The 119,709-nt window shown below is 58.4% G+C and overlaps 4 protein-coding genes across 19 annotated transcripts; 3 read left to right on the top strand and 1 right to left on the bottom strand.

Annotated features, from left to right (window-relative positions):
• Window positions 1-27,577: 27,577 nt before the first annotated feature.
• AP3D1 (adaptor related protein complex 3 subunit delta 1) lies at window positions 27,578-68,247 on the top strand. Of its 2 annotated transcripts, none has more exons than XM_070622398.1 (32): window positions 27,578-27,903; window positions 40,922-41,017; window positions 41,778-41,858; window positions 42,982-43,062; window positions 45,360-45,467; window positions 46,999-47,128; window positions 48,556-48,695; window positions 48,866-48,939; window positions 50,355-50,404; window positions 51,762-51,811; window positions 52,421-52,469; window positions 53,634-53,779; window positions 53,857-54,005; window positions 54,082-54,312; window positions 54,845-55,076; window positions 55,747-55,892; window positions 56,379-56,520; window positions 57,263-57,334; window positions 58,167-58,242; window positions 58,569-58,762; window positions 59,128-59,201; window positions 59,434-59,638; window positions 60,242-60,313; window positions 60,955-61,026; window positions 61,955-62,101; window positions 62,502-62,549; window positions 62,887-63,076; window positions 63,503-63,591; window positions 63,753-63,838; window positions 64,391-64,512; window positions 64,620-64,699; window positions 67,023-68,247. In XM_070622398.1, the coding sequence occupies exons 1-32, from the start codon at window positions 27,808-27,810 to the stop codon at window positions 67,116-67,118; spliced, it is 3,624 nt and encodes a 1,207-aa protein (XP_070478499.1). In that variant the 5' UTR covers window positions 27,578-27,807; the 3' UTR covers window positions 67,119-68,247. The 2 variants fall into 2 exon arrangements, with proteins under 2 accessions (XP_070478499.1, XP_070478498.1); XM_070622397.1 differs by having other exon boundaries at window positions 27,591-27,903; window positions 60,916-61,026.
• A 1,065-nt stretch (window positions 68,248-69,312) lies between these two features.
• On the bottom strand, window positions 69,313-72,483 carry IZUMO4 (IZUMO family member 4). Of its 13 annotated transcripts, XM_070622399.1 has the most exons (10): window positions 71,917-72,254; window positions 71,751-71,831; window positions 71,583-71,654; window positions 71,181-71,207; window positions 71,006-71,081; window positions 70,769-70,816; window positions 70,670-70,684; window positions 70,347-70,364; window positions 70,055-70,157; window positions 69,313-69,753 (listed from the first exon to the last, which is right to left on the bottom strand). In XM_070622399.1, the coding sequence occupies exons 1-10, from the start codon at window positions 72,128-72,130 to the stop codon at window positions 69,328-69,330; spliced, it is 1,080 nt and encodes a 359-aa protein (XP_070478500.1). In that variant the 5' UTR covers window positions 72,131-72,254; the 3' UTR covers window positions 69,313-69,327. The 13 variants fall into 13 exon arrangements, 9 of the variants coding, with proteins under 9 accessions (XP_070478500.1, XP_070478501.1, XP_070478502.1 ...); XM_070622400.1 differs by having other exon boundaries at window positions 71,006-71,207; window positions 71,917-72,255; XM_070622401.1 differs by having other exon boundaries at window positions 69,440-69,753; window positions 70,032-70,157; window positions 71,006-71,207.
• A 240-nt stretch (window positions 72,484-72,723) lies between these two features.
• MOB3A (MOB kinase activator 3A) lies at window positions 72,724-88,795 on the top strand. Of its 2 annotated transcripts, none has more exons than XM_070622409.1 (4): window positions 72,724-72,864; window positions 81,389-81,934; window positions 85,269-85,471; window positions 87,390-88,795. In XM_070622409.1, the coding sequence occupies exons 2-4, from the start codon at window positions 81,514-81,516 to the stop codon at window positions 87,417-87,419; spliced, it is 654 nt and encodes a 217-aa protein (XP_070478510.1). In that variant the 5' UTR covers window positions 72,724-72,864; window positions 81,389-81,513; the 3' UTR covers window positions 87,420-88,795. The 2 variants fall into 2 exon arrangements, with proteins under 2 accessions (XP_070478510.1, XP_008508500.1); XM_008510278.2 differs by lacking the exon at window positions 72,724-72,864 and adding an exon at window positions 77,836-78,005.
• Window positions 88,796-105,039: 16,244 nt separating this feature from the next.
• On the top strand, window positions 105,040-117,560 carry MKNK2 (MAPK interacting serine/threonine kinase 2). Of its 2 annotated transcripts, none has more exons than XM_070622395.1 (14): window positions 105,040-105,192; window positions 105,344-105,478; window positions 108,889-108,976; window positions 109,122-109,223; window positions 109,303-109,400; window positions 111,327-111,406; window positions 111,680-111,753; window positions 112,034-112,138; window positions 112,236-112,291; window positions 112,369-112,464; window positions 112,908-113,102; window positions 114,222-114,386; window positions 115,076-115,119; window positions 115,424-117,560. In XM_070622395.1, the coding sequence occupies exons 2-14, from the start codon at window positions 105,428-105,430 to the stop codon at window positions 115,659-115,661; spliced, it is 1,392 nt and encodes a 463-aa protein (XP_070478496.1). In that variant the 5' UTR covers window positions 105,040-105,192; window positions 105,344-105,427; the 3' UTR covers window positions 115,662-117,560. The 2 variants fall into 2 exon arrangements, with proteins under 2 accessions (XP_070478496.1, XP_070478497.1); XM_070622396.1 differs by having other exon boundaries at window positions 105,060-105,192; window positions 115,430-117,560.
• The last annotated feature ends 2,149 nt before the right edge of the window (window positions 117,561-119,709 follow it).

Below are 119,709 nucleotides of genomic sequence, written 5' to 3'. Positions count from 1 at the left end.
TGATATAAACTCGGCCTCGCGTGAGACGGTTTTGCCCAAGCGTAGCGAACGTAAGTGTTCTGAGTACGTGTACCAGAGGCTCGGCTGAGCTATGGTGGCCAGCGGATCAGACGCATTTTTGACTTACGATATTTTCAACTGACGACGGGTTTATCGAGAGGCGACCCCATCATAAGTCGAGGAAAATCTGCAGATGCATATGTGTGCATAGAGAGCGTGTATAGACACAACTCTATCTCGACACGTGTGTGTATGTGTGCGCGCACACACGCAGCCCATGATTCTGTTCGTCTGGAGGTCGCTCACTGAGCCAGCCGTTAGAGTATGACAATAGGGCACCTGCTACGTGCCGGTTAGGGAGCCAACCTCTTGCCCTTTCCATACCTCGCTTTCCATATCACATCTTCCCAGCGGGGCAGGTGGTGCTGCTTTTCCCAGGTGAGGCACCTGAGGATCAGAGAGGTGCCACAGCGCGCCCAGGGGCACACAGGAGAGAGGTGGGGAGTGGAGGTTGGAGCCAGTGCTAGGAGCAGAGCAGCAGGGCTGAGAAAGGAGATGGGTAGCTCCTGTTTGTCTGAGGTCGGGACATAGGTTACCCTGGGGGTGGGGGGGCGGCGGTTACACAGGGACATTCACTCTGTGAAAAAGTACCCATCATGCACTTTTTCTGTATGTTTATCCATGAAGAGCCTTGTAAAAATGGGTTCCCCTGGTGGTTGTGAGGACACATCGGGAGGTTGGAGGGGGCGGATAAGGGAAGAAGCAGAAGGAGTGAGGCGACTAGGGGGCCATCCAGGTGACAGCAGAGGAAGACCCAGAAGAGAGATAACCCCCCACAACGCACAGCCCGGAAGGGCTCAGTTTCGTGAGCTGACGACGGCCAGTCAGATCTCCGCCTGGCACCCCCTTTCCCAGACTGAGAAACCCGGAGCCCAGACCGCCCCTCCTCCTTCCAGCGAGGAGAGCCAGTCACCTCGGGCTCCGGCTCCCAGGCTCCCGGCGCTGGGAGCTATTTTAAGCTTTCATCCCATAGGACACAGCAGCAAGTGTCTCAGGAAACTGTGTCTGTCTCTCTCTCTGTCTCTCTCTCCCCGACACCTTCTCTCCCTCCCTCCCTCGCTCTCTCCGTCTTCCTCTCTGTCTCCCCACCCTCTCTCCCCCTGTCTCTTCCTCTCTTTCTCCTTCTCTCTTTCTGCCTCTCTCTCCCTCTCTCTCTCTCCTCATCTCTCTGTCTCCATCCATCTCTCTCTTTCTCTCCCCTCCCTCCTCCTCCATCTCTTCCTCTCGCCCCTCATTCCCTCCCTGACCCCCGTCTTTCCTCTCCCTCTTTCTCCCCCCCCCCCCACCGTGGACCTCTCAGACCCTGACTCAGGCAGCCAACCAGAGAATGGCTCATAGCTGCTCCCCTTCGGACCCCTCCCGATGCCCACCCCCCACCATCAGAGGAATGTCAAGCAAGCCCTGGCCAGGTGTGACCTTGGGCCCGGGGCCATCAGCACACGCAGTTCCCCTGCATGGAACATTCTTCCTCAGGCTCCTCCCTCCGGTGTCACTCTCAGTCTTCCTCCAGAACCTTCCTGGACTCCCCCAGACAAAGCCAGGCCCCAGAATGTGCTTACACCCACCCAGAATTCCAATCCTGGCCTGCCCTGCCCTGCCGGGTGACCTTCAGTGAGTCACTCAGCCTCTGACGGCTTCCTCTTCTGAACAGCGGTGCCAACAGTCCCTGCCTCGGGATGTTTGTGAGAGCTGTATGAGTTAACATAGAAAGTGCTAGAACGGTGCCTGGTGAATAGAAGTAATTTGCCATCACTCTTGCTGTTGGAATTGTTGTGGTTAGGTAGGGTGACCAGGCACCCTGGTTTGCCCAGGACTGTCCAGTCTTAGCGCTGGAAATCAGGGAACCCCTCCCTCCCAGGAAAACCGGGACGGTTGGTCACTCTATGTAGGATAGACCCTCCACTTGGTCTTCCATCCCCCTTGCAGCCTGAAAGGAAATTTCTCCCCTCCTTCTTTCCTGCATTATGACCCTCATTCATTCATCCACTCCTCCCTCGTTCGACTCCTTTCTTCAACTAGTATTTATGAAGCTCCTGCTCCATAGCAGGCACTCTTCTAGGGGCTGGGCACACAAAAAGCCAGGAGAGCGCAGGAGAATCCCATCCTCAGAAAGCCTGGATTCTAGAGAGGGCAGCAAACAATAAACTGAGGAGATGCAGTTCGTGCTAAGGGGATGATGTCGCCGAGACCGTTGAAGAAGGAGGTGGAGGGCGCGGCAGCTCTCCATGCAGGTGCTGAAACCAGAGGGGCAGACCTCGCCCCGGGGGGATGCAGGCTGTTTCAAAACAGTTCTTCTCAACTGGAGTGACCCTGCCCCCAGGGGACGCCGGGTGATGTCTGGGGACATCTGTGGCTGTCACACTGAGGGTGCTCCTGGCTTTGAGTGGGTGGGGGCCAGGGATGGTTTGCAATACCCAACAGCATCCAGAACGGCCCCCCTACAGAGAGTGACCTGGCCCCGATGTCAACAGCGCCGAGGGGGAGACCTTGCTTCACACCATTCTGACTGGCCGGTTCTCCTCGAATCCTGTGAGGGCAGGGACCCTATCCTAGTCACGTCTGCATCCCCAGAGATGACCCATCATGGAGCAGCCGGGCAAGGCTGAGCCCAGCTTTGGAGATGAAATGACGAACACCTACGTCCACCCCCCCGCCTCTCAGAGCTGGAGAGGTGGGACTGGCCCCCAGGTGTGACGGCCTCTATCACCTCCCCCGTGAATCTAGCCCTTTTCTGAGTCGTTTCCTCTTGCCCCTGTCAGGTCCCTGTCATGGGTTGAGTTCCCCAGAGACGATGCTGAGAACGAGGACTTGGGTGCAGGTTGTTGATTTGAAGGTGCAGAGAACAACATGAAGTGGGCGGAGATGACAAAGGGGTGAGAAGGCAGCACGAAAGCCTGCATGGCCACGCCGGCTGCCTCGGTGGGCAACTGGAGCTCTGCCATCAGAGACTCTGGGCCACGGTGCAAACGCACACGGGAAGTGACCCACCCAAGGGGCAGGCGAAGGAGCTGGGTCCTTATGCATCGACTCCTATCAGTTATTGGAGGAGGGGTGGAGGAGGGGTGGAGGTATGAAGTCCCGGGCGCTCCTGGCCTGCCACAGCCCCACACAAGTCCTCAGGCTCAAGTCGCAGATCCTGGCTGTAGCGTCTCAAAATGGTCACGTCCAAGAGAAAAAGTCAGGGCGCCAGCACCATCGGATTCAGTCCCTAAGGGACCTGGCCCAACCTCTCCTATGGTTCCAAATACCTCCGGAGGCTTCAGACTTCCACCCACCATCTCCGTCTCCAGCTCTACAGCAAACCACCTGCCGACAGCCCACACCTTCCGAGGGGCTGGCAAGAGCACCGTAAAGATGAAAAGAAACCCAGGCACGTTCAAGTCCAGGAAATACGCTCGCATCTTTGTTAAACACATGCTTAATTTTAGAATCGTTTACATTCACAGAAAAGTCGCAAAGGTGCTTAATTTCGGGACAGTTTACATTTACAGAAAAGTTGCAAAGATGGTGCAGAGTTTTCCTGCGCCTGTAGACCCTGCACCCAGTTCCCCCCATTTTTCACGTTACATTAGTATGATGCATTTGTTGCACTTAAGAAACCAACATTGATACATTGTTACTAACTAAATTCCACGCCTGATTTGAATTTCCTTAGTCTTCCCCTAACGTCCCTTTTCTGTCCCAGCTTCCTCTGGGCTGTGATAGTTTCTCAGACTTCCCTGGGTTTTGATAACCTGAAAGCTTTGAGGACGATCAGTCAGGTATTTTGTCTCTCAATTTGTTTGTTTTTCTGTTGTTTTTCTTGTGGTTGGTCTGGCGTTTTGGGTTTGGAGGCAAAAGGCCATTCTCATGGGATCCCATTAAGCGTATGTGCCATCAACAGGACTCAAGACTGATGATCTTAACCTTGATCTTGACCATGTTAACTGTTATCTTTTCAACCACAGGTGGACAGTCCCCTCCCCTAAATAGCCAAAATTAAAGAGACCGACAACATTGAGCATTGGTTAGGATGGGGACCCCCTGGAATTCCCATGCATTGATGGTGGCAGCGCAAATTGCAGAGCGGAGCAGCCACTCTGGAATCCTGTTTAGCCTGATCCACTGGAGCCAACCATGCCTACGCCATGTCCCCACCCCTCTCCTCCTAGGTGGGTGCCCCAGAGGAATAACTCTCTCCATCCCCACTGAAAGATGTGTGCTAGAATGTTCACGGCGGCTTTACTCGTAACAGCCAAAACTGGAAATGATTTAAATGCCCTTCCAGAAGAGAATGGGTGAATAAGTTGTGCTGTGTTCATACAAAGGGATACCACACAGCGTTGAAAGGAGGGAACTGCTGATCCACATGGATGAGCCTCACAGACACGATGGCCAGGGGAAGGCAGTCTAACGCAACGTCAGGGGACCGACTTACAACCCCATTTACATGAAGTTCAAAAACAGGAAAAACTGACGAATGGTGCTCGAAGTCAGACACAGGTTGTCTCTGGGGGGATATTGACTGAGAAGCGGCCTGTGGGACCTCTGCGGGCTGCAGGTGTTCAACATTGCCGTCTGCGTGGCGGTTACTGGGAGAGAGATAGGTGGGTAGGTAGACATATAGGTAGATGATAGATAGATAGATGGATAGATAGATGGATAGATAAATGGAGGAATAGATAGATAGATGGATAGGTAGACAGACACAGATGATAGATGATAGATAGATAGATAGATAGATGGATAGATAGGTAGATAAATAGACAGATGATAAATAGACAGATGGATAGATAGGTAGATAGATAGACAGATGGATGCATAGATGATAGATGATAGGTAGATAGATGATAGATTGATAGATGATAGATTGATAGATGATAGATGGATGGATGGATAGATAGATAGATGACAGATAGATGATAGATGATGGATAGATTGATAGATAGATGATAGACAGATGGATACGTAGGTAGATAAATAGATGATAGACAGGTGGATAAATAGATAGATGATAGATAGATGGACAGATAGATAGATGATAGATAGATAGATGATAGATGGATAGATAGATGGATAGCTAGATGATAGATGGATAAATAGATAGATGATGATAGATAGATAGATAGATAGATAGGAATTCATTAGGCTGTTCACTTGATAATCTGTGTCCTTTTTATATGTATGTTATACCTCAATAAAAAAGAAAGAAAAGAATAAAATAAAATAAAACCAGGTCTGGGCTGGTGAGAATGTAAAATGGTGCAGCCACTGTAGAAAACAGTTAGGGAGTTCCTCAAAAAGTTAAACATGGGGGCCCGCCTGGTGGCACAGTGGTTAAGTGCACACGTTCCGCTTCGGCAGCCCAGGGTTCGCCGGTTCAGATCCCGGGTGTGGACATGGCACCACTTGGCAAGCCATGCTGTGGCAGGGGGCCCACATAGAAAGTAGAGGAAGATGGGCACGGATGTGAGCTCAGGGCCAGTCTTCCTCAGAAAAGAAAAAGTTAAACATAGAATGACCATATGATCCAGCGATCCCACTCCTAGGCGTCAACACAAAAGAACAGAAAACAGGGACTCAAACAGAAACTGATTCACAATACTCACAAGGTAGAATCACCCCAAATTTCCCTCAATAGGTGACTGGATAAACACAGTGTGGTCCCTCCCGACAAGGGAATGTTATTCAGCTCAAAAAAGAAAGCAATCCTGGCACCTGCTCCAATGTGGACAGACCTGGAGGACGTGACGCTCAGTGACATGAGCCGGACACAGAGGGACACACACTGTGTGGTCCATTCACAGGAGGTCCCCAGAGGAGCCACATCCACAGAGACAGAAAGTGGATGGGGGGTCAGGGGCTAGGGGAGGGGTGGGAGTCCGTGTTTCATGGGGACAGAGCTTCCGTTTGGGGAGATGGAAAGTTCTGGAGACGGATGGTGGAGATGGTGGCACAACCATGTGAATCTGCTTAATGCCACAGAACTGTGTACTTAAAAATGGTTAAGATGATAAATTTTATGTTACATGTATTTTATCACAATTTTTTTAAAAAGCAGTGGTAGCAAAATGAATCCTAACCAGCCTGGCAGAGAACGGTGGGTTTCTGCCCTAGAAACCCAGGACCCCCGGAGAGCCCTCTTACTGTGTCCCTTTTGCCCGTTTGCTTTGTCCCGGGGCCAGTGAGATCACTCTTGGCAAGACAGGAGGCACGCTGCATCTGTGTCAGCAAGGAAGGAGGGTTACAAATCCGTGTGCCAAGTTTAAGGTCATCCAGCAGATGGAACCTTGGAAAGATGTCCTCGTGGAGAAAGAAACACACGATATGTCATACAGAAAAAGCAAGGCAAAGTGAAGAATAAGCTCAATTTAAACATATATACACACACACAGACATAAAATACGCTTGTCTGTAAGTAAACTCTGGCTCACAAGAAACACAATACAGTGGTTGTAACTGGAAGGGAAGAGGAGTAAATTGCTATTCCCAGTTATCTGAGTCTCTCCCTCTAGCAGGACGAGGCACATTTGCACCCTTGGCCGTGTGAGTTTGCAGGGTCTCCAGTAGAATTATCAAAACACACGTTCCTGCCCCATTGACTCTAGCCTTAACGATGCATATCAGTTATCTACTGCTGCGTGACGACCCACCCCAAATCTTAGTGGCTTAAAATAACTGTCATTTAATAGTTCTGTAGGTCAACAATTTGGCCTGGGCCCCGCTGGGCAGTTCTCCTGCTGGTCTTGTCTGTGGCCCCTCACATGCACACGGTCATTTAGTGGGTCAGCAGCAGGCTGATTGGTCTAGAGAGCTTCAGCTGGGTTCACTCATCTCCACTCTCGGTTGTCTCATCCTCCGGTAGGCGAGCCAGGCTTCTGTACATGATGATGTTTTAATAGTACTAAGAAGACAAGGATAGAACCTTCTAGACCTCTGGAGGCCATTTGGAGAGGCTTTAAGGGCCCACGCTTTCTCCCCTAAGGTCTTATCCAGCCCACCCTTTGTTTTTGCAAATCAACTTTTGGGGCCAGCCCGGTGGCATAGTGGTTAGGTTTGCGCGCTCCGCTTCGGCGGCCCAGGGTTTGCAGGTTCGGATCCCAGGTGTGAACCTAGCACCGCTCATCAAAACAGACTGTGGCGGCGTCCCACATAAAGTACAGGAAGATGGGCACAGATGTTAGCCCAGCGACAATCTTCCTCAAGGAAAAAGAGGAAGATTGGCAACAGATGTTAGCTCAGGGCCAATCTTCCTCACACACAAAAAAAGGTTTTCTTGGCACATAACCACACGCATTTGTTTACACACGATCTGTGACAGCTTTTCCGTTACAACAGCACAGTTGGGCTGTGATGACAGAGACCACCTGGTCTGCAAAGCCAAAAATATTCACTCTCTGGTCCCCTATAGAAAGTGTGCCAGCCCATGATGTGACACACCAGAACACTCGCCTCTCAGAATCAGCAGCCTAGCCACGCCACCAAGCTTTTGGGGGGGTTGGGGAAAAGGTTCCTGGGTCCCCAAACATGGCACAAACCTCATCCACATTCTCCTGCTGGATGTGGCCAGAGGGGCTGTAGTTTGCTGCACCCCTGATGATGGAACTCAAAGCACAGGCAGCAGTGGACTCCTCTGTCCTCCTTCATACCACACAGCATCCCAGGAGCTTCGGCCCCCGGCCTCATGCCTTCGTTACACAGCTATTTTCTCCCAGTGGAAATTTATCTTGTTGACCACTTCGACTCTGCTGCTGGCCTTGATGATCCTCCCACACACAAGGTGCACAAACCAGAATTTTTTTCACGGCAAAGTCTGGCACACACAGAGGTTGAAATCTCATCGCAGATGCTCTGGGAAATCTCAGTGATTTCACCAAATTTCCCTTGGAATGGAAATAGCAGAGCTGCTGGCTCTTCACGGCCAATTTCAAGTCTCAGCAGTGACAGCAGTGACTTAGGAGAATGGAGGAATTGCAGCAGGTTCCTTCTGCTCCAAGATGCAGGCCACTGATCCTTCTGGAGCCCAGGGTTTCTGAGGTCCCCGCAATGGGGGCTTTGCTTGGCAATTACACCACTTCCACTTATTCAGCCCTGGCTGTATGCTTGGGCTGGGCCACGCACTTTACACACAATCTTACTTGATCCTTCAAGGATCCCCTGAGGAACGTTCCTTACATATGCGTTTCCTAAGGTGCTGTCACAAAGGACAACAAATTTAGTGGCTTAAAGCAGCACAGATTTACTCTCATATATATATTGTTTCTCTGGATAACCCTGACTCATACACGGGGCTAAAATCAAGGTGTCACAGGACTGCATTCCTTTCTGGAGGCTCTAGGGGACCGTCCATTCCCTTGCCTTTTCCAGCTTCTAGAAGCCACTTGGCTCTCCTTGGCTCAGGGCCCCTTCCTCCATCAAGGCCAGCAGCATCAGGCTGAGTCCTTCTCAAGCTGCCGTCTCTCTGACCTTCTACTCTTAAGGAGCTTTGTGATTCCCTCGGGTCTACCAGGATAATTCACAATAAATTCTCCATCTTAAAGGTCAGCTAATTCACAACTTTCATTCCATCTGCCGCTTTCATTCCCTTTTGCCACACAGGCTAGGATATTCATAGGTTTCAGGGATTAAGATGTGGACGTCTTCGGGTGGACCATTTATCTGCCTACCATACTTGATCAACATCCCGTTTTACAGATGAAAAAACTGAAGCTTAGACGCGTTGAGGGACTTGTCTGAGTCACAAGCGGCCAGTCAGTGGTCAAACTGGGTTGACCTAGTTGCAGGGTCCAGACCATTAACCAGTGCTGTGACAGGCAGGGCCCCAAGCGCCTGTGGGCAGGAAGAAGGCACCGGAGAGCTGAATGTAGGGTTTAGAAAAGTGGAAATCCAGTCTCTCACTAAGTAAAGTAGGCAGAGCTATTTTAGGACACTCCCTGCCCCACCCAAAAAGTCTCTGGGGTCCAGGTTGCACCTGCCACGGCCACCTCAGCCCTGGCTGCTGCATCCTCCCCACGTCGCGGCGTCCGGACTGTTGTTTCCTTCTGGGCAGCTCGGAGCTCTCCGTGGTACTGAAACGCCCCCCCAGCTTGCCTCTCTTGGCCAGGAGTTTGGGTCTCCGGGGTTCCAGCTCCTGTTTTGTCTTGCTAACTACACCCCAGGGCTCCTTATTTCCAGTCCTTCCTTGGCCTCAAGCTGGGAGTCAGCCCTGAGTTCAAGGGCAGCCCAAGAGCTTGGAGCATTCCTGGAATCTCCAAATAGTTTCACACTTCGAGATTCCTGATGTAGGGAGATCTGTGATGGAAGGAAGCCCGCCCCTTACTGACGTATCTTTTAGGAATCATGCAAGGTCACTCCCGGACAGCCTCAAGTGCCCAAGTTTTGGCTTCAAATTATACCAGTCGCTTTGAGCATGCTGGTTAAAAACGAAGAAGAAATCAACAAACAAAAACAAACTCTCTTCTGCTATTTTGACTTTGTGGCAGTCTCCAGAAGCCATCTGGTCAACCACAGAGGATTCTTGGAGTCTCCAGATCTGTTTTTTTTATTGTGGTAAAGTACTCATAACATAAAATTTACCATTTTAACCAATTTTATTTATTTAGTGAGGAAGATTGGCCCTGAGATAGCATCTGCTGCCAATCTTGATCTATTTTGCATATGGGATGCCACCATAGCATGGCTCGATGAGCGGTGTGTAGGTCTGCACCCAGGATCTGAACCTGCAAACCCCGGGCCACCAAAGCAGAGTGTGCAAACTTAACCACTACACCACTGGGCTGGCACCCTATTTTAACCATTTTTAAGTTCCAGCTCAGTAGCATGAAGCACACTGACATGGCTGTGCAGCCATCCCCACCATTCGTCTCCAGAACTTTCTCATCTTTCCAAACTGAAACTCCGTCCCCATCAAACATTGACTCCCCATCCGCCTCCCCCAGCCCTGGCACCCACCATCCTACTTCCTGCCTCTACGGATTTGACAATTCCATGTCCTCTTTCTGTTCCAGGATATCATCCAGGGCACCATATGACATTTAGTCACTATGTCCATCTTCTTAAGCACCTCTTGGCTGAGATGGGTTCTCAGATTTTCCTGTTTTTTGATAACCTTGGCAGTTTTGAGGTGCGCAGGCTGGGGATTTTATAGAATACCTCTCATACCTTGGTGTTTTTCTTATGATTGGATTTGAGTTATGGGTATTAGGGAGGAAGACCACGGAGGTGAAGGGTCCTTCTCATCCCGTCATATCAAGAGTCCATGCTATCAACGTGACCTATCGCTGTTGATGCTGACTTTGATCACCTGGCTGAGGTGTGTTTGTTGGTTTTCTCCGCTGGAAATTTACTTTCCTCTCCCTTTCCATCCTGTTCTCTTTGGAAAGAAGTTGCCATGCACAACCCATACTTATGGGGTAAAAGTGATGCTCCCCCTCCATGAGGGGTAAGTATTTATGTAAATTATTTTGAATTCTTCTGCCTGGGAGGTCTTTTATCCTCCCATTTATTTAATCATTTATTTATGTCAATATGGAGCAGTGGATATTTATGTTGTGATTTTGGGTTACAATCCAATGCTGCTTTGTCTTGTCACAAAAACTGTTCCAGCTTTGGGCATCGGGAGTTCCTTAAGTTGGTTCTTGTGTCTCTTTGACATACCCCCTTCTTTAAGGTAGATTTTTTTTTTAGGAAGATTAGCCCTGAGCTAACATCTGCCAGCAATCCCCCTCTTTTTGCTGAGGAAGACTGGCCCTGAGCTAACATCCGTGCCCATCTGCCTCTACTTTATATGTAGGACACCTGCCACAGCATGGCTTGATTAGTGTTATGTAGGTCCGCACCCAGGATACCAACAAGTGAATCCCAGGCTGCCAAAGCGGAACGTGGGAACTGAACCGCCACGCCACTGGGCCAGCCCCCATTGTGGTAGATTTTTAAGCACTTACTGTCTAGCACTACAAGATGCTCCAGGTTCCTCTTGCCCATGTCCTGCCCCAACTCTGGAATCAGCCATTTCTCCAAGAAGCTCTGGTTCCCTTTGTTAGAGGATGATATTAGAAACCAAGATCCGGGTGCTGGGTTTTGTGGACTTTTAGGTGCTCCCTGTGACGGGACAGGGATATGCGATGTGAGTCTGAACAAATGACTTTTGTTAATCACACTGAGGATATGGTGCTGGACAACACTGTTTTCTAAAATCATCCTGTCAGAATCTTTGCTGTTTTCAGCCCCATTGGACTGAACGCAATGTCTTGCTCTCGTCTGAAGGGTCTGAACCCTGCAGGTCACTTTGACCCATGGAAGCAGCCTGGATTTCCAACCTGGGCGTGGAGCTTCAGATAAAGGCTGTCTAGACACAATATTCCACTTGGTAGTTTCCAGGGAAACAGGACTCTGTTTTCGCATCTCAGTCCAAGCTTAATGCCAACCTCTTTACTCACAGCTCTGCCCAGCTCTGAGCCTACTGAACTCTGCTTCACGTAAATAGTACCTAAATTCTACTTTTCCCCAACTCCTATAATCACTCGTCTCTTTGTGTGAGTGTGTGTGTGTGTGTGTGTGTGTGACACTCCATCTTTCCTCTATTATGCACTCTCTCTTGCTGCAGGAAGTTAGTAAACCTAACTTTCTGGGACCACAATTGCATCCCTGGAGGTCTTTATCAGATGGGTCTCACCAGGAAAGGGGATGGTGGTGGGGAAAGGGCTGTTGCTAATCCCAGGTCCTTAGACTCAGTTTTTCAGTGTAACATTGGACAAGCCATTCAGCGGCTCTGAGGCACAGTTTTTGCACTAGCATAATGGGGTCAGTAAATTTGTTTCACTGAACTTTCAGTGGATGTTGTGAAAATCAAGGAGGAGAGAGAAATAAGATATATTTCAACTGTCCTCTTCCTCCCAGGGACAGGAAGGGTCTTGGGGAAAGGTGGGGCTGCAATACGGCGGGGAGTAGATAGGGGTAGGATCAACAAGCAACAGATTTAGTCCCCACGAGGGGACAAGAGTCCTCCTTAGCTTCTCCCCTCTATCCTTTTCCTCTTTCCTCCTGGTGAACTGCCTGCAGTGGAGAGTCCCTGGAATTAGGATTGCCAAATTTAGCAAATAAACATGCACGATCCCCAAGTGGAGACGAATTTCAGATAAACACCGAATAATTTTTTTAGTGCAAGTATGTCCCAAATATAGCATGGGACATGCTTATACTAAACGAAATTCACTGTTTATCTGAAATTCGAACTTAACTGAGTAGTCCTGTATTTTACGGGGCATTCCCACTAGAAATCGAAGCATTTGGCAAACCTGAAGCAGCCTTTTGGAAAAATGGCGCTAAACACTTCCTGGGCCCGGTAGCCATTTTGTTATCACGTGATCCTGTCACGTGACCATAGTTTCTTGAAGGGGATTGGCTCCCTTGCCAAAGCAGCCAGTGATAGGATGAGAAAGCAGCCTATCAGGTGGCCTGGAATTCTAGCCAATAGGAGCACGGATGGTGAGTTAGTGGCCCAATCAGAGCTTCCCTTTGTCGGAATGTTGAAGATGGGACTCTCGGGTAGAAATAAAAGTGGGTTCAAGTTCAGCCTTTGCCCTTTGGCGGTTTTCTGTGTTTTAGACAAAAATCACCAGCCTCTGGTTTTTATGTGAACTGCATATGGGTATTAAATGAAGCACCATAGGCAAAGCTTATAGTAAATGCTCAGTATATATGTCCGCTATTATCAATGTCAATATAATTAACTCCTTTGCTCTACTTTCCTCCCATGAGATTAGGCCAACAGGGAATATCGCAACCCCACTTTACAACTGGGGAAACCGAGGCCCAGGATCACCTTGGTGGACAGGGTTCTTGGAGTGTTGGCTGGGACCAGGCCCCTCCAGGCTCCTTAGCCACCGCTCTGGCAGCCCGGCTCCCACTGCTGTCTCGACAGGAGTTGTAAGCCCCTCAGCATCCTCCCAGCAGACCTGGTGCCTGTGGTTACCAGGACCACAGGTGATGCAAGATGACGGCTTCATTGCTGGGAACTCCTCTCCAGCCACCAGGGAACTGAGGCAGCCTAATTGGTGTCTCAGCGGGCTGGAGGTGCCCAGTCACTCACCCAGGCACAGCCCTGGTGACTCTGCCCGTCAAACGCAGAAGCAAAAGGTGTTCTTCTGACTTTGAACCAAACGGCTCATGCTCTACCATTCATCTTCTGGGTAACCAGGGCAAATGACCTCTCTCTGAGACCCAGCTTCCTCATCTGCCAGATGGACACCATAACAATGCGCTCGCATTCATTGAACAAACATCGTTGACAAAACCAAGTTTTGGCAAGAATAGATAGCAGTGGCACTCTTGCCCACCACCGCTGGGACTGTAAATTCGTGCAACACTTTGAGAAACTGGCCTCAACTACTAAAACTAACATACGCTTACCCATGACCCAGCGATTCCATTCGTGGATATGTAGCCAAGAGAAATGAGAACAGTTGTCTACCAAAAAAAATGCAAGAATGTACATAACTTGGCTAAATTAGACATAATCAGAATGAAAGCCTTTTTTGCTTCAAAGAACACCATTGAGAAAATAAAGACAACCCATGGAATAGGAGAAAATATAGGCCGGCCCGGTGGTGCAGCGGTTAAGTTCATACGTTCTGATTCAGCAGCCTGGGGTTCACTGGTTCAGATCCCGGGTGTGGACATGGCACCGCTTGGCAAGCCATGCTGTGGTAGGCGTCCGACATATAAAGTAGAGGAAGATGGACATGGATGTTAGCTCAGGGCCAGTCTTCCTCAGCAAAAAGAGGAGAATTGGCAGCAGATGTTAGTTCAGGGCTAATCTTCCTCAAAAAAAAAAAAAAGTGGATTCGTGGTTGTCAGGGGCTGGGGTGAGGGATAGGGAAAGACTGTCAATGGGTATGGGGTTTTTGCTTTTACACCTTGTGAAACCATAGAATATACATATATATATTGGTCTCTGCCCCAGGTTCCTGGCACAGAGCTCCTAAAACCCTTGGAATTTCCTGGGTGATAGGAGCATCTTTTGTTCTAATGAGGCGATTGCTGGATGGCTCCTGGATGGAGGCTGATCGCCAGAAAGACTAAGCCATGATTAGAAGTTGGAACTTTCAGCCCTGCCCCCATCCTCCATGGAGGGAGATTGAGTTAATAGTCAATCATGCCTAAGTGAGGAAGCCTCCACAGAAATCCCGAAGGTGTAGGGTTCAGGAAGCGTCTGGTAGGTGGACAAGCGGAGGTGCTGGGAGAGCGGTGTGCGTGGAGAGGGCATGGATGCTACGCCTCTTCCCACGTACCTTGCCCTGTGCATCTTTTCCATTTGGATGTACGTCTGTATCCTTTACCACACCCTTTCATAACAAACCAATAAACAGTAAGTAAACTGTCTTCCTGAGTTCTGTGAGCCACTATAACACATTAATTGAACCCAAGGAGGGGGTCATGGGAACCTCCGATCTATAGCTGGTCGGCCAGAAGCTCAGGTGACAACCTGGACTTGCAGTTGGCGCCTGAAGTGGGGACAGTCTTGTGGGACTGAGCCTTTCCCCTGAGGGATCTGATGTTATCTCCAGGCAGATGGCATAAGAATTGAGTTAAAACGTGGGACACCCAGCTGGGGTCACAGAGAACTGCTCGCTGTAGGAAAAGCCCCACACACGTGGTGTCGGAAGTGTGAATGCGATATTAGCGTGAGAGTAAAGGAGACACGCCCAGCAGGAGAAGTGACTTTTTCCTAGACGTATCTCAATAGCTGTGCTTTATTTAAAGGCGGTGCAACGACAGATGTGGTTCCTTGGTTTATTCTCCCGTGTTCCTAACCCCTCCCTGTGTCAACACACTTTGTCAGGTGAGGTTGAAGTTCTTGCAACTGTAGGGAGAGTCCATCCCTGCGCGACAGGCGGTGGGCGTGGTCCTGACTTGCTCTGGCCGATGGGGTGACCGCAGGTGCTCAGCTCGCCCTGAGAGGAGCACAGCCCCTGGCAATGGGGTCGCCCCAGGAGCGTGAGCACAGACCTGTGGGACCAGGGGCGTGCCGAAGCCAGCTTGCGCTGGCTCTTGAGAGCCCACTGTTAAATGTTTAGGAATTTTGTGACCCGGTTTTTAAACATACCCGGTATTAAAAATGAAATTAAATAAACAGGCAATTAAATAATTTGTAATTACAGTAAAGATGATCAATACTCAAAACTTACTATTCCTGGGGCCGGCCTGGTGGTACAGCGGTTAAGTGCGCACTTTCCACTTTGGCAGCCCGGGGTTTGTGGGTTCGGATCCCGGGTTTGGACGTAGCACCACTTGGCAAGCCATGCTGTGGCGTGCATCCCATGTATAAAGCAAAGGAAGATGGGCATGGATGTTAGCTCAGGGCCAGTCTTCCTCAGCAAAAAAAAGGAGGATTGGCAGCAGATGTTAGCTCAGGGCTAATCGTCCTCAAAGAAAGAAAACAAAAAAACCTTACTATTCCTATTTACATTCTCTTGGTGTTATTTATTACATTTCCTACGCCCTTCAGGTTATTTATCTCTATTATATCAGTATGGTGGAAACAGTATATGCTAGAGACTGAATGAACCCCAGAAATTCATATGTTGAAAGCTAACCCCCAATGGGGTGACATTAGGAGATGGGCCTTTGAGTGGTAATTAGGTCGTGAGAGTGGAGCCCTCGCGAATGGGATGCGTGCCCTCCTAAAAGAGAACACAGCAAGAAGACGGCCATTTATGTACCAGGAAAAGGGCCCTCGCCAGACTCCCAATCTGCTGGCGCCTTGATCTTGGACTTTCCAGCCTCCGGAACTGCAAGCAATAAATTTCTATTATTTATAAGCCCCGCTGTCAGTGGGATCTGTGTTACAGCAGCCCGAACGGGCTGAGGCGGTATATAACGGCCCACTTCTGCACATTTCTTCCCAACTCTGCGTTCAGTGATGTCACAATGGTAGCTTGAAATCAGCCACAGTGGGAGAACTTACACTGCAGAAACTGGCAAAGGTGACAGGCCAATGTCCTCTACCCCCGAGCCAGCAGTGAAACATGTACCAGCCCACCCTGCATGGAACACACATGGGCCAAGCCAAAGCTTGCAGCCAAGACCAGCCAAGCCAAAGATGAGAAGACATGATTGTGGTCTGAGCCACTGAGTTTTGGGGTAGTTTGTTACATAACGTTATCACAACACTTCCTGTCTAATACACCAGGTATTATAAATACCACTTTATTGGACGAAGAGAACTTCAAAGCAGGGAATCCAAGTGCACATGACAGAATCTGTTAATAGGGACAGAGTTGAGTCCAGAGGGAGCTGGGAGCGGGAGACAAACATGAGACCTGGGTTCAAATCTAGCGACATAACAGGGTTTCGCTTTATTGACCTCACTTCTCTGAGCCTCTGCTGTCAAGAACAAATGGAGATGACTCTCATCCATTGTCTTGAGGATCAAAATAAAAGAACGCGGAGGGTAATCAGTGGTCAATAAATGCCCCCATAAGGTGATGTCTGATCTGGTCCCTGTCGACTTCACCAAACTCACCTTCTTCCGTTTCCCTCCTTGTTCGCTCTGCTCAGACCTCACCAGCTTCCTCTCTGTTCCTCCACAATACTAAGTGTGTTGTAACCCTTCGCTTTGTCCTGATGTCTGCTTGGACCGTTTTCCTCAAAGCTTCTCCTGGCTATGATTCTTGTCCTCGATCTCAGCTCATCACCAAAGCTGGCACATAGTAGACAGGATGTTGTTATTGAAGGAATGAATGGATGGATGGAGATGGATGAGCGGGGGGATGGTAGAATGGATGGATGGATGGATGGATGGATGGATGTGTGGATGGGTGAGTGGGTGAGTGAGTGGATGGATGGCTGGATAGATGAACGCATGGCTGGATGGATGTGTGGATGGGTGAGTGGGTGGAGGGATGGATGAATGGATGGATGGATGGATGCCTGGATGGATGGATGGATGGATGCCTGGATGGATGGATGGATGGATGGATGCCTGGATGGATGGATGGATGGATGGATGCCTGGATGGATGTGTGGGTGGGTGAGTGGGAGGGTGGACGGATGGATGGGTGGATGGAGGGGTGGATGGGTGAGTGGGTGGAGGGATGGATGAATGGATGGATGGATGGATGCCTGGATGGATGTGTGGATGGGTCATTTATGGATGAGAGAACTGATTCAAGGCTGAAGCTGGCACTGATCACAGATGTCCCAGCCTCCTGCCACATCCCCCTGCTCAGGGCTGCAAGCCAAGAACCTATCAGAAAAATGCCACTCCTTCTCTGAACCTGTGTAGCTCTGCTCTCTGCTGGCTGTCCTGGAGATTGCAGGCAGCCCACCCCTCCCATGATGTAAACACTGGCTCTTGTCCCGTTCTTTCGTCTTCATCAACTTAACATTTACTTTTTTTAAAAGATCTTATTTTTCCTTTTTCTCCCAAAGCCCCCTGGTACATAGTTGTGCATTTTTAGCTGTGGGTCCTACTAGTTGTGGCATGTGGGACGCCGCCTCAGTGTGGCCCGACGAGCAATGCCATGTCCGCGTCCAGGATTCGGACTGGTGAAACCCTGGGCCAGTGCAGCGGAGCGCACGAACTTACCCACTCGGCCACGGGGCCGGCCCCGACTTAAAATTTATTGAACGCCTACTCATGCAGCAAACAAAAGGACAAAGATCCCTAGATCATAGAGTTTGTGTTCAGGGTGGAGGAGGTGGCAGAGGCTGATAAAAAACAAAATGAGTAGGTGAAAATATGGTGTGTTAAAGGTGGAAAGTTTTTTATTTTTGGGGGTCTTTTTGAGGAAGATTAGCCCTGAGCTAATATCTGCTGCCAATCGTCCTCTTTTTTGCTGAGGAAGACTAGCCCTGAGCTAACATCTGTGTCCGTCTTCCTCTACTTTATATGTGGGACGCCTGCCACAGCATGGCTTGCCAAGCGGTGCGATGTCCACACCCGGGATCCGAACCGTTGAACCCTGGGCCACCAAAGCGGAATGTGCACACTTAACCGCTATGGCACCAGGATGGCCCCTAGAAAGTGGAAAGTTTTAAGGAGAAATATCCAACAGAGAAGGGGACAGATATTGTAGGGGCTTCATTTTATCCAGGTATAATCCACATACAATAAAATGCACGCATTTAAATCACGGAATTTAAGTTTTGACATATGTAAACCCCATGAGACTATTGGCACAATCAACATAGCAAACGTCTCCATTACCCTCAAAGGTTTCCCTGTGTCCCTCTGTGATCCCTCCTTTGCTCCCCTCCCTTCCCCTGGTCCCCAAGCAATCAGTGATCTACTTTCTGTCACTTAGGTTAGCTTGCATTTTTCAGAGCGAGGCTTCATCTTGGCACTGCTGACGTCAGGACCAGATCGCTCTCTGTGGGGGGCTGTCCTGGGCACTGTGGGGTGTTGAGCAGCATCCCTGGCCCCCACCCGTTTGATGACAGGGGAACTCCCAGTCATGACACCCACAGATGTCCCTAGACATGGCCCAGTGTCCCCTGGGGACAGAATTACCCACAGCTGAGAAATCCTGGATTAATCCTTGTTCAGCCCCATGAATTGAGGACTTGTGAGTTTTTTTTTTAAAATCCCATTTGGGAAAACTGAGGCTCCAATATGGCTTGCCTGAGAACACACTGTGAGTTCCCAACAGGGTTGGGAGCATAACTGGAGTCTTTCTGACTGCCGTCCCCCTCGCTCCACCATTTAACCACCCTCTGCACCCGAGCTCTCCAACACGCCAGTCACCAGCTACTATGTTCAATTTTTTTATTGTGGTAAAGTACAAATAAAACTTACCATCTTAGCCATTTTTCAGTGCACAGCTCAGCGACATGAAGGACATTCACACTGTTGTGCAACCATCCCCTCCATCCGTCTCCAGAACTTTCCATCTCCCCAAACTGAAGCTCTGTCCCCATGAAACACTGACTCCCCACCCCTCCCCCAGCCCCTGGCCCCCCATCCCCTTTCTGTCTCTGTGGATGTGGCTCCTCTGGGGACCTCCTGTGAGTGGGCCACACGGTGTGTGTCCCTCTGTGTCTGGCTCATGGTACTAAGCATCACATCCTCAGGGTCCGTCCACATTGGAGCAGGCGTCAGGACCTCCTTCCTTTTCACGGCTGTGTAATATTCTGCAGTGTGGATAACCCATGTTTTGTTTATCACTCATCCGTCAATGGAGACTTGAGTTGCTTCCGCCTTTTGGCAGCTGTGAATGACATTGCTGTGAACACGGGTGTGCAAATGTCTCTTTGAGTCTTTGTTTCCAATTCTTTTGGATCTGTACCCAGCAGTTGGAATTGTTAGATCACGTTGTAACCCTTTGTCTAAGTTTTGAAGAACTGTCAGACTGTTTTCTGCAGCCGCTGCACCATTTTACGTTCCCATCAGCTGTGCACAAGGCTTCTAATTTCTTCACGTCTTCACCAACTCTTGTTATTTTCTGGCTTCTTAATAATATCATATTCAATTTTAAATAAGATTTCAAATTCAGGGGCCGACCTGGTGGTGCAGCAGTTAAGTGCGTACGTTCCGCTTCAGCAGCCCGGATCCTGGGTGCCGACATGGCACCGCTTGGCAAGCCATGCTGTGGCAGGCATCCCACATAGAAAGTAGAGGAAGATGGGCACGGATGTGAGCTCAGGGCCAGTCTTCCTCAGCAAAAAGAGGAAGATTGGCAACAGATGTTAGCTCAGGGCCAATCTTCCTCAAAAAAAAAAAAAAGATTTCAAATTCAGTTTCTCAGTCTCATTAGTCACATTTCAAGCGGCTGCCTCATCGGACAGCGTAGGAGGAGAGTGCGTCCGTCATGGCAGAGAGTTCTACAGGACCACGCTGCTCTAGACCGCCCAGCTGGGAATTAACACTTAGTCACTCGTCTAAAGACCCACCCTCCCGTCATAACCCTTTGTTGCACGCTAAAGTCTGGGCGGAGGGCCTGGGTTGGAGCAGGAATGTACTAGTGTTTCCGTGTCAGTGCTCAGGGGAGGGTGACAGGGAGCTCCCACAGAGTCCTCTTCTTCCCAGGACCCCAAGTCCCTTCTCTGCTGCCCTCTCAGCCCCCACCACTTGCCCTCCCTCTCCACACACGCAAAACAGCCCCCAAATGTGCCATGATGCTCGTTACCTCCCCAGCTTGCTTTTCCCTGCCCGTGTGCCCAGGACGCCCCTCGCCCTTGTCTCGCAGTAGCCACAACAGTTGAAAGGGGAAAACATGGAAACAATTTCTCTTTCCACCGATAGGTTAAGTAAGAAAATAACAAGACAGTAATTACAACAGAAAACAGCAACACAGAGCTTTGTAAACCATTGCAGAAAATTATCCGCATCAGACTCCTAATAGCTGCTGGAGTGAATTACACAAAGGTAGTGGTTTAAAACAGCGCATAATATACCTGTGCCGTTCCGGAGGCCACAAGTCCAAAATGGGTCTCGATGGGCTAAAATCCAGGGGTGGCCAGGGCGGGTCCTCCCGGAGGCCCCAGGGGAGGAGCGTGTCCCGCCTCCTCCAGCTTCCAGAGGCGCCGTGTCCTGGGCTCGGGGCCCCTTCCTCCCGTCCGCACGGCCAGCAGCACAGCGTCTCCATCTCGGCCTCTGACCCTCCCGCCTCCCTCTGCTCAGGACCCTGGGATGACCCTGGGCCCCGGGAATCCAGGGTCACCCCCATCCCAGGGGCCTCGACTTAACCCATCCGCAGAGTCCCCTCTGCCTCGTTGAGGTGGCAATGTCCGCAGGTTCCAGGACCAGGACGGGGACGTCTTTGGGAACGTCATACTGCTGACCACAGCATCCAATAATTAGTAGAACAAAATTAGTATTACATATTGATCAGTGAAGAGAAGCAACAGAGCCGTGTAATCTAATTTATATGAAAATGCAGTCACCCCTGAAAGGAACAGCTCAACACCCAAGTGTGGGAACGCAGAGAGAAGGGTCTGGAAGGAGACACCCTCAACTGCTAATGGTGGTTTCCTCTGGGGAGGGGATATTGAGGCACAACGTGGAGGAGGTTTCGGAAAAGGCTGTGAGCTAGAAAAGCCAAAAGTTGTGCAGTGTCCCAGCAAGTCTGAAATGGACAAATGCAATAGACACTAAGATCGCAGGGGAAACATAAGATGAGAAGCAAGATATTATGCAGTCTCAAAGTACCTCCCCTAAGATATTTACTAATTACATAGAGATATCTTGGAGTTTTCCAGATATCTTTCTTTATTTGCTGTTGATTTTGAATTTCATTCCATTGTGGTCGGGAAACACACTCTGTATGAATTTAGACATTTCATGACCCAGCATATTATCCATCCATCTTGACGGATATTCCATGTGCATTTGAAGAGAAGGTACATACCGCTGTGGTTGGGTGGAATGTTCCATAAGCATCTATTTGGTTGATAGCATTGCTCAAGTCTTCTCTCTCCTTACTAATTTTCTTCTTGTTCTGCTAGTTATTCAGAGAGGGATGTTGAAATCTCTAGCCATAATTGTGGATTTGACTGTTTTTTCTTTTCAATTCTGTCAATTTTTGCTTTGTGTATTTTGAACCTTGTTATCAGGGGCATATATGTTTAGGATTGTTATGTCCTCTGGATGAATCAACTCCTCCAATATTGTGTAATGCTCTTCTTTATCCTGGTAATATTCCTTTTTCAAATTCTATTTTCTTCTGATAGAAATATAGCTACTCAAATTTTCTTATAATTAGTGTTTGGATGGTATAGTTTTTCCATCTTTTACTTTTTGTTTGCCAATATAAAGTTTTTTTGCCCCACTTACAGCATTTCCCCCTCGGCTTTATTGAGGCATATTTTTCATATAAGGAAGTTAATTTCTTGTAAGTTAAGTTTGTAAGTGATCTTGTAATCTTGTAAGCAATTTCCTGTAAGTACAATTTGATAAGTTTTGACAATTGTTTATGCTTGCATCACTACACCACAATCATGATATGGAACATTTCCATCACCCCAAAGTTCTTTCTCCCTTTGCAATCAACCCTCCCCTCCCCCTTGCCTCCAGGCCACCACTGTTATGCTTTCTGTCGATATTGCTTTCCTTTTTCTAGAATTTCATAGGGTGGAATCATACAGTATGCGGTGTTTTGAGTCTGGCTTCTTTCACTTAATAGAACGTTTTTGAGATCCATCCGACTTGTTGCGTGTGTCAGTAATTCACCTCTTTTTATTCCGAGGGTTATTCCATTCCACACTGTTCACTCGTTAAAGGAGGCTTCAACTGTTTCCACCTGTGACCTATTACGAATAAAGATGTGATGATTGTCTGCACACGAGGAGTCTGTGTTTGGAAACGTTTTCACATCTCTTGGGGAAATACCTAAGACAGGAATTGCTGGGTCATATGGTAGATGTATCTTTCACTTTGTAACAGACTGCCCAACCATTTTCCAAAGTGCTTGTGCCATTTTGCATTGACTCCAGACACGCAGGAAAGTTCCAATTCTGCATCTTCTTGGTGCTAACAGACTTTTTAATCTAATCTTTCTAACAGACATACTGTGGTATCCCATTGGGGAGCATTTCCTTAATGACGAATGATGTCGAGTATCTTTTCACAATCTTCTGGGCATTCATCATCTTCTTTGGTGAAGTATCTGCTGTTCAAATCTGCCACTCTTTTAAAAAATTGGGTTGCTTATTTTTGTGTGATTTCTTAATATTTGTCAGATATGTGTATTGTGAATATTTTTTTTCCCAGTTGGTGGCTGTCTTATCATTTTCTCAACGTTTTTTGGAAAAGCAAAATTTTATTTTGATAAAGTCTATCTTCTTGCTTTCAAAAAATGGCTTGTGGGGCCAGTCCAATGGTGTAGTGGTTAAGTTCCCGTGCTCTGCTTTGGTGACCTGGAGTTTGCAGGTTTGGATCCTGGGCATGGACCTGGGCGTGGGTGTAGATAGCACTCATCAAGCCACGCTGTGGTGGCGTCCTACATACAAAACAGAGGATGACTGGCACAGATGTTAGCTCAGGGCCAATCTTCCTCAAGCAAAAAGAGGAGGAATGGCACAGACGTTAGCTCAGGGCCAATCTTCCTCACACAAAAATGGTTTGTGCTTTTTATGTCCTATCAAAAAAATCCGTGAGTAAGCAAAGTCAAGAAGATTTTTCCCACATTTTCTTCCAGAAGTTTTTATACTTTTAGCTTTTCCGTTTAGGTCTGTGATCCATTCTGAGTTAAAATTGTATATGGTGCACATTAATAGTCAAGGACAGCTTTTTTCCATTTTGATATTCAATTGTTACAGCATCATTTGCTGAAAAGACCATTCTTTTCCCTACTGAGTTATTTAGCACCTTCGTTGTAAATCAATTGATCATAAAAGTGTGGGTCTACCTTTTTGACTCTCCTTTGTCTTTTCGCTGGTTGATGACTATAGGCTTATAATAAGTCTTAAAAACAAATAGTCCTTCAATCTTGCCCTTTTAAAAAATTGTTTTGGTTACGACTTTTTACTTTTGCACTATCTATACCTTTATATTTAAACTGGACAACGTATGGTTGGGGCCATGTTGACTGTTTCTGCTCTGAATTACTGTTTAGACCAGTTACATTTAACGGAAGTTTCAATATGGTTGGGCATAAATCTTCCTTCTGTTCCTTGCAACCTTTTTCTCTTCATTTGACTTATTTTAGATTTTAGTGATTTTTCTAAACATACTACTTCACAGATAATGCAAGACCAAGAGTATATTCCCATTTCTGCCTCCCATTCTTCATATACTATTATTCACTTCAATATGTTATACAGTAAATTTCAGAATACATTGTTGTTATATTTGCTTTAAAGAGTCAATTATCATTTAAAGAAATTAAGAAATAATTATGTTTACCACATTTTAAACGTTTCTTGTGCTCTTCATTCCTTTGCATAGATCCAAATCTCTGGTATCATTTTCCTTCTGCTCAAAGAACATCTCTCTCTTAACATTCCTTTAATGTAGGTCTACTGGTTACAAATTCTCTTGGCATTTATCTGTCTAAAAATACGCATTGTAGGGGCTGGTCTGGTGGCATAGTGGTTAAGTTCTCATGCTCCACTTCGGCAGCCCAGGGTTCGCCGGTTCAGATCCCGGGTGTGGATCTATGTACCACTTATCATGCCATGCTGTGGCAGGCATCCCACATATAAAATAGAGGAAGATGGGTACAGATGTTAACTCAGGGCCAATCTTCCTCAGAAAAATAAAATAAAAAATAAAAATATATGTTGCCTTCACTTTTGAAAGATACTGTTGCTGGGTACAGATTTCTATGTTCTTTTGTTGTTGTTTCATTTGATACACGAAAGATATTAGTTCATTAGGGTGTGAATTGTTTCTGATAAAAATATCAGTCATTCTTACCTTTGTTTCTATGTATATGTGTTTTTTCCTCTGAGTTAACAAATTTTATTTTCTTTATCTCTGATCTCTAACATTTTAATTATGACATGCCTGGGTGTTCTTTTCTGTGTATTTATCTCTCTTGGTGTTCATTGAAGTTCTTAGATCCGTGGGTTTATCATTTTCACCATATTTGGAAAGTTTTTGGCCATTTATTCTTAAATTTTTTTTTGTCCTTCCTCTGTCTCCTTTCTTCTAGGACTCCAATTACGTGTATGTCAGGTTACCTGATATTGTCCTGTAGGTCACTGAGGTTCTGCTTATCTTGTAAGCATTCTTGTTCTCTGTGTGATTCATTTTAGATAGTTTTTATTATGAAGTCTTTAATTCCACTAATCATTTCTTGCTCAGTGTCTAATCTGTTGCTAATTTCATGCAATGAATATTTTTTCATATATTGCACTTTTCTGGTCTAAAAGTTCCACTTGGTTCTTTTACAAAATCTTTTCCTCCATTCATTGTGTACATGTTGTCTTTTAAATCTTTGAGCCTATTTATAGTGGCTGTAGTATGATCTTTTCTAATTCCTTCATCTCTGTAATTTTGGGGCCCATTTATTTTACCCGTTTCATTCTCATGGCTATGGGTTGCATTTTCTTGCTTCTTCACATATGTATTAATTTTTATTGAGTGCTCATCCTTGTGAATTTTATGTTAATAAGTCCCAGGTTTATGTTGTTTATCTTTAGAGAACATTGGATTTCTTCTGCCTGGTAGTAAAATTACTTGCAGGTAATTTGATGCCTTGGAGACTTAAAAATCTCTTTGAGGACAGGTTTATAACAGAGCTCACTCCAGGGCTAGTTTAGCCTTACAATAAAGCACAAATCTTCTGGGGGTTTCTACTGAATGCCCCGTGTACTCAACGAATTCTCTCTATCTTGGCTTCTACAGGTATTCCCAGACTGTGTGAGCTGTCGGGATTGTCTTCTCCCCAGCTTTTCCTCTCTGCTTGACCTAGACAAGCTTTACTATATGCACACGCAGTTTGATCTTCAGCCAAAGACTCAAGGAGACCCTTGTGAACATTCATGAGCTCTTTCTTAGTTCAGTTCCTCGCTCTCCAGTGCATTGCTTTGAAAATTCTAGCCATCTTGGACTCCCTCATCTCCCACCTCTATCCCCTCAATTCATGAAGCCACCATGTTCTCTTGGGTGTCCCCTCCATGACCTAGAGCCTGGAAATCATCTACAGGCAGAATTCTGGCACAATTGTAGGGTTCGTCTTGTTTATTTCCCTTCTCTCAGGGATCATCGTCCTGCACTGCCTCTTGTATGCTGTCTGAAAGCGATTGTTTCACATGTTTTGTCCGGTTCTCTAGCTGTTTAGGGTAGGAAGGCAATTCCCATAGCAGTTACCTTCCCCATTCTTTTTTTTTTTTTTTTTTGAGGAAGATTAGCCCTGAGCTGACATCTGCTGCCAATCCTCCTCTTTTTTGCTGAGGAAGACTGGCCCTGAGCTAACATCCATGCCCATCTTCCTCTACCTTATATGTGTGATGCCTACCACAGCATGGCTTGACAAGTGGTGTGTAGGTCCGCACCCAGGATCCAACCCGGCAAACCCTGGGCCACTGAGAAGCAGAATGTGCAAACTTAACCGCTGCACCACTTGGTTGGCCTCCCCCCCAATTCTTTTTAAAAGCTGGTTGGGAACCATCAGATGGATATGCCAGAATTTATTCATCCAGTTTCCAGTTCTCCCTCGTTTAGTTATAAAATTTATGACCAGTTACTTAATTCTTTCACCATAAATTAGTTTTGCTTGTAATCAAACTTCATATTAGTAGAATCATACCGTGTATGCTTTTTGGTGTTTGGCATACTTTGTTCAACACTGTATCTGTGCAGTTCATACATTTTGCTCTGTGTATTAGTCATTTGTTCTTTTTCATTGCTGCATCGTATTCCACTGTATGGATATACCACGAGCTATGTATCCATTTTCCACTGATGGACATTTGGGTTGTTTTGGATTTGGGGCTAATATAAACATAGCTACTGTGAAGTTCTTGTCCAAGTCTTTGGTGGTTGTACTTATGCATTCTTGGTGGGAACAGAGTGGGATTTCTGGGTCATAGGGTATACATATGTTACCTTTTAAAGACACAGCCAGACAGGTTTCCACTGTCACCGTGTAGTTTTGCATTCTTGCCTAGAGTGTAAGAGGGGAGAGTTCCAGTTGCTCCACATCCTGACAACACCTGATATTGTCAGTGTTTCTAATTTTAGCCATTCTCATAGCAGTATAAAGGCATCTCATTATGGTTTAAATTGACATTTCCCTAATGACTAATAAGATAGAGCATGTTTTGCATTATACCCATTGGGCACCTGAACGTCTTCTTTTCTGAGTGCACGTTCGTCTTTTGCCACGTTTTAATAACCAGGTTGTCTTTTTCTTCGTGATTTGTTGGAATTTTTGTTTCGCTCTGCTTTATTTTCTGTTCAGTCAGCTATACTGTGGATATGCTCTTTGTCACATATTTGCACTGCAAATATCTTATTCCAGTTGGTGTCATGCTTTTTTATTCTCTTAAAGGTGTATCCGGAGGGCAGAAACCAAGGGTCTCTCGCTCACTTGCCATGCCTGGCACACAGGAAACCCTCAATAAAGGTTTGTTGAATGAATGACTGCTTTGGAATCCTAGCTCCGGGCCTCAGTTTCTCCAGGGGCATGTTAATCCCCCGTCCTGTCCATATACAGGATTCTGTGAGACGCGCAGGAGACACAGCATCCGTTCATCGCAGCGTCAGCTTTTAGACCCAGAAAAGGCGGAGCTGGGTTCTTGTCCGGGAACTTGCCTGAGAAGCTCCACGTGGGCGCCCCGCCCACACCTGTCACTTAGTTGAGGGGCGGGGCAGAGAGGGCGCTCCTGGGGGGCGTGGTTAAAGCCGGGAACGAGGAAGTGGGTGGAGTTCCTGAGCCCACTGACCAATGAGAGGGAAGAGCCCTGAGTCCTGGTGGGCGGGGCCAAAACGGCGACGGGCGCGTAGTCCTCGTCTCCATTGGACGGCTTGGCGTCGTCAGGGAAACGTGGCGTTCCGGAGGTGGGGGGGCGGGGCTTCCCGGGAGGCGGGGCTTCCGGGGGCGGGGCGCGGGGCCGGGGCGCCGCCGTCAGCTGACCCGCCGCCATCTTGTCCGCCATTTGCCAGCGGCGCGGCGCGAGCAGGAGGGGAGGGGAGCGCGGCCTGCTGAGCCGGTCGCCGCTGCCGCCGCCCCCGGACCGCCGCCGACCTGGCCTGGAAGCCCGCCCCGCCGCGGCGCCCGGCAGTGCAGCGCTCCGCGGGCGGCAGGCGCGGCCCCCGGGCCACCGCACGGCGCCCGGTCGCGGGCCTCCCGGGGCTCGAGCCCGGCGGCGGCCGCCGCGATGGCCCTCAAGATGGTCAAGGGCAGCATCGACCGCATGTTCGACAAGAACCTGCAAGACCTGGTGCGCGGCATCCGCAACCACAAGGAGGACGAGGTGAGCCCGGCGCGCCGCGCGGGGCCTGACCCCGACCTCCGACCCCGACCCCATCCCCCGATCTCGGACCCCGGCTCGCCCCTCGAGACCCCGCTCCCCGCTCGAGCCCCTCCTGCCCGCTGCCTGGGCCGCCGCACGCCCACTCTTTCCCCAAGGCTCAGTTTACCCTCGGGGGCCCAAGGCAGCCCCAGATGAGATCCCGAAGGCCCCCGAGCCGCGATCCTCGGCCCCCCGTGTGTATCGGAACACCTGGGGGGCACTGTTAACAAGGCAGCGCCCCGGGCCCTGCTGCTGGGTGGCCTCCCTCCCGCAGCCTCAGTTTACCCACTCGGGCATGGCGCCCGCCTCCCCCTCCCCTTGCCCGCGGGTGGCTCCGGAAGAGACTTCGCACGCAGGTACCCCGAACGGCGGCCCTCCAACCTGGAGGCCGTTTTTGGATCAGCTGTTCAAATGCACGGCCCCCGGCCCCGCCCCAGGCCTCCTGGGTGCGGGGCCCTCTTCTCCGCGGGCCGCCCCCGGAGGAACCCCGTATGGGATGAGCGCGTGTCCAGGTCGCTCCCCGGGGCCTGGGCCCGGGCCGAGTCCTCGGGAAGGTGGGGCCGCCTCCCTCGAGGAAGACGGGGAGGCAGCGTGTGTCTTCATTCAAAATAAGGAAGCCGCTCAGGGGTCCTGGAATGGGGAAGCCGACTTCAGCTAGGAACCCGAAAGCCAGGGCGAGGGACGGGTTTTCCAGAAGTAAAATTGTAACTGTGGGCACCGTTTCCTTGTTTTTTCGCTGCCCCCAACCTGTGACCTAGATTTAGGAGGGATGGGGGCAGTTAGTGGCCACCAGGCTGCGGGCTTCGTGGAGGAGACCCAAGCCCGCACTCCGACAATGGGAGCCTTAGGGCCAGCCGCCCCTCCTGGGAGCGGCTGCCCTGAGGAAGTGGCTGCTGGGGATGCTGCAGGTCCCACACGCGATGCTGGGGGGGGGGCCAATTGCCTCTGCTGGGAGCCCGAGTCCCTCCCGCTGTCTGGCACTGTTTTGGAAGGGGTGTGACCTCGCTGGAAAGTAGTGAGGTTGTTTCAGTTCACTCCCTCCCCTTCGCCTCTCTGGCTGCACCTGGGTGTTCCATCCCGTTGGAGGCCTGGCCAGCGTGTCGGTTCCAGTGTCCTGCTCTTCAGTGGCTTTCTGAGTTGGAAGAGGAGCTGATTGGCCTGGATTTTGTCTGCTGCACGTGGCTAAGTGAATTTGGGGCGTGTTTGCATCCCCAGGTTTCTTTTCCTGCGCTGGTTGGCCTCCTGATTCCCCCCTCCTCCGTTAGCAGATGTCAGTGAGCAGCCTGGTCCCGGGTTCTGAGGACAGGCTGCAGGGTCTTCCCAGTGGGGAAAGGCACGCTCCAATTAGGGCGCCTGGCGTTTTAGGGGGGTGCGCATTGCCACTGGGCAGTGCCCTGAGCCGTGGTCTATTTGTTTGGAATGGGTGGGAGTTAGTGGCGCCATCTCCACGGGCTTGGGGCCCGTTAGGCGGGGGTTCTGGAGGTGGGAGAGGCTGGTGCTGGGCGTCCTCAAGGCCGGGTGCCCGCGTGGGCCCTGCCCTTGGCCTGATGGCAGTCGATTCCCAGCAGGATGTGGCATCTGGGTGCCGTGGTTTCCTCATCAGCGGACCGTCACGGTCTGGAGGCTCCTTAATGGGGTGTAACTTCTGACTCCAGATGTCCATCTCCGTCCCTGTGGGAGCGAGCAGGTGACGGATGGTTGAATCCCTCTTCTGGTCCCCAGCTCTCTGTGGAGTAGGCCCTTTCCGTCCGCCCGCCCGGCGCACCCCACGGGGTTCTGACAGGCCGCAGTGTCTGCAGTGGTCAAGTTTCCCCAGAGTTTGCTTTGTACACAGATGTTAGCTGAGAAGTCGTGTGTGGCCTCGTGGAAGGGAGGCCGAGTAGTGACTTCACAGCCACGTGGAAAGGCAGCGTGCTTTAGTGGGAGTCGTTGGCGTGAACTCTGGGGGACCTGAGTCCAGGTTCTCGGGCCTGTTTGACTGGGTGACCTGGGGAGAGCCCCCCGTGTAAAGTGGGGCGACAGCCACCTCCCCACCTCACCGGGTGCTTAGGAGGATGCAGCCAGTGACGTAACGCCGAGCACCCTCGAAATTGTCTCCTTAACTGTGTCCACACCTCAGCCTGTGACCCCTTCCTGGGTTGTGAATTCAGTTTAATGGATTATGTTAAAAAAAAAAAAAGAAGAAACTAGAAAATCCCAGATTGCACGCTTGCAGACCAACTGTTGCTTCTTGAAACTCTGATTTCGGCTGATGGCATCTGAATGTGTGCGTGCGTGTGTGTTGGGTTACCAGGGAAAACATATTTCATAAAATGAGTCAAAAAGTTTGAAAAATAGTGGTCTAATTCACACATTTCTGGGTGCTTGAGTTTGTTTTAATCCTTAGGATAACAGCATGGGTAATGTTGGCAGGTAGGAGGAGGATTTCCCCTTGCGAATCCTTGTTTCTAAAACTTGGCTGTGACTAGGATAAAGAGCCAAGTGACTTTTATTTTTTTATTCATTTAATTCTTGCAGGTAGTTTTCGTATTTCGGGGGAAGCGTTTTCTTTGAGTCTCTTTAAATTACAAGTTATGCCCATAACTTTTTGTAATAAGCTCAGGGTTTATTAAGTAAAAAGGGAAACTGTCTACATCAGTTCGGTGCAGACGCTTCGAGGTTTTTCTCTGAGCGTGGAATTGGCGGGCGACTCTGAGCGGCCGTCAGGATTGCGTGGAGGCCTCGCCTGTTGGAGGAGGAGTCCCCGCCGACAGCTCCGTGTGTGACGGGCACCAGTGTCGAAGCCCCCCGGGGCGTTCCAGACGCCTCTCCAGGGTGGGTGCACGTCGTTTCTTGAGCCGCTCCCCCTAGACGGGCATCTGCGTGGCTTCCAGCGTCTTCTCTTCCGTCGGGGAGTTCGTTCTGTGGCGCACAGCCCTCCACACTTATCTTAGTGTTTGGGGAGCGTCCGAGTGTTTTCGCTTGGGTATGAGCATTTCCAACCACTTACCTGGCATGTCTGAACTCCGTAGTTTAGTCGTGCAGAGTAATATTCTGAGGTTGGGCATGGTCTGCGTTTAAGATTGGACCGTAGGGAAGCGCTGATGTTCTGTTGCTTCTGGTCTCAGAAGCGGCACCATCCTGGGGTTCCCCTGGCGCTGGAGGTGTGGTCCCCGCGGGCTGCGAGGCGTGTGCAGGGCTGCGGTCCACTGGCCAGACCGTTACCGAAGCACGAATGGCGTCTGCACAGGGTGGGCACCCGGAGCTTTTGGCTCTTTGTGTAGATTCCTTTTATTTTAACGACTTCTGAGGAGAATAAAGATGTTAAGTTTGAAGTGAGTTTTGTTCTTTACTTTAATAACGTGGGTCATCCCCTAAATCACGGCCTTTCCCCCTCAGCACTGCTGACGTCAGAGCCGTCCTGGACGCTGTGGGGGGTTGAGCAGCATCCCTGGCCCCATCCACTCGATGCCAGGAGCACCCCCAGTGTGACAGCCACAGATGTCCCCATACATCACCAGTGTCCCCTGGGGGCAGGACTGACCCAAATTGATAAGAAAAATCTCCCAGAATTCCCTAATGCTCTCCCTTTCATCTTGGCACCTCTTGTACCCCACATTGTCACCGTGTTGTTGGACCCTGTGATATTGTGATATAATAGGAAATATATATTTTGGCCTTTGTCCCTGGTTTCTGGCACAGAGCTCATAAAACCTTCGTAATTTCCTCAGCAGCAAAGCTACTAGGAGCATCCTTGTTCGTGTATTTTGTCTCTGTCCCCAATTCCTAACACTGAGCTCTGAAATCACATGGGATTTCCTGGGTGCTAGGAGCGTCATTTGTTCTAATGAGACAACTTTGGGTGGCTCCTGGCTGGGGGCTCGTCACCAGAAAGACCAGGCCGTGGTTTGAAGCTTGGCACTCACCCCGCCCCCCACTTTCCTAGCAAGGGGAGAGGGGCTGGAGATGGGGTTAATGATGGATCACGCCTGTGTGGTGACGCCTCCATGAAAACGCTGAACTGTGGGGCTCGGGGAGGTTCTTGGTCCGTCAAAGCATCTGTGTGCCGGGAGGGTGGTGCACTCCAGCTCCACGAGGACAGAAGCTCCTTGCTTGGGGCTCTCCTAGACGTCTCCATCCGGCTGCTCACCTGTGTGCTTTGTCGTACCCTTTATTGTGTAGTAGCTGGTAAACGTGAGTGGCTGCTTCCTGGGTTCTATGAGCCGCTCTAGCAAACTACTCAAATGCAAGGAGCGGGGTTCACGGGAAGCCGGATTTATGGTCGTTGGTCAGAAGCCCAGGTGACAACCTGGACTTGAGATTGGCGTCTGAAGTGGGGCGTCCCGTAGGACTGAGCCTTTAAGCTGTGGGGTCTGTGCTGACTCCGGGCAGAGTGTCAGAACTGAGTTGATTGTACGACACCCGGCTGGGGTTGCAGAGTTGGTCGGTGTGGGAATGACCCCCCACCCCCCTCACCACCAGCAGTGAGAGTGACAGAGGAAGTGTGTTCTTCCTGGACAGAGCCGGAGGGCGCGTCCAGGCACGTGCGTTCTCCTCGTTAATCAGGAAGCACGTGGTGCAGGGCACATCACACAGCTCGGTGCAGTGTTGCGGTACTTGTCTTGCCTTCTCCCAGGGTACTGCCTTGCTTTGGGGCGTGTCCCTAAATGGTCTGCCCTGCTTGTGCTGGAAGCCTCATTCTCCTGTCTGGCTTCCTCCGCTCCCTGCTGCAGGCGCGCGCTGGAGCCGGCTCCTTGCGTTACTGCCAGCGTCCTGCTGTCTGTCTACACCACCTTCTGTTTGTCCGATCAGCGGTGCTGGTATTGGGGTTAGTTCCAGACTGGGGCCCCTGTCTGAATGGCCTTCTGCGGGAGTGGAGCTGCTGCAGTGGGGTGGGGAGCCGCAGCCGTGCAGGATCGTGTCGCCTGCCCACCGAGTGGCTCATTCCGCTTCCATCCCCGCAGCCGCTGTGAAGGCCCCCGTGCCCCGCGGCATGGCAGAACTGGCATTTCCCTTCCCCGTTAGGAGTGTGGCTGGGCACGCTTTCCCTGGCATGGTGGCCGTGTGCGTCCTTCATGAAGCCGTTTCTTCTCTTCAGGGCTGTGGCCTCTTTCTCTTTGTCTGGCTTACTGACTTGTGGGCGTTTGTAGAAAGGGCACCCTCCAGGCCCAGGGCGGAGTGTGTGGCCAGGCTGTGGGTGGGGGCAGCTATGAGGACAGCTGGGGAGGGGGTCTGTGTAATGGGGTTGGGGTCGCGTCTGCCTTCGTAACCAGCTTCCTGGGGATGGTCGTGCGCACAGCGCTTGGCAGAGCCCAGGAGGGGTTGAGGAAAGGAAGGCGTGGTGGCCTAGGTGTGCTCTAGGCCAGGGCCTGTCTCCGCACGGTGGCATCGGGGCCGGGTCATTCTCTGTGGGGGGCTGTCCTGGGCACTGAGGGGTGTGGAGCAGCATCCCTGGCCCCACCTACTTGATGCAAAGAGCACCCTCAGTCATGACAATCACAAACCTTTCCAGACGTCACCCAGTGTCCCCTGGGCGGCATGGTCACCCCCACGGAGTAACCCCTCTTCAGGAGGGTAGGGGTAGGGTGAGAGGTTGATGGTTGGGGAGTCTGAGGCTTGCCTGCTGCCTCCCCCCCATGGCTCATCCATGACTAAGTCCTGGACTCTGCCCTGCGGTGGCACAGAGATGACAGGCGCTCCTGGCCTCGCCATCTGGGTGGAACCTCGCTGACCCTCCTAGTCTTGGCTTTCCCAAAGCCACTGACACAGGCCACGTACTGAGCCACGCACCTTTGCTCCTGTCCTTGTCGGGCAGCCAGTGCTGGGCAGCCCACTTGTGCCTGGAGGCAAGCTTCTGGCGCCACCGCCCACTGCCGGTGGGACCCTGGGTGAGGTCACCTCCTGCCTCCGCATGAGTCTACCGGGCAGATGTTTTTTCAGCACAGCAACTCGGGCCCTGAAGCTGGCTGCAGGGGTGCTTGAGGAGCTGGGCCGGGGTCTCCGGGCTGCTGTCGCCCACTGCCGGAGGAGGGGCCAGCAGGTCACGTGTGGAGCATCAGCTGGCGATTCTGGTCCAGCCAGGGTGGTTTTTTCTGTACACGGTTTTATCGAGATGTAATTACGTACCGTAATATCCACTTGCTTTAAGCTTGGAGTTCAGTGAATTTTAGTGTGTTTACAAAAGTGTACAGCTATCAGCACAGCCTAACTTTAGAATATTTCTGTCACCGCGAAAGAAAACCCTGTGCCCACGTAGGTGCTCCAGTCCCCCACCCCAGCCCCCACTAATCTACTTGTGTCTGTGTGAATTGCAGTCAAAGGCTTGTTAACAGTGTTCCCACCCCTTCGGTGGGCCGGGCCCCCTCGTGGGTGTCCGTTGTGAGCCGGGGGTGACGGGAAAGACCGTAAGTGGCTGTCAAGAGCTCCTTGATGTGTCTGCACAGGGTCTCGGGGCTGACTGCAGGCGGTGGGAGCTGGGCAGGACTGAGCGGGGGCGCTCTGGGCGGGCAGTCCTGCACGGGGCGCTCAGGCTCCTGTCCTGGCCCGTCAGTCAGCGTGTCTCTCCTTGCACTGGACCGTCGCTGCTTGATTCCTGGACTCGCAGTCGATCTTGACGGCTGGGTGTGGGCCTTCAGCCTTGTGCTTCTCCAGGGGGCCGGGGCTCCTCCTGCCACAGGGTTGTTTGAGCCTGTCTGAGGCAAAGAGGAAGTGAGAACAGTCCTGGGTCGTTGGTCATGCACAGATGTAGTCAGTGCAACTTCTTTCATCTCAACACTGACTTTCCTACTTTTTGGGGTTAAAATGTGTTTTCTTGTTGAAGTGATGGTGATCATAGTTGGTGACTGGGTTATTCTTGGCAAGATGCATATGTTAACTAAGGGTCCCCTCCCTGCCCCAGTTATCGTGACGACTGGTGACATTTTCCTGGTCTGAGATCCGAGTGCCTTGGAAACGCTGACTGACTGAGACCCATCACGAGGCCATGCTCTGCACGCCGGCCCCGGCGGTCTCCACCGCCCGGAGCCCCTGAAGGCCTGAGGGCCGCCGGGCTCGTGCTCCCGAGCAGGGGGGTGTGGGCTCGAGTCCTGAGCCCAGAGCCAGTGGGCGCTGCTGCCAGCATGGAGCTCAGCCCAGCCCGCGGGCAGCTCTGGGCGCGCACAGGACTGGAGGTTTGGGGCGGTCCAGAGGGAACCTCTTGGAAATGGCGGGGAATGAGGTGGTGGGGATGTCCTTCACGAGGTGGAGGGATAGTAGATGTGGGGCGCCATTCAGCGCTAAGAACTGAGCTGTCGTCAAGCCGTGAAAAGACGGGGTGTACATTGTGAAGTGAAGGAAGCGCATCTGAGGAGGCCCCACCGTGTGACTCCAACCCTCGGACGTTCTGGAAGAGGCGAAACTGTGGAGACGCTGAGAAGATGCGTGGTTGGCAGGGGTTGAGGGGGGAGGGATGGTGAGGTACAGGGGACCTTCAGGGCAGTGACGCTGCTCTGTATGATGCTGTAATGGTGGATATTGTCGTCGTACATTCGTCCAAACCCACAGAACGTAGAACTCAGGGCGTGAGCCCTGGCGTCGCCTGTGGACCTTGAGTGATAACGATGTGTCCCTGTCGCTTCGAGTATTGTAACAAATGCCCCTCTCAGGGTGTTGAGAGTGGGGGAGGCTGTGCGTGTGTGGGGGCAGGGAACCTCTGCGTTTCGCTCGGTCTTGCTGTGAACCTGACCTGCTCCTTACAGAAGCCGTCGAGCCCGGGCCAGGTCGGTGGCTGCGAGCTCGCCCTGCCCTGGCAGCAGCGCAGGCGTGAAGATAGCTCCACTGGGCTGGGGAGGGCCCGGGAATCTGGGGTTTTCTTTAAAGAGTGTCCTGGGGCATTCTGCTGAGCAGGCGGGCCAGAACTGCCATGTTGTTGTGTCTCTGGGGAGTCACCCTGGGAGGGACTTTGGACCCTTTGTTCTAAATTAAACTCTGGAGCAGTGAAGCGGCCTCGCAGCTCCGTGGTGAAGTGTGAACCCGCGCCGAGCGGGCGGGGGTCTGAGAACGTGATCATGCTCGCACCTCTGATTCTTTTTTTAAGAAAAATGTTGATGCTATGTAGCCATTTATACTTTAGACCTTAAAGTGTTTCTAATTTACGTTTTTAATAGGATTTTCTGGGTCTGGATCATGTTGGTATACCCTGACCAGTTTCTTTTCCTTGTAAAACGGGGAATAAGTGCTTTTTTCTTAGCAGCGCTGTGTGTAAATAAAAGATTAATGTCACCGCTCTCTGCCCCTTTCCTTACTTCAACTTCACATGACTGTTTTAGATGAACATTTAAGCGCTCCCAAGGGAGTACAAAACATTATTTTGTGTCTTTTCTAATTCTTTCCACGCTCTTGTGTGTGGGAGCCATGAGCCCGAGCACTAGTTTTATGCCTAGAAACTGAAGTCCGGGCGGGCCTTCCTGAGGCCGTCGCTTCCTGGGGCTGTGGTCTGTCCCCGGGTCGGCGAAAGCTCTGAGCGCAGGGCGGGCGTCCTCAGCTTCTGCTGCGCTGCCTGCCTTCCTGAGGGATGTTTTCTCTGGAGAGAGGGTTCTGGCTCAGTAGTTTCTTCCGCGTCCGGTGGCCTCCGTTGATTCCGGGCGTAAGTCAGCTGCCGTGTGGCCCTTGCTGTCTGCGGGTGTGTAGGGTGTGTTTTCCTCTGGCTGCTTTTAAGATTTTCCTCCGTATTTTCGGTTGGTGGCGTTTGGCTGCCGTGTGTCTGAGCGTGCTTTTCTGTCTCCTGTTGGGGTGCTGAGCTGCTTGAACCTGTGAATCTGTGTCTGTCACCCAGTTCGGGAATGTTTCAGCTGTTAGTCCCCCAGACATTTCCTCCGTCCTGGCCCCCAGTTACACGTGTGTTGCACCCTTGGCGTGTCCCGCGGTTCCGGAGGCTGTTCATTTTTTTTCCCAACTTTCCTCTCCTCCAGACTGCGTGATTTCCTATTGTTCCACCTCAAATCCCTGACTGTCTCGTCTCGTCTCCAATACGCTGTTCAGTCCATCCAGTGAATGTTTGATTTTGAAAATTATTTTCCAGTTCTAGAGTTCTGTGTGGTTGTTTCACGTCACTTTCCTTTCTCTGCTGAGATTTCCTCTCTGTTTGTTCATTATGTGCGTATTTTCTTTTTAGTCCGTAAGAGCATGGTTTCAGCTGCTGGGCTGAAATCTTTGTGTGTTAATTCCGTCATCTGGGTTATCTGAGTGCCCGTCTTCGTTAGTTGTCTTTTTTTCTTGAATGGAGATTATGTTTTTCTGCTCCTCATTTTGAGTAATTTGGGGTTGCATTCTGGGCAACTGGCGCAGTGTGGAGAATCTGGGTTCTGTTAACGTCCTCCGAGGAGGGTGGTTTTGTAGGGGGAGCGTTTCCTTTAGGGGCAGTGAGCTCATCTGGAAGCCTGGCTCTGCCTCTCCTGCAGTGGGCAAGCTGCAGTGTGGTTCTTTTAGCTTTAGCGGGGCCCTGAGGGAACATGCCCGTGCATGCACAGTTCTGGGGTCAGCCTGAGGTTTGGGCTGAGTTTATATGCACAACATGGGTACCCTCCAACTCTCCCTTCTTTGGGATTTCCCTCCTCATTTTCCAGCGGCTGTCTTCACCCAATCTCTGCTCTCTGGTTGTTGAAGCTAATTGTTCCCAGGTCTCCCTCCTATCTTAGTCTCAGCTACTCGCATGGCGCTCAGGGAAAACCCACGAGAGGCCGGGCCCTGACCCAGCGCTTCTGCTCGTTCTCTGCTGCCTCCAGGAAGTTGTTTTAACACAGTCTGTGTGGGAGGCTTGGTCTCATAGGGGCTACGCGGACATACCGGGAGTGGACTCCACCCGGCCCTCCTGAAACCTGGGGCGAGTGTCCCTGGGGCGTCTAGGAAGCTGGTACATGCACGCGCAGCACGTGGTGTTCATCCATCCATCCGCTGGGGCACGTCTGGCTGGTTTCCACTTCGGGGATGTCGTGACTCATGCTGCTACAGGCACTCAGGTCCCGGTTTTTGTTTAGACACCTGTGTTCAGCGTTCTTGGGTGGACACCCGGGAGCGGGACTCTGTTTGACCTGGAGGAGCTGCCAGGCCGCCCTGCACAGTGGCTGCCCCGTCTCCCATGCCTCCTCCGTGTGTGAGGCCGGTCTCTCCAACACCGGGGAAGGTCCTTTTGTTCTGTGCTTTTAAATCATTAACAGCCACAGTCCAGGGTGCAGGGAGGGGTCATCCGTGTGCAGGGCCAGGAACCCAGGATCCCTGAGCAGGATGTAGTCATTTGAAGCCTGCTGGAAGGGTATGGTGACGCTTGTTCCATTGTTCTGACTCTCGATCATAAAATATTCATAAAATATTCTGTGGCTGAGAGAGTACTCAAATGGCTTCTTTCCCCTGGAGCCCGAGCTGGGGGCGGCCAAGGGTCTTGGGCCCGGTCGGGGTATGGTCCGGGGTGACATGTTAGATGGAGGATGTGTGTGCAGTGGAGGTCAGTGTGCAGGGCACTTGGAGCAGGACTCCACTGGCCGTGCTTGCCACCCTGGTCTTTGGGGAGGTGGCCACTTTTGGACAGCGTGGCAGGAGGACCATTGAATCCTGCCACTGGGTGGACAGCTGGACGGGTTCTCACTCGTCGCTCTTCTCAGATGGTGGAGGGAGCTGCTCGTGCCTTGTGGGGCGCCGGGTGCATGTGGGCCTGGGGCATCGCCTGGACAGACGTGCTCTGAACCCCGTGGTGACTACTCACCTCGTGAGCAGGTTTGGGTTCTCTTTGGGCTGCTGTGGTGACATCTCTGTGTGTCTTTGGGGCAGAAGGGCTAGAAGCCTTGTGCCCTGCTGCTCCCAGAGGGGACATCAGTTGCTTTGGGCCCCGTGTCTCAGTACTGCTTCCAGTCAGACCTGTTTGAATGCTGGTTTAGTACACGTGCTGAATTAGTGAGGAAACCTGAGAGAATTGAAAACGTCTGTCCACGCAGACACCTGTACACAGCAGCATGTCCGTGCAGTGTGATTCATGCAAGCCGAAAAGTACGCATCCGCTGGTGAATGGATAAACATGACGTGGTCCACGCACACGTGGTGGAGACGGAAGGAGGCGCTGCTCGTGTCATGGACTGCACACAGGGAGAAGGCGGCGGGAGCCGCACCCAGCTAGCGCCCCGGCTGCGGGAGAGGCCGCCGGAGATGGCTCAGAGAGGGCCCGGAGAGCTTGATGTTGAACAGCGTGGGCGTCAGCCTCAGAGGAGCCCTTGAGGTGGCCGTTGGGCACGGATGCCAGGCCCTTGGTGCGGGCAGCCCACTGTGGGTGGTGTCCTGGGAGGCACTGGTGCCTGTGGCCCTGAAGGCAGGGTGGGCTGCTCACGCCGATCTTCCCCCAGCCTGGCTCCTCGTCTGTGCCCCAGCCCCCAGTCACGGCCCGAGGGCCAGCACCAGCTGGCCTGCCTGGGCTATATGTGCGTCAACGCTGTTCCTGGGTGGCCCCAACCCCAGAGCGAGCGAGAGGCACAGGGGCCTGGCACTCCCTCCCCTCGTGGAGTCTTTGCCTCTGGCCCCAGCAGACTGGTGGTCCGGGGCTCCCCTGCAAGCTCTCCCCTCCCAGGACTCTCGGGTGCGCTGAATTACAGTGTGGCGGCAGGTTTTGGGGGGTCCAGCCAAGGGGCTGCTGCGCGTGTGCAGTGAGTGCAGGATGCCGCAGGGACTGCGAAAGGCTCCGCCTACCTGGGCTGGTGTACTCCTGTCACCTGGGGACACGGTGCTGAGGATCAAATGAGTGGGTTCTGTAAAGTACTGGGAAGGGCACCCGGCACGCGGGAAGCATCCTCACGCACTCTGTTGTCTTGAGCAAAAGGAGGAGTTGGAAGAGGATCCCGAAGTCGCCTGTCACCCTGGGGAGGCCCCAGGTCATCCTGTGACTGGAGGTGCAGGGAAGGTGGGTGGCCGCCACCTGGCTGCAGCCCTTCTTGTTGGAGAAGTGGGAGCTGCTGGCCTGCAGGGGTGCATGTCAGTCTGGGCCCCATGTGTTGTGGCAGCGTGGGGTTGAGGTAGACCAGCCACCCCGTGGTCACGCACGAGAGCTGTGACTCAGACAGTGCGAGGGACGAGCCTTCGGGCAGTAAGACGTGGGCATGTCTTCCCAGCCTTGTACCTTCTCTCGTTTGCAGTTTGTTAAAAGGCGAAACTGGAGGACTGAGAAAATTTCCGTGTCTTAATATTCTGTTTTGAAACGGTTATTTTTGTTGTTGTTTTTAAAACTTTTCAGTTTAGCAAACATCAGATACGCACTCAAGTCGAGAAGCCAGAAGGACAGACCTCCATGTGGCTGCTTCGGCGTGCGTCTTCCTCCTCCCCACTTCACGACCTCCCTGCCCCTCCGGGAGGACGATTCTGCAGGATTCCTGCTGTCCTGTCCCACTGATGGCCTTTTATTTATTTCATTTTTTTAAAGATTGGCACCTGCACTAACATCTGTTGCCAGTCTTCTTTTTTTCTTCTCCCCAAAGCCCCCGGGTACACAGTTGTATATTTTAGTTGTAGGTGCCTCTGGTTGTGGCATGTGGGGCGCCACGTTCGCGCCCAGGATCCGAACCGGCGAAACCCTGGGCCGCCGCAGTGGAGCTCATGAAGCCAGCCGCTCGGCCCCGGGGCGGCCCCTGGCTTTTTCAGCAGCAGCTCTGTTGGACATGGTTTGCCTGCCGTGCAGTCACACATTTAAAGTGTACAGCTCAGAGGTTTTCGTAGATTTAGAGAGTCACGCGACCATCGCCGCAGTCAGTCTTAGAACACGTTCCTCACCCCAAAAAGCAGCCCCATCAGCAGCCACTGCCCCGCTCTCTCCCTGGCCCTGACTGCACACATGCACTGTCCGTCTCTGCATCTGTGCCTGCTGGACGTTTCAGAGACGTGGAACTGTACACTGCGTGGTCTTCTGTGTCTGGCTTCTTTCTGAAGAGATTATTCTTAACTGTTTTAGCCAGCCACTTGCAGTTTCTCAATTTCTCTTTTTTCCTTTTAGGCAAAATACATCTCTCAGTGCATTGATGAGATCAAGCAGGAGCTGAAGCAGGACAACATCGCGGTGAAAGCCAACGCCGTCTGCAAGCTGACCTACGTGAGTACTGCGGTGGTTGCCCAGGGGGCACCGCAGGGCCACGCCCGCTGCCATGCCGCATCCCTCCATCCATCTGTCTCTCCCCATCCATTTGTCTATCTGTCTGTCCATCTGTTTGCCCATCCGTCTGTCCCGCCACCCATTTGTCCATCTGTCGACCCACGAGGTGTTGATTGACGCCATCAGCTCCCGGCACAGGCCTTAGAGTCGAGGGAGAGGCGAGCCGTGACGACCACATGCGCAGGGCCTGGTGGAGCCCTCCGTCCAGCCGGCCTGGGTCCTGTGGGGCCCTTTTCCACGCGGAGGCTGGTGGGAGTGCCCCCCGCATCTCAGCTCCTGCGCGGGCTGGACCGCAGAAGCCAGCGGGTGGGGCTCAGCCCTGAGCCGGCTGGGCTGTCCCCTGCAGGGCTTTCTTCCTGGTTGGGGAGGGCGACAAAGGCTTGCCAGAGGTCCCGTCGCGGCGTAACGTCTAGGAGGAGTGATTGGCAACGGTTGTGGGGTTTTAACCAGTGCGTGTGAGCTCTGGGACCTCGGCCGCAGGCGTTTATCCTTCTGAAGTGTTTGTTCTTGACCTGTCTCTGTGTCTTAACGTGGAGACTAGCTTGTCAGAAGAAGGGCCGTGCGCCAGGGCGTGTGTTGGTGAAGCCCGCGTGTTGGGCATGCGGGTGGCGCCCGTTCTCCGCGTGCTGTGACGGGACGTTGCGTCCTCTGGCTTCAGCTTTGGCTCGTGAGGTAGTCACTGTGCCTCGCTCCTCTGCAGTTACAGATGTTGGGATACGACATCAGCTGGGCCGCCTTCAACATCATAGAAGTGATGAGCGCCTCCAAGTTCACATTCAAGGTGCGTGGAGGAGCCTGCTGTGGGTCCCAAACCCCGTGCTGTTGGGGCGGGAGGCAGCTGGGGGGTCCCTGGTGGAAGTGGGGCATCCCCGGATATCGCTGCAGCCCATCCTGAGGCCAGCGGCCCAGCCGTGAAAAACAACAGGAAAAGCACTAGTGACCCAGTCCCGCCAGGCTGGAGGCAAATGTCCCCTTTACAGCTTTCGTCAAGTTGTTTATTCACACTGTTTACATAACACTTTTTTTTCAATTTTAAGTAATGTCCGTGAAATTATGGGTTTGTAGGATTGGTGTTATATATCTTTAATACCAATTAAAATAAATTTGTAACTCTTTAAAAAAAACAAGGAGGGGGGCCTGGGCCCGGTGGCACAGTGGCTAAGTTCGTACGCTCTGCTTCAGTGGCCCAGGGTTCGCTGGTTCGGATCCTGGGTGCGGATCTACACACCGCTTGGCAAGCCATGCTGTGACAGGTGTCCCACATGTAAAGTAGAGGAAGATGAGCATGGATGTGAGCTCAGGGCCAGTCTTCCTCAGCAAAAAGAGGAGGATTGGCAGCAGATCTTAGCTCAGAGCTAATCTTCCTCAAAAAAGCCAAGCAAACACTGATCATCCCACTCAGAGGCCACCTTGTCACCTGTCCCGGTGCCTCTTAGTCATTTTCTGAGCCCTTATTCTCTGTGCCTCAGGGGTCCCATTGTTTGGGAGCAGTTTGTGACATTGCTTTCTCCTCCCTTGATCTCATGACATAAGCATGTCTCCCGTTTTAGTAAATGTTCTGAGAAGTGCTTTTCCACACCCATGGCCCATTGGTGGGTATTCTGTAATTTTCCTGAGTTGGCTCAGTTTTCAGTGGGCCCGTCCACCGCTGGGCAGCTGAGGCTAAGGCTGCTGCCAGCCCTGAGCGCCTGCCTGCGGGTCCCTGCCGGGGTCAGACTAAGACCCCCATCTTGGTTCATGAATGGATTCCCAGCGCCCACTCACCTGTGCCCCTGGGGCCAGGCTGCGGGGTGTTGCTGCCGGGCCTGGGGTTTGGCTTGGCAGCAGCTCAAGAGGGGCTGGAGCTGCCCCGAGGGGCGTGGTTCCCGTCTCACCTCTGACGCCTTCGATGTTCCCCTTGACAGCGCATCGGCTACCTCGCTGCTTCTCAGTGCTTTCACGAAGGGACCGACGTCATCATGCTGACAACCAACCAGATCCGCAAGGTAGGTGGCCCTTCCCGCAGGACCTCGACCTTCTCACTCCACAGTGCAGCTCTGCTGTCCCCACGCCTGCACGTCTGTTCTCCACGCTGGCTGTTCTGTCGCTCTGTGCGGCGAGTAGAAAGCACAGGCCAGCCGCACCCCCTGCGAGCCCCTTAGCGAGCACATCGCCTATGCCCGTCTTCTCAGAGATGCCCTGAAGTGGTGGGGCGCCTGCCCTGGGGCTCGCAGGCGGACGGGCAGGGCTGGCGGGTGGCTAGACTCCCCTCTTCTCGTTTCCACTTCTTGGCGTTGGGGCTGCCTCTGCAGTCGCCCCCCTTCTTTCAGATCCCTCTCCCTCTTGAGGGCGTGCCTGCATGGGGTGTACACCCTTCCTGGTGTAGGACTTCCTGCCGCTGGGTCTCGTGGGTCAAACCACATGTGTGTTTCAGTCACGTGTAGTTTTTTTTATGTTTTGAAATGATCTTTGAAGACCACCGAGTAGTAAATTTCCTCCTTGGCCCCAGGATTTGGAGACCCCCTCCTTTCCTGGCCCCAGATCACATGTTGGAGGCTGTAGCCCTGGGCTCACGGATGGCCGGGGGCAAGGCCCAGACCCCCATGAGCTGTGGTTGCCCTGCAGGGTGACCTGGTGACCTGGGCTCTCTCCCAGGTGGGCGCCATGGGATAGTCAGGCCGTGTCGGCAGTGGCCGAGGTGCTGGTGCCCGGCACGGGTCAGATGCAGGTCTGGGCACACGAGCCTGCCACTCTCACGGTGCTGGGGAGGCCAGCTCACGGCCAAGGAGCAGCAGCACCAGGCGTCAGGTGCCATGGGCTACAAGGGGCGAGCTTGGCCAGGCGGCCTTGGAGAGGAGGAGGGAGAGGGTGGGCGGCCGCACTGGGACGGTGAGCGAGGAGCGGGAAAGAGCAGGGCGGAGGGGCTCTCACCTCCTGAGCACCCGGTTGCCAGCCAGCTCGGCAAGGCCCAGCTTGAGCTTTCCTGGTGGCCATCTCGGCTCGGCCCCCCCCCCCCCCCCGCCCCCGCTGCCTGCCCCTGTGTGCCAACCTCAGTTTAGACACAGACCGGTCACCGCTTGAGATGTGCTAGAGCAGGTCACTCAGCTCCGCTCTGCTGCAGGGACGGCTGAGCCGAGGCGCCCTCACAGCCGAGCAGGCGGTGCACCCGCCCCATTACCAGAAGATCTGGGCAGGTGACCGTGACCGCCGCCCGCCGCTGCTCCCTCCTTGGCCTGTCGCCGTCTCACCTCGGGCACGGGGTCCTGGCTGTGCAGCTGCAGCCCCGCTGCCGTTGCTGTCCTGCTCCCTTGAGGCCCCAGTGTTGGCACTCCCCATGCGTGTCACTTTAAATGAGCCTGTGACTTCTGCAGCACAGCTGCCGCAGGCCTGCCCCGCGGACGTTGGCCTGAGCGTCCTCTCTGCAAACCCTCGTTTCTGACGGGCGCCGGCGGCTCCGTGGCCTCTGCCGTTCTCCTCCCTGTAAATGACGTGGAGCGGCAGCGGGCGGTCAGGGCCCGGCTCTGTGCTGTGGGTTCCGACACGGTTTTGTGTCCTCAGCCTGGGCTGGAGTGGATTGGAAAAACCGGTGCTTTCACACTGTTAGCACAGCCTGCAGGCTTAGCTCTTAAAACGCCTCTCGGTGTATTCTCCACCGTGCGCAGCAAGTTTGGGGAGGTCCCTTAAGAGGCCGGCTCCGAGAGCAAGTGAGTGACTTAGAGCGCTGTCCCGGCGTTGAGCCGAGGCTCTCCGCTCGCTTTAGGGAGAGCTGTAGACGAGCCGCTGGGGCGTGACTTCAGAGCAGGATGGCGGCCAGGCCTGGCGTCTCCTCCTCCGCTGGTTCTCCTGTTTGCCTGATGGGGAAGCCCAGGCCAAAGCTGCTCTCGCCCTTGGGAGGGGCCCAGCGCCGTTGTCCATGGCTGCTGTAGGAGAGACCCCCCAGGGGAAGCAGAGGTTCTGGGGTTCTGCTGGGGGGCTCCCCCGCCATCTGCTCATTCGGCACCTGGGGCTGGCTGGCTGCGCCTTCTCATTCCCCAGGTTTCTAAGCAGGGAGCCACCTCAAGACCCAGTGACTGATGCTGGCTCAGCCCCGATTGCGCCTGGGGACACTGGGTTGTGCCCGGAGCCAGGGGCAGCTCTCCCCTCACCTGTGTCCCTCCTCTTCCACCTGCCCCTGCCCTTCTCTTGGTGACAGAGTGCGGAACTGTCTGCATCGTGTTAGGCCTCGTGCAAGGCTGGCAGGGCACAGCTAGGCCGGGAGACGCACGGCCGGTGCCCCCGCTGACCCTCCTCCCTCCCTTTGCAGGACCTGAGCAGCCCCAGCCAGTACGACACTGGCGTTGCACTGACTGGCTTGTCCTGTTTTGTTACCCCAGACCTTGCCAGAGACTTGGCCAACGACATCATGACACTGGTGAGTTTGTGAGCGTGCCAGGCCACCCTTGACTTCTGGTCTATGACGTGATCTGGGCTGTTTGGGTGCCGGGAAAACTGAGGCTAAAACATCACACCAAGAACTCCGGGGCGTGTGGAAGCGGGCCAGGGTCCCCAGCATGAAGTGGGAAACCGAGTCCCTGTCCCTGTCCGTCACCTGATGGGGCTCAGCTTCTGGCAGCCGCCAGTCTTCCCCGCTTCGAAGACCTTTGGGAGAAGGGGTGTGTCACCGACAGGTGAGGTCTGGCTGAGGATGCTCACCTGCATGGTCACGAGTGACCCGTCAGTTACTTTCTTGTGAGGTGCAGGTGGCGGTCGCTCCTGTTTCGACAGCACGCAGTCAGGGTGAGCCTTCGTGCTCCGTCCCCGATGCCACGCATGTTTATCTGGCTGCATTGACTTCTCACGGCTTGGTCGGTCTGAAGGGCAGGAAGCCCAGCCAGTGCTGATCCCCGCGGTGCTGGGCTGTTGTTCTCAAGTGTGGCCGTCCTCGTCCACATCACAGCCTCCGGCATGGCGGCTGTCCGCCTGCATCCCTAGCTAACCGGGAGGGCCTTTTTTCCCTCGGTCACGTTAAAGCGTTGAGGAGGGTGCTCACGGTCCTCCTGAGAGAGTTCTGTCTGTCCTGGTCCACCTGTCTGCTATGCGGATGCTTAGGTCTTGGCTCATGGTCTCGAAGACCGCCGGCATCATCAGCTTCTGGATCAGGGGCCACATCCAGTGGCCTCCTGTTGTGAATCATTTTGTCTGCCCACAGCCCCGCCTTGGTGACCTCCCAGCTGCGAGGGCAGAGCTGAGGAGTCGCACAGGGACCGTCTGGCCCGCAAAGCCAAAAATACTGCCTGGCAGGCGCTTTTCAGAAAGTGTGCACCCTGGCCTCGGTGACGGTGGTCACATGCCCACGGGAGGCCATTTGGGAGTTGCTTCCGGCACCTGCTGGGCTGGGTCACGGTGGGCTGCGTGACTGTCTTAGGGCGAGGCTCCCGGGGGCCCTGACGAGTGAGGAGTGTGCCCACCAGGGACGGCAGACCTTTCCGGCCAGAGCACATCCCCAAAGTGCACAGGAGCTCCAGGGCAGTCTGGTGGAGGCGTGCAGGGGACCCAGGCTTGACAAGGGGAGCCTGGGACACCCCTTGGCACTCCGCTTTGGCAACAGGCCTCGGCAGCCGGAAGAGCCTGAGGCCCTCGTTGATGGGCGGAGGCTCTCTTTGCAGTGTGACCTGCCATCCCTCAGATGGCCCCAGGGAGTCTGGGCGGAGGTCTCAGCCTCTGGAAGGCTGGCCTACGGTCATGGACACAACACAGGGAGGCAGGTTTCGATTCCATCCACGTCCCTGTGTGTGATCCCTGGGCTTGGCGGGGCAGTAGAGCGGGCGTGCAGGCAGCCCCAAGGCTAGAAGCCAGACCAGCTGGGAGAGAGGGTTTCCTCCGGGGGACGGAGTGGAACGCGGCGGGGGTGCGAAAGACAGCAGCAGTGCTGAGGGGACCCCGATGGCGCTCTGCTCCCACAGATGTCGCACACCAAGCCGTACATCCGGAAGAAGGCTGTGCTGATCATGTACAAGGTGTTCCTGAAGTACCCCGAGTCGCTGCGCCCTGCCTTCCCCCGCCTGAAGGAGAAGCTGGAGGACCCCGATCCTGGTTTGTGGATTTGAGTTAAGATGGGGGCATCCCAGACACTGTCACCACTCGGGGACCACGTGGGACTCCACACGGTGGTGGTGGCACTCCACCAGCGTCTGCGAAGACCTGGTGCGAGGTGCTGTAAGGAAGGAGTCGAGGGGCCCTAGGTCCCAGGCCCCCTTCCTAGAATGCCCCCAGAGGGCACCTTCTTACTTCCTGGCACCTCAGATGCCAGGTTCGCCTCCCGCTGTCGCTGCCCTGGCCTGGGATCCGCCCCTTCTCCAGGGAGCCCTGCTGCTGTGCGTGGGGCGGGATCTGGAGGCGGTCTGGGCTGGTGTGCTCCTTGCTGCTGGCCCTCGGCAGACGCCCACCCACGCCCGCACACCTCGAGCGCTCCGCCTGGCTGGCTGCGTGTTAGCAGTCACGACTTGTCCCAGTGCCTTGACGCCAGTCCTGCAGCACAGGGCGCATTCCAGCCTTCGTCTGTCCTTGTTGTAACTCTCCTCCAGCTGGGAGACCCTAGCTGTGCTGACATAAAATAGCTTCTCTAAACACCGTCTGTCGCAGGGAAATCTGCCTTGCGTCACGGAGGGTCACAGGGTGAGGAAGGTTCTGCTTGGGGAAGTTGGAGCAGGCCCCTTGGGCTAGGGCTGTGCCTTGGGAACATGGAGTCATTCTCCCTGGTGGGTGTCCTGCCCCTGGAGTCACTGTGATCCTGCCGGGGCCTGGCCTGTGGCCTCAGGCGAGGGACAATGCCTGGTGCCTCTGGCCCTCTTCCCTAGGAGGTGGTGGTGACAGCCCCGAGGTGGTCGGGTTTTGAGCTGTGCCCAAGGTGATGGGCGCAGCGCTGGGTGCAGGCAGGGCTCCTGCACGTGGAACCAGCAGCCTGCTGAGGGGATGGCCCTTCCCCTACTAATGAGGATGTCCGCTCCTCACTAATGAGGACCCCCTATTGTTGAGGACGCCCACTTATTGATGAAGATGCACGTTTATTAACGAGGATGCGCCTTATTGATGAGGACCCCCCCCATTGATGAGGATGCCCATGTATTGATGAGAACCCCCTTATTGATAAGGACCTCACCTTATTGATGAAAGCCCCGTTATTGATGAGGGCCCTTCTTATTGACGAGGATACCCTCCCTATTGATGAGGGCCCCCCAGTGATGAGGACGCCCCCTTTTTTTAATTTATTTTTAATTTTTCCTCCTTCTCCCCAAATCCCCCCAGTACATAGTTGTATACTCTAGTTGTGGGTCCTTCTAGTTGTGGCACGTGGGACGCTGCCTCAGCGTGGCCTGATGAGCGGTGCTAGGTCCGCGCCCAGGATCCGAACCAGTGAAACCCTGGGCCGCCGAAGTGGAGCTCGCAAACTTAACCACTCGGCCGTGGGGCTGGCCCTGCGGACGCCCCCTTTTTGATGAGGATGCCTTCACACTTTGCAGGAGTCCAGTCGGCAGCAGTCAACGTCATCTGCGAGCTAGCCAGGCGCAACCCCAAAAACTACCTTTCGCTCGCTCCACTGTTCTTCAAGCTGATGACCTCCTCGACCAACAACTGGGTCCTCATTAAAATCATCAAACTGGCAAGCACTCCTCTGGTCCCCACGGGAGTGACTGGGTGTCCCGGAGTGCCCCTGGGCCCGTGGGCGGGGGTGGAGTCAGGTTCCGACCCTGGGCGTCCGTCTCTTGGCTGTGGACAAGGACGTGTGGTCTTGCTCCTGCTGCGAGTGACCCACTGGTTTTCGTCCCCTAGTTTGGTGCTCTGACTCCCTTGGAGCCAAGGTTGGGCAAGAAGCTGATTGAGCCTCTCACCAACCTGATCCACAGGTGAGCCCTGGTTCCCCACACGCCCCATTGGGGCAGCCTGCCATCCTTGCTGTCCACCACGGGCGGGCCTCTGCTTCCTGCCCCGCATGAGGACCCGCACCTGTCGTGTGGGAGGGGTGAGCTTCGAGGACAGTCTCCCAGGATCGAGAAGGAAATAGACTCACTGGGTGGTTTTGCTCCAGGCAGCGAGCTGTGTCTCTGGAGCGTCCCTGGCCCTCGTGGGACACCAGGGCTGGGGCTTGCTTTCCCTTTGATTCACTTTTTGAAACAGCAACTGCGAAAATAAAACAGAAGGAAGAAGGAGACCCCCTGCAGCCTCCCAGGTTCACAAGTCGATTCAGTGGTCCAGTGGAGCCTTAGGTGACTTAGGTCACTGGCCTGTTCTGGAATGTTCTAAGAGCTTCCACACCACTTTGGGTGCCTGTGGTTGAATCGGGGGCTGAGCAGCAGCTTGCTCGGGAGATCCTGCCCGTGCTGTCCCCCAGGGAGGTGGGCATGGGCAGCAGGAGGAGCTGGGTCTCGAGGCCGCGCAGGACGTCAGAGCTGCGTGCTATCTGCGCGGCCCAGGCCTCAGGCACGTCTCCGCCGTCCCCTGGGATTCAGTTTCCTGACTTGTAAGTGGGTCAGACGGTAACAGATAGTAAACATGGATGTCTGGCCTTGGAAAATTTGGTTTTAGATAATAATCTAGCACCAAATTCACAAGGTAGCTGTGTGTCCAGAGAACAAGAAGCTGTGGGTCCCGTGGCCCTGGGCTGGCTCTGACGGCACGTGCTCTCTGGGACGCACAGCGTCCGTGTACTTGGCTTCCCGTGATTTGGGCTCAGGGCCCACCCGAGAGAATATTGAGGGTGGAGCAGATGCGCCTGGTGCCCGCCCTTGGTCGCCATTGTCCTGGGCTGTGCTCCCCAGGCCCCTAGACGCCCCTGAGGCCTGGCCACGTCTGACTGGCCCTCAGGCCCCCGTTAGAGTGGAGCCAGGGGGTGGTGGTCTGGGCTGGTGGAGGCCGTCAGGGAACTGGGCTTTTTCGTGGGGATCACAGCATTAGAAGGGTGGGGGACTGGCCTCCAGTGGGGGCAGCGTTTCAGGCCGCCTTCGGTGCTTCGAAGGGGGATGCTTGTGCCCTTCGGAGGGTTCTGATGACCCAGATGACAGTGTGGCTGGGCCGCGCTGACCGGCGGAGGTGCTGAGGACCCATAGTCAGACAGGACTCGGGGTCTGCGGCCGGGTGATCGCCAGGACTCCTGCCCCAGCCTCCCCCGGGCATCAGCACCCAGTGGCTTTCTGGCGTCGGGTTTCCTGGGCTCTGTCGCCCTCCGACCGTGTTTTCTCAGAGGCAGTGCCCACAGCATCTTCCTGAGTCCAGCACAGCAGTCCGTCTGGTCCTCATGTCTTTTCTCTGTTTCTGTCCCCAGCACGTCTGCCATGTCCCTGCTCTACGAATGTGTGAACACTGTCATCGCAGGTGAGAGCCCGCGTTCCCCGGCTCCAGAGCAGATGGCTGTCATTGGTGGGAGGCCCTCCCCTGGTCCCCGGTGGCATCCGCTGGCCTCGCCAGGTGGCACGAGGACACCTGGAGTCGCAGGTTCCTGCCCCTGTGCTGGATGTCTGTCTCTGGCTCTGAAGCCGCTCGGCGGCCCAGCCCGTCTGGAGGCCCTTCTGGAGGGTGAGGGGCTCCTTGCACGTCTGCCGCCAGAGCGCGCTGCCCATCCCCCGCCTCCAGTGCCAGTCCTGCTGCTCTCGGCCCGCCCGTCAACCCACCAACAGCACCTTATCTTTTCTGAGTGTTTTAGCGGAGTTAGAACGTGTTTCTCAGGTTTCGTTAGAGTCCATTTGTTTGGGTTGAGATCCAGCCGAGGGCCACAGAGCACTGGCTGGCGCGTTTCCGTGCAGTTGATTAGAGGCTCCTTGACTCCTTTATTTGTCGGCACCGGAGTCGTTGCTCCCCAGCCCGGCTGGCCACCTCCTGAGTTACTGCCGGGTCACTTGTCCCTGTGCCCAGGTGTCTGGGAGACTGGCACTTGGAGCTGGTGGCTCGAGGGCTGCGGCTGCTCGCTGCCTGCCTGTCCTGGTCCCTCCTCCTGCACCCGGGGTGGCCTTCACTCTGCACCTCACAGGCAGCCGGCCCCAGGGCCGTGCCCCGTGACTGCATCTGCGTGGGCTGTGAGTTGCCCCGAGGCTCAGCGACAGTGACAGGGAGAGGAAGGGGGGGTGTTTGGGGCCAGGGAGTGGACTCGGAGAGCGGGCTCCTGCATCTGGGAAGGTCAGTGGGGAGGCCGGGCATGGCAGGAGCAGAGGTGGCCCTGGAGATGGCTGAGGAGTGGGGTGCAGGGGACGGGCCGGCCTGTCACAGTGCATAGGGTCTCAGGTGATGGTGTGGCGAGCAGGGCAGGCGGCTTTGGCCCCAGCTCCCTGGAACTGGCCTGGATGGTGACGCTGGTGCCCCTGGGGCTTTCGTCTACTCTTAGCCTTGGAGACCCTGCGCGCAGGGTTCTCACCGGGGCCGGCACGGGTGAGATTCCAGCGCCCAGGAGGGCAGGTGCTCGGCAGGGACCTCATGCGCTGGTGTTTAGGCATCTGGAGCCCCAGTGCAGCTCCAGGCACCCCGCCGTGAGGGGCCCTTCCAGGGAGAGCAGTCAGCCCGCAGTGAGAGCCCTTTACTGACAAATGTCAGTTGGGCCAAGCCGTTCCAGACGTGGTGGTACTTCCACCTCATGTCTCTCCCACCGGGCACAGGGGCCATGGCCACAGTGGACTTGTGTGAGGGGACATCTGCATGCTGGGTTGGGGGCAGGCTCCTAACTCGAGGCTGTCTGTTTCAGTTCTCATCTCCCTGTCCTCCGGCATGCCTAACCACAGTGCCAGCATCCAGGTGGGTCCTGAGTGCCAGGCAGCACCAGGTAGTGGAGTCGGTGACGGGCAGGGGGCGGGGCCCAAGGACCAGCCGGCCAGCCAGACCACTTCTCCCCTGTCCCCACCTTGGGAGTCCCCTGCCCCTGTCCTCCGACAGGTGCCACCCCACCCATGTATGTTGCCATCATTCACTCTTGGCCCCTGACTGTGCCGTGGGTGGGCATGGCTGCATCCTGTGCAGCGCACATCTGTGCTCTGGACACATGTGTTGGCACCCGTGGAAGTCACGAGGGTGTCCCGTTCATGTTTCTCTGGGCATTCCCCTCGTGTCCGTGTTGGGCGCCTGCGGTCCTTGCCTGCAGCATGCCTGCTGTCTGTCTGTCTTCGTCATTGCTTCCAGCAGCCCCCCTGCTGTGTGGTGGGTGCATGTTGGGCTGGAAGCCCAGAGTGCAGACCCTCCATCCTCCGCGAGTCTGTGATGCCTCTCCTTGGCCTCAGCGCTCCTTACCTCCCCTGGGCTGCTGGCCGGGCCCTCGGCAGGGGGTAGATTCGGGCGTGGGGCAGGCCAGGGCCGCTGAGTTCACCGCTAGTGTATGAGATGTAACCGGTGTCCTCTCCCCACGTGCAGCTCTGTGTTCAGAAGCTGAGAATATTAATAGAAGACTCCGATCAGAACCGTGAGTTGCTCCCCACCGTCTGAGCCCTGCGGGTCCTGGGCCCTAAACTGTGCAGTTGAGGCTCTTTCCTGTGAGAAGAAAGCAGGCACCGTGTTACCCACACCCTTCCTCTGGAAGCCAGTGTCGGCAGGCTGACAGCTGGGCTTCAGCGGGGCTCTAGAGGAACCTCCTCTATCAACGTGGTGTGGCCCCCCGCACCCACTCCCCTCGTCTGCCCGGCGGACACCTTCCGGCCGCTGTCTCAGTGTATGGCTCCGGGGACAGCCCTCCTGTGCTCAGCCTCCGGGCCATGTGTTCACCTCACCGGAGGGGGCCCCGGGTGAGGTCTTCGCGAAGGACCCGGCTCATTTTTCCAGCCCCAGTTCCCGGGAGGCCCTGAGGGAGGGGCCGTGGAAGCCCAGTTGAAACGGAAGCAGAGAACTAGCCGAAGGACAGAGCCAGGTTAGCATCTATTGCTTCTGGGTCTCGCGACACGTGAAGCCGTGTCTATTCCTGCTGGGCTGCCTGGGGTCCTGTGATGAGTAAGAGAGTTGCCCTGTGGCGGTCCCGGTGGTTTCCTGCCAAGCACAAAGCAGCCTCGCTGTCCGTTTGCTCATGTGTCTGTACGAGAGCGATCTTCCTGTGGTCGACACCTCTCGAAGGATCCCAGCCAGTAACGCTCACCCGGTGCTGGGACAGGTGGCAAGGGCTTCTGAGGGCCTGCGCGTGTCGGCTGCTCATTTTGAGTCCAGATCTGTCTGTTTTGAACAGGGGCCACCAAACTTTTCCTGGAAAGGGCCAGACGGTAACTCTTTTCAGCTTTGAGGCTGTACAGCTCTGGATGTGTAGGTGGCGGGCGTGGCCGTGTGCCGTAGCCTTCATTGACAGAGGCCGGCTTCCGGCTACGCTCGCTGCCCCTGGTTTAGATGAGCGTGTATTTGGGCTGGGCAGGGTGGGACAGTGGCGCCTGGTGAGTGTGAGGTCCCTATCAGGCCCAGGCCGGCTCTGCCCACACTTACCATGCCATCCAGAATGCCTGGGGTCCGGCCATGAGATGCGCCCCAAGGGCCCCCCGGCTGCCAGGGCCAGGCGGCGGGGCTGTGTTGCAGACCTGGCCTGGCTCTCTGGGCGGCCCCAAAGCCCGTCAGGCATGGCCGGGTTAACCACGTGTCGCCCTCTCTGTAGTGAAGTACCTGGGGCTGTTGGCCATGTCTAAGATCCTGAGAACGCACCCCAAGTCCGTGCAGGCCCACAAGGACCTTGTCCTGCAGTGTCTGGACGACAAGGATGAGTCCATCCGACTGCGGGCCCTCGACCTCCTGTACGGCATGGTGCGTGCCTCTCCCAGTGGCTGGCTACCGCTCCTGTGTTCCTACCCAGCCCACCCTCACCAGCCCTCCCGCCCCAGGTGTCCAAGAAGAACCTGATGGAGATTGTTAAGAAGCTGATGACCCACGTGGACAAGGCCGAGGGCACAACCTACCGCGACGAGTTGCTCACAAAGATCATCGACATCTGCAGCCAGTCCAACTACCAGCACATCACCAACTTCGAGTGGTCCGTCCCCACACGGCCAGGTGGATGTGGGGGGCCGGCAGCACGCTGCATGCTTCTCAGTCGCTCCCTCCTGCAGGTACATCAGCATCCTGGTGGAGCTGACCCGGCTGGAGGGCACCCGCCACGGCCACCTCATTGCTGCGCAGATGCTGGACGTGGCCATCCGTGTCAAGGCCATCCGCAAGTTTGCCGTGTCGCAGATGTCCGCGCTGCTCGACAGCGCCCACCTGGTGGCCAGCAGCACCCAGCGCAACGGGATCTGCGAGGTGCTCTACGCGGCCGCCTGGATCTGCGGGGAGTTCTCCGAGTGAGTCAGTGGGAGTGGCCACAGGATGGCCACCCTACCTGTGCTCCCAAGAGGAGGGCTGTGCCCCACCTCATGCCCCCAGCATCGCGCAGGGCCCTCGCTCCCCGGCGCTGCCGCACCCGCAGCCCGTCGTCTCCCGTGTCGGTTCCTTTCTCACTGAGGGAAGAGCTGCTTTAGTCATAAGCGGGTCTGGTCTTGAGGGCGAGTGAGGGCTCAGCGGCAGTGTGACCCAGGGCCCGCTGGCCGTGCCCTCACGAGGCCGGGTCTGGTCCCGGTTTCCTCACATCCCCGCCTGGTGTGAGTGGTTCCCATCTCCACGTTCGCGCCGTTGATCTGCTTCCTTCCATTGTCCTTGTAACTGTTACCTGGCTGGCTACTCCCTGATTGTCGCCTCGTGGCCATGGTTCCTTCCTTAAGCCCCTGCCCTCAGCCCCGGCGCCTGGGCGGGATGGGCGAGCGCCCAGCTCCGGATCGCTGTGGTGCGGAGCCGTCGGGACGCGTGCTCACGCCAACCCACCCCCCCCATCTTCAGGCACCTGCAGGAGCCCCATCAGACCCTCGAGGCCATGCTGCGGCCGAAGGTCACCACCCTGCCCGGCCACATCCAGGCTGTGTACGTGCAGAACGTCGTCAAGCTGTACGCGTCCATCCTGCAGCAGAAGGAGCAGGCTGCGGAGACGGAGGCGGCCCAGGAGGTCACCCAGCTCATGGTGGAGCGGCTGCCGCAGTTTGTGCAGAGTGCGGACCTGGAGGTCCAGGAGCGGGTGAGAGCTGCGGGCGGGCGGGCGCTGCGCGGTCGCAGTTCCACGGGGAGCTGCGCCTCGGGAGGAGCCCGCGGGCCGCGTTTCGGTCTTCCCAGCAGGGGACAGCGCTCCTTTCCCAAAAGCAACTTGAGGAAATCCCCTTTTGCCTGCTCTACCCGGCCCAGGGGACTGGGGAAGAAGGGGGCCTTCCACTGTTGGGGGCAGGTGTGTGACATTAGCTCGCCTTGTGCCAGATGATCCCAAGGCCGGTGTTGGGCTGGGGGCTGTGGGCTGGTTCCTGCGCTCCTGGGAGCCGCACTCCAGTGGAGTCCCGGTCACAGTCCCGTGCAGACCAGCAGTGCGAAGCTGCCCAGGTGCCTCCTGGGAGCAGGCGCTGCCGGCGATTCTCGTAGGAGGGCACTTTCTTTTCTCGTGGGCCTCTTTCCCTCTTCCCTCTCCTCCTGCTAAAGGAGATGGCAGCCAGGCTGGTCTCTTCCTGGCTGGATTCCTCCGCACCCGATGGCCACTTGTAGAACTTTCCAGATGTTCTCCCTGGGGCTCAGCGGGGAGCGGCTGTGTCGCCTTCCTGGGCTAAGCATCCGTGTGGTGTGAGCGATGCTCTCTGGTTGCTGAGTGGCTTTCAGGGCCAGTCCCCCGTGGCTCCTCCGTGACTCCTCCTTGGCCCCCACAGGCGTCCTGCATCTTGCAGCTGGTCAAGCACATCCAGAAGCTTCAGGCCAAGGACGTGCCGGTGGCGGAAGAAGTGAGCGCCCTCTTTGCCGGGGAGCTGAACCCTGTGGCTCCCAAGGCGCAGAAGAAGGTTCCAGTTCCAGAAGGGTGAGCCACACGGCCTGTCGGGACACAGGAGGCCGGGGTGGCAGGAGGGACAGTGGGAGCAGAACCACACCCTGGACTTGCTGTCCAGCCAGGAGAGGCAGGAATGTGGGAGGAAGGCCCCTGAGGCCTGAGCCCCGTAGGCTGGGCAGACCCCCTCACGCGGGCTGTATCCGGGGCACTCACTAGTTCTTGTGAGGTCCTGGGGCCACCCCATGGAAAGTGGGTTCCTGGCAGCCCTTGTCTACATATCTCAGGGGCACCATGAGCCTCTGTGGGGGCCCCAGAACATGGGGAGGGCCATGAGGGCCAGCCTGGACTCCAGGGCCCCTGGACTCTGCCTTGCCTGCCATGATCTTGAGCAGCCACCCGGCCTTCATGTCCCTATCTCCAAGGGGACAGCAGAGTCCCTGCCTCATCGGCCACCGTGAGTGTCCAGGGCTGGGCACTCAGGCCGCAGCCACCTTATGACCTTGCTGTGTCTTGTAGCCTGGACCTAGATGCCTGGATCAACGAGCCGCTCTCGGACAGCGAGTCTGAGGATGAGAAGCCCAAGGCCATCTTCCACGACGAGGAGCAGCGGCAGGCCAAGCCGCGGCAGCCCGAGGCGGACGAGGAGGAGCTGGCCCGGGTGAGCACTCCATGCCCGAGGCAGGGCTGCCTTTCTCCGGGGCTCCCAGGCAGGCGGCCCTGTTCAGAGCAGCCTCTGACCCCGTGTCCGCGGGGGGCCATGCATGCTTCTGTCGGATCTGGGCTCTGTGTCCCGCTGTTCTCTGGGGAGCACTGAGCTGGCCTTTGATGTCCAGGTTGGGTTTTTTCAAAACCAGAAGCAGCTTCCCAGAGAGAGCTGCAGGTGCCCAGGGGCCCATGGGTGCACTTGGCACGCCCCGACTGTCTGCTCCACACTTTCCGTGGCATGGCATCTTGTAACGATGTGCAATGTTCAGACAGCCTGGAAAAGGACCGGGATGCTGCGCCCCCTGGGTCCCTCCTCCCCCGTGTGGAGCTCTTCTTTCTCTGAAGTTAGGGACAGACACATCCCTCTGTCACTCATGGTCTGGTTTGCTGCTGTCTCGACTCCCTCGGAGCTGAGTGGCCTCAGGCAGCTCACTCTGCCTCTCTGAGCCCCATCCTTAAAATGGAGATGTCATCCCCATTTCCTGGGGTTACCACCGACTTGCTGTCTGTACCCACACTGGTTTCTTCCTCCTGGGGCCTTCGGCTCCCTGTGGGTCACAGGCTAGAAATCAAAGTGCTGAGGGGTCCCAGCCCCCACCCAGGGCCTGCTGCTGGGAGGTAGCCCACACATGGGGGACACGAGGGCTCATAGTCCACGCGTTCCCTGATGCGCACCCTGAATCCTTTCTCTGCAGCGTCGAGAAGCGCGGAAGCAGGAGCAGGCCAACAACCCGTTCTACATCAAGAGCTCTCCATCCCCCCAGAAGGTGAGGTTGGCCCGGATCATTCTCGAGGGACATTCCCTGGCTCCACTGGGCTCCTGTCCACCCACCGTTGGTGGACACCAGTGGCTGTGGGTTGTCGTGGCCGATCCAGATGACAAGACTGTGAGGGCCTTTCCAGGCACTGAGGCCTGGGAGAAGGGCAGTCCTGCACTCGCCTGCGGTCAGGCCACCCCCTGTGGGTGAGGGGGCCAACAGGAGGGCACGCCGCCCCCACAAATGGTGGGGCTGCAGAGGAGGCGCTTCCTGGCAGGAAGGGAGCGGACATAGGAGATGTGTAATTTGGCTGGAATGTTCTAGAGCTTGGTTCAGGTGATGCTCACTGTCTTCATCCATGCTCTCCGCCCCACGGCCCCCCCATTCAGGGTATGTTGGGCTCCCTGTGGGAGACACTCCAGCATTTTCCTTCTCTGGGGATTGCCGGGTCACCTGGTGACTCTGCTGGACCTTCCTAAAGGCTGCAGCCCGTGTCGCGCACGCTGTGCTGAGCGCTGCGACTCCCCCGAGCCTGGCCAGCACCTGTGTGTCTGGCTTTTTGATCCCAGCTGCACTGCTGGGTCTGAAATGCTGGCTTGCTGTGCTGTCAAGCCTGTGTTAGTTTCTCAACTTGAAAAAGAAGTTTTAGATGGCAAAAATTGATAGGCTTTTTGCATGTCACCCTGTCCTTGTTTACGCTGATACACTGTTCCCCTAGTGGTTAAGGAACGGTGCTCCCCAGGATGACCCTGGCGCCCCAGGGCGTCACGCTGGGTGATGACCCTTGTCCAGGTGTCGTCTGTCTGTCCAGCCTGATAACGCCTTGACATTGCCTCTCCAGCGGTACCAGGACGCACCGGGCGTGGAGCACATCCCCGTGGTGCAGATCGACCTCTCCGTGCCCTTGAAGGTGCCAGGCAAGTGTGGCTGATAGCACAGGGGCAGGGAGCCCTGAGCTTGTGTCCACTCCCTGTCCTACCTCCTCGTCTGGCGTTGGTCCCTGGTCCCTGGGTGGACAGAGGCACACAGCAGCCTACCGGTCTGTGTGCAGGTGCCACCTCGTCTCTTCCCCCGAGTCCCAGCCCCAGCTGCCCGCCCCCCGTGCGCTGCCCGTCGGCACTCAGAGAGCCCCCGCGTGCCCTCGCCCCCTGTAGAGTGCGTGATGGGGGCCGAGGGGCTGCCTGCACAGGCCCTCGGGCCAGACGTCTGCGCGGCTTTGGGCTGAGTGTCCCCACGCACGCAGGGCTGCCCATGTCAGACCAGTACGTGAAGCTGGAGGAGGAGCGGCGGCACCGGCAGAGGCTGGAGAAGGACAAGAGGAAGAAAAAGAAGAAGGAGAAGGGCAGGCCACGGCGCCACAGCGCGCTGCACACGGAGAGCGACGAGGACATCGCCCCGGCCCAGCAGGTGGACATCGTCACCGAGGAGATGCCCGAGGTCAGTCCTGCCCTTTGGGCCTGCCCGTGTTCGCACCCGCTCCAGGGAGCTTTCCCGTCGCTGCCTCTCTGGCCCCGGGAGGCCACGTGCCGGCCCTGTCCTGTGCCCCAGGTCCTGGTGGGGGGCTCGAGCCGTCAGCCCACAAACCTTCCTTGCTGTCAGTCCATTTCCCACGGCATGGCAGCCCTGGCACGTCCCGACCTCGCCGGGCGCTCAGGGCACCTGTCCTCGGGGCGGATCCCCTCACGGGGGTGGGCCTGGTTGTCTGTGTGCAGGAGTGGGGTCCCACAGACCCGACCGGCTTGGCTCTGCCAGTCGGGGACCGGGGCTGCTGAAGTAGACACTGACTTCCTCTTCTCCCTCAGAATGCCCTGCCCAGTGATGAGGATGACAAAGACCCCAATGACCCTTACCGGGCTCTGGACATTGACTTGGATAAGTAAGCATGGGGGCTGGGGACTAGGGACAAGACTCGACTGGGGCCTGGGCTTTCCCTGTCCTCGCTGTCCCTCTCCGTTGCCCATTCACCGTGGCCCACGTGAATAGATGGGGTCGCATAGGGCCTGCCCCTTCTCCAGGCCCCGTCACAGGCCGCACTGCGTGCAGGCAGGAGGACAGGCCCAGGGCCCGAGGACAGGCCGGTGGCTCCTGTGACCTGGCCCCCTCCGCAGGCCCTTAGCCGACAGCGAGAAGCTGCCCGTCCAGAAACACCGCAATGCTGAGACCTCCAAGTCCCCTGAGAAGGAAGACGTCCCCGTCATCGAAAAGAAGAGCAAGAAGCCCAAGAAGAAGGAGAAGAAGCACAAAGAGAAGGGACGGGAGAAAGGCAGGAAGAAGGAGAAGAAAGAGAAGGAGGAAAAGGGAGAGGAGGGGAAGGTGAGGCGGCCGCTCCCGCTCCCTCCCTCAGGCGCAGCCCACGGCCCTGCGGCCACGGCAGGGCGCTGGGACACAGGGCTCCTGCAACAGCCATTCCGGCCCCTGGCGGCTGTGAGGTTTGTCGCGAGTCGTGATGGAGGGCCAGTGAGCCCCGCCGGCCGCCCTGTGAGCCCCAGGCCCTTCTCAGCGCTCATGTGCGTGTTTGTGCCCCGGGCAGGAAGAGGGTGTGTAAAGAACCGTGTACCTGGGGCCGTGTTCTGTCATCACATAGCTGGGTGACTCCATGTGTCCGCGCAGTACTGTGACCACAGCTGTGGTGTCCTGGTGGGCACGTGGCTGTGCTGGCATTTGGAACCATGCGGGTTTGTCTGTGGCTGCCATTCTTATGACAGGACAGTTAGAGCTAGAGATGCCACCCCTCTTGGTCTGGCCACTGTCCTCAGCTCCTCGGACACTGGAGCTCCCAAGGCCTGCAGAGCCAGAGTTGTCCTCTGCCGGGCGGGAGCCAGGAGGGCCCCGCCGACGGGGCCTCCACGTGTCCACCTGTGCCCTCTGGGGGCTGTCTGCTACCTCGGCCAAAGGCCTGTCATCCTGTGGTTTCAGGGTGAGGACTTAGATTTCTGGCTGTCCACCACGCCGCCGCCTGCCACTGCTCCTGCTCCCGCCCTGGCAACGGTAAGAGTCTGGCAGGTGGCCTCTGCCAGCCCCACACAGTCCTCACTGGGCGCGTGCAGTTTGCCACTTTGGCACAGCTCCCTCCCTCAGGCATTTAGGGATGCCCGCTCTAGGCACTGCCCAGCCTGGCCCTTGCCCTCCCTCGCCTGTCAGCCCTGCCCCGCAGCCTATGCCCCAGGGGTGGGTGTTGGGGAACCCTCACACGTTGAGCCAGATTTGGGCCAGCTTGGTCCCTTGCCCAAGGTCTCCCCAGGCATCGGCTGCAGGAAAGAGGGTGGCTAGGCTTCTGGCCCCCATCGCAGAGCCTGGCGCCCCTCGAGCCGGGCAGCAGCCTTGAGCAGTCGCCCTGTGTTAGCGGATGGGGCCTGGCGGCTCTGGGTTCAGGCAGTGACCCTGGTCAGCACCCAGGCGGCCTCAGGCGGGGCCTCCTCTTCCCGCTACTGCCACCTGTACTGCCTGATGGCCACACGCCTGCGTGTTGACAGAATGCAGCTGCAAGAGGAAGTGTCCCCAGCATGAGGGCAGATCAGGGCCTGAGGGTGGAGGACACCCCGTCCCGGGGCCTGGCTGCCCGCTTGAGCCCTGGCCCTGACTGCCTGCAGGCAGAGCCCGAGGTGAACGCTGTCATCTCTGCCCCAAAGGAGGAGCGTGAGGAGCCCAAGAGGGAGGAGCAGGATGAGGAGGAGGAGGTGGAGGAGCAAGACCCTGAGAAGGTGAGGGCACCGCCCCGGCTGGCCTCACAGGCGGCCACACGCCTGTGCTCACGGCTGGCGGCCCTCAGCGCCAGGACCAGCAGGGCTTCCGACTGCTCTCCCATCGCTGCGCTTGTAGGGCCTGGTTCTTGTCACAGCCCTGCTGCAGGGCGACCAGTCCCCTGCAGAGCGAGCCATCAGTGATTTCAGTTCCTTCACAGTCATGCAGCCACCAGCACTGTCTAGTTCCAGAACGTTCCCTTTCTCCTAAAGGAAATGTCGTTGCCATCAGCAGTGACTCCCCACCCCCTCCCCAGCCCCTGGCCCCCACGAGTCCGCTCTCTGTGGATCTGCCTGTTTTGGACGTTTCACGTCAGTGGGGTCACACACCGTGTGTCCTTCTGTGTCTGCTTCTCTCTCTGAGCGTCGTGTGTTTGTGGTCCATCCACGTGCAATCGTGTCAGGGCCTCCTCTTCACAGCTGCGTCGTGCTCCAGTGTGTGGGTGGGCCACGTCTCATTCGTCTGCTCTTCAGTTGATGGGCAGCGGGGTTGTGTCCACCTTTTGGCTGTTGTGGGTCGTGCTGCCGTGGACATGTGTCCAGGTCTCCGTGGGACGTTTGCTTTCTCGTCTCTGGGCTGGATGCTCAGGCCTGCCGTAGTTGCTGGGCTGTCGTGTCTGAACTTTTGCCGTCTCCCGTGCGTGTCTGCCCCGTAGGCAGTGACCGTCCAGCCGAGCACTGAGTCCCCGGGTCCTGGGCTCAGCTGGGCCCCGTCTCATCTGTTCTCCATGGCCCCAGGGGTTGCTGGCCTGTCCCTTCTAACACACGTGCCCTTTACCTTGGTGCACTTGGGCCCACGTCTCAAGCTGTGTGACGTGAGGGGAAGCGTCGCCGTGTGCCACTCGCTGGAGAAGTTCAGGGTTGACCCTGATCTCTCCTTTGGTCGCAGAAACCTTCCAAGCATAAGAAGAAGAAACACCGGAAGGAGCAGGAGGAGCGGTCTGCAGACAGGAAGAAATCCAAGAAGAAGCAGCCGGCGGGTGGCGGGGCGGCAGAGCCCGTGGAGAATGGCTCGCTGGATGAGGAGCCCCTCCCGGTGAGGGGTACTTCACACGCCTCCCGCGGCCCAGGGCGTCCCCACCGCTTGCCGTGGCCTCCGTGCTGGGGGAGAGCCGAGCCACGCCGAGGAGCCGGCAGGCGGGCAGCAGGGCCTCGGTGGGCAGCAGGCTGGTGGCCCCAGGGACTGGGTGGCAGGGAGGCATCGCTGTCACCTGGCAGTCCTCCCCAGCGGTGCCAGCCTGAGGAGCCGTGCAGTGTGGCCACAGTTGTCTGGGGCCCGTGGGGGTTCCTTGCCTCCCCCCACCTTGTTCTCGTGGTCCTCGTGGCTCCCTCCCCGAACATTTGGCAGCTCAAGACAAGCCTCGTTCCGTGAGCAGACGTCAGCGGACGTCACTCAGGCCCCACTCGTAGCGCTGAGCTCTTTGCTTTCGTTCCAGCCCATGTCCAGCTACTGCCTCCTGGCTGAGAATTCCTACATCAGGATGGTGAGCGGCTAGGCCTTCCGGAGTGCGGCAGGCGGGGTGGGGTCTGTGCTCTGGGTGTGGGGGTGGCTGCGCCCTGGGGCATCAGTGAGTGCCCAGGGCACCAGGGGAGGCCCCCACCCTGTGGGTGGGGCCAGGGGCTGCTGGGATGGGCAATGGTGGTTCTCAAAGAGAACAGGAAGGGCTCAGAATCGCAGACAGAGCTGAAACCTGGCTTTCTGTGTGTGAGGACTCGGGTTCCTTTCCTTGCCCTCTCTGTGCTTGTGGAACGAGTGTTGCTCACGCTCCCCTTGTGTGCTGGCTCCCGCCACGCCCGCTGACCCGGCCTTGCTCTGTGCAGACCTACGAGGTGCAGGGCAGCTTGCAGGAGGACAGCCGGGTCACCGTGTCCATCGTCCTGGAGAACCAGAGCAGCAGCTTCCTGAAGAACATGGAGCTCAACGTGCTGGACTCGCTCAACACCAAGCTGGCCCGGCCCGAGGGCTCCTCCGTCCACGACGGCGTCCCCGTGCCTTTCCAGCTGCCCCCAGGTGAGGCAGCCACTGCACTGACGTCCAGAGCTCGGAGGCTGAGGCTTCCCGTGGATTGAGAGCTCCTTCTTGGGTCTCTACTTCTTGGTCCCCAGGCTAGCAGACCCCTGAGGTCAGCCCTGGGCGCCCACCTCCTCCTTGGTCCTGGGGCTCTGATGGCCGAGCCTCTGCCTAGATGAGGGGCGCCCGCGAGCTTGCTGTGGGTGGGTGGGGCCGGGCCCACACGGAGGACACCAGGAGGCTCTCATTTGTGTCTGACTCCTGACACCCCCTTGGTGGCTGAGCACAGTTTCCAAACCAGGGCAGGCAGCACTGAGGACAGACCCTGGGTGGGGTCACGTTACTGCCACCTGTCAGAAGGGTGGCCAGAGCCCTCCTGGCCGAGCCCCACGCTCCTCCTCAGGCCCCGGCTCTCGCCCTCACCAGGCATCTCCAACGAAGCCCAGTTTGTGTTCACCATCCAGAGCATCGCCATGGCCCAGAAGCTCAAGGGCACCCTGACCTTCATCGCCAAGGTACACGGCGCTCAGGGTGCCGTCGGGGACCCGCGGGACCCCCCTTTGCCCGCTCCGCCTGCCAAGAGCACCCAGTTCCGGGGTGGGAGCCATGCCCAGATGCCAGCCCCCCAAGCTAACGGCCTGGCCTGCTCACCCTCCCCCTGCCCTGCTCCCGGCAGAACGACGAGGGCTCCACCCACGAGAAGCTCGACTTCAAGTTGCACTTCAGCTGCACCTCGTACTTGATCACCACGCCGTGCTACAGGTGCGCCAGCCCGCTGCCCTCAGGAGCGCAGGGCGCGGCGGGTCAGTGACAGCGGGCAGCTAGCGGGCGAGTCCAGCTCCTCTGATGTGTCGGCCAGCTGGGCTGCGTGACGAGTCCCCTGGTCTGGGCGGCTCAGACGCCACGTTGGCGCTCTCCCAGTGCTGGAGGCAGGGGTCTGAGGTCCCGGTGTCGGCAGGGCTGGTCCCTCAGGCTCCTTTGGCGTACAGGGGCCGTCGTGTCCCTGTGTTCTCATGTGGTCGTCCCTTTGTGCGTGTCTGTGTTCTCATGCCCTCGTTAAGGTCCCCAGTCTTGGTGGATCAGGGCCCTGTCTCCGATTACAATCACAGTCTCAGGTCCTGGAGGTCAGGACCTCCACATAGGGATTTTGGGGGCACAGTTCAGCCCATGACGTCTTTCAAGACCCTTGGAGACCTCCCAGGCCCCAGCACATGGAAGAGGGTGTCCCCCCAACCCCGGGGCTGGGGGCTTTGTCTGCCTGGGTGCTGGCGAGCCTGCCTGTTGTCAGCCTCTTGTCCTGTGTCCTCCCCACAGCGACGCCTTTGCCAAGCTGCTGGAGTCTGGGGACCTGAGCATGAGCTCAATCAAAGTCGACGGCATCAGTATGTCCTTCCAGAACCTTCTGGCAAAGATCTGTTTTCATCACCATTTTTCCGGTAAGAGATTTGCCATGACTTGATGGATGGCACAGTTTTGCGCACACGTGGTGTCCCCTGTCGCCGAGGGGGCGGCTGCGGCCTCACCCCTGCCTGCTCTGTTGCAGTCGTGGAGCGAGTGAACTCGTGCGCCTCAATGTACAGCCGCTCCATCCAGGGCCACCACGTCTGCCTCCTGGTGAAGAAGGTGAGCCCGGGCCCGTCCGCGCCGGCCCCCTCCCTCAAGTCACTGTGGGTTCCTCTGCTTCAGCGCGTGGCTGGGTTCAGTCTGTGGCTGTCGTGTGGAGGGTTTGGAGCCTGTGCTCGCGAGGAGTCCCGCCTTCGGTTTTCTTGGTCTGGCTTTGGCGTCAGGGCACTGAGGGTCTCGTTGAACGAGCCGGGGAGCTGTCCCCTCCTCTTGCGTTTCCCGGGGGCATTGTGTGTAATTGGTGTATTTCTTCCTTCCGTGTTTCGTGGAATTCACCAGGGCGACAAGTGGACCCTTAGACTCAGGGCATCCTCTTGGTGGCTGAGCCTCCTGCACAGATGCGGTGTCCCTCTTTAGCTGCGGTTATTTTCTTTGCTCTGAAGTCTGTCTTGTGTGTTGTCAGTCTAGCCACTCCCGCTGTCTTTCGATTGGCGTCTACACCGTGTATCTTTACTTTGGCCCTGTGTTTACCGTGGCGTTTGGAAGAGCTCCTTGGAGACGCCCTGTGCGTCCCGCCGGCCTCTTGCCTCTTACCGCGTGTGTGGAGAGCGTTTGCGTGGGAAGCGTTGCTGGTCTGTCTGGCTTGTTTCCTCGTGTTCCTCCTGTTTCCGTCCTCCGTCCCTGCCCCTGCCGCTCGGGCTGAGCTGCGCGGTGTCGGCGTCCCGTTCGGGTCTGGCTGTGCTGTTGACGCTGGCTCCTGGGCGTTGTGTGTGGGGTCACGTTCTACGCACGCTTAGCTTTTTAGTTTTCTTGGAACTGACGTTTGACCACTTGAGTGGGACGTGTTGGTCCCTCGCCTGTCCCTCTGTATGAGCTCTTGTCCTGTGTGTTGGCCTCACGGACATCAGAGACTCCGTCACGCCACGTCACAGTTGCTGCCCTCGCCCTGGACAGACAGCTCCCGGAGCCGAGGGGGCGGCCCGCTGCTCGCCTGTGGCCGCCCTGCTGCTCTGCGTGCGGCTGCTGCGCGTCGTGTGCCGGTGGTCCCCTTCCCTCCGACGACCTTCCTCCAGCAGCTCCTGAGAGCAGCCTGGGGGCCGAGGCCTCGGTTTTCCTCGTCCAGTTGTTTATCTCCCTGCTCCTCGAGGTGGTTCTTGCTTCGATGGTCTTTTCTCTCAGTACATTAGAAACACGCCGTTTCTTTCGGCGTCCGTGGTCTCTTATGAGAAACCTGCACCATTATTCTTTTTGTAGGGCGTGCACCATTTTTCTCTGGGTGTTCTCCGGAGTTTTCTTTGTCCTCGGTTTTCAGCCATTTTTGACGTATCTGGGTGTTTTCTTGGGGTTTCTCTCTCTGGAGTCTGCTGAACTTCTGGAATCCATGCGTTTGTCTTTTCAAAGTTTGGGAAGTTTTCAGCTATTAGGTACATACTTTTTCAGCACTGCATTCTTATCCTCTCTTCTGGGATCCCGATGGCGTGAATCTCAGACTTTTGTTGCTGTTCCTCGGGTCTCTGGGCTCCGCCCCTGCCCCCTCCGACCTCTTTTCCCGTCTGTTCGGGTTGGGTTATTTCTGGTAACACTCTGTCGAGTTCATTGACTGTCTTCTCTGTCTTATCCGTTATGCCAGTGAGCCCATCCGGTGAGTTGTTTATTTTGGTGATTGTGTTTTTCAGAGCTAGCACACGTGTTTGGTGGGTGTTTGGGTCTTCCGTTTCTTTGCTGAGATGTTCTGCTCTCTCTCCGTTTGGAGAGAGTTGTGCTCGCTCTTTGGAGCCTTCTCAGGATAGCTTCTTCCGACCTTGCGTCTCGGCCTGGGTTTGTCTTGTCCGTGAGAGCCGGGACTGCCCTAGCAGTTCTGGGTTCTGTCCTGAACGTCTGAGCACCATGAGCCTGTGGGGCTCGCTGAGATCCTCTGGGGATGATGTGTCCGTCCACTCCCACAGCCCTTGTCCCGCTCTTCAGAGCCGCCTCCATGCACCCCCGTGGGGCCGGCCGGTGGTCTGTCTTCCCGGCGTCTCGAGTGTGCTCCTTAGGCTGAGCTCCACCCATGCTCAGCTCCGGTGGACCCAGCAGGGCATAAACCACTTGACGGCTCGCTTTCCCCACGCTCCACCCAGGACCTCCCGGGCCCTGCCACTTCTGGTCCTGTCCCCAGACCCGCAGGCAGCCGCTCCACGCCTCCGTCCCGGGTTTATAGCTCCTCGCGTGGGGGACACAGGCCAGCATGCTCGCTCCGTCTTACCCGGCGCTCCTCGTTTTGGTCAGTTGTCAGAGCGCTCGCCCTTGGAAGTATCTGGAAAACTGCCAGTGGGGGCGTGCAGCCGGGGGCGGTGTCTGCGTGTAGTGGGTGGGAACACTGCCCGTTGCTGTCCCTCTTCAGGGCGAGAAGTCCGTGTCGGTTGACGGGAAATGCAGCGACTCAACGCTGCTGAGCAACTTGCTGGAGGAGATGCGAGCCACGCTGGCCACGTGCTGAGTGCCACCTGCGACCCGCCACGGAGGACACACGAGGGAGAGCCGGTTCCAAGTGATAGGTTTCTCTCTGTCGCATGGACTGCACCCAGCCCGGGCATTAATTTAAGTCCACTGTCGTCCGTCATTTAGACGTCAGGGTTTTCTGTTGCGTTGATTTCTCCTATCATCTTTTTTACTTTGGCTCTTCCCACTGTCTCTGGCGAGAAGCCCCGTTCCAGGCCTCAGAGCAGCAGGGGCTCCTGTAGCTGGAGGCCGACTGTGCACATGGCTGCAGGGGCTGCCCAAGGGGCGAGCGGGACCCCGGCTGGGACCTGGTGGGTCCAGGGTGAGGGACGTTCAGCCGATGGGGCAGGGTGGCGCATCCTTCTGTGGAGTCATCTGAGTCCCATGAGCCCCAGGCACCCTGCCTGGTGGCGCGTTGTGGGAAGAGCGGGCTGGCTGCTCCCGGCGCTGACGTTCCCTGCTCCTCTGTCGGCCGTGGGTCAGGATCTTTCTCCCCAGGACACGGTGGGAAAGGGTCGTGCTGCCTGTCGTCCACTGTCTTCTCTGCGTCCCACCACCGTGTTCGTGTGCCGGGTGAAAAAGGGTGGCAGACCAGAGGTGGGGGGCTGCAGCCGAGGCAGGGGATCCAGCCAGGCCCCCTCCCGGAGCAGGACTGGACAGCCCTGCTCGGCACAGTGTCTCGTCAGCCCCGCTGGGGTGGGTGGCAGAGGGCTGCAGCTCTGCCTGCCGCGTCTCGTCACTGAACACCCGCAGGGCCGTCCCTGCAGCTGCCGGGGGGCCAGTCCTGGTCATCGTCGCCCCAACAGCGAGGCACATGCATCCTGGGGCGGCCGGGCCCCTGAAGTGCACCTCCGCCAGGGCGAGGGGACCCCGGCCCACCCCGAGACTGAACCTTCCTCAGAGACGATGGTCCTCAATGACGTTTTAACTTTTCCTTTTGATGAAAACTGTCACTTTAGCATGTAGAGTAATCGATTACAGAATCCCGTGCAGTGATTCTAGAATCTCGACATTGTATGATGTGTTATACAGACTTTATTTGCCATCGACATTCCCGTATACAGGAGAGACATATCACGCTGCTGTATGATTTTGTGTCAGGATGATTCAATAAACTTGCAAACACATGTCTCCATGCCGGCTGTCCTGCCCGCGCCCGTGCGCACCCCGGCGGGGGGCGGTCAGCACACGGGGGGCTCTGGACGGTCCCCAAGCTGCTCGGGCTCGTCTGGTGGCTGCAGGGCGCTCTCCTGGAGGCCGCAGTGTTTGGGGAGCCCTATCCTCCCCACCCAGGTGCCTCTCATCTTCTTGGGAGGTGACGCGACCCCCACCTGCCACCCAACCCCACCCATGGGGGCTCCACGAGGTCCACCGACGGAGTGCGGGGAGCAAATGCTGGAAGGCCGGCCCTGCCTTCCATGGGGGTTTAATTCACCACACTTCCGCTGGCTTTGGTGACACCGTGTGGACAATGGACAGTTCAAGACAGGTCAGGCTGGGTGAGCAGACGGAAAGCCCAAATCAACTCCACTTTGAATGCCAAAGTGTGGGAGGGCAAGGAGCCGGGCACAGACAGCCCAGGCTGAACCAGCTCAGGGCGCCCCACCAATGTCCCTTCCAGAAGACTGTCCTGTCCAGAAATGCTGGCCAGGAGGCTCCTTCCCCGCTCTCAGTGGGAACACGTAGGCGCCGCCTGCATCCACACCGCCCTCGCCACCCTCGGGCTGTGCAGGCCAGTGGGGGGGCACCAGGAGCACCAGAGCCTGGCTGTCACCACCTGCTGCCAGCACGTGGGCCATGTGACTCCACCACCCTGCAGTCTCCCCGGGACGTCCCTGAGGCTCCCAACACCATTTTCAACAATGCCACATCTCCCCGACCCCAGACACGGACACTCCCAGGGAAGCAGTGCCGGGTTCTGTCAGTGAAGCCGCTACGGGAGGGCGTGTGCAGGGTTGGGGTCCATCAGCTCTCGAGAGCCGTCCTGGGATCCCCTTGGACCCCCTTGGATGCAAGAGCAAGAGGGAGCTGGTGGGGAGAGGGGCGAGCGCCCGAGCCGGAGGCCTGCCTGGCTGGCAGCAGCTCTTCTGACAGAGTGGCCTCCTGGCGGTGCCGGTCTCCCAGGCCTCCCTCGCTGTGGTGAGCAGTCAGCCGCGGATCACGCTGGTCAGCTGTGTGCCTGTCCACCGCTGCAGCCGCGCCTGGACTCACCGTGGAGGCTGCTGTCCGGCCAGCCCTCCCCGCCATCCTGCCGGGACCCAGGCCTGCGAGCCCCCGAGCCCCCGCCGTTCTCCCTGCCCCACAAGGACCACTCCGAGATGAGAAAGGTCAGGGAGTTTAATCGTTCCGTCCAGTAGCTCTGTGGTCCCACTCGGCGTCAACACTATATACAAACCCACCTCCCCTCCTCCCGGCCGGCCCGGCTGGATGGCGGCAAGGACCCGAGGCAGCAGCCAGGCTGCTCCGCACGTGCGGGCTGGGAGAGTCCAGCCAACTTGGCCCCGCATCACAGCTGGGGTGGGTCCGGCAGGCCTGGCGGCCGTCAGTGCTGCATCAGACACTCGGAAGCGTCTTCCAGAGTCAGGTTGGCTAGGTTTGGGGGCTCTAGACACGTGAAGCTGGGCGACACCAGGCTGCGGGGGGACACGGTGCCCTCAGTCCCTCCTCTCCCCTCCCCGCCATACCCTCCCTGGGGGGCCTTTGTTGGGGCCTGGGCCTGTCTTCCTAAGTGGGGCATGGGATGGGCTGGACCCCAAGGCCTTGCCTGTTCTGTGTCCCCAAGACTGCACTGGGTTCTGTCACACCAACATCCCCACGACTGGGGTGTCAAAAGGGCATGGGGGGGGGCCTGCGCCAAAGTGGCCATAGCTTTGCTGTCTGGCTTAGGTACATCCCCACCCCCAGAGCCCACCTGGGTCCCTCCGGGTGGCTCACAAGGCTGGAGTGGTCCTGTGCATCCGGCAGCGAGGGGGAGAGGGACGCATAGTTATTCACGAAGCCACGAAGCGATTGCAGGGTGTGGTTGCAGAGGTGAGGTCTGGGGTGTCCCAGGTGCAGAGAGACCCCTGCTTGGCTGTGCTCGCCCTGTCCAAACCCCCTGGCCACCCCATTGACCCGAAGGACCCCAGAGCACCGCTTCCCTCACCCCCCCATCTCCTCCCCTAGGAGCTCCTCCCTCTGGAAGGCCAGGCCAGGGCGTTGGAGGAGATGGGCCAGGGGGCTTTACCTCGTCTTGGTGTTCTGTCTGAAAGACACGACAGGGCCCCGGTTAGCCCCGAGCTTTGGGACTGAAGCTGTGCCTGTGGCCCCAGGCCCCTCCACTGGGGCACGCATCCATCCTGGAGCGCTCTCCCTCCCCAGCTCCGACCACAGCCCTGCCTCCCACTTGGGGCAGGGGTAGGACCAGATTCTACGGGGACTCTAACCAGAGTGATCGACCTGAGCGCACAGGGCCAGGCACCACCTCCCGTGGCCCACCTGGCGCGTACTCACCGGAGGATGCACACGCTGCCTCTGATCAACTCACTGGGGTTGGGGGAGGGGACTTACTTGTGCCATATATTTCTACAACGACAGGACAGCAAGTTTGGAGTCAGAAGCCATGTGGCCTCGGTCGGGGTCCCCTCCGAGCCCAGCTGCATGACTCACATGTAACGGAGGAGACCCTGCACAGCCATCTCCCACTGCGCCGACGACCTGCAGGGACACGGGTTGTGGAGGTGGCGTGGCCCCAAATTCAGGGGGCCAGCTAGGGGGGCTTCCACTCCACCCTGCCTGCCCAGGTGGTGAAAGGCCAGGGGTGGGGGAGGCAGAGGAGGGGCCCCCTCTGGGGAGGACCTCAGACCGCACGGACAGCGGGGCCCTCAGCCGCCCGCCGAGCCCTACTCGCAATTGTAGCCAAAGCAGACGACGTGCGAGTCTGTGCAGTTGCTGCAGGAGATGGTCTGGTACTGGAAGATGCCTGCAACACACGACAGGCCGCGGCGGGCTCCCCTCGGCCTCCGGGGCCCCACGCTGCCACCGCCACCGCGCCCCACGGCCTGGACAGAGGCGCACTCACCACAGTGACGCTGACAATCGATGCGGCCTGTGCGGGGGACAAGAGCCCGGACAGCGCCGCCTTAGCAGACCCAGCCCGTTCCCGCTCTGGCCCACTCTCCTGGGCCTGCCCAAGAGATGGGGCAAATCACCAGGAAGCGTGACTTCCAGGGAGGTGGCAGGGAAGGGTGGGGGTTATCCTTCAAGGCCCCAGGATGAAAGAGCCCCTTCCTCTGGGAGCTGCCCTGCTCCCCGCTTTCTGTCCCCAGCCGCTGCAGGCTCCGAGTTCTAACGCCGGCTGCATGGTGCACAGACTCCCTATTCACAGCACTCTAACCTCGCCTTGCCCTGGCCGGGGCCCCCAGCCTCGAAGGGGACTCAAATCCTCCTATAGCCCTGGGTCCCCCAGCCCTCGTTTGCTCACTTTCGATGATGGCATTCTGGATAAGGCGCACCTGCTCTCGGAAGATGTTTCGCAGCTCGTTGGGGAAATACCCTGATGGGGGAGGCGGGAGGAGGGAGGTCAGGCTTGGGCCATGGGCAGAGGCAGGGGTCCTGGGGCCGGTCGGCCCAGCCTCAGTTTCCACCTTACCCGGGAAATACATCTTCCCCTGGTACAGCACATCCATCTTCTGGTACACAGCGTTCGCCACCTGGTCCAGCTTCTCCCGCGCTGCGGGCGGAAGAGGCAGGTGAGCGGGCCGGCTGGGCCGGGGTCTGGCCGGGCCGGGGGTGCGGGGCGGGGCTCCGGCACTCACTGATCTCCGCAGGGATGGCCAGGTGCAGCTCATTCATCGTGTCCTGGCTCCAATCGGTGAGCAGCGAGCCCGACACGGGGATGTCGCCTACCCACCAGGACTTGAGGTTCACGTGGTCGCGGTAGAAGTTGAACTTATCCGAGAAGTTGCTGTGGCAATGCAGGCAGCCGCGGGCGAGCGCCACTGTCAGGCTCAGGCACAGCAACAGGGCCATGCCGCCCCCGCCGCCCCGGCCCGCGATGGCTCCCGCGCACCACGACCACCCAACGGCACCCCCGCGCCACGCCCCCCGCCGCCAGCCAACCAACGGCACCCCCGCGCCACGCCCCTCCGCGCGCACTGACCAACCAACGGTGCCCCTTCGCCACGCCCCTCCGCCGCCAGCCAACCAACAGAGCCCTGTGCCACGCCCCTCGGCGCGCACCGACCAACCAACGGCGCCCTCCTCGGCCCCAGGCCCCGCCCCAGCAGAGGATAACTGACGGCTCAGGCTCCGCCCCCAGGCCCCGCCCACGAGCCGCCACTCCCAGAGGAAACTCCACCCACGGCTCGGCCCCGCCCTCAGGCCGCGCCCCACGCATGCGCCCACGGCTGGCGTAGGCTCCTCCTCCACGCCCTGCCCCTGCTCGAGGCCCAAGTTCCGCCCTCAGGCCGCGAGCCTCCGGCACCAGCCAATGGCGTCACGGCCCGTCCCCGGTTGCCAGGCGACGGAGAGCGCGGCGGCTGGGCGCGCCCCCCTCGGGCTAGAAGTCCGCGCCCCGGCTCCGCTTCCGGGGAGGCCTCAGCCTGTAGCGGAAGTAGGGCCATCTGGGCGGGTGGGGCCGGGCGGGGCGTGTGCGGTGTCCATCCGCGGCGGGCGGCGGCAAGGCCGGGGCTGGCGGGCGGCCTGCGGACGGGGACGGGGACCGAGACCGGGGACGGAGGACGGAGGCGAGCGTGAGGCGGCAGGTGGGTCCTCTGAGGGGCGACCGCGGGCGGCGGGAGATCCAATCCGTCGGGAGGGGCGACCGCGGGCGGCGGGCGGTCCGATCCGTCGGGAGGGGTGAACGCGGGCGGCGGGGAGGCCAGATCCGTCGGCAGGGCGACCGCGGGCGGCGGGAGGTCTGATCCGTCGGGAGGGGCGAACGCGGGCGGCGGGGAGGCCAGATCCGTCGGGAGGGGCGAAATCGGGCGGCGGGAGGGGGTTCTGTGGGCCCTCGGTGGCATTCGTGGTTACTAGTGTCCCTTTGGGGTCAACCCCGCGCCTTGTCCCCATCGCCAGGACCCCGCCTCCTGGTTGGGATCCAAATTCCTAGGATTTCGGGGCCCCCCCCAACCAGGGGCACCCCGGCCTTTTAAAAGCAGGCTTCTTGCTTCCTGGTGCCCAGAGTCACTGAGCCCTGGGAAGGACTGGGCCAGAGGTGTTGGCCGGGGTCAGCACACCTTGGGTGACCTCACAGCTCCTTTTTCTTAGGTATGTTTTACGCGTGACTGTATTTTATAAATGTCACTGAAAAGGGAAGGTGGATAATTGGAAAACCCAGAAACTCACAAAGCAGAAAATGAGTGTGCAAGAGCTACTGTTAATTTTGGGGTGAGCGTCTTCCGGTGTTTGAACACGCGTACCTCTCCCCCGTCGCATCCTTTTTTCGCAGTCCTATAGAGGTTTAATTGACATACAGTCGACGGCACGTGTGCAGAGCACACAGCTGGGTAAATTTTGACATGCGATGCCCCCCTTCCCGCCTGCCTGCACTTCTGGGTTTAAACTTGGTTCTGTTACACGGGGCCCCGCCAGCCGCTTCCTCCTTCCCCCTCCACCCAGCCCAAAGGTCCGAGACTCTAATTAGCCCATTTCACAGACTCAGCGCTGAGTGGGGCCAAGGGTCCCACCCCGACAGACATCAGGACAGGGCCCTGCAGCCTCGCATGAATCCTGAGCCCCCGTGCCCCCGAGTTGACGCTTTCAGGACTAAGTGACTATTTCCCTGCGTGTGTCGTGGGTCAGGTTGAACCAGTGCACTGATGATGGAGTGGGAACCCAGCAGGTGAAGTCCCGGCTGCCCCAGCCTGCACCCGACAGCACCCTGCTTCTCCCCTCCCTCCTGGGAGGCACCCTCTGCTCCTTCACCCCCAACAAGGCAGAGCCTCATCCCCGGATCTGAATCCAGCACCCGCCTCAAACAGCACCCGTCCCGTTGCCCCGTCTTCCCTCTCCTTCGGCCCCCTCGGGCTGAGCCATCGAGGGCAGCAGCCACTGGCCACACGTGGCTAATGAACCCTCGAAACGCGGCCGCTGCAAATTGTATGCGCTATAAGTGCATACTACACACCGGGTCCCGGAGACTCGGTTTAAAGAGAAAAAAAGGCAAAACATCCCCTTAATATTTTCTATATTCATTAGGTGTCGAAATGGTGTTTTGGTGCTCCTGGATTAAGTAGAATATATTATTAATTTCACCTGTTTCTGTTCATTTTTTTTTTACTTTTCAATGTGGCTACTAGAAAATTTGAAATTACACATGCGGTGCACGTTGTATTTCTAGCACCTTCCGTGGCATTGATTCCTTTCACACGTACATGTCCAACTCCCGCTTTCATCAGGTTCGTCATTTTCTGCTTCCTGTTTGTGGCTCCAGTTGTTTCTTAAGTGGGGTGAGCTCCTCCAAGACAACCAGCCAAATGCTTGGGGTGTCGTAATGATGAATTAGTGTTGGCTATAATTTTTTTAAATAGACTTTATTTTATTATTATTTTGTTTAAGACTTTATTTTTCCCTTTTCTCCCAAAGCCCCTCTGGTACATAGCTGTGTATTTTTAGTTGTGGGTCCTTCTAGTTGTGGCATGTGGGACGCCACCTCAGCGTGGCCTGATGAGCGGTGCCGTGTCTGCATCCAGGATCCGAACCGACGAACTCTGGGGCGGCTGAAGCAGAGCGTGCGAACTTAACCACTCGGCCACGGGGCCGGCCCCGAGACTTTATTTTTTTTAGAGCCATTTTAGGATCATAGCATAATTGAGTAGAAGGTGCAGGGAATTCTCATATGTCCCCTGCCCCATATATGCACGGCGCCCCCCCCCCCACCATTATCAACATCCCAGTAACCTCCTGGACACGTCATTGTCACCCAGAGTCCACCCTTGACATTTGGGTTCACTCTCGGTGCTGTGTGTTCTGTCGGTTGGGACAAAAGCATGTCGTGTGTCCACCGTCATAGCACCATACAGAAAAGTGTCACTGCCTTAGGAACCCCCGTGTTCTGCCTGTTTGTCCCTCCCCCAACCCCTGAAACCACAGATCCTGTGTGTCTCCTGGGTTCTGCTTTTTCCAGAAGGTTCTAGAGTTGGACTCACAGTGCGTCGCCCTCTCACCCTGGCTCGTGCAGTTAGTAACGTGCCTTTATGGTTCCTCGCGTCTTTTCCGGGCTCGATGGCTCACTTTTTACTCGAGGGGAGAGCGTGTCCTCATCCTTAAGTCTCCCGCGGAGCCAGGCGCCCCTCGTCCCTGTGGACGTGCTGAATTCGGAGTTCCCGTCTGTCTCTCTCTCGGCCCCAGCGGTTATTTTAGTCCCTCGGGGGGTTCACAGAAGGGCCGTCTCAGTTCCTGAACTCAGACGCTTCATATGCTAATGTTTGCCTGCTCCGTGGGTAAAAACGGCCGAAGCCCGCTAGGTTCTGGAGAGTCCGCGTGAGTCACCCTTCCGAGAGCTCTTCTCCCATCTCCAGCGCTGCCTAAGGTGGAGGGTTCGCGAAAATCCCCCCACACCGCCGGCTGGGAACTGGGGTTTTTCCTCCGGGAAGTTTTTGACACGCCCCGGCTGGGGAGCCCTGTTTCTGAGTTCCTGGAATCTCGAGCTTCCAATTTCTTAAGCAGAAAAGGCAAGTGTGACTTAAGAAGCCGGGTTCTGGGAAAGAGATGGTCACTCTGGCGGCTCCTGTGTGCCAAGTAAGACACTCAGAGCCGGGTCATCCTCTGTGGGGGGCCGTCCTGGGCACTGGGTGGGGGGGTGGTTGAGCAGCATCCCTCTGGCCCCCGCACACTCGATGCCAGGAGCGCCCCCAGTGTGACAACCACAGATGTCCCCAGGGTCCCCTGGGGGCAGGATGGCCTGGATGAGACCCATGGCTGTAGCTGGGAGCTCTTCCCAGCCCCCTGGGCAGCGGGCGTGCTCAGAGCAGCGCCTCCTCCCCCGCCCCCTTCAGCCGGGGGTCCGTGCACACTCAAGTCCACATCCAAGGATCCTGCATTAACAGGAAGCAGGGACAGCCACCGAGGCAGCTCGGGGCCCGGCTCTGGGGTCCTACGCTTTCTGACACACGCGCCCCTGGTCCCTTCGCATGCAATGGCCTCTTCTGAAACCTCGGGCTGGGTCCTCAGAAGGAAGAGGCGTGTCCCCTAAGCGGATGCCACAACCACAGATGACCTCGCTCACATTTCTCCTCTCCGCCCCTCGGGAGGGGCGCGGTTTTGTAAAACAGTGTGTCTGTGTTTGCCCCTGGGGTAAACTGAGGCAGCGGGCATAGGCTCAGCGTTCCTCAGCTGCAGGATCAACGGCTGCTCCAGGCGGTCCAGCACCCCACCTCCGTCCCCGGCAGCGTGGAGGCGGTGGACGCAGAGACCCCGGGTCCAGGACCCAGGCCCACGTCTGCCCTGTGGGCTCATAGTGCGCTTGGGGGTGGGTCCTTGCCACCTCTCCCAGCTTCTGGCGTGGCCGGCAGTCCTGGGCGCTCCTGGGCTTGTGGCCACATCCCCCCACCCAGTCTCCACCTCCGTCGTCACACAGCTACCACTGTGTCTGTGTCCAACTTCCCTCTTCCTACTAGGACGTCAGCCGCTGGTCTCAGGGTCCCCAGTCCAGTGCGACCTCCATAACTAATGACACCTGCCACGCCCTGTTTCCAAACGAGCCAGTTCACAGGACTTGAACGTGTCATTTTGGGGGACTCGATTCACCCCTAATGGGGGAACGGAGGGTGACAGCTGATGGGCACGGGAAGGGGGGCGGGTCCTTTGGGGTCATGAGAATACTCTGGAACTAGATAGTAGTGTTGGTTGCCCTGCTCTCTGATGTTTCTAAAAGCCATTGAATTATATACCTTAAAAGGTGGAATTTTGGGGCCGGCCCAGTGGCGCAGTGGTTAAGTGCGCACGTTCCACTTCGGCGGCCCGGGGTTCACTGGTTCGGATCCCGGGTGCGGACAAGGCACCGCTTCGCACGCCATGCTGTGGCAGGCGTCCCACATATAAAGTGGAGGAATGTGGGCACGGATGTTAGCTCAGGGCCAATCTTCCTCAAAAAAAAAAAAACTGGAATTTACAGTATATGAATTATGTCTCAATTTTTTTAAAAAAGACTCTCAGGACGGCTGGAATATAGGGGCTCCTCAACAGCACCTGGCTCGAGTGGCCCCCACAAACCGTACTTGCTGCCTTCCTACAAGTTGGGGAGCTTCACCCAGAAAACCAAGACACGAGGGCCAGACACCGAGACAGTGTGGGCCCCATGTTGCCCCGTAGGGTGGCGGGCGGCCGGCATGCACAGGGGGCGTCGCCATAGTGGAAAATACACATGTCGGTGGTGGCTGATGGCTCAGGGCCGCGAGCATCTTCCTGCCCGGTGCCTGGGCTGCCGGCCGGGGAGCCAGGGTTCGCAGGATCTAGAACATACGGGACCGGCCTCTGAGGGTGGGGCCTGGCCTCCGTGTCCCCAAACCCCAGGGCAGCATCCCCGCCGTAGTGGCCACGGTGGCGCTGTCAGCGGCCCAGGCAGGATGTGGAGGCACCGGAAGGAAGTGGCGCTGAGCGGGCGCCCACTGCACCTCAACCGGAGGGTCACGCGAGGCGGTTGCTTAGAGGAACTGTGTTTTGTTTTGTTTTGTTTTCAGAAAAAAAGAAAAAAAAAAAAAAGGGCTGGGTGTGTGTGGGGGCAGGGGAATTTTGTCATCTTACCTTGTGTCGCTCTAGAAGTTTCTAAGTGCCACACACATCTCCGCTGCGGGACGAGCCGGGGAGCCAGGAGCACTCGCTCTTGGCGTTGAATTTCCAGAAGGCCGCCCCCGCCGTCCTTGGAGGTGTTCTGGGAAGAGCCGAGGGACGGGGACCAGAGACGGTAACTGGGATGTGGGGGGTCGCCTCCGGGCCACCCTGGCCTCCTTGGCCTTTCTCAAGGCAAAGGCACTTTCCGGTGGCCGGGCCCCCCCAGGGCCGGGGGACGTGTGTGTTTCCCACGGAGAGCTGTTTGCTTTTGACAGGAACTCGGCCCATCCAGGAAGTCTTTCAGAGAATCATTGCATCCACTTAAGACAAAAAACCCTCCCCCTTTCTGGGAAGAGCCAAAAAGGCGGGCAGAGCCTGCAGGCCCCCCGGCGCCCTGCCCCGTCCCCGGGAACCATCCCAGCGCGTCCTGCCTGTGGCGTGCGCTGTGCGCGGGACAAGCTGTCGGCCTGCCTGGACCAGCCAGGGGCCGCCCCTGCTCCTGAGGCTCAGGCGGAGCTGCCGAGGGCCTGCTCACCCGCCTGGTGGCCCCACTCCCATCCACGCAGGCCACATGTGCACAGGCGACCTTGTCGGAGGTGAAATTCCCCAAATCTTCCCTGGGGAGGACCCGAACTCAAGAGAAGGCAGCACTGGGCTGCGTTTTCCGCTGTGTCAGGATTGCCCTCAGGGTGGGAGGCTGCTGTGGGAGAAATCAGAGCCTGGAGGCGAGTCAGTGCATGGAGGCGGGGGCCGGGGCTCTGCGGCCCCTCCAGCCGGACGGACGAGGGATGCGGCGCCCCACTTCGTCTTCTCATCACAGGAGGGGGTTGACGTTCAGCCCCAGGGGAAGGCCGTCTGGAGGCCGAAGTAAGACCGCAGATGAGGAAGTGTCCCCAGGTGTTGGGTGCAGGAGAAACCAGGCAGCGGGCGGGGGAGAAACCAGGCAGTGGGCCGGCAGAAGGTTGCTTTCTTTTCTGTCGGCCCACAGGGAGTGTCTGTCCCTGGACCTGCAGCCGGGGTGGCCTGGGAGCCTCTGTTTGCAGGTTAATCGCCTGGGCAGTGAACTGTCACAGGTGGGGGCCGAGGGTCACCACAAGGCGCGTCCAGCACACATGCCCACAGCGTGGAGGGGTCCTGGGCTGCCCAACCCCGGGGACGCGGCCAGTCTCGGAGACGGGGGCGCGGCGGTGGCCTCTTGACATCAGCTCTTCCTGGGGGTCTGAGGCTGGGCTTGGGGTTAGACAGATGGAAACCCGAACAGCAGAGAGGTGGGGAGGGTGGAGGCACACGTGGCCCCGCAGAAAGGACCGGCCCAGGGTTCCCGCTCCCTTCCCCTCTGCCAGCCACACGAGGCTTGAAATGCTGGCTTAACTAGTCATTAACTAGTTAGTACTGAGTTATTCTCTTCTAACCCAGTGGTTCTCACTAGGGCAATCCTGCCCCCGGGGACACCGGGCCATGTCTGGGGACATCTGTGGGTGTCACACTGGGGGAGCTCCTGGCATCGAGTGGGTGGGGCCAGGGATGCTGCTCAACCCCCCACAGCGCCCAGGACCGCCCCCCAGAGGATGACCCGGCCCCGATGTCGCAGTGCCGAGGGGGACCCGGCCTGGGCCTCGGTCTTCTTAGCTCTAAAGTAGGAATACCATTTCCCTCGAAGGTGACAGTAAAGTGCCTCGCCGGGTGTTTGCCAAGGTGGCAGGAAGTGACAACGGCAGCCAGGGCCCCAGGGCTGGCATTGGGAAGTGAAGGCACTTCTGGCCTGTTGATGGGAGGCCCCGTGTCCTCGGTCCAGAGCTCACGTTGCCTTGAGCCCAAGCAGCCTCTCTCTGTTGAGGTCCTTACCGCTCGGAGTCCACCTTGCCCGCACCGCTCGACCCGGGTCTGCCCTGCCGCTGCTGCCCCGGGCGGGGTCGGCCGGCGAGAGCCCTGGGTGAGCATTGCGTGGTGCAGATCTGGCCTCCAGAACGCCCTCGAAGGCTCCCAGCAGACGGAGCCCGGCCTCTCCGGGAGGGAGTTCTCGGGGTCCCTGAAGACGGAGATGGGGCCCAATGCAGACACAGGGCGTCCAGAACTTTCCGACGAGGAAGTTGGGCTGTTCGAAGCCCCTAAATTGGCAATGATTTGCTACAAAGCGTGCCAGGCCTGGAGGGGCGGGCCACCGGGCCAGGTCACAGGGCAGCCGCGAAGTCCCGCACTTTGAGCAAAGAAGGAGCGGGGTGGGTGTGGCACTGTTCTCGTGGCTGGTCCTTTGCGTGGGCTCCCGCCGTGGGCCGGGCGCCACTTCCCCTTCCCCTCCGCGACTTCTCCTTCCGCGACTGCTCCTCCGGTGACCTCCCGGGGGACCCCCACCCCACCGGCCCCACGACCCTGCCCTCCCTTCTGTCCCTTCCGGGTCCACGCTGGGAGGGCGTGTACCCCAGGCCTGCAGATGGAGAGCGGAGGCGGCACCGTCATCGTAGCAGAGCCACGGTGACCAGGGGGTGACACAGCCCCGGTGGGGACAAGACTCTGACGAGCTCGTTGAGACTTTAGATAGCGTCCTGGGGCGCATCATGTGCCCCGGAGTCCATGTCCACCCGTTGATGGGGTCTTTGCTGATCTCATCGACGTGGTCAGGTGGGGTCACGCTGGGTTGGGGCGGGCCCTGATCCAGGGACGAGAGACATGCAGGGAAGACAGACCACAGGGAGTTGTCCCGCCCGTTCTGGAGCCAGTGCCCTAATCGGCGTCACGGGGCTGGGTCCTTCGGAGGCTCCGAGGGGGTGTCTGCCCCAGGTCTCCTCCGGCTCCCTGTGTGTCTGTGTCCTCGCTTATGAGGACACTCATCCTTGGATTTAGGGCCTCCCGGGTACTCCAGGATGAGCGCATCCCGAGATGCTTAACTTCTTCTCATCTCCAAAGACCGTTTTTCCAAGTAACGTCCCATTTGCAGGTCCCTGGATGTGGCATCTCCTTACGGAGGCCACCGCTTAGCGCACTGTCCCCTTAGCCAGTGCGCACGGTTCAGCTCGCCCTCTCTCGCTTTATGGAAAGCCTCTGGGCCTGGGGAGGGGCATGCCGGCTGGTCTGGGTTGTCAGGGGGCCCGTCTCAGCATCCTCTGCCCTGAGGACACTGCACTTCTGTCCCCGAGGAACTGGCACCCTTTCCGTGACACTTAAAATCACGAGTCCTGGGCCGGCCCGGTGGCACAGTGGTTAAGTTCACCCATTCCGCTTTGGCAGCCCAGGGTTCACTGGTTCGGATCCCGGGTGTGGACATGGCACTGCTTGGCAAGCCATGCTGTGGCAGCTGTCCCACAAATAAAGTAGAGGAAGATGGGCACGGATGTGAGCTCAGGGCCAGTCTTCCTCAGCAAAAAAGAGGAAGATTGGCAGCAGATGTTAGCTCAGGACCAATCTTCCTCAAAAAAAAAAAACCACAAGTCCTGGGACGCATCCCCCTGTCCGCCCCCCATGCTTCCAGAACGGGTTTTGCAGGAGCGGGTGACGATGCTCCCTCCTTCTGCCTTCCAGATCTTGAGGAGGACCCGGGGGCCCTGTGAGCTGCCCGTCGCCCTTCGGCCGACAACGCGCGTCCCGCCGGGGCCATCCCCAAGGAGACATCGCAGGGGAGCGTGCCGGGAGCGCGGGCGGCCACGATGTCCAACCCCTTCCTGAAGCAAGTGTTCAATAAGGACAAGACGTTCCGCCCCAAGCGCAAGTTTGAGCCGGGCACCCAGCGCTTCGAGCTGCACAAGAGGGCGCAGGCGTCGCTGAACGCGGGGCTGGACCTGAAGCTGGCGGTGCAGCTGCCGCCCGGCGAGGAGCTCCACGACTGGGTGGCCGTGCACGTGGTGGACTTCTTCAACCGCGTCAACCTCATCTACGGCACCATCAGCGACGGCTGCACCGAGCGCTCCTGCCCCATCATGTCCGGCGGCCCCAAGTACGAGTACCGCTGGCAGGACGAGCACCGCTTCCGCAAGCCCACGGCGCTCTCGGCGCCCCAGTACATGGACCTGCTCATGGACTGGATCGAGGTGCAGATCAACAACGAGGATGTCTTCCCCACCAACGTCGGTGAGTCGGGCACGCCTGGCGCGGGGTGGGCTCCCGGCACCCGCGAGGGGCCTCAGCGATGGGGCGGGTATGCGACAGTGGCGCTGAGCGGAGAACAGAAGGGACCAGCCAGGCCCAGGCATTTAGTACATTCACAGAGTCCTACAACTATCAGCTCTGTCTAGTTCCGGAACATTCCATCGCCCCAAGAGGAGCCCCATCCTATCAACAGTGCCCCCACCCCCTCCCCAGCCCCTGGCCCCCACGAGCCCGCTCTCTGTGGATCTGCCTGTTCTGGACGTTTCACGACAATGGGGTCACACACCGTGTGTCCTTCTGTGTCTGCTTCTCTCCCTGAGCGTCATGTGTTCAGGTCCATCCACCTGCAGCCGTGTCAGGGCCTCGCTCCTCTTCACGGCTGCGTCATGTTCCAGTGGGTGGGGGGACCACATCTTGCTTCAAATTAAGGATCTTGAGACGGAGAGGTTATTTGGGATTATCCGGGTGGGCCCTCAGTGTCATCACAAGGCTCCTTATACAAGGGAGGCACAGGGAGATTCGACACGCACGGAAGAGCCGAGGCGATGGGGCAGTGGGAGGAGGACGGGGTCCCGAGCTCAGAAGAGGCAGGAGACGGCCTCTCCATGGACCCCCGGGAGGAACCAGCCCTGCCGACGCCGTGACTCCAGCCCAGGGAGACTGACCGGGGCTCGGCCTCCAGGACTGTGGAGGGACGCCACGTGGAGTCGGTGGCCACTGGTTGGAGCGGCCCTGGGAGACCCACACAGGCGTCGCTCTCGTTCCCCATCAGCATCAGCACCGCGTCGCAGAGAACCTTCCAGTGAACGGGCTCCGGGCCACATCCTCAGGGGTCTCGGGCCCCAGCGCCTGTTGAGCCTCTGCCCCTCTGGCCCCCTCGCTGTCTGTGTGGTGAGGGGGCCGAACCGGGCAAGGCTGTCCCACACTCGGCACTTTCCCAAAGCACAGACTCCGGTAGCCCCCGTCGGGTGGGCAGGCCCATGTGCGGCCCTGGCATCTGCCTCTGCACGTGCTCCCCATCGTCCTGACTCACAGCCTCGCTGGCACCCCCGAAAGTCCTGCCGGCTCCCGAGATGTCTACACCCCAGAACTGGAGACCCTGAGTGCCGCTGGTCAGCTCCTTGCTGTGAAAGGCGGATCTCGTAATTTTCCCCAGAGAAGAACCTTCTGGAAGGCGAGAGCATGTGCAAATGGCAGACTGCATGGGGCCACCCTGCGGCCACCCCTGGGGGTTAGACCCTTGGCTGAGCAAAGAAGGGACGGGGTCCAGGTTGTCTCCTGCGTCCCACTCGGTGCCAGTCAGGCTGGACGTGCATTGAGGCCCCAAGACCTGTGCTCTGAACGCTAGACCAGGTGTTGGTGACCTTTTCCTGGAAAGGGCCAGAGAGTAAATCTTTCCGGCTTTGCAGGCCAGATGGTCTGTGTCTCGACTCCTCAGATCGGCCATCATGGCCCTCAAGCCGCTGTGGACACTGTGTCAGCAAACGGGTGGGCCGTGTGCCAATAAAACTTTATCTACAAAAACAGGCGGTGGGCCGGATGGGCAAGCCCTGTGCGAGCATTGTCACGAAGGTGGGCAGTGGCGTCCTGGAAGATTCCATCTCTATGCTCCCCGCCCCTAGTCTGGCTGCTTTAAATGGCTCCCCTTCACCCAGCATCGCCCTTGGTGGCGCCTGCACCCTCGGCCCCTGGGAGATGGGCGGCAGCATCAGGCCCGGGGTCCCCTAGGCTGGTGCCGAGCCCCCTCCGTTCTGCCTGCCATGGGCCTGCTGTGCTCTCGGATTCTGTAACCACTATTCAAGGACCTTCGTGCATGGGGATGACCACCCCCTTGAGGTGACCGTCCCCCCACATGGCTTTCAAAGGTCTTCAAGGACAAAGTCAGATCGACAGAGAAAACTCAGACACCTCTTTGATGCTGAACAAACCTTCTGTAGAATTAGTCCCCCGGGAGCCCTGGGCCCCGTTCACCGTGACACGGAAACGTCCCCAGCTCTGGGGGCGGCCGGAAGGCAAGTGCCATGAGACGTCCTCCGTCCTGGATACGGAGGGGAGCGAGACAGCAGCAGCGAGGACGCACGGCAGGCTCGGCCGGTCCTTGCGAGTCTGCTCTCTCGACGTCCTGGACCTTTCCTGCTGCTGGGCGGCCATGTGGGCTCTGCTGTGTCACCCTCCCCGGGCGGGTGCTGGCTGTGGACGCCTCGTGGGGACCCTTCCCGCATGAGGACCTCCGGCACCTGCTTGGGTGTCGCTGGGGCTGGTGTTCAGCCGAGCGTAGACCCCAGAGCACCGTGCCGTCCAGTGCTGACGTCCCCACCTTCTGGAAACCTGGGCCTGGCACACCTTGGCTTCCCCCGCAGTCGGTGACATCTCTGTGTCCCCACCGAGCCATTAGCTGGTTAGCCCCTCTCTTCAAGGACGGGGGAGTCTGTCCATCCTGGTCCCGGGCGCCCCGTCTGGTCGGATCGAGTGAACACGGGGCTTCCGTCTGTCCTGTGGGACGAAGAGGCCATGAGGTCATGGTGGGTGGGGGTGGCAGGAAGGAGCACATGGGGGCCCCAGCAACGAACTGTGCGCCTGGATCGCCAGGGTGGAATCTCAGGCCGTGTGGGTTTTACCGCAACTCAAAACAATAAAGAAATAAAATGGTATCAACGTCAACGACAGGAGAAAAACTGCCACGTGGCGGATGCGCGCAGTTAAGCCACGATGAGCACCCTCCAAGGAAAATGACATTAGCAAAACAAGATGGGGAGAGAGGAATACATCAAGAGGAAAATTTCAAATGTCAAAAAATATGTTTTTATAGGTTGTCCCATTCTGTTAAGAAAAATAAATGAAACTAGAAAGACGCACGCACGGCAGCCCCGGGGCCGGACTCCGAAGGGGGAGAGCACGTCCCTAGCTGGCCAGACGCGGGTGGGACGGGCCGGGGAGGGAACGCACTGGCGCCAGAGGCCAGCCGGGCTGAGATGGAGGAATGTGGCTCCCGGCACCTTCCCAGCCACTGTGGGCGTGACCTACAAGCCACGGCTGGCCTGTCCCCCAGGCATTGTTAAGCAGCAGAGGTGGCATTTCAGAGAGGGCCCCGGTCGCTGCAGGAGGGGAGCTGGAGGCCACAGTCCCAGAGAAAGTGGCCCCTCTCTTCCTGGGACAGACCCGGTGCCTCCCGCTGCGTTGACACCCACCTTCTGGAAGGAACCTGGGACGTAGGCTGTGTGACCCTGGGCTGGCGTCTCAGCCTCTCTGAGCCCCACGAGTTCGCGCCCGGGCGGCGCCGCAGGCTGAGCGGCCGGCCTCTCCCTTCCTCCCGCAGGCACGCCGTTCCCCAAGAACTTCCTGCAGGTGGTGAAGAAGATCCTGTCGCGCCTGTTCCGTGTGTTCGTGCACGTCTACATCCACCACTTCGACCGCATCGCGCAGCTGGGCTCCGAGGCGCACGTCAACACCTGCTACAAGCACTTCTACTATTTCGTGCGTGAGTTCGGCCTCATCGACACCAAGGAGCTGGAGCCGCTGGTGAGCGGGTGGGGTGGGGCTCACGGGGGGCGCTTCCGTCCCGGGCCTGGCCTGGGCCACCCTCCTGCTGCTGGGCGTTGGGGGTGCGGGTACCCCCTGGAGGGGCCCCGGAGACGGGGAGCTCCTTCCTGCAGCTGCCCCCCCTCCCCTGCAGGAGAAACTGAGTCTCCACAAACACTGGACAGGTGCTGAATGCCCAGCAGCGTGGTGGCCGGTGTCCCCATCTCCCATACTCTCCTTCTCTCTGCCTGGCGGGAGAGCAAGGAATGGGTTGTTTTTTTTTTTTTTTTATTTTGGTGAGGAAGATTGGCCCAGAGCTAACATCTGTGCCAGTCTTCCTCTATTTTGTATGTGGGTTGCCACCACAGCATGGCTGAATGAGCAGTGTGTAGGTCCACACCCAGGATCTGAACCCGTGAACCCCAGGCCGCCAAAGCAGAGCGAGCGAACTTAACCAGTGAGCCACCATGCAGGCCCCTATTCTTGCTTTTAATTGAGGTTAAATTAGCATAACTTGAAATTACAATTCAGTTGGCATTTAGTGCAACCATCACTTCTAATTCCAGAATATTCCACCACCCCATCCTCATTAGCAGTCACTGCCCCCTCCCCCCCAGCCCCTGAGAACCACGACCCCACTTTCCGTCTCCGTGGATTTGCCAGTAGGATGGCATTGACCCCACCCTGGAGCCAGGGCGGCTCACTGGGACCCCCCATCACGCGGGCCGGGACATGGAGCCGATCCATGGTGGACGTCCGATGCTTCCCCAGTTAGGACACAGGACCTGTGAGGTCAAAGGGCGGCAGCTGGCTGCTCTCCCAGGGCCCTCCAGCCACCCCCGCTGCTCCCGAGGGTCTAGAACATCCCCAAGGGGGCCCTGGGGGCGGCGTGTGAGAACCTGGGGCTGGTGCGTAGAGCCCCCAGGTCATCATGAGGGGCTGGAGCGTCCGTGTCCCCCTCTCTGGGCGTCTCCCCAAGCTTGGATGTTTTGGAAAATTGCTAGAAACATCATCACATAGCTTTTCCATGTTTCAGTAAACACTTTTCCACAGCTAAAGTCATAGTACACGTGTTTATGGGGGAGGCATTTTACTCTGGTGTGATGGAATGTTCTGAAACGAGAGAGAGGTGGAGATTGCGCGCCGTCGTGCGTGTGAATGCACCAAGTGTTTGCTTTACGACGGTTAATTTTCTGTGACTCTCGCCTCCATATACTATTTACCAAATAGTAAAAATTGTAGCGTCCAGCTTTGCGATCTGCTTGCATGTTTTTGATTTCATGTCAATCCCGTCATCATTTCTCCCACATCGAGGCTCAGAGTTCTTTCTGGAGACAGCCAGGGAATAAAGTAATAAGTTGGTGGCTGTCCCCGGGGTTTTCTGTACGTGGAACGGGCTCTGTCATGGTCCGGGCAGCTGTCCTGCATAAGGAGCTCTTCCAGATCATTCCCGTTGGATGTGACGTGATGTCATTTGTGAGGACAGATTGCCAAGGCTGGGGTCACAGGGTCTCAAGGTCATCCTACGAGTATTCATCTTTATTTCCAGGCTGCTTTCTAGAAGTTTCTTTCCAGTGTCCGGTCAACTGTACAAGGCAGGGGCCGGTAATCTGTGGCCCCCACGCTGAGTGCCTGGTTTCGTGAATAAAGTTTTATTGGCACGTGGGCACACTCGGTGGCTTACACGTTGCCACCACTGCTTTCCCACGACCGGGCAGAGCCGAGCAGCTGGACAGATGGCGTCACCCGCCCGGCCCTTCCTGCCCCGGTCCCCAGCGAGCCATTGTCTGTCCGTCTTCTGTGAGGTTGGCGTTAGATCGGGCCCTGGGTCCCTTGAGACCGAATCCCCCACTTTTCCGTTTGTGTGATTTCCGTCGCCTCCTGTGTCGATGCCTGACGTCCTGCTTGTTCTCAACAGAAAGAAATGACCGCACGGATGTGCCACTGAGAGCCCCTCGGCCCGCTGTCACCAAGGCAGAGCCCGGGCGACACCCCGACTGGAGGGCCACGTCTCCGGAGCATGGACCCGTGTGTTCTAGGCCAGCGTCAGGGCGAGCTCGGAGCTGTCGGTGCCCCGCTGACCCCCCGGGGCCGAGTCCCCTCTCCGATTCCCAGGTGGCCGCCGGGGGACGCTGCACAGTGGCGCCCCGGCCTCCCTGAGCGCTGTCTCCACCGCCGTCCAGGAAGGAGGGGGTTGAACTTGAACTCTGCGATGCCGTGTGCTGTGAGCCACCGGCAACACCCACTCTGTCTGTAAACCGCTGGCATTGACCGGGCGGCCCCCCAGCCCCTCCGCCAACCCTGCGGGGCAGCGCGGTGCCTGCACGCCCGGGGCCCCAGGGCCGCCTCCCGGGCTTGGGAGCCACGGGCCCCCATGGCTCCTCCGGCAGCCGCGGGCCTGTTCCACGAGAGGTACGCCGTGGCCCGCTTCCGTCCCCGCCTCGTCTCGCTCTGTCCACTCTGACCCTCCAGAACGTCGGCCCCGCCTGGCTAGGGCTCCCCACGCCTGCGCCCCGGGTTTCCTGCGGCCCCTTCGTGTATCAAAAAAGATGTAATTTTTACACAGTCACCAGCGACCGCCTTGAGACGTTGAGGGCCAAGGCTCTCAGCCAGACATAGTGCGCCCTCTCGAAAACCGTGCCCTCCCGCTTACGGATGACCCTGTGACCCCAGTGCGCCTCCCGCGCATCGCCTCTTCCAGGTTTCGAAGCTGAGTTGTGCCTAACGTTTGGCTGGAATTGGCGCTTCCTCACAGGCCTCCTGCTTTCTGTCAAAAGCCTTTGTGTGCGTGGCCCTCGGTGGTCCCAGGACCAGACTCCCAGCACTGTCCCCCCGTGGAGCACTGGGAGGTGTGGCTGGGCTCCCCGCGGCCCGCACTGAAGGGACCACGGCAGCCGCGCCCTGTTCCCGCGCAGCGTCCTCGGTGGCCCCTCGCCGGGGCAGCCCTCCCTCCCGGACCACAGTGACTCCGAGTGCCTCTGGGGGTCTGGGGTCCCGTCACCAACACCGACCAAGTGCAATTACCGTGACCTCTGCCTCCATCCTCCCAGAAGCCACTGGGGTCCAGCTCGGAGCCCCCGGGAGATGGACCTGCAGGACATCCAGAAACTGTCCAAACGAATGTAGCTCCTTTTAAATGCAAAACCACAGCCGAAGGCCATAACCACTGTGTCCCCCAGGGTCGCCCGCTGTTCCCCGTAGCCCGGCCACGTCGGGAAGGTGGCCAGGACCCCGGGGGGCAGGGAGGGCCCCGTCCCCGCGCTCCTGTGCCCATGGGTGCCCCACATGAACCTCAGAATAAATTGTGCCATGTTCATACCCTCAGCTGCTGCTGGTTGTCTCTGTTCTCCTGCACAAAGGCCTGGCATTGGGACACGTCCCCACCATTGTCACCGGGGTGCCCTCGTCCCCAAGGGGCGAGGAAATCTTAGATGTCCCAACGGTTTATGGTTCACCGAAGCGCCCCAAACAGGAGTACACACACAATATCGGCGGGATTCAAATTTCCTGGGGTGCGAGGTCAGGGGCGATTGGGACAAAGTGGGAACCAGGCTGAGAAACGCCGTGACGGAGGCGTCCGCGTCGCTCTCCCGTTTCTGTTCGGAATGAGTCCCTTTTGGCCCTTTCCAAACACAATTTTAACTCTTTGCCTTTTGCTGTGTAAAAGAAGTTTCCAGAGAACTTTGAACCAAACACAGAAGAGCAGATTGAGAGGGGAAAGAGCGAGGAGGGTTTTCTGTCCCAGCCGGTTACGAACGAGCCTGTGATCCTGGACTCGTGATGAATGGACCCTAAAACCTTTTTCTTGTGTGTGAAAAATGGGACCGACTCCTGACGCTCAGGGGTAACGATGTCGCAGTTCCAGGGGCCGACAGCAGCCCGTGCCGCGCAAGAGCAGAAGGGGAAGGGCGGCCTGGAGGACATGGAGGTGACACGGAGCCCTGGGTGGGCCGCTGGGGACCCTTGAGCCCCGTGTGTGGCTTCTCGCCGCTAGAGGGCACCCTGGCCCCGTGGAAGGCAGAGGTCTTAATTCCGCGTTATTTGGAAAGACCTTCAAAGAAGCCGTTGTTTTCTTGCCCTTTGGTTTTGCAAACGCATCCCAGCGGGTTCCAGGACCAGTTTAAGAATTCAGGAGCTGTTACTGTTATGTGGACTAACAGCCCCCAAAGACGTCCCCGTCCTGGTCCCGGGCCCTGCAGACATATCACCTCATGAGGCAGAGGGGACTCTGCAGATGGGTTAAGTCGAGGCCCCTGGGATGGGGGTGACCCTGGATTCCCGGGGCCCAGGGTCAGCCCAGGGTCCTGAGCAGAGGGAGGCGGGGGGGTCAGAAGCTGAGATGGGGACGCTGCGCTGCTGGCCGTGCGGACGGAGGAAGGGCCCCGAGCCCAGGACGCGGCGCCTCTGGAAGCTGGAGGAGGCGGGACGCGCTCCTCCCCTGGGGCCTCCGGGAGGACCCGCCCTGCCCGCCCCTGGGTTTAGGACTCCTGACCCCAGAACGTGAGATGATAAACGTACTTTATTTAAGCCACTGAGTTCGCGGTCGTTTGTTATGGCACCCGGAGGAAAGTCATGCACCCTTTAGAGGGAAACGGTCTGCACACAGAGCACCTTCAGACCGTTGACCTGGGCCACCGGGAACGCAGGACTGAGAGGCCAGCTTCCTTCCGGGTGACTCCTCCCTGCACTGGCCTGAGAATTGCTCATCCTGACAGCAGCGGGTCACCCCAAGACTGGTCCAGCCAGGAGAGCGGATGCGGGACAGTGCTGGTGTCTGGAAATCCGGTCGGACGGGCGGTGCGAGAAGGAACCAGCGAGGGGCTGTCATCCGGAGTGCGTGTGGATCTCTATCATCCCAATGATGTGACAGAGGGCAGAACAACCCAGAAGGCACCCCAGTGTACACAGAAGGGCCGTCCTGCCAGGAGCTCGAGGACTGCCCAGTCGGGCCGTCTTAGCAGACTGGGGGCCGCCCTTACCTGAAGTTTCCAAACCAGGGCTGGAATTGTCCTGACCCACGCTGTCCCGCACGGCAGCCACGAGCCACACGTGGCTGTTTGAAGTCTCATTAAAGATTCTTTAGGGGCCGACCTGGTCGCGGAGTGGTCAAGTTCACACGTTCCACCCGGATCCCGGGTGCAGACATGGCACCGCTTATCAAGCCATGCTGTGGCAGGCGTCCCACATATAAAGTAGAGGAAGATGGGCATGGATGTGAGCTCAGGGCCAGTCTTCCTCAGCAAAAAAAAAAAAAAAGAAAGAAAGAGGAGGATTGGCAGCAGTTAGCTCAGGGCTAATCTTCCTCAAAAAAAAAAAATTATTTAGAGTGAAAAATCCCTCAGCTCCTCCATCACACGTGTCCCCATCAGTGGGGTCTCAGTGGCCACCTGTTTCTACCGCGGCTGGAGGCATGATGGGTCAGCACACTGCTTCTAGAGGCAGGTCCTGAGTTGGAACGATAGTCAAGGTAGAGACAGTTTGAGTCCTTTCCAGTTTATAAAAATCGATGGTTAGGTCCCAAAATTTGAGGAGTGATTCTCATCTTGACCACCAAATGGAGGAGAGGTAGCCTTGGGTCATGGAAGGGGGGCAGGCCTGGGGTGACATGGGGGAGTTGGCACTGGGGAAGGATGGGCGATTTGAAAAAGCCCAGATATACTTGTCTCTCTGTTGAGAATCATGCCTTATTTATTTATTTTTATTTATTTTTTTGGTGAGGAAAATTGTCACTGAGCTAACATCTGTGCCAATCTTCCTCTATTTTGTATGTGGGACGCCGACACAGCACGGCTTGATGAGAGGTGCTAGGTCTACACCCGGGACCTGAACCTGTGAACCCAGGGCCACCAAAGCAGAGCCCACAAACTTAACCACTGCGCCACCGGGCCAGCCCCTAGAGAATCATGCATTTTCTGGATGCCCTATAACTTAAGAAACTCCCTCTCGGTTGTTGGTGTTATTTTATAGCTGCAATAAATATTCCTCTAGTTGAATCTTTATAAATATCCCTAATTGTTGACATAGGTAAAATGCCAGGATTGGTGTGGATGTCAGAGGGAATTACGTTGTAGGATATTTTCAATGCATTGTGCAGTACCCTGCAGAAAGGGGGTGCCAATTGACACCTCCACCAGCAGGTTTCCTGGTTGCCATCTTGCCACATCCTCTCCCAACACTGGATAGCAGGCCTTGTGTCCTTCAACAATTTGACAGGGAAACATCCTCACTGTGGTGACGCATTGTGGACCGTTTCCATTGCCAATTCATATCCTTTGTCCATTTTTCCATTGGGAAGTGGTCTTCTCTTATTGATTTCTTAAAACTTTTTACATATGGGTGTATAAACGTTTTCTATACACTTGTTTATAAAAAGCTTTTTTATATATAAGTTGTCATATAGGTTACACAAATTCCTCCTGGTTTCTTTCTCTTTAACTTTGTGACCATTTTGAGATCGTTTTTCTTAACTTTGACATTTTTGGTCAATCTTTTCCTTGGTGGTTTCTACTCTTGGTGATAAACTTATAAACTTGGGATGGGGAAGGTCTTTATGTAAATATTCTCCTGATTTCTTCTGCTTCTCTATTTTTTTTTCAACGCCAGATAAACTACAGAGTTTAATTTCCATGTATCATGTAAGGTTGTTCGGAAATTCTTATTTTTTAAATAACAAGTGAACCCCCTGTTCCAGCATGGTACCCCCTTCTGCACAGATCAGAAATGCTACTTATTTGCCTGTGAGTCTGTTTCTGGATTTTCTGGGAATTTTCATATTCCACCTCCAGTTTTTTTTCTTTTTTTTTTTTGAGGAAGATTAGCCCTGAGCTGACATCTGCTGCCAATCCTCCTCTTTTTGCTGAGGAAGACTGGCCCTGAGCTAATATCCATGCCCATCTTCCTCTACTTTATATGTGGGTCGCCTACCACAGCATGGCTTGCCAAGCGGTGCCATGTCCACACCCGGGATCCGACCCGGTGAACCCCGGGCTGCCAAAGCGGAACGTACGCACTTAACCGCTGAACCACTGGGCCGGCCCCCTCCACCTCCAGTTTTAATGTGCCTTATAAAGTTAGAGTAATTTTCCTATCTCGCAATATAATTTCCCCATTTTTATTTTTTAATATTTTCTTGACTATTCTAAGTATGTATTCCAGATGAACTTTACAATTACTTTAAGTTCCAAAACGATTGCCTTTGGAATTTTGGTGAAAATAGGAAATTTGCACAATAACGTGAGCCCAGCTGGTCACCCTGGGCCGGGAGGCTCGTGCGTCTCTCCATCTGTTCCGGCCGCGCACATCCCTCTGCATTTCCATCCTGTAGGGTTTGGCGTATTTTGCTCTTTCTTTCCTTTGCCTGATGTAATTTTGAAAATTGAGACATGTCACATACCATCAAATTCACCGTCTTAAAGCTCACGATTCAGTGGCTGTTCGTACACTCACAGCGTTATGCAAGCATTGCCATCAAATTCCAGAACATTCCGTCACCCCAAAACAAATGCTGTCCCCATCAGCAGTCACTCCCCATCCCCTCCCCCAGCCCCTGGCAACTGTGAAGCCACTTTCCGCCTCTCTGGATTTTTATCTATTCTGGACATTTCATAGCTGCGCATTTCTTTTAAAGTTAATTCTTTGTTATTTTCGGTTATTCCTATGAATGAGATGTTTTTCCATGACGTCTTTTTTTCCATTGTACCCTCTAAAGGGTTATATCTTGAATTTGTAGAAAATCTCTGTATTTTGCCATTGATTTTGCAACTGGCTTTTTTCCTGAATTTTAAGTTGATTCTCCTGCATTTTCTAGGCAAACAATCACATTTTGGATGATGTTCATTGACTATATCCATTTTTATGGCAAGAATCAGTAGAAACCGTTTCATAGATGATATAACTGGCAAAATTAAGTTCAATATATTAAAATACGTATATATAGTTAACCACTAGTAAAAGGTAAAATAATATACATCCTTTTAGATTAACTAGAGGAATACAGACAGGAAAAACAGCATCTACAAAAGACAGCAAATACAGAAAACAGCAAGGATGGATATTTGAAAGGATAACAGAAGATTAGCTCATGGAAAACCAAGCCCATCAGTCATGGACGGGGATGGGCTAACTGGAACCCGAGGGCCGTTTTTGTAAATAAAGTTTTATTGGCACACGGCCCTGCTGGCTCATTTGCATATCACCTAGGGCACTCTCCACTAGGGGGCGGGGGCCGGGGGGCTGAGCAGCTGTGACATCATTTATGAATTAATACATTAATTAAATATATAATTTAAATTAAAATAATGTTTTTATGTATGTAATTTACCAAAGTTTATTTACTGGCTATTTTTAAAGTTTTTTACTCAACAACTAGAGTGTCTTTTTTTTTTTTTTGGTAAGGAAGATTGGCCCTGAGCTAACATCTGTGCCCATCTTCCTCTATTTTGTATGTGGGTTGCTGCCTCAGCATGGCTTGATGAGCTGTGTGTAGGTCTGCACCCCAGATCCAAACCTGGGACCCCCAGGCTGCCGAAGCGGAGCATGCAAACTTAACCACCACACCACCGGGCTGGCCCCTAGAGTCTCTTCTTTTGCCTGATGACCATAAAAAGCACTTGTCAGGGCCAGCCCCGGCGGCCTAGTGGTTAAGTCTGGCGTGCTCCGCTTCAGCGGCCCAGGCTGGGTTCCTGGGCACAGACCTGCACCACTCGTCTGTCAGTGGCCATGCTGTGGTGGCAGCACACATGCAAAAAGAGGAAGATTAACAACAGACATTAGCTCAGGGTGAATCTTCCTCAGCAAAAAAAAAAAAAAAAAAAAAACCTTGCAAAAATCTATTTTCTTTTTTAATTGATTTTATATTCGACTATATGAAAAATGTCAAATTCCAAACCCCATAAACAACACCAAAAATTGTCCAGGCCACTGCCTCTCATCAGAATGCAGTCGTGTGCTGGTCTCAGCCTATCAATAACCAATGTTGTGGCTCCACCGGCCTTTATGGTTCTTTCTATGATTGCAAGATGCCCTTCAGCAATAACCATCAGGAAACTTTGGGGGAAAAAAATAAAGGTTTATTACTTACAGGACCTGGAAATGACACGGCACGCCTGGGGCCACACAGCCAGGTCACACGGAGAGAGAGAGAGCGAACAGGCCTGGGGTTCTGCTTTTATTGGGGTCGAGGGTGGGGGCCTAGGGTTTCACGGGCTCAGTAAAGATGTCAGCTGGGACCGGGGTCTCACTTGGAGCCTCGATCTGCTTCCGTGCTCTCGTGGTTGTTGGCAGGATTCGGCTCCCTGTGGTTGCAGGACTGAGGGCGTCAGGTTCTTTTATTTTTTTATTTTTTTTTTGAGGAATATTAGCCCTGAGCTAACATCTGCCGCCAATCCTCCTCTTTTTGCTGAGGAAGACTGGCCCTGAGCTCACACCCGTGCCCATCTTCCTCTACTTTATATGTGGGACGCCTACCACAGCATGGCTTGCCAAGCGGTGCCATGTCCACACCCGGGATGCAAACTGGCAAACCCCAGGCCACCGAATCGGGACGTGTGAACTTAACAGCTGCGCCACCGGGCCAGCCCCGGGCCTCAGGTTCTTGCTGGCTGTTGGCCAGAGGCCACCCTCATCTCCCTGCCACGTGGGCCACCCCAACATAGCCACATGCTTCATCAGAGCCAGTGAGAGAGACAGTGGACCAGACGGGCATTAGAATCTGCTGTGACCAGTGAGGCAATTGGTCAGAAGTGGGCACTGGGGGGGGGGGGTTTGAGCAGCATCCCCCGCCCCCACCCACTCTATGCCAGGAGCACCCCCAGTGTGACACCCACAGAGGTCCCCAGATGTCACCCGGTGTCCCCTGGGGGCAGAATCACTTCTGGGTGCGAAGGCTCTAGGATACGTCCCTGGCACAGGGTGTCGGCACCCTCCACGCCTTCTGCACCCGCCGCTGGGCAGATCTGGGGGCTCCTGCTGACGTCGCACCCTCACGACTGAGGGCTCATGTTCTCTCTCAGCGCACAGTTCGTTCTCCTGAAACTTCTTGTGAGAAGCAGGCGTTTTTGTTCATCGATGTTTCTCGACAGCGCGGTCCACAGCGCTCAGCTCCAGAGATGCACGTCGCAGGCTCCCGTGGGTGCCCAGTGGTTTCCTCCTGCCGGTTCACCCACAGATTCCTTCCTTCGCCGACCTGTCTCGGCCAGAAAACGTGCCAGGCACCGGGGTCTGTGCTTGGCAGCTCCGGGGCCACGCTTGGTTAACAGGACAGCAGCCCCCTGGATGGCCGCCTGGCGCTGGTGACCTCCCCCGCACACGGTCACAAGCCACGACCGTGCAGGGTCCTGTGGTTGGTGAACATCTTTATTGAGACGTCATTGACATACTGGACAGTTCACCCACTTAACGGTGAACGAGTCAGTGTTTTCAGTACATTCACAAGGTTGTGCAACCAGCACCTCTATCTAGTTCTGGAACATTCCATCACCCCTAAAGGAAGCCCCATCCCCATCAGCAGTCACTCCCTGCCCCCTCCTCAGCCCCTGGCCCCCACAAGCCCGCTCTCTGTCTGTGGATCTGCCTATTCTGGACGTTTCACGTCCGTGGGATCACACGCCGTGTGTCCTTCTGTGTCTGCTTCTCTCCCTGAGCGTTGTGTGTTCAGGTCCGTCCGTGTGCAGCTGTGTCAGGGCCTCGCTCCTCGTCACGGCTGCATTGTGCTCCAGCGTGTGGGTGGACACGTTGTGTCCTAACTGTGTGCCATCTGGGCTGTTGCCACCATGGCTTGTCCCAAGTCACGTGCAGAGCTTTCTGCTGGACGCTGCTGTCTCAGAGCTCCCGTGGACACTGCACGTCTGCTGACCTCTGATGCCACCGCAGGTCATCACCCGGGGGGGTGCATTCCTAGATATTTCTGGAGCCGTCTGGATGAAAAACCAAAGCAGCTGCCACCCCCCCACACCCCCCTCACCCCTTGCTGTGGCCTCGCAGCACTGGGTGGGAACTCTGCTCCCAGCACGGCCGCCTGGGAGACAGCTCTGTCCGTCCTGAACAGATGAGGGCGGTGGCCAGGCCGTTGGGGACCTTGTCACTCTTCTGCCCGGCCTCAAGGGTCTGTCTCAGCGTCCGTCAGGTGGAGGGTTGACCTGAATTTCACACTGGTGACGCTCGTCCCTCCCCAGCACTTCACTGGAAAGTGGAGACGGAGTCAGGTCCAGGCCGGGATCCCCAGCACCCATTTACCAAGTTGCTAGAAGCTTCTCCCTCTTGCAGGGCACTAAGCCCTGGTCCTGACCTCAGCGAGGGACGGGCACAAGACTGGCCAGGACCCCACGGCAAGGCCCCCTGGTCAGTCATCGTGCAGGGAGGCGGCCACGAGCCCAGGGTCCCCACAGACGCCCTGCGTCTGTTGGCCCCCTGTCCTCCTGTCGTCCGGCCCCTCTCGCCTCTGTGAGACCTTCCCGCCTGTTCCTCCAGCTCAGCTCCGGGTGCCGCCGTGACTTCCAACCACCCAGCCCGGCCAAGAGAAGAACAGGCTAGACGTCCTGTCCTGGAGGAAGGGCCCATAGCGGGTGCACCCATCCCACCCTCTGTCAGTGACCACCCTCGTCCGTCAGTCCAGTCCCCAAAGCCACCGAAGAGCCACACTGGTCTGTGACAGCAGCCACAGAAGGCCCGTGCCCCCTCATCCCCTAGGGTCAGCTGGAGTGGGGGGCGTTGGTCTCCTGTGGCCACAGTGATGATTCACCCAAATTTGTGGCCTAAAACCACACACATCTATCACCTCACATCCTGGGGTCAGGAGTCCCACAGGGTCCCACGGGGCTAAATCCAGGGCTGGGCAGGGCGGGTCCTCCCGGAGGCCCCAGGGGACAAGCGTGTCCCACCTCCTCCAGCTTCCAGAGGCGCCGCGTCCTGGGCTCGGGGCCCCTTCCTCCGTCCGCACGGCCAGCAGCGCAGCGTGCTGCACACAGACAGCCCATCCTGTGGTACCTCCATAGCCTCTGAAGAATCCTGGACACGTGGGCGAGCTTCCCACTGGCCGGGGGGCCCCGGGGGGAGTGTGGAGACAGGGGACAGCCCCTGCCCACCCAGACCTAAGCCAGCCCTCCCCGGCCATGGCCTGCCTTGGCACCTGGGAGACAGTCCGGCTGCGTGCCTTGGGGGGCCGTGCTGCGCCTGGAGGTCATATCTTCTGGGTCAGCCATGGGGGAACAACCATGTTTAGAAATTACCTAACACTCATGTTGTGCTTTTTCATTTCCCTTTATTTTGAACTAGTTTTAGACACAGAAAAGTTGCAAAAATTGTACTGAGTTTCCAGACACCCCCAGCCAGCCTCCCCTAAAGCTAACGTCTTACATCGCCAGGGAACGGAGCCCTGGTGGGGATAGCGCCCGGGCATCGAGACCTGAGACCCAGGGGGACCAACCTCCCCGACCCTCCAGGTGGGGAAGGGGTCCTCTCAAAGGGGACGTTTCCTGGCCCCGGGGCAGAGGGGACGAATCCAGCCCCCCACCTGTAGTGTGGCCTTTTGGGGGCGCGCTCGCCCTAAAGCCGCGGGGCGTGGGTGACCCCCGGGGTGGGGGGTGGGGGCGGGCGCAGCATGGGGTCGAGGTGCACACAGTGGCGCCGCATAAATGCAGGGGCGCCCTTCGTGGGAGCAGCGGGCTCTGCATGCACCGTCCCCACACCCCTGCTAGGCGCATCTAGGGAAACTGAGGCTCAAGGAGACCCGGGGGGCCGGACCTGGGATTCCCAACCGCAGGCCGCGCTCCGGGCCCGGACCCCGGAGACAGACGGCGGAGAGATGCGCGCGGTCCCTTTAAGAGGGGCGCGGCCTTTCTCGCGCGGCCCGACAACAACCATTCCATTGGCTGGAGCGCGGGCCAAGGCCACGCCCTTCGCGCTCGGTCCCTGGAATCCTATTGGCCCATCGCCAGGGCTCCACCTCCCACTCTGGGAGCTCGGGCGCCGCGCCAGGTTCGGTGACGTAAACGCGTTGCCCCGGCAACCGCTCCTGCCACTGGGTCCTGGGCCCGGAGCCGGAGCCAGTGCGCAGGCGCGGCCGCCCCGGCTCCCCGGGGCGTGCGGCCGGGATCCCGGAGCCCACGCGACCCACGCCGTCCCCTCTGCCCACGACCCCGGGCAGTCGGCGAGGGGCGTCCGGGGAATCCGGCCCGCGGAGGAGGGGGAGGCGCCCCGGAGACAGCACGCCTGGCGGGGGTCGCTGGCCTCCAGCTGCACGGGGTGGGCCGGGTTCAGGGGCGCCGGTCACGCGCCCGGGCGCACATCGGCTGGGGCCACTTAGCGGCACAAGCAAATCCAGCCCTGGGGGAGGGTATTCCTGGAGCTGGTCCTGCACCGCGCCGTGCTCAGGAGGACCCGCCGCCTCCGTGGCCTTCGGCGGGTCAGCGGGCGCCGGGCCCGGGAGTCCGGGCTGCCAGGCCTCCCCCCGCTGAACGCGTCGCCCCTGTTCCCAGCCCCATCAGGGGACCCTGGTCGGGATGCCCAGGTCGGCCTCCTGGGGGCCTGGCTGGACTTGCCTCACTTTGCCCACCTGGGGAATGGGAACTCTGGCATGCCGCAGGCTTAGTGTCTGTCTGAGTCTCCCAGGGCTCCTGTGACAAAGTGCCACGGATTTGGGGGCTTAAAATGACAGGAATTTATTCTCTTCCAGTTCTGGAGATCAGGAGTGGGACCTGGCCTCCTTGAGCTAAAACCCAGGGCGGGGCAGGGCGGGTCCTCCCAGAGGCCCCAGGGCAGGAGCGTGTGGCGCTTTCTCCAGCTTCCAGAGGCGCCGGTGTCCTGGGCTCCGGGCCCCTTCCTCTGTCTGCAGTGCAGCATCTCCATCTCAGCCTCTGACCCTCCCGCCTCCCTCTGCTCAGGACCCTGGGATGACCCTCAGCCCTGGGAATCCTGGGTCACCCCCATCCCAGGGGCCTTGACACAACCCGTCTGCAGAGTTCCCTCTGCCCCGTGAGGTGATGCGTGCACAGGTCCCGGGATTAGGATGGGAGGCATTTGGGGGCCATTATCCTGCCGACTCCAAGGCTTGACTGAGGTTTCTGCAGCGTGGAGCCAGCTCTGCCCGCTGCCCGGCGCTAGAAGGAGTGTCACTATGACATGCAGAACTCCGTGCCACCCCAGGCCTGGGGCCTGGCCTGGTCTGGCAGGAGCTGCCCCAAGGAGGGGGCCTCTGAACCATGCCTGGAGTCAGCCAGCAGGGAGAGGCCCAGTGCTGCGAGAGGGTTTGGGGCACGTGAGCTGAGCGGTGTGGCCTGGCCAGACTGAGGGCTTCCCCCAACATCCGCCTCCCTTTTCCTCCCTGCCCCCAACACCCGTCCAGCCACACCTGGACCTCCCTCTCTGTCCTCTTGCTGCGCCCCTCCCAGGACCTGCACACACGCCCTGAAGGCCCCCACCCTCCTCAAAACTAGGGGCCCTTGTGTGTGATGCCCCAGGTCGCTGTTGGGGAGCAGACCAGCTGGGAGTGGGCCACCTGGTTCCCCCGAGAGCCACCTGGGTCTCCACTGCCTTGGATGACAGGGTGGAGAGGAAGCGGCCTGACAAGCCAAGTGCCCTGTCCTCGGTCACTGGGGCAGGCTGGTGGCCTTTGGCCATCTGCTGGACCAGCCCTGCCCAGCCCCCGGCCCCGCCCCACCCCTCCCTTGGGGACTTGCAGGGACTGACCCCTGGGAGGCAGGACATTCACAGTGCTCCCCCCATCACAGCAGGGCGGGCCCCACAGCAGCCCAAGACACCCACAGCCGGGCAGGCGGGGCAGCAGGGAGCTCCTGGCCACACCTACCCCCGCCTTCCCGCTTCCCTGCCCTTCCCCCACCCCCACGGAGGACAGCGGCCCTGGCTCCATCCCCAGGACTGCTGAGCCGCTGGAATGGAGTGAGCCGTGAGTCAGCCAGCAGGAAGGGACACTTACAGCCACTTGCATCAGATGTTCCTGCCGCGTGGCCCCATGGCCAGAGGCCCCAGCCGGGCGGGGGGCCCCCCAGCAATAGCCCTGCTTGTGACCCTCCCTTATCTGGGGACCTCCTGGGGCTTGTGGTTCCTGTCCCTGGGGGGGCCAGACAGGTGGGAACACGTGGAGGGGGCGCAAGCCAGGCTGGGCAACAGCCCAGGACTCCGACTCCGCCTGCCTCCTGGATCCGCAGCTGCTCCAGCCCCAGGTGCTGGCCCTGATTCCCACACCCGGATCCTAGCTTAGAAATTCTGCTGGGATCCGGGCTCTCCCCACACCAGCTCAGTGCTTTAGGGCCCGCCCTGTGCCCCCTCTGAGCCTCAGGTGCTCAGCTCTGTGCAGAGGAGGGAAGGACACAGCCTTCCTCCTGTATGCACAGGCTTGTGAGGATACTGTAATAGTCCCAGCACTGGCTCGACTGCTCCAGCCCTGTACCTGGGCACCTGCTACTCTCTCATGTGTGTGCATACACCAGCAGGTGTGTGCACGGGCCACACACCTCCACTCTGCTCCCACATGTTCACACGGTTTGCCTTACACAGACCCAGGCTCAATGCTTCTCTAAATGTGCATAGACACACACACACACACCTCATTCTGCTCACACTCACGCACACCAAACTAGCGCCCTTTTTTTTAACATTAGGGGACAAAGGTCTTTACCGTCATCCCCTGGTAGGCTGGCCAGATGAAACACAGGACGCCCGGTGAAATTTGAATTTCACATAAACAATGAACAATTGTTGGGGATATACTTGTGCTCGGGACTTACACTGAAAAGTTGGTCATTGTTTATCTGAAATGCTAGTTTCACTGGGCGTCTGTATTTTTATTTGCTAGATCTGGGAGCTCTTCCTGCTGGGTTGTGGAGGCCCTGAGCTGCCCTGGGTTCCCCCAGATGCTGCCCAGGAGGTGAACTCTGCATGACTGAGCCCCCAGGATTCCAGGGCTCCGGCCACCGGCCAGGCCGAGGAGGGGGTGGTCAGAGTGGACACCACCCGGCCAGCCTGCCTCCTCCTGGCTCCAAGGGGGCAGGGGGAAGCAAAGGCCCCAGGGCTGGCAGTCAGGACCTGCCTGGTGTCTGCTCTGGGGTTTTGGGGAGATCCCACTGAGAGTCACCTGCAGAAGCAAGGGGCTTCTTGGGGATGGGATGCCTCTGAGAGAGCCGGCTCCCTGCTCCCTTGGCCTGAGGCTTGCCAAGCCCGCTCCATGGCTGGCGCGGGAAAGGGGGCCAGCACCCCTCAGCTTCTGGGCCCCAAGGGAGCCACAAGGGAAGCTGAACTGCAGGGGGTGGGGGGAGAGGTGAGGGGAAGGGGACGCCGGGAGCCAGTGTATAGCTGCAGCTGATGCAAGAGGCTGCCCCAGCCACCTCATTTCCTCCTGTCCTTCTTTTTCAGGCCAGCACCTCCTGCTCTGGGAGCCTCAGGCTGGCCCGGCCCCTCAGGACAACCCTGAGCCCCACTCCAAGGCTGGCCGCCTCCCCTGGCATCCTTGGGGGCATTGGGGAGTATCCTCGTTCTGGGCCCCGCCCGTCCTGCCCACCAGTTCTGTCTGGGTCCTTTGACCTGGCTGGACCTGCTCCCCACCGACCGCCGCTGCCCCAGCCCGGACCCCGCTCCGGAAGGATGGAGGAAACTGGCCTCCAGCAAGCGGGGCCCGCGGAGGAGCAGGACCGGGGCCCAGGCTTCCTGCCTTGCCTGCCTGGCAGGTCCCTTCTACCCCGGGGTAGGGCCGATCTCCCTCCTGGAGGCAGGCAAGACCCCTGGGGGCCCAGGGACAGGTGGGGAGGATGTCCAGGCCCAGCTGGGCCCCCAGCACCTCTGGGACTTCGGCTTGTAAACAGGGTCTGTCTCGAGGAAGATGACCAGAATCGGCGGTCTGGGCTGGTGGCCCACCCCCGGCAGGACAGGGCTGAGGCTGAGAGCCAGCAGGCTGGGCACAGGGGTCCCTCCTCTTCCCCGATTCCTGCTGGCCAACCCCCCCAACAGTGCAGGCTGGACCAGTGCTGAGCCCCGGGGGACTCTGGTGGGTCCTGAGGGTCTCCAACCTGTCCTGTTCCAGGGCATCAGGATGTCCATTTATTGAACTTACATGTATGCCCCCAGGGACATACATACATGTGCAAGGACTTGCATATTTCCCGCTAGTGTTGTATATGCATGTACACACACATGCCTGGGCCCCAATTCCTCACACACGGGGCGGGGGATGCAGGACTCATGGGGCCAGGTGCCCAGAAACAGTGGGTCTCCTCTGGGGTGATCCTGCCCCCCAGGGGACACTGGGTGACGTCTGGGGACATCTGTGGTTTTCATGACTTGGGGGTGCTCCTGGCATCAAATTGGTGGGGGCCAGGGATGCTGCTCCACACCCCACAGTGCCCGGTATGGCCCCCCACAGAGAGTGACCCGGCCCCCATGTCAGCAGTGCTGAGGGGAGGCCGGGGAGAGCCCCTGGGTAGAAAGACCCCAGAGGCAGCAGCCGTCTGCCCGTCTCGGAGCTTCCTGTTTCCCCACCTGCAGCCTGGGGCCCACGAGGGGCCCGCGTGTCCGGCCCGTGTGAGGGGAAGCAGCTCCTCTGAGCGGGTGCCCAGGGCTGGGCCCAGCTTCTGGCTTTGGGAACACATCTGCCCCCACAGGCCGAGCTCCTGAATCAGGACCTCAAAAGATGGCCGCAGGTGAGACCTCAGTTCATTTCTGTTCCCTGAGGTCAGCATGAACGGCAGCCCCACGTGGGTCGGTACAGGGACAAACGCAGAATAGCTACCGGCCGGAAAACGGTTCCACTCACTGTCAGGGCTCAATCGTGTGCCCCAGAAAGATAGGTCTATGTCCCAACCCTCCTGGGGGCCTGTGAATGGGACCTTTGGAAATAGGATCTTTGCAGGTGTAATGGAGTGAAGATGAGGTTGTCCTGGAGTGGGGTGGCCCTAAGCAGTGACCAGCGTCCCCATAAGAGAGCAGACGCAGGCACAGAGAAGACGCCCACATGAAGGCGGAGGTGAAGTTCAGGGCGGTGTGTGTACAAGGAGCACCAAGGATGGCCGGCCACACCAGAAGCCGGGAGAGGCAGGAAGGCTCCTCCCCCGGAGCCTGCGGGCAGGGTGTCACCTAGATCTCAGACTGCTGGGCTCCAGAACGTGAAAGCGGAGATCTCTGTTGTTTGAAGCCTCCGGCGTGTTTGTACTTTGTGACAGCAGCCCGGGAAGCTCATACACTTCACGACCCTATGTGCTCGTGCACAAATGCGCACGCACGCTCAGACACACCCCTTCTCCTTAGCAACACGTGGTCAGCCCTTTCTGGGCGCCAGGCCTCTGCAGGCGCTGGGGCAGCGGTGGACAGGTCTGTGCTCTGGCAGAGCCGACCTGTACCCACCTGCCATCCAGAACGGCACCTAGACCTGCAGGTGACCACGTACACAGAGACAGGGCCATGGCCCCCGAGGCAGGAGTGGGAGGGGACAGCCAGGTGAGGAGTGGGGTGGGGAGGATGAGGAGGGAGCCTGAGGCTTCCCTGAGCTGGCAGGTCTAGCAGCCCCACCCCAGGCACCTGGAGCCAACGTGCGTGTCTACACACATAACACGCATGCACACGCAGGGGACGGGCTGGGGAGTCCCCTCCAGGTTTCCCCAGACGCCCTGGGGCTGGCTGAGGTCAGGCCTCCCGGCTCCTGTGGCCTGAGCTGTGGTCTTGGGGGGGCAACACATAAGCAGAGGCTGGCTGGTGGCGAAGGGGCCGAGCCAGCTTCAGGTCAGCCAGGCCTGGCTGGGGGACAATTGGGGGTGGGAGGTGGGCAGCCTCTGGAAGGACAGGCTGGGGTCTCCAGAAGAGGGACCACTGTCCACCTCGCAGGCCTGTGCCCCGAGCTCAGGGACTGAGGACTTGGCACCGCAGGGCTGCAGGGCCACGGAGCTTAGGATGGGCTGCTTCTTTTGGGGCCTGGGGAAAGGGGTGCCCAGCCGAAATAGGATTGTCCTGTCCTGGCTGCCCCTAACCCCTGGGCTTTTTCCCCATCAGGCCAGGAAAACGCTCTTTTGCAGGACTGAGAGAGGGTCCTTCACAGATCTGTCCCCACCCGCTACTGTGGTCCTCCTTCCCTGCCAACGATGGGGCGAACTCTTGGAGAGCCCCCCGAGGGAGGCGGCTGGACCTGGAAGCGTGTTGGGGTGCGCCTGCCGGGGCCGGGATCGGGAACTGCACGAGGCAGCCACAGCAGGTCCCAGAGCTGGAGCATCGCCCACGGGAGTCGGTGGATCCCAAGCTCCGGCAGAGAGACTTGGGGTGGTGTCAAAGGGCAGGGCTCGGGCTCGGCTCCGCGCCTGCGTCCCGCCGGCCTCCCCGAGCCTCGGGCAGCCCCGCCCACGTCCGACAGAATCCTGCCCGGCTCGCGCACCAAGAGCCCCTCCCCGCGCCGCACTGCGCAGGCGCGCGGGCGGGCCCCGCGGCTGGACCGCGCAGCCGCACTCGGGCCCGGAGCGCCCCCTCCGACCCCCCCCTACGCCGTGCGCGTGTGGGCGGGGCCGGGGGCGGGGGTCTGCGTTGGGGGCGTGGCGGGGCCTGGCCTATAAAAGCGGCGGCGGCGCGGCGCGCGCGGCTCCTCTCGGCGGCGGCGGCCCAGGCGGAGGAGTCCGCGGTGGCGGCGGCGGTGGCGGCGGCGCTGTTCCCCGCGCGGTCCGCGCAGCGGGATCGGGGCTGCGCGTCTCGGGCGGCGGCGGCGGCGGCTCTGCGGCCCCGGCCCGAGCCCGACCCCGGTGAGTGCAGCCCGGCGACCCCGGCCTGGCCCGGCCCGGCCCCGATCTGGGCGCACGGATCGGGCCCCGCGGAACCCGGCCGCGCTGGCCTTGACTCCCGGCGCGCCGGCCGCGGCCACTCACGCCCTCCTTTGTCTGCTCCCGCCCGCAGGGTCCCCTCCCCGGCCGCCCCCCGCCCACGGGCCGCCCCCCGGGCCCCGCGTCCCCTCCCCCGCTGGTGGGGCCCGGACAGAAGATGGTGCAGAAGAAAACAGCCGAACTTCAGGGCTTCCACCGTTCGTTCAAGGTGAGGGCCAGGCTGGTTTGGGGGGCGCTCCGGGTGAGACCACCCGAGTGGCCGCTGGAGGGGGCGCGGAGCCCGCCCCCAGCATCTCTCCCGGGGCTCGTGCCCGCCCCCGCCGTGCGCCTGGGGCTGCCCCAGCCGGGTGTACAACGGTGAAGGGGGGTGGTCAGTGGGCCATAATCCAGTCTCCAGCCCCATGGGGCCTGTGGGGTCCTTCCTCCGGGATCCCCAAATAGGGCTGAGGGCCCCCTACCCGTGGAGACCGTTGCCTGTGTGTCCCCTGCAAGCTGTAGCCCGGTGCACGCTGTTGGGGGAGTCAGCAGGCCCCAGTCCTGTCCCCAGCTCCATGGGGCCTGTGGGATCTGTAGGGGTCTTCCTCCAGGAGCCCCAGGCAGGGCTGCAGGCACCCCTGCATGCCCTCCTAGGTGGTCTGCGGAATGGGGGAGTGGATCGGATGCCCCGCCAGCCCTGCATCTCCCAGACACTCTAGGCCCAAGCACTGTTTCCTGTCGGAGCGGGAAGTTTCTGCGGTGGCCCCATGGCTGCCAAGCGCTGGTCTCAGATGAGCGAGTCCAGGGGGGGTGGGCAGGTGCTGGGCAGGGGCCTCACCGGGCCTGGCCCAGGGGACGCAGTGATGTCACCGCCACCCCACCCCACCGGTGGAGTTATGTAATGGCCTCTCTGGGCCGCTTCGGACGGGGACCTGTTGCCCAGTAGAGGAGGCAGGACCTGGGTGTGTGTGAGTGTGTGTGTGTGTGTATGTGTATATGCTGGCGTGCCAGAGTGGGAGGAGCGAGCTGAGACTGTTTGGGTTAGAATTCCCAGGCCTGTCCAGCCAGCGTCCCTGGCCAGCGCCCCACCCCTGCCCACACGCCTGTCATTCTCGCTCCCCCCTCCAGGGCAGCAACAGCCTTGGCAAGTCCAAGTGTCCAGGGCTGGGTGGGAGGGGCGTGGACATGAGGCGTCACTGGCGGTGGTCTCACTCCTCCTGGGGCTGGGTGTGAGCCGAGATGGGGTCAGTGTGTGGGGCCAGCACAGCAGCCAAAGCAAACGCGAACTTTCTGGATGGTTCCAGCCGCCTCCTGCCAAGGCCTGCTGACTGGAGTCCCCTAGCCAGCCCTGGGCCCAGTCCGCCCAGACTGCCTGGGACTGCGGGCTGGCCTCTGCAGGCTGCCGGACAGCCCTGAGCCAAGGTGGGACTATGGGAGTCCCACGAGAGGTAGGAGGGACACTGGCCAGGGAGTCCTGGCTCTGAGGTGGCCCTGGGCCGGCCACCCTAGTTGGAGTCTCCTCCCACTGCACTGGGGTTGCCCCCTTGGGCTAGAGGCACCTCCCTCCCTCAGGTCCGGCAGCAGCTCAGCAGGGTGACACGCCTGCCGGGGTCGACCACAGATTTTCCCCGTTTTAAGATGGGAAAGTGGAGGCTCGGAAAGAGTGGCGGTTGTCCTGGGTTCCCCTGCAGGTGGTGACCAGGACACAAGAGCTTGTTGAATGTCGCGTTCCTTCACCTCGGTGGTTTGGCTGTCTCTTCTGTCTGCTTTGAGTTGGAGGCTCAACAGGCGTGTGGGGACAGTGATGGGACCTGGTAGCCCCCTTGGATCCTTGCGCCCATATGCGGTCGCACGAGCTGGGGGTAGCTCTCTCCCGTGTCACCCTGGATGCTGGTCAGGCCCAGGGCTGAGGTGGTTAGGCCGAGTGCTGGCTGCCAGCCTCACGTCCACTCTCCCTCCTGATGACCCCCTTATGTGGCCGTTCTGAGGCCCCCCCTCCCAGGGGGAAGTGGTCACCAGGCACCTGTGGATGGAGCCTTATCAGAGTGCTGATGTGGGCACTGGCGATGCCGTGTGGCTGCCTCCCCGTGGGGGCCGGACCCCTGGGTGGGCAGGGGCTGGTGGACAAGCCCCACGCCGGCTGGCGGGAGTGCCCCCTCCCTCCCGCTCCCCTCCCCTGCCCGGGCCTCCCAGCAGCTATCTGCAGGGTGGGTGGGGAGGCGGGAAGGGCCCACGCCTCTTTGTCAGCCGCTCCCTCTGACCTCCGCCTGCCCCCTCTGAGGCCAGCCTGGCTTCCGGGCTCCTGTCTGCAGGAATCTGGCCTGGCCCCTCCTGCCGGCACGCCCCTTGGGGTCTCCCTAGGGCTCTCCTGGACTTTCTTATCTGCTGGATCATCCTCTTGCCAAAGCCCATGCCCTAGTTGTCCCAAGGCCCAGAGAGAGGCAGTGATTTGGCTCAGGTCGCCCAGCATCGGTGCTGGCACCACCCCTGGGCGTCCACCCGAGGCCCTGGCCATTAGAGCTGATTCTAAAGAGACCTGGCTGGGCCTCAGTCCCAGCTTTAAAGCCTCGCCCATGAGGCAGGGACCGCCTGTCCTCACGCTGGATCATCTGCTCTGCAGAAATGTTTACGTTCCAGCAACCTGTTGTCTGGGGCACAGAAAACCATTTCTCCTGCACGGGTGGGTTCTCCCACCCTGTGCCCAGTCCTGGGGGCAAGCAGGGAGCTTGAGTGGGCCCCTCCTCACCAGGGCTGGTCTCTTAGCTGGGCACTGGGGCCCGTGAGGGGCACCCTCCTGGGGGTGTCAGGGGTGAGCAGGACAGTGCAGGCTGTGGCCTGGGCAGGGCCAGGCAGAGGGTGGCCCAGTGTTCACACTGGAGCCTGTGGGTGTCTCTCCCGTCACCCCTGGGAGTGTGCCGCAGTCCAGTATCAGCGGCGGGGTGCTGGGAGAGAGGAGGCGGAGCTGGGTGGGGCTGCACCGGGAGACCACAGAGCGGTGGCTTCAGCATGCCCAGAGCTGGGGGGCTCACAGGCAGCCCCAGGAGTGGAGGTGTGGCTGGCAGGGGGACGAAGAAAACCATCCAGGGGCAGAGAGCACGGTGGTGCCGGGAGAGGGCAGCGTGAGGCAAGGAGGGCAGTGGTGCCTGTTTCACAGAGAGGAAACTGAGGCCAGGAGGACCAGGGCCTTGCGCAGGTAGGATGGAGCCCAGCAGGCCGTGGGAACGCAGGCAAGTCCTCCCCGCTGGGTGCCTGGCCCAGGAGCCAGTGACTCACCCCTCCCACTGCGTGCCCGAGGTCAGGCGGGCTGTGGAGCTGTCCCCATTCTGCAGGCCAGCACACCAAGGGTAGGTGTGGCCTGGGTCCCACGGGACTTGGTCCTGGCATGGGAGGCAGCGCCCCCTGCTCCTGTGTCTGTCCGGCCCCTTCCCACACGGCCCCCCTCCCCAGAGACCCCAAAGACCCTGGGCTCGGGGTAGAAGGTCCCTTTGCTCATGGTCAGCAAAGCCAGGCTCTCCCCATCGGCGTGTGGTCACGTGGCTGGGTGGGGGGGAGCATGTGTGTTTTCACGGCCGGTCTCTCGGTGGGGTGGGGCTGTCCTGACAGGGGTGCTGAGAGCGCTCTCTCCTCTTCTCTCCCCTGCAGGGGCAGAATCCTTTCGAGCTGGCCTTCTCCCTAGACCAGGCGCACCACGGGGAGGCGGACTTCAGCCTGGAGTGCCCGGCCCGCCCTGGTGAGGGGCCTGGGAGGGAGGGGGTATTACTGGTGGAGGGGTGAGGGCTGGGCTGGGCCTGAGAGCGGCAGGCCAGCCCCGGGGGCAGGTGGGGGCAGGGGCTACCTCCTGAACCCGGTGGGCTTCCCTTCCTGGTTTTGCCCAGATATGCCCTCGAGCCAGCCCATCGACATCCCCGATGCCAAGAAGAGGGGCAAGAAAAAGAAGCGGTGCCGGGCCACCGACAGCTTCTCGGGCCGCTTCGAAGGTGAGGGACGCCGGTGGGGCGAGGGCTGGCAGGGCACGGGGCCCCCCCAGGGCGGTTCTCACTGTCCCTTGCTCCCCAGATGTCTACCAGCTGCAGGAGGACGTGCTCGGGGAGGGTGCCCACGCCCGCGTGCAAACCTGCGTCAACCTCATCACCAACCAGGAGTACGCCGTCAAGGTGGGCACATGCCGCCGGCTCCACTCGCCTCCCCCCGCCACCCGCAGGCCTGGGATCCGGCACTGGCCAGAGGGGTGGCAGGAGGCGGCGTGCTGGCATTCGAACTCCCAGACCAGCAGCCATCTGGGGAAAACCAGTGTCTAAAAATGGCCTCAGGGGTGGTGACTCAGGCCACCCCTGGGAATCTGGGTCAGCCTAGGCTGGGCCCCCGAGTCCCCATGGGAAGTGACCGCGAGGGGCAGCCCCTGTGCAGGAGGCCGTGGACCTGGGGCTGAGTGGCCTCTGAGAGCCAGGGACTTTGGTCAGAGCTGACGCTCGCCTCCTGGGTCACCTCAGGCCAGTCCCGTCCCCAGGGATGACAAATGCTTCTCTGTATCGGTTACGAGGATTAGGAGGGCGACACAGTTCTCGGGGCCCCGGGGGGCTCGGCATTGGGGGGGAGATCAGGGCAGGCTGTGAGAGCTCCTGCTCACCCCGTGCAGCGTCTGGCCAGGGGTGGCCGAGTGGCCTGGCAGCTGTGGCCTCGCCACCTGGGTTGCCCAGCCAGGTGGTCAGATCGGAGGTTCTGAGAAGCCTTCCAGGTCCCCCATGACCCTGCCTCTGGGCTGGGGGGGCACCGTGGGCTGGCCAGAAGCCTCGGGTCGTGGGGGAGGTCTGGCAACAGAGGTGGCTGTGGTCCCTGCCTCCAGGGAGCTCCCAGGAGGGGTGGGCGATGGGATGGCCGCACACACCTTCTGCGCACGAGGTGTCCTGAGCCCTTCCTCCTGCAGATCCTATCGGCACTCTGGTTTCCTGTCTCCGTTTGACAGACATGGAAACAGAGGCTCGGGGTGCTTAGGTAGCCCGGGTCACGTGGTGTGTGACCTAGAAGGCCGTCCCCCTCGTGCAAGGGACAGCTGCCTTCTCCATGAAGCGGGGCTCTTAGCAGATTCCCCAGGGACAGGAGGAGGTTCAGGTTACTCCAGGAGGGTGTGGCTGGTGGCATTGTACAACTTGCTTGTTCTGTTCCTCTTTGGGACAGGTGTGTTGTCTTTAGACAGGTGAGACAGTGCATAGGGTAGTGGCCCAGCCCTGGTGGCCAGTGGCACACACGGCAGCTCCTCCTCCGGGCTGTGGTGCTGGGCCCGGCGCCTGGGTGCGGGTGGGGACCCAGCCTGTGTGGTGGAGCTCAAGGGTCCAGCCCTGGGAAGAGGTTCCCAGTGGGTGCGTGGGGCCCGAGGTTGCGGGGCGAGAACTGGCTGCCACCTTTAGGTGGCTGGGGTTGCTCCTAGGGGAGTGGCCCAGAACTCCCGGGTCCTCGGAGCTCCTGGGTGCCAGTGGGGGTTGGGAGCAGAGGCACGGGCTGGCTTCCTGAGCTCTGGGCTCCTGGGAGGCTGTACCTGCTGGTGGGCAGGCGGCCAGTCTGGGCTGGCCTGAAATAGACCCGGCCCCATGGGCTGAGGGCATCTGCCCAGACCGGTGTGGAACTGGGGGTGAGACTTGGCCAATGGGGATGGCTTGGCTGGTAGTTGGTACCCCGAGGCCCTTCTAGTCTCCTGAATGGTGTGTGAGCTGGCACAGTGGCCACCAGGCTCCCAGTCAGGGAGGGGAGGCCGGCCAGTCCAAGAGACCCTGACATGGGTCCTGTTTGCAGGCCTGTTGGGAAACCTCTGTGCCTTCTTGCTCTCCCTTACACACACACACACACACACACACACACACACACAGAGTTCAGGGGAAACGCTTTGTCCCCGGCTGCTGCTCACACCACCGTTCTGATTTCCGGCAAGTTCTGAGCCCCCATAGGAGAGTTCTGCCTTGCAGAGCTTAAAGGTCTTTCAGGCGTGAAATGGGGGGAGTTTCTGGGTTGGGGGGGCCTTCAGGCCGTGGAGGGTCTGCCTGACCCAGCTGCTGTGTCCCCCCCCCGCCATCCACATGCCCTCTCAGATCATCGAGAAGCAGCCGGGCCACATTCGGAGCAGGGTTTTCCGGGAGGTGGAGATGTTGTATCAGTGCCAGGGACACAGGTAACGTCACACGCCGGGCCCCCAGCCGTCCCTCAGGGGACGAATGGGCCCGAAGGCCTCGCCGCCCCCAGCAAGCACTTAGTGAGCACCACTGTATGCTGGGCGCTGTGGGCCGGCCCAGCGGCAGGGGGCTGACAGTCGGAGGTGGGCGGCCCCAGTCCCAGCCTTCCTGTGGGCCCAGGGGTGGAGAAGGTGGCCCTCCTGGGCTGGGCTGTGGGTCCAGGGGCCTCGGGAGGCCTCACTCCCTTCCTGCCTCTCCACCTCCCACCCCAGGAACGTTCTAGAGTTGATCGAGTTCTTCGAGGAGGAAGACCGCTTCTATCTGGTGTTTGAGAAGATGCGAGGGGGTACGTGGGGCCTGGGGGACATCTCCAGCTGGGTCCTCATGGGCCGCCGACTCAGGGCCACCAGGGAGAACCTGTCAGAGGGTCCTGCCCATCAGAGGGGGCTTGTGGGGTCTGCGCTTTCTGTCCACACGGCAGCTCAGGGTGCAGTTTGGGCCCAATGAGGCTAAAGCCGGGTTGTCCGTGCTGGGTGGGGTGGGGTGGGGTGGTGGGCACTGGGCAGTGGCCTGGGGACACGCAGGTGACTACAGCATTTTCTCCCGCCACCATGGCCCGGCCCCAGGCTCCATCCTGAGCCACATCCACAAGCGGCGGCACTTTAATGAGCTGGAGGCCAGCGTGGTCGTGCAGGACGTGGCCAGCGCCCTGGACTTCCTGCACAACAAAGGTAGGTGCCATCCCCGGAGGGGTCCTGGGGATCCGCCAGGGTCCAGCCTTGCCCTCTGTCCACCTACCACTGACCCTCTGCGCGGTTCCTCCCGCAGGCATCGCCCACAGGGACCTAAAGCCCGAGAACATCCTCTGTGAGCACCCCAACCAGGTGAGGGATGCAGGGGGCGGCCCCCCCCCTCCCCGGGGACCCCAGACCCAGCCCGCGCTCACGCCCGCCGCCCCCAGGTCTCCCCGGTGAAGATTTGTGACTTCGACCTGGGCAGCGGCATCAAACTCAACGGGGACTGCTCGCCCATCTCCACCCCGGAGCTGCTCACCCCGGTGAGGGGCGCCCCGACGGGGGGGCGGGACGGCCCGGATCCGGTGCAGATCCGGTCCAGCTGCAGCTGCGGCTGCGGTTGCGTAACCTCGAGGTGCGGGGCCGAGGCTCCGCTGCGAGCTCGGGCTTCCGCTTGGCAACAGCCGCTGATTGGCGGGGCGGGCTCCCAGAGCCTGCCGCTGATTGGGCGGGCGGGCGCGGCGGGGCGGGCCGGGCTCCCGGATCCTGCCGCTGATTGGGCGGGCGCGGCGGGCTCCCAGCACTTGTTGCTGATTGGACAGGGCGGGCTCCTGGTGCCTGTTGACTGGCCGGGGGTGGGGGCGGGGCGGGGCCTTGAGGCGCGGCGGGCTCAGGTGACCCGGGTTCAGGCGCCTCACGTGACGTCGGGAAGTCCCGAGGCGCTGACGGGCCCCCCCTACCCCTTACCCCCACCCTCTGCCCGCAGTGCGGCTCTGCCGAGTACATGGCCCCCGAGGTGGTGGAGGCCTTCAGCGAGGAGGCCAGCATCTACGACAAGCGCTGCGATCTCTGGAGCCTGGGCGTCATCCTCTACATCCTGCTCAGCGGCTACCCGCCCTTCGTGGGCCACTGCGGCAGCGACTGCGGCTGGGACCGCGGCGAGGCCTGCCCGGCCTGCCAGGTGCGCGCGCCCCAGGCCCTGCACCAGGCACTCCGGGGACCCTGCCCTGGGCCCAGCACCGCACCCCGGGCACCCTGCCCTGAACCTGCACCAGGCCCCCTGGGCACCCCGCTCTGGGGCCTGCACCGGGCAACCCGCCCCCACTCAGGCCCTGCACCAGGCACCCCGTGCACCTGCTCTGGGCCCCTGCACCAGGCACCCTGGGCACCCCGTGCACCCTGCTCTTGGCCCTGCCCAAGGCACTCCGGAAGCCCTGCCCCAACTCGGGCCCTGCAGTGGCACCTTGGGCACCCCCACCCTGAATCTGCATCGGGCATCCCACTCTGGGCCTGCACTGGCACCCCATGCACCCCATCGCCCGCTCTGGGACCTGGCCTGGGCACCCCGTGCACCCCCGTTCCTACCCTGGGACCTAGACTGGGTACTATCATGAACCCTGAGGACTCCCTGTGCACAGCTCCAGGCCTGGTCTGTGCGCACACACACACACCCCACCCTATCTTGGGTCCTGCCCAGTGTCCCTCCCTGGGCCTGGCCTTAGATCAGCCACACATCCCCTGGGCAGTGCCAGTGTGGCCTTTCTGGGTCTCCCGAGGCTCATTGGGTCCCCTGGCCCACAGGGAAGAGCATTCAGGGCTCAGGGAGCTGAGGAGGGGGTGAGGCCTGTGATTTGGAGTGACAGGGTTCCAGCCTTCTTGCCCGCATGACGAGGTTCAGGGTTCAGGGCCGGTTCCCCCGGAGCTGCTTTTCTGTGAAGCAGGCTTCCCTTGGGCAGAGCCCAGCGTGGGCCCCCCCCGAGACTGGCTCTCTAGTCCAGACCCCCCAGACCTTTGGCCCCTCGCCCCCCGGAGCCCCGGCCTGCCCACTAACCTCAGGACACCAGTCCTGAGTCCCACAGAGCTCTCCAGCCACCCTGCTGTCCGAGCGGCCAGTCGGGGATCCTTGAACTTGGGCCCCGGGTCACAGGTCAGGCCCCGTGGTGGGGTCTGGGGCCCTGAAGGAGCTTGTCACTCAGCAGTGTCTCGGTCCCTGCCTGGGTCTGGGCTCGGCCGTCCCATCATCGGGGCCTTGGCCTCCGCCCTCGCTGGCTGCGCTGACCCTCCGCCCTGCGTCCCCCAGAACATGCTGTTTGAGAGCATCCAAGAGGGCAAGTACGAGTTTCCCGACAAGGACTGGGCCCACATCTCCTTCGCCGCCAAAGACCTCATCTCCAAGCTCCTCGTCCGCGACGCCAAGCAGCGGCTCAGTGCTGCGCAGGTCCTGCAGCACCCCTGGGTGCGGGGGGTGAGTGCCGGCCGCCCCCACCCAGCGTCCTCCGCGGCCCGGGGGTGACCTGGAGCACGTGTCGCCACTCTGAGATGTGGTCAGGCGGTTGGTGGTGGTGTCTGCTAGGAGCCCAGGCACAGTGGGGGGCTGGCGGGCGCAGCCGTGGAAGGCCAGGGAGGGGTCGGGACCACCGGAGCTGAGGTCAGCTGGGGGTCGAGCCTCTGGCCGGGCCCGGAGCCAGGGTCAGTAGAGGCCTGCCACGCCCAGCACCAGTGTCGGCGGAGCTCGTGTTTCTCCCGGCCAGCGGTCATCTGAGCCGGGCTGCCACCCCAGGCCAGGGAGCTTAGCCAAAAATAAAAGCTGGCACCGGGGCCCCCGTGGGGCGCACAGACTGGGGCCCCGCTCCTGAGGCAAGTCGGGGCAGGGGCTCCCCAGCTTCAGGAGCGTCAGGAGAGCAGGGTCGGGAAGGGAGCAGCTGCCACGGGTTTGGGCTGGAACCGCAGGAGGGGTCAGCTTTGGTGAGCGGTCTGGCCTGGGGAGCTGGGCTCGGGCAGTGTCGTCGTCATCCATCCCGTCCCCTCCCCCTGGCCTGCCTCAGTCCTGGCACGTGCACCCCCTTATCTGGGGTGGTCACAGCCTGCGGGGGAGGGCCGTCCTGGGGGCCCGGTGGTGTCTGCTCTGCAGCTGCGTCTCCTGTGTCCTTGCAGTGCGCCCCGGAGAACACGCTGCCCACACCCATGGTCCTGCAGAGGTGAGGCGCTCGGCTCAGAGGGGAGCTCCACACCCGGGGGTGGGGCTGTATGTTAAGGTGTTTGAAATGGCTTTAAAATATGTGTAAGTTGGGGAGAAGTCACCCAAACGCTTGAGTGTTTTCATACCTGGTGACTGATGGGGCCCCCAGCTGGAGTCCTGGCCCCCCGGGGAGACTGAGGGGGCCTGAGGTCTCGCAGCCCTTCCCCCAGGGCCCTGCACAGACCCCGGGGGTCCCCAGGGAAGCAGGGGTGCGCCTGGCAGCTCCCCTCCGTGTCCTCGGTGACCGCCCACCCCGTCCCCAGGAACAGCTGTGCCAAAGACCTCACGTCGTTCGCGGCCGAGGCCATCGCCATGAACCGGCAGCTGGCCCAGCGCGAGGAGGACGCGGCCGAGGAGGCGGGGCAGGGCCAGCCCGTGGTCATCAGAGCTACCTCACGCTGCCTGCAGCTGTCCCCACCCTCGCAGTCCAAGCTGGCCCAGCGGCGGCAGCGAGCCAGCCTGTCCGCGGCCCCCGTGGTCCTGGTGGGAGACCACGCGTGATCCCCTCCCTCCCTCCCTCCCTCCCTCCCTCCCTCTGTACATAGGTGCCCCCACCCCCATCAAATCTAAAGATTTTTTTAAGCTATTGCCAGCCGGTGACCAGCAGGCTGCCCTTCCCCCCGGCTGGATCCCGAGGCGCCGAGCTCCACTGGGGGGGTCTTTTTATATGAGGTTTTTGCTCTGGGTTTTTTCCTCGTTCTCTGCGCCCCCTCCATTTTTCTCTCCTCTTAACGGTGTTTAAAGCAGAGCAGGCCCGGGGCTGGCAGGGGGAGTGGGGCGTGTGGCTGGGTCTGCCGCCCGCTGCCCGCTGCTCGCCTGTACTGTGAAAGGCCCCCGCTGCCCCCACCGCCCCCCCGACGTGACTCAGGAGAGGAGGGCGTCGGCCGTCTTCCAGACCCCGGGGCGCAGGAGGCCCCACGCCTGCCCCTCCCCGGCCCTCACAGTATTTTCAGGGATGGGCCCCCCTCGGCGCCCCCCTCATGGGACGGCGGGTCCTTCTTCCCTCCCCCAAAGACAGCCCGACGGCTTGGTGGGCACCGGGGCATCTCAGGTCTCCCCTGTGGCAGGAGGGGGGTCTGGGTGCAGGCAGGCAGGGCGGACGGCCGCCGGACCCCCCCCACTGACTGACAATCGGGGCTCCCTTGAACCTTGACCTTAAGCTGCAGCTGACGGGGGCCGCCCCCACTGCCCGCTCCACCAGGGGCTCTGCCCCCCAGGAGGGTGGCCCCGAGCAAGTGGGAGGGGCTGGACAGGCACCCGTCAGCCAACGTGGGGGTCCCGCTGACCCCCTCCCCGGGCACCCGAGTGCCCTTCTCAGGGCTCAGTCTGACCATGGCCACGTCCTGCCCCTCTCACCCTCGGGGCTGGTGTGAGCGCTGTCAGCCCCTCCTGGAGCAGGGCCAACCTGGGGCAAGGCTTCTGCTCCGCCCACCTTCAGGAAAACGGCTGCAGCTGCCACCACCCCCTCCCCCGGGCACCCCTCCGAACGCCCCAGCGCACAGGTCACACGTGCGTGACCCCGTGACCCCCGGCCTTGGCCACCGCACCCCACCCCGGTCCTGGGGCGGTGACACTATGCAATACAGGCTTCCTTTTCTCCGTGCCCCACGGGCAGCCTGGCCCCGTGGTCTGGGCAGGGCTCCCGCCGCCCGGCCGACGGCTTCTAGTTGTTCATCCCATTCTGTTAGTTTTTGTAAAAACATCGGTTGACTTCCCTTCCTCGTTGTTAAGAAATACTTGAATGTCGGGGGGGGCCTCCTGGGTTGGGGGGCTGGGATGCCGTCACTGCAGCCCCTCGAGTCTCGTTCGATTGTCGCAGGTCGTGGGGGCCGCCGGCCCTCCCGGCCCCCGCCCGCCCGGATCTGTGGACTGGCCTTCCCAAAGACACGGGGTGGGACCGCCCCACCCCTCCACGGCTCACCCGCCAGCGACCCCACGTTTCGCAACTGGGGAGTCCGCCTTTTTGTAAAAAGACGCAACAGGCGCTGTGTCCATGTTCCTTTGGAAAGCTGGGCTATGAGCAGCTGTGTTTTTTGTTTCTGTTTTTGTTTTTGTTTTTTTCTTTTCCCCAAAGGTGGGACAGCCACTTCCTCCTCCCCCATCACTTCGACGGGGCGGCTGGGGGAGCTGGTCCGAACCCTTAACTGTGAACGAGCGGCCGGGTCCCAGGCCGCCCTGGCGCGGGGGGCACGGCAGTGTTTCGATGTTAAGAAGTGTGAAAAAAGACAAAAAAAAAAAACTCGAATTTTTTTTAAAAGTGGGGGAAAAACATCAAAGCACTTTAAACTCCACTGTACCAGGCAAACTGATACAGCTCAGAAGGTTTCCTTTACAACCAACTGTCAAAGCCGGAATTTTGTATTCTGTTTTGTAAGGATTTAATAAAACCATAAAAACTCGCGTGGGCCTGTGCGTCCTGGTTTTCTGGGGCCGCGTTGCGAGCCACCCCCACCCCCAACCTGGTGGCCCCACTGTCTCAGTGCCTCCTGGTGATGGGCTGGGGCCCCCTGCGGGTGGGCTGGCTGGTCCTGCCGAGGGATGCCTGGGCCCCCGGCCGGGAAGCCTCATCGTCTGCAGGTTCGAGCTGGGCTGGCTTCAAGGCCACTCAGACGGGAAGGAGGGCCGGGCGCCCACGCGTGGCCTCCCGCGTGGCTTGGGCCTCCTCACAATGTGGCAGATGGGTCCAAGACCGGCCCACAGCAGAAGCTGCAGGTGATCTGGCGTCACCTGCCCATCACGTCCATGGTCAGGTGCTCAGCTATCTCAGATTCAAGGGGGGAAGCCCCAGTCATTCAAACATCCCCCGTGTGGCTGGCCCTCCTCCCTCTCGACTCCATCCCCTCAGCCATGATTAAGCTCTCGCTGGATGCAGCCCTCTGTGCCGCACAGCCCAGGGTTGACTTCAGATCCTGCGGGGAAGGGAGTGAATCAAGGAGAACTTCCTGGAGGCAGGAGCCCAAAGGAGGCAGGGAAGCCCAGTGGCTGAGGACGTCAGCCTGGGCTGGAATCGCAGCTCCCTCCAGACTGCCGTGTGCCTCAGTTTCCTCATCTGATGAGTGGGGATCTGAGAGAAGCCACGTGAGGTGACAAGCAGCTAGCACAGTGATGAGGGGACAAGGAAGAAGCAGGTGCCGTCACTCTGGGGCCTGGGGTTGGGGAGCAGGCAGTGCTGGATGGGCCGGTCCAGCATCAGCCCCCGGAGCCTTCTGTGTCTGCTCCTCTCCCTGAGCACCGTGTGTTCAGGTCCGTCCACGTGCAGCCGTGTCAGGGCCTCGCTCCTCTTCACGGCCGCGTCGCACTCCAGCGTGTGGGTGCACACGTGTGTGGATCTGTTCATTCACTGGTGGACATTTGTGTTGTTCGCACTTTGTGGCTGTGTGAGTTGTGCTGCTGAGAACATCTGTGTCCGGGTTTTGTGTGGACGTTGTTTTCATCCTTCTGGGTGGACCCTCGGAGAGGATGTGAGCAGGGCACAGACCAACAGGATGTCATTTTCGGAAGAACCGTTCTGGCCGTCCCATGGAATATGGACCTGGGGTCCCAGGGACCCAGTGAGCCATTGTCACCCTCAGAGCCAGCCCAGTGACGGATGACGGGCCTGGTGGGCGTTGTGGCCAGGAGCCACAGGACAAACGCCAGGCCGTGTGGGGGGGTGGCCTGGCAGTGCCTGGGGACAACCTGAACATGGGTCGGGGCTGGAGGGGGGCTCTTGGGGCTGTGGGCAAGGCTCGCCTGGCAAGGCATGGGCTCCAGGATCCTCTGGGGCAGTGGGTCACCCCCCTCCTGCCTAAGAGCCCAGCATCAGCAGGTGGCACACCCCCCAACCCGGCCCATCAGGAGGAAGCCTGGGCACCCTTGGGCCTGGTCCCTGCCCCCAAAATTTGTTCAGCTACCTCCAAGACAGATACCCCGCCCCCAGTCTGGCCCCCACCAGCCCCCTCCAGGACCACCGACCCGCCTGGTTCCCTGGCCCACGCCACCCCCAGTGTCCCCCCTCAATTCCCGGGGCCCCGCCCTGGCCCTGGCAGGGCCTGGCATACGCGTGGGGGAGGGGGTGTCACATGCCCAGCCACCGCCCTCCCTTGCAGGTGGCAGCAAGCCCTGCCCAGCCCTGCCAGGCCCGCCGCTGACCGCTCCCTGCCCCCTGCTGCCCTCCAAGCCCGGGCCGCGGGCACAGCCTGTTCCCCAGCCTCACTCGCTGCAGCTCCGCAGCCCCGCTTCCTGCCGCCCGCCCGCCCCTCCCGCAGCGCCGGCCTCCAGCGGTGGCAGGAAACCCAGCCCTTCCCGACCGCCTGGGCCCAGGCTCCACCCCTGGAGTGGGGACGCCAGCTCGGGGCTCCCCTGGTCCCGCGAGTCCCAGCCAGCACGGAGCGCGTGCAGATCAGACGGTCACCCTGAGGTCACACCCGAGATCTGGGGAGCCGCCACACACTGATGTCAGCGCCAACAGGCAACCGGAGGAGGGGGGGCACGAAAACTGTGTTGTCTTCTGTCCACATGAGACTGTTTATTAAAAAGTAAGTTGTATTAAAAAAATAATAAAGTGAGA

This window comes from Equus przewalskii, chromosome 6, assembly GCF_037783145.1.
Source record: "Equus przewalskii isolate Varuska chromosome 6, EquPr2, whole genome shotgun sequence".
Taxonomy (NCBI): domain Eukaryota; kingdom Metazoa; phylum Chordata; class Mammalia; order Perissodactyla; family Equidae; genus Equus; species Equus przewalskii.
Note: the sequence above shows the minus strand (reverse complement) of the source record. Positions and strands in the feature narration are given on the sequence as shown.

Bases quoted from the DNA above. Each gene is read 5' to 3' on its own strand.
- AP3D1 (XM_070622397.1), top strand. From the start codon at position 27,808: ATGGCCCTCAAGATGGTCAAGGGCAGCATCGACCGCATGTTCGACAAG. The intron at 45,468-46,998 runs GTGAGTTTGTGA...CTGCTCCCACAG, and splicing joins CCAACGACATCATGACACTG to ATGTCGCACACCAAGCCGTA. The intron at 51,812-52,420 runs GTGGGTCCTGAG...CCCCACGTGCAG, and splicing joins ACCACAGTGCCAGCATCCAG to CTCTGTGTTCAGAAGCTGAG.
- MKNK2 (XM_070622395.1), top strand. From the start codon at position 105,428: ATGGTGCAGAAGAAAACAGCCGAACTTCAGGGCTTCCACCGTTCGTTC. The intron at 105,479-108,888 runs GTGAGGGCCAGG...TCTCCCCTGCAG, and splicing joins GCTTCCACCGTTCGTTCAAG to GGGCAGAATCCTTTCGAGCT. The intron at 109,401-111,326 runs GTGGGCACATGC...ATGCCCTCTCAG, and splicing joins ACCAGGAGTACGCCGTCAAG to ATCATCGAGAAGCAGCCGGG.
- MOB3A (XM_070622409.1), top strand. From the start codon at position 81,514: ATGTCCAACCCCTTCCTGAAGCAAGTGTTCAATAAGGACAAGACGTTC. The intron at 81,935-85,268 runs GTGAGTCGGGCA...TTCCTCCCGCAG, and splicing joins TGTCTTCCCCACCAACGTCG to GCACGCCGTTCCCCAAGAAC. The intron at 85,472-87,389 runs GTGAGCGGGTGG...TGTTCTCAACAG, and splicing joins CCAAGGAGCTGGAGCCGCTG to AAAGAAATGACCGCACGGAT.
- IZUMO4 (XM_070622400.1), bottom strand. From the start codon at position 72,130: ATGGCCCTGTTGCTGTGCCTGAGCCTGACAGTGGCGCTCGCCCGCGGC. The intron at 71,655-71,750 runs GTAAGGTGGAAA...CTCCCCCATCAG, and splicing joins GGGGAAGATGTATTTCCCGG to GGTATTTCCCCAACGAGCTG. The intron at 69,754-70,054 runs GTGAGCCACCCG...GTCCCCCCGCAG, and splicing joins CACAGGACCACTCCAGCCTT to CCTGGTGTCGCCCAGCTTCA.